General features: G+C 57.7%; 7 protein-coding genes and 2 long non-coding RNA genes across 13 annotated transcripts in view; 3 read left to right on the forward strand and 6 right to left on the reverse strand.

The window, feature by feature from the left end:
- Positions 1 to 5,233: 5,233 nt before the first annotated feature.
- ISLR2 (immunoglobulin superfamily containing leucine rich repeat 2) lies at positions 5,234 to 7,996 on the forward strand (the record flags this gene model as incomplete). The annotated part of the gene is made up of 2 exons (XM_082489115.1): positions 5,234 to 5,338; positions 5,894 to 7,996. The coding sequence occupies exon 2, from the start codon at positions 5,900 to 5,902 to the stop codon at positions 7,994 to 7,996; it is 2,097 nt and encodes a 698-aa protein (XP_082345241.1). The 5' UTR covers positions 5,234 to 5,338; positions 5,894 to 5,899.
- Positions 7,997 to 13,235: 5,239 nt separating this feature from the next.
- ISLR (immunoglobulin superfamily containing leucine rich repeat) lies at positions 13,236 to 17,482 on the forward strand. Of its 3 annotated transcripts, none has more exons than XM_082489117.1 (2): positions 13,236 to 13,322; positions 14,827 to 17,482. In XM_082489117.1, exon 2 carries the CDS (start codon positions 14,835 to 14,837, stop codon positions 16,083 to 16,085), a length of 1,251 nt encoding a protein of 416 aa, XP_082345243.1. In that variant the 5' UTR covers positions 13,236 to 13,322; positions 14,827 to 14,834; the 3' UTR covers positions 16,086 to 17,482. The 3 variants fall into 3 exon arrangements, with proteins under 3 accessions (XP_082345243.1, XP_082345244.1, XP_082345245.1); XM_082489118.1 differs by having other exon boundaries at positions 13,253 to 13,304; XM_082489119.1 differs by lacking the exon at positions 13,236 to 13,322 and adding an exon at positions 14,264 to 14,321.
- Positions 17,483 to 21,063: 3,581 nt separating this feature from the next.
- STRA6 (signaling receptor and transporter of retinol STRA6) lies at positions 21,064 to 31,189 on the reverse strand (the record flags this gene model as incomplete). The annotated part of the gene is made up of 17 exons (XM_082489116.1): positions 21,064 to 21,242; positions 21,585 to 21,722; positions 22,292 to 22,455; positions 23,127 to 23,228; positions 23,426 to 23,543; positions 24,836 to 24,969; positions 25,043 to 25,118; positions 25,749 to 25,929; positions 26,218 to 26,279; positions 26,989 to 27,065; positions 27,178 to 27,245; positions 27,911 to 28,036; positions 28,205 to 28,371; positions 28,545 to 28,684; positions 28,855 to 28,940; positions 29,388 to 29,466; positions 31,065 to 31,189. 17 exons carry the CDS (start codon positions 31,187 to 31,189, stop codon positions 21,064 to 21,066), a joined length of 2,022 nt encoding a protein of 673 aa, XP_082345242.1.
- Positions 31,190 to 40,498: 9,309 nt separating this feature from the next.
- CCDC33 (coiled-coil domain containing 33) lies at positions 40,499 to 85,854 on the forward strand (the record flags this gene model as incomplete). The annotated part of the gene is made up of 24 exons (XM_082488934.1): positions 40,499 to 40,808; positions 41,199 to 41,659; positions 42,879 to 43,055; positions 52,981 to 53,144; positions 57,702 to 57,832; positions 59,956 to 60,065; positions 60,852 to 60,953; positions 61,129 to 61,220; positions 61,397 to 61,517; positions 65,465 to 65,594; positions 65,698 to 65,819; positions 66,087 to 66,158; positions 71,798 to 71,908; positions 80,999 to 81,082; positions 81,579 to 81,685; positions 82,009 to 82,168; positions 83,415 to 83,610; positions 83,725 to 83,813; positions 84,040 to 84,171; positions 84,356 to 84,428; positions 84,705 to 84,826; positions 85,077 to 85,160; positions 85,274 to 85,522; positions 85,687 to 85,854. 24 exons carry the CDS (start codon positions 40,499 to 40,501, stop codon positions 85,852 to 85,854), a joined length of 3,567 nt encoding a protein of 1,188 aa, XP_082345060.1.
- Positions 85,855 to 86,259: 405 nt separating this feature from the next.
- Positions 86,260 to 90,101, reverse strand: CYP11A1 (cytochrome P450 family 11 subfamily A member 1; the record flags this gene model as incomplete). The annotated part of the gene is made up of 9 exons (XM_082488935.1): positions 89,742 to 90,101; positions 89,054 to 89,209; positions 88,615 to 88,814; positions 87,980 to 88,183; positions 87,358 to 87,518; positions 87,114 to 87,280; positions 86,888 to 86,966; positions 86,506 to 86,697; positions 86,260 to 86,382 (listed from the first exon to the last, which is right to left on the reverse strand). Exons 1-9 carry the CDS (start codon positions 89,984 to 89,986, stop codon positions 86,260 to 86,262), a joined length of 1,527 nt encoding a protein of 508 aa, XP_082345061.1. The 5' UTR covers positions 89,987 to 90,101.
- A 6,501-nt stretch (positions 90,102 to 96,602) lies between these two features.
- On the reverse strand, positions 96,603 to 107,179 carry SEMA7A (semaphorin 7A (JohnMiltonHagen blood group)). Its single transcript, XM_082489024.1, has 13 exons — positions 107,065 to 107,179; positions 106,147 to 106,197; positions 105,741 to 105,836; positions 105,247 to 105,331; positions 104,605 to 104,715; positions 103,171 to 103,310; positions 102,643 to 102,821; positions 102,329 to 102,437; positions 101,423 to 101,621; positions 99,616 to 99,731; positions 99,064 to 99,215; positions 98,539 to 98,606; positions 96,603 to 98,119 (listed from the first exon to the last, which is right to left on the reverse strand). Exons 1-13 carry the CDS (start codon positions 107,065 to 107,067, stop codon positions 97,773 to 97,775), a joined length of 1,656 nt encoding a protein of 551 aa, XP_082345150.1. The 5' UTR covers positions 107,068 to 107,179; the 3' UTR covers positions 96,603 to 97,772.
- A 14,949-nt stretch (positions 107,180 to 122,128) lies between these two features.
- On the reverse strand, positions 122,129 to 122,702 carry LOC309676528. Its single transcript, XR_014269601.1, has 3 exons — positions 122,661 to 122,702; positions 122,315 to 122,478; positions 122,129 to 122,199 (listed from the first exon to the last, which is right to left on the reverse strand). It is a non-coding gene; the product is annotated as an uncharacterized lncRNA (long non-coding RNA).
- A 4,569-nt stretch (positions 122,703 to 127,271) lies between these two features.
- LOC309676219 lies at positions 127,272 to 130,762 on the reverse strand. The gene is made up of 4 exons (XR_014269574.1): positions 130,402 to 130,762; positions 130,004 to 130,065; positions 128,818 to 128,952; positions 127,272 to 127,351 (listed from the first exon to the last, which is right to left on the reverse strand). It is a non-coding gene; the product is annotated as an uncharacterized lncRNA (long non-coding RNA).
- Positions 130,763 to 134,027: 3,265 nt separating this feature from the next.
- Positions 134,028 to 135,616, reverse strand: part of UBL7 (ubiquitin like 7) — a 7,021-nt gene continuing 5,432 nt past the window's right edge. For 2 of the 3 annotated variants that reach the window (XM_082489062.1, XM_082489063.1), the window contains exons 9-11: positions 135,364 to 135,531; positions 135,001 to 135,123; positions 134,028 to 134,613 (exon numbers count right to left, since the gene is read on the reverse strand). In XM_082489062.1, coding sequence (XP_082345188.1) covers positions 134,476 to 134,613; positions 135,001 to 135,123; positions 135,364 to 135,531 — 429 coding nt within the window. In that variant the 3' untranslated portion in view covers positions 134,028 to 134,475. The remainder of the gene's footprint in view (positions 134,614 to 135,000; positions 135,124 to 135,363; positions 135,532 to 135,616) is intronic. The other variant, XM_082489064.1, reaches the window with a different exon arrangement.

A 135,616-nucleotide genomic window follows, 5' to 3' on the forward strand; every position in this document is an offset into this window, starting at 1 on the left:
CGTGTCCCCCCCCCCTTCCATCCCCCTTCCATCTCTCACACATCCCCAGAACCCACCGCTGGTCCTTCTCGTAGCTGGGAGGTACCGCGACCATCACCGGGGACTCTGGTCTGCAGCACCGGGAACAGGGTGAGGGAGGATGAACAGGTCATTTGGGTGGCTCGAGGTGGGTCTTCACCCTTCCACCCTCCCATAAGCAGGGAAAGGGATGTGGTGAAGGTCTCCTCTAGGAGAGGGTGCGGTGGGAGCTGCCACGCATGGAAAATTGGAGGGAGACAGGGAGGAAACATGACACACACCACCCTCCCCCACCCCCCATCTTCTGGGAGCCCCCCAGGAACAAGAGGTGGCCCAGAGACAGCCGTGAACTCCCCGCTGGAGGTGGGTCTTGGCCAGCGAGGCGGAGGTGGGCGATGGGGCTGCCTTCCCCGGCTATCAAAGTCCTGCTGCATCCAGGACCGCTCCAGCACCGTACGGCCCCATTTATAAGGAACGATCCCAAAGGAAGCTCCCACGGTGGCACACAGGGGCTTGGGGCCAATTCAGACCCGGGGGGAGGGGGGGGGGGGGGATTCTCTGGTGTCTGATACAGGGTTGTGCACAGGGATACGGCCTCTACAAGGGGCACAGCCGGAGGAGAGCAGCCCCCATCTGTCTGCTGTCACCCGCCTCATCAAAGTCTTGTAAAACAATAGCGAAGTCAATGGGCTGCGGGAGCCAGATTAGCTGTTTCGTTGCCCTGGAGCTGCCATAAAGCTCATTCATCCGCTACAAAAGGGTTTGTTCACCGCGGGGTGAGCAGAGCGACATCCAACAAGCCCCAAGCCTGGAGGAACGGGCTGCGGTTGGGGTGTCCCTACAGAGCGAGGGTTCTCCAAAGGTTCCACCACCTCCCACGGCAACTTCTCCACCTTCGCAGGCTGCCACGGCCCGCGTGGGACCTCCCTTCCACCCACAGCCACCCTATGAAAGTCTCCTTCTGCCTAAACCATTACACCCTCCAAGCCAGAGGTGTAAGGAAGAACTGGAGTCTCTCTCTCTCTTTTTTTTTTCTTTAGGGCAATAAATAACTTCACTGAATTAAGCGAATCTCTTGAAATGATATATAATATGCCGCTTGCTTGATTGGCCGTTATTAATAATGCATCGCTCAATCTAAACCATTCATAAAACGACTCCCTGCTAGCCCCGAGCAAAGCGCTTTGGGACTCAGAAGGGGAGGGGAAGGCAAGAAGGAGCAGCATAAATCCTTTCTGTTTATGAAAATGGATTTCTTCCCCCCCCCCCCCCCCCCAAACAATCATGCAAAACTAATTAGAGCCAAAGGGCTGGTTCCTCTGCATTTGATTACACCCTGCGAGGTGGCTCAGGTTGGCTGGCCAAAGCAGGTGGAAGCCCAAGACAAGGGAGAACGTGCCCTAAGGAAGGTTACCTGGATTATATTTCCCATAAAAACATCAGCCTGCTAACATCTGAAGAGGTTTGCATCCCTTGGAGCACCAAAAGCAAGGACAGGGTGGTCGGGACACTTACACATTTGGAGAAGCAGTGAAGCAAACCTTGTCTAGATGGAAGGAGAAACAACATCAACTCTGGTCAGCCAGGATTATGGTACATACACTCACCTGATTTTTGGAGGAGCTGACTTGGGGCCAGAAGCTAGCGAAGCCAGGAGAGCCCAAACTATGGGCTTGGCCTTCTCCTCCTTAAATAGGCGATGTACCTAACCAGTGTGGTGAGGAGGGCTCCTCCCTCAGACACCAGTTGGAGATTAGCGATGTAAATCAGCAAACCCTCATTGACCACGCTGGTGATCAGTGATTCCTCCAGCTGGGAGTCTGCCCTCTTTTATACCAGTGGGAGATATGTCCCCAGAGCTGTGATGGTCGACACCAGCTGTGGACCTGTTCCCCAGCTCACCTGTTACTTGTCACGTGTTTAGGAACATGCCGAAACTTAGGGTGCCTGGGGCTGAGGCAGATGTGGTGCGAGGGAGAGGGTGACAGCCCCAGAGCCTGTTCTTCCATCCATCCATCCATCCACCCATCGACCCATCCATTTATCCACCCATCTATCCATTCATCCATCCATTGGTCCATCCATCCATCATCCATCTGTCCATACATCCATCATCCATCCACCCACCCATCTATCCACCCATCTATCCATCCATCCTCCTCCGTCCTCTCTTGGACGTCTCATCTGAGGGGATTGAAAAGCCACCACAGAGCTCTGCTGTTATTCCCTGTGCTCAGCCCATGGGAAACTGAGGCACAAGTGGTGACACAAACCCCACACGTCGTGTCTACATGAATGGAGAGGTGAATGGTGAATGGAGGAGAGGTGGAGGTGGATGCCACGCGGCTTCATGCTATGATGACCTCGAGCGTGTGTAGGATAGGGTCTGGCCCTCAGGAGCAGGAAGAGTGATGCATTATCCATCCCGTCACACATGCCTCATCCCCTGACCCGTTTCTAACACAACACGTGGCCTTCGATGCTTCTGAAATGCTGCCACCGTATCTAGGACACTTGGGTTTCTTCCTCTTGCAAGATGAATGAAAGCATCTTGGGAAGAGCTCAGCGTTGTGCGGTGGATAGCAGCCAAGCCAGAAAGCAAACATCTTCTCTGCCTTGGCCACGTCCTTGTGGCGTTTTAACCTACTTTCATGCTCCTCAAAGCAACTTTGCGGTCTTGCAGCCCCGTGCCTCCCACCTGAGCTCTGCAGCCCAAGTCCCAGCCGTGGGTCAGTACCATCAAGGGCTGAGCCGTGGTCCTGCAGCCCCACAGAGGCGTGGAGAGCTTGGGATGTGCAATAGCAGGCAGCAGCGAGGGGCGAGGAGCAGTGTGGGTACGCGTCTGGCCTTCTTGGAGATGCTGAGCCCCCGAGTCCTGCCCTGCTGACCACGGGACTCCTTGCCGTGGAGCTTGGGAGAGGCTGAGAGCCTGTGGGCGTTCAGAGTGAGCAGAATGAGGGGCGGGGGGGGGGGGCAAATGCCTATAAACCACAACTCCAAATGTCTGATGCCGTAATTCCCTGAGCTGCAAATTGCTAGTGCTCGGGAGGGTGTCACGGTAAGGGTGAGGGCATGCTTGGGCGACCAGCCAGCCGCGGGGACGGGAAGGGAGTGAGTCATGGCTCAGCCCCAAAGACGCTGAGAGCACCACGGCGGCTCAAAGCCCGCTCCGGCGGGGAGGGAGACATGGAAGCGCTGCCCTGCAGATGCCTGCGCTGGATTTGAAGCAACGCCTCCCACCTGCTTGAACCTTCTACAGAACCCTATAGGCTTCCAAAGCGAGGTGGCCTTGTCCATCTGCTCGGGACAGTCCCCTGGACCATTTCTGGGGGGTGTCAGTCGGGCTGGGCCAAAACTGTACCGGTGACAGCCATGCTGTAGGTGGCCACGGTGAAACAACCAGATGGTGTTGGTTCACCTGCGTGGAAACAAAGCGTTTTGGGTGGCCGCGCACCACCCAAGCACCTCGCCCACCCCGTGGGTGTAAGCCACCCACCAGCCCTCAGGTCACAGGGCTGAAGGGAAACTGAGGCATTATGGTGGTCCCGGTGCACCAGGGGTCAGGCTGGGGGGTTTTGGACACAGCTCCTGGGAGGACGGAGGTTCCTGGATCCGGCATCGAGGATCAGACTTGGCATTCACTTCCCTGCCTTCCCTTCCTTGCCCCTCCGGCCGTCGCCCCCCCCCCCGCCCCCCGATCCTAGTCCTTGGGAGAACATGCCCATCCCCGTGGCCTCGGGGCGGGGATGCGGAGCGGGGCTCCCCCCGAGGGAGAAGTGACCGGGCTTTTACTCTGCCTTCGAGCAAGCGGGGAGGCGGTGAGACACCCCACCACCCCCCTCCCCAAGAATCCTGGGGGTCTCCAAACCCGGAGGCCCCCGCTACGTGCTCAGCACCCGCGGCGGGGGGACGGGGGGGGGGGGGGACACACGGGGGACGGGACAGCTCTAGGCGGGGCCGCTGGCTATCGCGACAGAGACGGGTCGGGGACAGCGGGAGGACCGGGCTGACCCATCCGAGCCCATGCGGAGCCCGCCCCGGCCCTCCTTCCGCCCCCCCCCACCTCCCCCCCCCCGGCAGAGCTCCCGGGTGCGGCCGCTTGTGGGGCGGAGGTGGAGGGATGCCGTGGCGGGGGGGGGGACATGGAGGGAAGCAGGAATCGATCCCGCTCACAAAATCAATGATTTCTCGGATTTCTCATGGCGGGGGGAGAGGCGAGGGGCAGGGCCGGGAGGAAAGGGGGGGGGGGGGGGGAACAGACCCCTACGTCGAGGCGAAACTGCGGAGGGGAGGGGGGGGGGGGGGGTCCCCTTTACCACTCCTTTCCAAAGGGTTGGAACCTTCAGGAGGAAGATGAGGGAGAACTGTCCCGTTCTGGGAACACCCGGCAGCCCCCTGTGTCGTGTCCATCCCCCCCCGTCCCGTCCCCCCCCCCCCCCATCCGCATCTCCTTCCCCCTCTTCTCCAATTCTTAAAAGCTCTTTGCGTTCAATCAGCGCGGTGAAGAAGGGACCCACCCGCGACGGGACGGCACCCGCCGCGCATCGCCCCGCGGAAATACCGCATCGCCCGGGCAAGCGGGGGGGGGGGGGGGGGGACACGACGGGGGCGACCGGGAGGGTTGAGCCGGCTCCCGAGCCTCAGTTCTCCATCCACAACCGCTTCCCAAAGGACTGCGGCCCCGCAATATCCCGGGAGGACGGGGACAGCCGTGTCCCGCATCTGCCCCGACGGCATCCCGCTCCCTCCGGGGCCGTTCGGGAGGAAACAGAGAGGTGTGGGGGGGTGTGGGGTGGTGGTGAGAGGGGCTGGATTATGGCTGCCGCCAAGTGCGTGTGAGTTGTACTCGTTGCTTTGCGGGGAGGACGCTTATTATGGGTATTTTTTTAAGGGGGGGAGGGATGCCGCGCCCGCCGCGGGATGCAGCCGGCTCCGTCCCCGCCGGAGGCTGGCGAGCGGCGGCGGTGGGTGGGTGGTGGGATGGGAAAGGGGTGGTGAGGAGGGAGGGGGCAGCCGTGCGGAGGGGGGGGAGGGGGGGGGGGGGAGGCTGGCAGAAATGCTAATTCCTCCCTTCGCTCTCGCCTCGGCAGCCCAGTGCCCGTACGGCCCCGCTCCGGCTCACAGCTCGGTACCGGAGAGGTTGCGGGGGTACGGGTGGGGTCGTCCCCCCCACCCCGTTCTTCTCCTCGCCCCCTCAGCGTCGTGTCCGGGCTGGCGGAGGTTCCTCCGTGCTCCAAGGACGGGAATCGGGAGGAGGATGCGGAGGACCGGTAACGGCGAGGAGAAGGGCTGCGTGCTGCTTAACGCCACTTAGGAGCGGGTAAGGTGCGGGGTCACCCCCGGTGGGGCGAGGCGGGGGGGGGAGCGGGGGGGGGGACAGGGGAGAGAGGAAAATAGCGAAGGAGAAAACTAGGGAGAGACGGAGAAGGGAAGAAAAAAAGTGGGGAGAGGGAGAGAAAAAAACCTGGAAGGAGAAAGAAAGAAAGAAAAAAAAAAAAAGAAAGAAAAGCAAAAGAAATAATATAAAAAGGAGAAATTAAAGCAGAGAAGAAAGAAAAGGAGGTTTAATTTTTTTTTTGGGGGGGGTGGAAGGAAAAGCGTGAAGAAGATGAGAAAAGAGAGTGAGAAGGGTGGGAAGAGCGGAGGGGAAAGGGAGGAAAACGGGGGAGAGGAGGGGAAGGGGGCAGAAGGGATGAGAAGGAGGAAGAAGCGAGGGGCGAGGGGGCGGCAGCCGGGGGGGGGGGGGGGGGCCGGGCACAGACAATGGGGCACAGCCCCGCCACCGCCTCTCACCGGGCGGGGACCGGGACCGGGACTGGTAGCGGGGCGGGGAGAAGGGGCGGGAGCCCTGAGAGCCCCCTGTGTCCCTTGGCAGGGGGAGATGGCCCCGCTGCTGTCCCTGTGGCTGGTGGCCCTGCTCGGCCTGGCCCGGGCGTGCCCGGAGCCTTGCGCCTGCGTGGACAAGTACGCCCACCAGTTCGCCGACTGCGCCTACAAGGATCTTCAGGTGGTGCCCACCGGGTTGCCTTCCAACGTGACCACCCTCAGCCTCTCGGCCAACAAGATCACCTCGCTGCAGCGGCGTTCCTTCGTGGAGGTGACCCAGGTCACCTCCCTCTGGTTGGCGCACAATGAGATCCGCTCCATCGAGCCCGGTACCTTCACCATCCTGGTGCAGCTGAAAAACCTCGACATCAGCCACAACCAGATAGTGGACTTCCCCTGGCAGGACCTCTACAACCTCAGCGCTCTCCAGCTGCTCAAGATGAACAATAACCACATGGCTCTGGTGCCTCAGGGGGCTTTCCACACCCTGAAGGACCTCCGGTCCCTACGCATCAACAACAACAAGTTCACCAGCCTTGCAGAGGGTATCTTCGACTCGCTCAGTTCCCTCTCCCACCTGCAGATCTACAACAACCCCTTCGAGTGCTCCTGCAAGCTCCAGTGGTTGAAGAAGTGGATGGACAGCACACTCATCTCCATCCCTGAGAAGGACTCCATCACTTGTGCCCTCCCGGAGCAGCTCCGAGGAGTGCCGGTGGGGAAGATCCCGGACGTGCAGTGTACCTCGCCTACCGTGCAGCTCACCTACTACCCCAACCTGGACACCACGGAGCTCTTTGATGGCTTCACCCTAACGCTGCACTGCGCTGTAACGGGCACCCCACCGCCCGAAGTGAGCTGGAAGATCCGCACCTCCAGCCAAACCCTGGAGCTCAACGGCAACCCGAAGGAGGGCGCTGGGAAGGACCTCCCCAAACAGGACCCCGAGCGCTTCTTGGTCTTCAAGAATGGCACATTGCTGATTCCCCATCTGAGCAAGCGGGAAGAAGGCACCTACACCTGCCTGGCCACCAACGAAATGGGGAGCAACCAGACCTCGGTCAACGTGGCTGTGGCGGGCACCCAGAAATACCCGCTGCAGCCTGGGAGGGACCCGCTGGGGGGTAAAGCGCTACCAGGTGACAAGAAACCTGGGGCCAAGGGAGCAAAGAACAGTGTGCTCATGCCAGATGAGAGGAACAAACCCCTCGGTCCCACCCGGCAGAGCCAACCGTCCTCGGCAGCTGGGACAGAGTCCACGGGAGATGGGCAAGTCCCTTTCCAGCTTCCACCCTTTGAGAAGAAGTGTGGCTCCACGCAAACCAGCAAGTACATTTCCAACCACGCCTTCAACCAGAGCGGCGACTTCAAGCAGCACACGTTCGACCTGGGGGTGATCGCTTTAGATGTGTCGGAGCGTGATGCCCGGGTACAGCTCACGCCCACCTACGTGCAGCCCGAGAAGGTCCACCTCAGGATGCTCTACCTGTGCCAGGAGAGCAGCCAGGGCCACGCCTTGGTCCAGTGGTCCAAGATCGAGGAAGGGGTGAACTCGTACTGGTTCCAGGGCTTGAACCCCGGCACCAACTACTCCGTGTGTCTCACCTACCTGGGGGAGGACTGCCAGGTCCAAGTGGTCTTCACCACCAAAAAAGAGATCCCCTCGCTCATCATCATCGTGGTCGTGAGCATCTTCTTGCTGGTGCTGGCCACCTTACCCCTGATGGGGGCCACGTGGTGCCACCTCCTCTCCAAGTACCAAGGGAAGACCTACAAGCTCATCATGAAGGCCCAGAACCCGGACCAGATGGAGAAGCACATGGCTGCTGACTTCGACCCCCGCGCCTCCTACCTGGAGTCCGAGAAGAACTACAATCCCAGCGAGGTGGGGGAAGCGGATGTGGAGGAAGAAGATGAGGAGGAGGACGATGATGAAGGAGGCAGGCGGAGGAGGAGGAGAGAAACCGAAGGGGCTCCGGAGCTGGAGCGAGAGGAGAGCGTGGCAGCCAGCTCCATGGTGGAGTCGCAATCCAAAGCCAACGGCGAGGAGTTCGAGGTCCGCTCCGAGTACAGCGACAAGCTGCCGCTGGGCGCCGAAGCCGTCACCATCTCCCAAGAGATCAACGGCAACTACCGGCAGCGCCCCCGCTGAGCCTCCCCGCACCCCTTCCACCCCCACCCTGGTCCCCACCTCCCCCCGAACCCCCCCAACCCACCCACCCACCCCTCACTCCCCTTTGGCCTCCCGGGGCACCGCCGCTGCTTTTCCTCCGAGGAAAGACCGAAGCATCCTCAGCAATGCCCGCCTGACCTTCCTCCTCCTCCTCCTCCTCTTCCTCCTCTCCCAAGCGGCAGAGCCCCTGGAAAGGCGCTTCGTCTCCGGGATGCTCATTGCGGGCGGGACGTTTCTCCCACGATTTCGTTTCCGTTTTGGGTTACCGGCAGTCCTCGCTCCCTGCTCGGCGACAACAACGCAACGATTCCCGGTCCCCCGCCCGCCTCTGCCCTCCACTCGCCCCGTATTTTCTTTCCCCTTAAAGGAAAAAAACGAAAAAAAGAGAGAAAACGGGTAAAAGAAAAAAGCCCGATATCCCAAAACATTTTTTTTTTTTTTTATTCTGGACACGGTTCATCCCCCGGCGGGTCCCTGCCTCTCCTCGGTCCGGTTTCGCCGCTCCCTCGGTCCCCGGTGAGTCCCCTCCGCTCCCCGGTCCGCTCCTGCCGCTCCCCGGTGGGGGTTCCGCCGAGCCCCGCTGCCAACCCCGCCGCAGCCCGGTACCGTTCCCACCGTTCCGCGGCGTTAATTCTCCCCTCTCCCCTCTCCGCGCCGTTTCCCGGTGGGTCCCCGCCGCGCCTCCGGTCCGGTCCCCGCCGCTCCCCGGTGGGGACCCCCATCGCGCTCCGGTGCAGCCCTATTTCCCCCGGTGGGTGCCGGGGGCTCCCCGGTCCTTAATCGCTCCCCGGCGGTGCTCTCCTTTCCCCGGTGGGTGCCGGGGCTCGCCGGGGCGATCCTCTCCCCGTCGCCCGGTGGGTACCGGGGCTCCTCGGTGAGCCTCCCACCCGGTGCGTCCTTCAGCATCCGCAGGGACTGCACACATCCTCGGGATGGCGGGGGCTGCCCGGACCCCCTCCGTCCCCCCCTTTAACCCCCGGTCCTGTCCCGACCCCCCCCTCCCAGCCCGGCGGGGCCCCTCGATGTGTGTTGGGTAGAATAGCGTTGTAGCCAAGTGTCTGTGCCGTAGACGCGCCCGTGCTGCTGGATGGCGGGGGAGGGGGGGAGAAGATAAGGGGGGGGGGGGCCCTGGAGGCGAGGGGTCACCACCCTGTCCCCGTCCCCGTCCCCCAACTCCGGTCCCCGGGAGCCCCGAGAGCCGCGGGCGTCTTTCTACGAGCTTTCTGTCTGTGAAAGAGTCAATAAAAGGGATTGAAAGTGGAGCCGGGTCCGTGTTCGATGGGGGGGGGGGGGGGGGAGGTTGCGCCCAGTCCTGTCCCCCTGTGTGTGTGTGTATGTGTCCCCCCCACCGCTGCCCCCAGGCTCTGCCCGGTACAGCCCCCGGTACAGCCGAAGGGGCCCCGAGGAGGTGGGAGACGGCGCGGAGACACATCGCCGCAGCTACGGGCGAAGCACCCACAGGCACGCTATAAATACAGCTATATTTATTTCTACCCTTACCCCGTGCACGCAGTGTAAATGTTAGATTTCTCTATATGCATATCATATATAATTCACACTCATACTATATATAGAGGTAGAAACACACTATATACACACATCTATGCCGTATGGACTTTTTTAATATATATACACACACTACGTATACGCATAAGCAATTTTTATAGACACGTTTTTTACGTACTCAGTCTATACACACAATATAAATATATGTAAATGCAGCATATCCATGGAAATATACTAAACCAAATATATTCTATAGCTTGTAGACACACTTTATAAACTCACTATATAGAAAAACACAAACAATGTATTCCCCCGGCACGTACACACACGCGCCAATACTCAAACACTATACATGTACATATGCAGGAAGAATACATACGATATATACATACAATTCGTATAAGCTCTATATAACTACGCACACACAATATGTATGCTCAATATATGTACAAATACACGCTAAACACCCCCCCCTACCCATGTATACGTGTGTTCTTTCTCCGTGCACACGTAGACCCGATGCTTATCTCCTATACACTCCCCGTATGGATATAGATGACTATATTCCCAGCAGCGTGCCGCCCCGCAGACCTGTGCCGGCGATGCCGGGGGCAGGATGGGGCCGCCTGGGGAGGGCTTAGTGTCACCCTGCTCCCCAAGTGCTCCCAGTCCCAAGACTGGGGGTGCTAAGAAGGTGCCTGATGGATTTTCACCCCACCCCACCCCCCAGCCCCGCCGGGAGCACTCCCCTCTCGTCCCACTGATGATTTAAACCCACAATTACACAGCGAAGATTTAAGGCTGCCTTTGATCGCTTTTCTTATCTGGAGCTGCGAAGACACATGCCCTCCTAGTGTCCCTGCTTGAGAGGCGGCGTCCCGGAGGGAGCACCCACGGGTGGTCCCACTGAAGCCCCTCACCTCCCCAAACACAGCCTCCGCAGCCCGGCAAGAGCCGAGCAAACGCTCGTTTCTCCATCCTCCAGGGGACGGCTTTCTATTTTAAGTCGGGCCTTTGCGTCCTTCTCCTGCTGCGGGGAGCGTAGGGGAGGCAGACAAAGCAGGTCGGCGTGCAAAGAAGCGGCGGGCAGGGGGTTTGCTCAGCCAAATCCCCCAAATCCTGAGAATTCGAGGCTGCTCCGCAGCAGCCCAGGTGTTCGCTCCAGCTGTTAAAACCCCTTGCCGAGCAGAGACTTCCCCTTGTAGACAAATCCCCTTCTGCGGATACACTTCTAATTGAGTTTCACGCTTAGGAAGATGTAAGGAATAGCAAAAGAACAATCATTTCTGCCTTCGTTTAATTAGAAAGTAATAGATTTCCCCGCCTAACGTATCTACAGGGAATCTCGCTGTGATGAGCTACCTACCAATGCCGGATTACTCTGAGATTTGCTCCTTTTCAGGAGGGCACTAATTAGCACCCGGTGCCCAAAGGCACAAGAAGGGATGAGGGATGGAGATCTGCATCCTCCCACCCCCTCCACGTCCAGGAGGGGTTGGAAAGGGTTTCTCCCGCAAAGGGTTTCTCCCGGAAAGGGTTAAAGCATCCCGGCAGGATGGCTCAGCCCTCCCCGAGGCATTAACCCTTCTGCAGAGCCCGTCACCAGCCAGGCGGTGGGGTGGGACATGCCCCACCCGTGATGGTGACACGCTCGCGCCCACGCAGCCCAGGCTGTCACAGGCTGATGGTGTCACCTAAACTGCGGGAAAGCGTCTGACACCCTCTGCGCAGGATAGCCCCAGAATAAAGAAGCTTTCGCACACATCTCCCTTCCCACCCCCAACCCCAAATTCTCTCTTAGCCCAGATGAAAAATTGAAGGGAAAAGAGCATCGCAGTGGTACGGCCACGGGCAGCACTACAGCCCTCACCCGCTGGAGGGGTTGTGCCTTGGTGGGGTCACAGGTGGAGTCTGGAGTCCCCGTAGAAATGGTCAGAGCAGCATCTTTCATCTGCCCCATGGGTGCGAGCGGGCAGAATTAGGCTTGACCCTCTGCAGGCACCCCCTGCTCTGCATCCCCCACTGCTTCAGTGCCCCAGAACCCTTCTGGATGGGCTCTGAAGACCTTCAGGATGTGCTCCGCAGCACGGGGGGGGGGGGCTGATGGACCCATCCGCCTCCAGCCAGACGTCACCCTGCCCTGCTCCGGGATGATGGGCACCAGCGATATCGACCCACGGGGGGGGGGGGGGGGGGGGATCAGGAAGCAACACCAGTAAGAGCATCATAGCCAAGAGGGGCAGCGACACCCCCCACAAACACCTTGCAAAGCAGGTCCTGACCCCCACGGAGAAATCCCCAGCTCACCCGGCACACCAGCGCATCCCGCAGCAGCCGCACCGCGAGCCACCCCCCCCACCCCTCCCCACCCCAAGATGAAGCGCTCTGGATTCAAAATAATCCCCTTCTCCCTTGCACGGCACTATTTTTAACCCCAATCCCGTTGGCAGCTCGGCCTCAGCGACGGCTGCGTCAGCACAAGCGTGAAGACAGGGAGCGGTGGCTGGGGTACGCGGAGTGGCAGCTCTCCGGGGGGAAATCCAGCTCCTCCCCTGCTCTACCTTCATCTTCTTCAGGGCCTTTTCCAAAAAGGGTCTGGCTCACTCCGTGCTCCCACGCTGGGGGTGGATTCCAACGCCAGACCCTCAGCAGGCCGGTTTCCTACCAGCGTTGCCCCAGTTTGGCCAGTGGATGAGTATGGGAGGGAAGGGAGCAAGGACCCCGCTCAGCATCCCGCTCCTGGATGCCCATCTCTGCCCAAGTGGTCCTGCCGGGCTGGAGGACGGTGGTTGCAGGATGAACACCCCATAATCTACTTTTAAAAGCTTTTATCAGCAGTTTATTGCAGGACAGAGGAGACAGCTCCGGGTGACATCCCTGTACCCTGACAGCTCATCCTCTTTCCTCCTGTGACCCCCACCAGCCTCTAGGCACCCTCCTTCCCACCCAGACAGCTCTGCAGCGGGGTGTCCTGCCTCCCCCGACACCCCAAATCCTTTCACCGCCTCTCAGATGCAAATCACCGGCCGGCAGCCTCCCCACGTCCTCCAGAAGCCACTCACCCTCCGCCCTGTCCCCTAGATGTCCCTTTGCGAGGGGTGCGACAGGAGGGACCCTACCAGAGTTGCCTCAGGGGATGAGTACGGATGAGATGTGGGGGATGGACAGAGGTTTGGGTGAGTATGGATGAGATGTGGGGGATGGACAGAGGTTTGGGTGAGTATGGATGAGATGTGGGGGGCAGAAGTTTGGGTGAGTATGGATGAGATGCTGGGGGGCAGTGGTTTGGATGAGATGCAGGGACTGGGGGGGGATGGACAGAGGTTTGGGTGAGTATGGATGAGATGTGGGGGGCAGAAGTTTGGGTGAGTATGGATGAGATGCTGGGGGGCAGTGGTTTGGATGAGATGCAGGGACACGGGGGGGGCGGCGGACAGAAGTTTGGGTGAGTATGGATGAGATGCAGAGCTGGAGGGGGGCAGAGGTTTGGATGACTATGGATGAGACGTGGGGCTGGAGGGCAGAGATTTGGATGCTCCCCCAGCTCCCTGGGGGGGAACCAGGCGCGGCTGAGCTCCGGGGGGAGGCGGGCGGGCGGAGGAAGGGCCCCCGCAGCCGTTTTCCGACAGCGGGAGTGGGTCGGTGCCATGGAAAACAAAAAGGCCCCGGGGGATGGGGAGGGGAGGAGAAGCTCCAACGAGGGCCGAGGGAACCGACGAGAGAGTTTGCCACCCTTCCAGAGGAGCGAGGGCGAGCGGGCTCCATCCCCCCGAAGCTGCCGGTAAAGGGGCGGCAGGAGGTACCGGGGAGCGGCGGGGAGAGCCGGGGCCGGGGTTGGGGAAGGAAAGGGGGGGAGAGGGCTGGAAGGCCCGGGAAGGGAGGGAGGGAGGGCTGGGTAGTTATTCACGGTTCTGGTATGCGACGTGCCGGCCCTGCTCACACCGCCCCCGGGCCGCCTCCGCCCGCGGGGGCAGCGAGAGAGGCGGCGGGGAGAGGTAACAGCCCCCTCCCCTCCCCCCCCCCCCCCCCCCGGGGGGGATGCTGGCGAGGGAGGGGGGGGTCTGGGATGGGAGGGAGATGGAGTGGGAGGGGTGCTCGGGGAGAGCAAGAAGCGTGGGACCCCCCTGTCCCGGCAGGACACCCACCACCCCCCCCCCACCTCCCCGTCTCATTGCTGGGGGGGGGGCTGATGGGGGTCTGGAGGGACTTATGGCTTGCTGGGACAGATAGGGGACACCCCAAAATTACACCAGCCGGGAGCTTAAAAATGCATCAGCCAAGGAGTATCCGCCCCCCCCCCCCCCCCCCCCAATGGGCTCTCACCCCCTCCATCACCCCCAGAGCCCTTGGGGGGGTGGGGGGGTGTCCTTCTCCATCCATTGAACCCCAGCTCTGGGGTGGTCTATCCCCTGGCAGGGCAGGACTCTTTGTGTCCCCTTTTGTCCCCCCACCCCACAAGGGCTTATTCAGCGTTTCCCATTGCCAATACAACATGTGTGTGTCCCCCTTTCCTGCTTTAAATGACAGGGTTGGGGACCGGAGGGAGCAGCAAAACTTGCCGACGAAGCAGAGACAAAGGGGTTTCTCGGTGCCAGCTCCTCGCAGAGCTGCAGTTAACCTCTTCCCTGGTGGGACGCAGCTGCCAGGCGCTGGGGAAGCGAGCACTCACAGTCCCCTCTGCGAGCCAAGGAGAAGGGGAAGAAGGAGTTAGCTCCGAAATATTTCGCTCTAAAGACTTCCAGCAGCCGGGGACCCCACGCTCGTTTTCGCTGAGGAAAAGCGCTTGAGAAGCTGTTTGGTTGGGTTTTGTTTTTTTTTTCTCCACGGCATGGAAAAATATGGAGAGGGGGGTTGGTTCGAGGTCTGAAAGCACGCTGAAAATCCCAACAGCTCGATGGTTTTAAGGGGAATCGCGGCTGAGGCTGGTTGGGAAAGAGCTGCGGTTGGAGAAACGGGGTCAACTCTGAACCCACCCCCCCGAGCTCCCACTTTTCATCCCAAAACCCAGGGAAGCGGCGTCCCGAGGGGTTGGTGCTTCAGCAAAGATCGAAAAGAAGCGTTTTCTAGTAGGGGAAGGAAAGGGTTTAGGGGGAAGTTCCCCGCTCATGTAAGTAGTCGAAGGCTCTGCTTTTGGCGAAGAAACGCCAAAATATTTCAAATAGCCTTTTCCAGCTGAAGTTCTAGGGATAATCACACGGACGCTTCGCTCTTCCGCTGCTTCCTCGTCGTACTTGGCAAGAAAAAGCAGATCCCCATCTCGGCTAGACCCGTCCGGTTCATTCCCCCTCTGTCTCTCTTCCCAGGAGGAAAAATGAGGCCCCTGCTCTGCTGCCTGGGGTTGGCCACGCTCCTGGGGTCCTGCCTGGCCTGTCCCAGCGCCTGCTCCTGCTCCACCAAGAAGAACGGGCGGCTGTTGGCTGAGTGCGCCTACAAGGATCTGCAGGAGGTACCCGAGGGGTTGTCCTCCAACGTGACCATCCTCACCTTGTCGGCCAACAGGATCGGCTGGTTGGGGCAGGGCTCCTTCGCCGAGGTTCCCGAAGTGCAGTCGCTGTGGTTGGGCTACAACCAGATCGGGGTGGTGGAACCGGGGGCTTTCGCCTTGTTGGTGCACCTGAAGAACCTGGACCTGAGCCACAACAAGATAGCGGATTTCCCCTGGCAGGATCTCCGTAACCTCAGCGGTCTGCAGATCCTGAAGATGAACAACAACCGCCTGGCTGGGCTGCCCTGGGATGCTTTCCGCTCCTTGAAGGACCTGCGCTCCCTCTGGCTCAACGACAATGAGCTGACCACCCTGGCCGAGGGCACCTTTGACAACCTGCCCTCCCTCTCCCAGCTGCAGATCTTCAACAACCCCTTCAACTGCTCCTGCAAGGTCTTCTGGCTGAAGAAGTGGACTGAGAACACCTCCGTCTCCATCACCAAGGGAGGGTCTACCCTGTGCGTGGCTCCCGGCAGGCTGAAGGGCAGGGCGGTGACGGACATCCCCGACCACCACTGCATTGCCCCCTCCGTGCAGCTCACCTACCTCTCCAACCTGGACAACACTGTCATGTACGACGGCCTCACGCTGACCCTGCACTGCAGCGTGGCAGGCAGCCCTCCGCCAGAGATCAGGTGGAAGATCCAGACCTCCAGCCGCCGCGTCGAGATCAACGGGCCCAACGTGGCACGGGATGGAAACGTCAAGCAGAGGCAAGAGCGCTTCTTGGTCTTCAAGAACGGCACCATGGCCATCCCCAACTTCAGCAAGGAGGATGAAGGCATCTACACCTGCCTCGCTGTCAACGACGTGGGCATGAGGGATGTCTCGGTCAACGTGGCCTTGGCTGGGTCGGAGAATCCAGCTGAAGACCTGCTCCAAGATGACCCCCAAGCTAGCCACCTTGGGGGTCGGAGCTGCTACAAGGGGGATGAAATGGATCCCTCTGGTGCCGGAGAAAAGCTGGTGATCGTTTACCACATGCCAAGGGAGTCAAAGAGCAGGGCTGGAAGAGTGGTGCCCCAGGTCCACCTGGGGACCCTCCTGCTGGCTTTGGGCATCGTGCTCTGCTGTTAAAGGGGGGAGAAGGAAGCGGTGCCTCGGGGATTCCCCCTCTTTCTGTAGCATTTATCTTCACGTAGTGCCATGCCTTTGCTGAGCTTCTGGGAACTGTGGGCGGTCAGGAGTCAAAGGGGGCCGAGACTGAGGCCTAAGGCTGGTTGTTCAACCCCTCCTTAGATGGGGGTCAGGGCTGGGCTCCGTTAGTTGAGAGCTTCAAACAAGCTTGGGTGATGTAGAGCAGATCCTCACCATGCAGCCGCTTTCCAGGCACCCAAATCCACCACCTCCTGACACATCTCCCTCCTAAGACCAAAGCGCGGCTGCAGGATTAAAGTCCACCCTCAACAGGGTGACCATCACCCATCCCCAGAGCCCACCACCATGAGCCCTCCTCCGTCCCCAGCACCGAGCTGTGACCCATGCGGGCATCTCTCGCAAAGAGGATCCTATCGGTCCAGCGGCACCAAAGATGACATCCCCACTGTGACCAGCGCCGGGGCCCTTGGCCAGGCGCATCCTTCCTACCCCCAACCTCCCATCAAGGACCAGGAGCAGAAGGACCAGTCTGAGAGTAGGGGATAGCCCGGGCACAGGGTCCTCAGGCGTGTGGCTCTGGGGGACAGAGATATGACGGCGCTTTGTAAGCAGGACAGGTACAGTAGGACGCATCGGATGGGGCCATGGGTTTGGATCAGGTTGTTTTGTGGAGCAGGAGAAGTTTTCCCACGGGCTTCATCCCTGCAGGAGCCCAAAGGGCTCCTGATGGCTGGGTGCTGGGAACGCCCAGGGTGCCTGCACCCTCCCTGCATCTCGCAGGATCAGGCCCTGCCACCCCTCAGTGCCTCTCCCAGATGCGACGCAGCTGATTTTGTGGTTTTTTTTTTTTCCTCCTCTTCCCTTTCACGGCTGAAGTCTGCAGTCCAAAAAAAAATAAAAACGCTCGGCTGGGCTGGACCCACTGAGCCGTACCGCTCCGGCTCCGACCCCGGAGGGGAGGGATCGAGCCCAAAGAGACCAAAATAATTTCCCAGTGCTCCTCTCCGACGGGAAACTGAGTGGGGGCTGTACGATGGAGCCGTAGGAAGAAAGATCGGGAAAAGCCAGGTGACAGAGAGAAGCTGAGCTGACCTATAAACACATTCCTTAAAGTGCTTTAGCGTTCCCACGCGGGACATATATACCATACCCGAGGTGGGGGGGGGGAGGGGGAGGAGCTGGGGGACCCCTTGTCTCATGGTGGGGAGGGGGGGGCTGAGCAGCTCCAAGCTCCGTCTCCCTGACCCTGATGATGCAGGGGTGGTCCGGTTCTCGTGCCTTCTGCCAGCGCTCGCCTGGGGGAGCTGGATGGACCCCCGCAGCCACCCTCGCCTTATAACCAACGAATAAATACCTTTTGGGTTTTGTTTTTATTTTTATTTTTAAACAATCCTGTGCTTGCTGCCTCTGTGCACCCCTCCCCCCAAACCCAGCATCATCATGTGGGGTACCGCAGCTCATCATCAACCCCTTTTCCTCAGGTGGAACCCCTTTCCCCTCCCCCAACTCCCCAAAAGCCCTTCCAGGGCTCCAGCATCCCCCCCACCATGACCCCGGAGGGAGGATGCGTTTATAGGGTACCCAAAAATCCCCCTCCATCCCGCTGCCCATCGCTGCCTGCAGCAGGCAGGGATGCCAAAACCAGCTGAGAAGCAGCTGTCCTGGAGCCTCAAGCCTCCAGCCAAGTTCTCCCGCTCCACAATCTGGTGTCTGGCCAGCTCGAAGGGTAAGGACAAGGGCAGCCGAAGAGCTGCCACATGCCAACACCGTCCCAGTTACGGCGCCGAAGGCTCCGTGGGGGTCCCGAGGCAGAAAGAGCCAGCGGCTCCTCGCACGAACGGCCTTTGATGCTAACAAGCCGGCGCATATTTTTCCCATTACAGGCAGAAAGGAGGAAAAACATCGTGGCCGGCCCCAGCCGGAGTTTTGGTTTCGTTTCGTAGGATACAACTTTTAACAGCAGTTTTATCCCAGCCCAGGTCCTCCTCTCCCTCTCTCTGCCTGGGAACAGCGGCGTATGGGAGCTTATTCCTGCAACCTCAGCCGGGAACAGGGGTTGGAGCCTGGGATGAGGATTTTTTAAAACAAAAAAAATAAAAGATTGATGCTCCCAGCAGCCATAAACCACGCCGGAAAGTCTTGCAGAGCTGCTGCTCCCCCCCTAGTTTTTTGCGTGGCTGTTTTATCACCAGAAAAGGTGACTCGCTCTCCGTTTGCCAAGTTTACTCAGAGCTTTTATGGCCAATTCTTAGCGATATTAAGCGTCTCTCGTCCATAACGAACAGGGCACCCTGCCACACAGCTCCTGGCTTGGATGCAGCGGGCGATACCACACTCGGCATCGCCATCCTCAGGCGGTGCGAGTCCGGGATGTCACAACCCCCACCAGCTCCTCTCTGTCCCTCACGTTTGCAAAGCCACGGCGAGACCCAGACCTGAATTTCCATTCCCCACGTAGGTAATTTTTTTTTGTTGTTGTTTTTCGGGATGCTTTTGAGTGGGATCAGCCCTCTGAACCACCTCGCCAAGAGGTCAAGGTCAGGTGGAAAGGACCGCGGGTGCGCAGGGGCAGAGCTATCCCATGGCTGTCCCGATGGGTTTAGAGAGGAGGCGAGAAGCCACCGTGAAGAAGAGGAGCTCGGTTCACCCCCAGGGCACCGTGCTCGTGTCAAAGAAGGGAAAGAAAACAAGCAAACCAATGAAGCACCTCCCGTCTTCCTCCCGGGGCTGTCATCTCTCACCTCGGTCCCAACCCGCCGCCTGCCAAGACATCTCCAGGAAGCCTCGGGCAGGGCTGTGTAAACAGATGCTGAAATCCAGCTCCACCCGTGACCCAGAGCTGTATAAAATTTCGGGGATGACGGAGGCGGCCTTCAAAGCCCCAGTGCCTCCGAGGCCTGGGATGGTTTGGGATGGGCTGCAAGGGCAAGGCGAAGCCTTTGCCCTAGGGCATCCCTTCACCCCCCCCCCCGTTAGGTGCAGGACACCCGGGACCCATCAGCGCCACCATCCCTCCTGTGCTCAGACACGTGAAGCCACAGCACGCAAAGCCCAGAGATGGCAAAACAGCAGGAATCACCCCTCGGGCTCCTGCTGTCTTCGAAAGAAAACGAGCCGGGTCTGCCTCCAGGGCCACCGCTGTCACCCAGTTTGGTGACACGGTACTACGTGCCAGACAGTAATCAAATAAGATTAAACCGGTGTTGGTCAGGACAGCGGATGCGACAGGGCTTTTGAGCATCCAAGCGCAGCGGGTGGCAGATGAAGGCAGGGACCCCCCTTCTCCTCACTGGGATGGAAAGGGAGAGGGTCAGGGGGAAGAGGGAAGAGGGATGGCTCCCACCCAGGGAGCTTCAACGTTGTGGGGAGATGCCAGAACCTTCCAGGCAAACCCCAAAGCAGAGGGGTCAGCCTCGCTCACCCCCAACCCACGCCAACCCCAGCAAGAGGGCATGGGGTCCTTGACAGCCTGCAAAAAGCAGGTCTGCTCACCTCCAAGGAGATCCTCGGGGCGAGAGGCTCAAACCCCATGGAGCAGAGGGCATGGCCCAGCAGCCCCGCTCCGTGCAGGGTGGGATGTAAAGTCTCAAAGGCACCTGCTTTAGCAAGGCCGAGGTGGTCGAGATGGTGTTGAGATGGAAGACCATGGAGCCACCAGTACAACTTGCCGCAAGCCCTGCCTGCAATGGTGGGCTGACGCCAGGCATCCTTCTGGCCACCGAAGGCAGGATTTTCAAGGGACGGCATGGTGGGAAGAGGTGACCCAGCAACACCTTGGACACCTACCGTTGATGCTTTAGCCACAAAACATCCCTTTTCCGTTCCCATCCTTCATGGGAGCTGCGGTTTAGGGGCCAAACTTTTTGACGGGAAAGCAAATTGATCAGCTTTGCGTTAACATTTTCCTAAGGTGCAGAGGGGGGGGGAAAATCACAGATTTGGTCCCGTCACCCCCAGGTCAAGCGGGTCTATCACAAAGCCTCTGCTGAGCAAGGTCAGTCCCAACCATCACCTGGAGACACAGCTATGACGTTCCTCACGTCCGTTCTTCCAGGTCTGGCTTATTTGGGAACGGCCAAGAGACCAAGCACACCCCGAGCGTAGGAATGAGGTATGTGATTTATTAACCTTCCCCAACTTGGCACGTCCAAGTGAGGTGTAAAACTGCTTTCTATGGATTCAAGCTCCGCTCGCTTGGAGGGTCACCGGTCCTGGGGGGAACCGCTGGTTTTAAACAAAACGGGGCAGCAGCAAGAGGCACCGAGGGGACAAGAGTTACGGGGAGCAGGAAACAAATGGCTCTGCAACCTCACGGCCCACAGCAGAGCAGACGGAGGTTTGAGCCTTCACAATATTGGGGGAAAATAAAGAGTCCCAGGGTCAGGTATGGCACTCGGGATCCCTCAGGATCAGCCCTGAAAGGGAGAAGCTGGGGGATGGGGTTGGCAGCAGGGACCTTCTCTGCAGGAAGACCACGTCGAGATGCAGGTAGCTCCTTGAGCTCGGTCTGGCTGAGGATCCCTCACAAAACACACCTTCGCCCTCTTTCCTTACTGCCCTGGTGCTGGGGACTTGTGCCTTGCCTTGCCACGGGTCGGAAAAGCAACTGTTGAGACCTGGTGGGCTCATTGCAGGAGTCACTCTTCAGAAGACTCTTCTGAGATGCCTGAAGGGTTTAGCTTGGCTCATCAACCCCTCTCTCCGTCTAGGTTGGGCTTGGAGGTGACCCATTTGCCCTGGCTGTCTTCACCTTTGGACCTCGGTAGTGGCTCAGCATGAATCTAGAGCTAAAAACCAGCCCCCATCACCACTGGGGAGGGACCGGAGGCTGGAGAGGGGCAAGAGGTGCCCAAAACTCCTGCCAGTGCAGGAGGAGAGTCGACGGGAGACAGGGATGGGATGGGACAGGAGTGTGTGAGGGAGGCAGAGAGAGGAGGTGGGGGGGCTTCTCTGGAGGTCAGGGCTTGGGGGGGCTGAGTTGGGTGCCGTTGGCTGTGGGGTTGGAGAGGGCGGTTTTCCGGCAAGCTGTCAGCGAGGGGTTGTTGAGGAGCGTGTAGGCCAGCCACCACCGGGCCCGGCTCTGCTTGAACCTGGCTCTGCTCGGTGGCGCCTTCTTGGGCTGCATCAACTGGATGCCTGAAAGAAAATGGGGGGACGGGGGACAATTTCAACCCCAGCCGCTCCTCGCTGGGGCTGCCCAGCTGCCATTACACCCTGGGGTGAAAGCCCCATCCTGCCCTTGCACAGGTAGAGGAACCGAGGCTCCATGAGGAACGTGGAGATGGTCATACACCAAACAGAGGAGGTGGCCTAAAAGCGGATGGAGCAGCAGAACCACAACCCTCAATGGTCCCTTTATCCCAAGGCACCTCCAGCATCTCTAGAGGAGCAGCAAAGCTGCAGAGGAGCCCCCGATGCCACCCCACTGGCATGGCCGTGCGTTCCCACCCCCATCGGTTGGCGGTGGGAAGGTCTCACCTTCTTCCACGTTGCTGGTTGGGAGCCCTGGTGGCCCCTCCGGCCTGGCTGGCTGGAGAAGCAGCAAGCAAAAAGCTTTCATCACCGGGTGGGACTGGCTGACCTCGATTTTCAGATAGTGGCAGTACGTGTGGTAGCCTGGGGGAACACAGCCCACAGTAAACACGTGTTGGGGGTGGGGGAGTGGGGGGGGGGGGTGGGGGGGGGGGTGTGTGTCAGACTTCATGGTTCCCCCCCCTCCCTCCTGCCCTAGAGCAAAGGGGAAGGTGGTTTGACAGGCTCCATCTCCACCCTGCCGGAGCCGCTCTGCCTCCAGAGCCAGAGATGAGCTCCGCTCCCAAGATCCCAGCAGGAAAAGTAGAGGAAGGGCTGAGACCTCCTCCCTCCTTCCTTGAGTGCAGGGTCCGTTCCCATAGGCAATGGGGTCCGGCCACTGATGAAGCCCAGGGGACCTCAGCAGGGCATCACCCACCCTTGGGGACGGATGGAAAAGACGCACCAAGCCAGCATCAGGAGGCGCCACTTGCTCCAGTTGTACCCATCTACCCATTTCTGAACACAGAGCATGAGGACCTGAAGCCACCCTTGGTCCCACCAGCTCCGGGTGATCCAGGAGCCCTTGGCCTTGTCCACCAGGAGCTTGATGGTGGAAGAAGGACCCCCACGTTCACGGAGGTGCTGCAGAGGGACCCACCCCCATGTCCTACCTGGGTCAAAGGTCTCCACGCCGCGGTTCAGCAGGCTGATGTCCAGCTGGCAGAAGTGGATGGCGTTATAAAGGCCAGAAATGACCATCCTCCACACCCCGGCCAGGACACCCACCAGGACGTTGATGGGGAAGAGCAGGTAGGTGACTATGTAGAGAGCTCGCCTGCGGGTGGAGGAGGAGGAGGAGTAAGGAACACAAACACCAGGGGACGGGAAGCACAGCCCTTCCCTGCCAGAGAAACCTCCTGCCAAAATAAGCCTCCCACCCTTCCCTCCCTCCTCAGCAGACGTGGTCCCTGTTTGAGGTGTCGCCATCCCACAGAGAGAAGCAAACACCGTTTAGGGCTTTTGGAGAGGAGACAGGCTGGTGCCCCCTCAGGACTTCAAAGCTTGGCCTCCAGTTCTCCTTGAAGACTTAGAAACCAGACAAATCATGAGTATGGAGGTTTGGGCTGGAGGACACCAGCTCCTGTGGAGGCCAGAAGAGCCTACAGCAGCCTCCCCACGATGCCGATGGTCCAGCCGATCCCGAGGGATCTGGACTTCCACTGAGGCTTGCAAATGGGGGCGGTGGAGCAGGGCACAGACCTCACCAGCTTCGCCCCGCCAAAAATCAAGGCTGTAAATGGACCATGGCCCTCTAAAATATCTGAAGAAACCTCTCTGGGAGCATGGAGCCACTTAAACCCCCTCAAAACCACAGGCTTTCCCCCTTGAGCTCACTGCACAGAGGACACCATGACATCAGGGGCACGTGTAAACCCAACACGGTCCCGGGGGCTTGGACCTCCGGGGAGACAGCTGCGCCCCAGAGGCCCCGCCATGGCCCCATACCTGTTGGTGAGCTCCTTCCGGAGGGGATGCTGCTCCAGGAATTGGTAGTGAGCTGCCAAATTTTGCACGACGACAGCAAGAACCAGGGTTAACCAGAAGGGCCTGGGTGGGAGAGGAGAGGCAGGTTGGACACCAGGAGGGTCCCAAGCAGGAGACACCATCCCAGGCAGCAGAAACCTCCAGCAAAGTTGAAAGAGCCCACGATAGAGCCTCCCGTTGACAGAAAACCCTAAAACCCACCATGGCGATGGTACCCGCTTGGGTCTTCCATCCCTCCCCAAGGGCTGATGAACACTCACCACATGTTCCGAATGACTTTGAAGAGGTGCGTGTTTGTGCCGGACTGGAGCGGGATGACGAAGAAGAAGGTAAACCCCACTGAGCAGATGAAGAAAATCACTTGCTGGATGAGGAGACCTGGGAGGAAGACACGGAGAGAGAAACCATGGCAGGGGAAGGTGGAGAAGCGGTTCTTGGTCTTGCTTTTATTCTCCGAACCTGTTGCTCGTTGCTGAGCATGACTTTCACTTTAATCCCATAAAAAGCCTGCGAGATCCTTACCTGCCTCCCCCCCGGCTCCAAACACAATGCTCCGCGCGGGATTTAATTACAAGTTCAGCCTTTCTTATCACTCCCCACATTATCCCCGCCGAGAAGAGCCATCGCTCGGGGCTGCAACTATGATTCCTCATCAGGAAAAAAAAAAATAAAAATAAAAAAAAAAAAAAAATCAACCTGAGCTCTGATTTCCCATCATAAATCACACCGAGATCAGCTGCGGCTGTGGTTTCTCCTGCTCGAGCTTGCGTTTCGCCTCCCCTGCCTTGCTTTAATGACTGGAAAAGCAAGATCGTAAAGCAGGAGGTAGAGTCACAGCAACCCCGGTGAGATGCAGCCAGCTCTGCCAGGGATGCACCAAGCACTGGGTGGCCAAAGGAAAGCTGCTCCTCGCTGGCAAAGGGGTGCAAGGAGCTCCTGGGCGGCTCCCCAGCTCCTACCTCCACGCTAATCTCTGCAATCTGCCTGCAAAATAGGTCCCTTTTCCCAAGAGGTGGTCACCAACCCACCTGGTGGTACCCCCCGTCTTTCCATCCTTCCTCTAGATCCTCAGCGTGACTCTCCTGCCCAACCTTGGGGTGCTGATGTGGTTGGGCGTTACACATGTATCACCACCAGAATCACCTCCCATGGGGCAGAGAGACCTTAAAACGTCTCCAGACCATGATGGGGTGAGGATTTCTACACGCTTGGACATCCTCCACCCAGCCCTGGGCCAGCCAGCCTTCCCAACCAGGGAGCCCCAGACTGTGCCGAGGAAGATGCTCGGCGAGGAGCCCCCAGGATGCGAAAAATCGGGACCAGAGGAGACAGACAGTCCTTCGCCCGAGATGCTGCGACAGCTTCTCGAATCAAAATAGTTGGCCTCGAGCCAAAACAAGTCATTATTTCCCGTCCTCCTCCCATCCCCCCCTTCTTCTTTTGAACACCATTTGGTGTTCACGGCCCTCCCCGCAGAAGGCCGGATTGTGGTGGGGTTGGGAAAAAAAAAGGTGGACGAAATCCTCGTGGCCGACCCCTTCGCAAAAACGAGGCGAGAAAGGGGCGGGGGAAAAAGATAGGGAAAAAGATGCTTAAACCCGAGGTAGGCTGTGCAAGGTGGGGGTCCACCACCCATCTGCCCCCCACACACACACCCCAAACCCCTTTACCCAGGCAGGCGAAAGCCGTCTGGAAGCTTGCGAAGCTCATCCAGCAGACGATGGCTTGTCGGGACGGGCGGAGGATGTGGGCTTTGTAGAAAACATCCAACACGGCCCCTTGGTAGAGCGCCTTCAGGTTGTTCCTGGGGAGAGAGACCAGCTGCATCCTGGCTTGGGGACCGGGCGAAGACCGGAGGAGCGGGTCCCATCCCCTACCTGTGCATCACCAATGTCCTCAGGAGCATGGCACAGGTCAGCAGGCAGCACAGCACCAGCGAGCAGATGTAGCAGACTGCGGAGGAGCGGGAGGAAGGGGGAAAACGGCGGCCGTGAGCCCCAGCAACAGCACATTATTCTAAAACGCATCTCAGGAGCATCGCGGTGGGCCGAGTTATGGAGCTGTATGGATGGTCCCATCCTCCCAGCGTGACACCGTGCCTCAGTTTCCCTCCCTAGCATCCCCTTTGCCATACGGGGATCTCCGTCTCCCAGGTGGGCACCAGCTGGTGAGACCGCGAAAGGGGAAAGACAAGCAGCCAGGAGAAAATACGAGCGGTTAGGCTTAGCTCAGCACTGGGAAAAAAATCACGGAGCGAGCCGTGATAAGCAGGCAGGGCCATGGAGAGAGCCTGGGAAGAAGAGAAGGGGATGCTGTTGGGGGGGACGGGAAGCAAGAGCGGGAAAGGGGATGTCGGGTGAACAAAGAGCAGGAGAGTGGCTTGGTGACTTAAGAAAAGCCATCAAAAGCCCCCATGGGGTTGGTGGTACCCCAAGGTAATGCTATGGAGAGATGGAGGGGCATCACTGCCATCCCCACCACCCCCACCCCTCCAAATTCAGGGCTTTGAATTATTTGGGGGTGGGAGGGGGGCATCTGCTTGATTCCAGCACGTAGCAAAGCAGGACCTGGCTGAGAACCCACCTTCCAGCGACCACAGGTAGTACTTGACCGTGTTGAGCTCCTTCTCCATGTCACCCGGCACGGCCGGGTTCTCCGAGGGCACCAAGCCAAACTGGACCAGCAACACCACGATGTCCTTCGTCATGCCCGCCCGCACGATCTGGATGGTGGGGACGACGGCTACCAGGAGCAGCAGGGCAACCTGCGAGGGAGCGGGGCCCACGTGAGCCCCCCCCCACGCTCTGGGGTCACGGCATCCCACCGCTGAGCCATGGCCATAGCTTAAAGACTTAAGGCTGCCTGAGCCCTGGAAGCACATGGCCGGTTCCTGCGGCTCAGCCGAGGGACGGTAATACCTCGAGGCACGTTAATACCATCCCCGTAGCCAAAATTGTGATGTGGCAACGACCTCTGGGCTCCTCTGCCTCCAGAGGACACAGCCAAGAAGGCAGGGAGAGGGATCTGCTCAGCATTTAACCATGGGCATCACCTGGTAGACAGCGATCACGGCTGCGGTTATGGACACGATGAGCTTCAGCGGGATCCGGAAACCTGGAATGAAGAATTGGAGGGGTGTATCGGAGAAGAGCAGGAATGTGGGATCATGGGGGAAGAGAAGAAGGTGCTGCAGGTCCACCCAACCCAACGGCCAAAGCCAACACCATGAGGAGCGGACTGGAATAGAGCTGTTGAGTATTAATTAGGGTTTCCCCAGGGAAATCCTGCAAGGATGTAGAGCTGGGAGCGGTTCCTCCGTACTCCGGCTGGATGGGTTTCCTTCCTGTGGATCCCACGAAACCTCGTGCGCCCGCAGCCCCGAGTCCCCAGCCGCCACATCCCCTTGAGGTGCCACCACCCAGGACAGCCCCTGTTTCTCCCATGGGCAGAGGGGGCGAGGAGCAGTCCCCCATTCCCATTAGGGCTTTTTATCCCCTTATTACAGATTTTATTCCCTTATCGGAGCCTCGTCAAGCATCAGGCTGCGCTATTAGCGCGACCCGAACCTCGCTGCCCACCCATGTCCCCCCCCATGGTGGTGGCGATGGTGGTGGGGAGGGTCCAACTCCCCCACCCCAAACGGCGACAGTTTGCGCAAAGCCGAGGCGTCGCGCGGGCGGCGGGCGGCAGCTGCCGCGGCACAGATGCTTTGGGGGAAAGGAGCCAAGAAAGGCATTTGCTGTCCCCGGGGAGGGGGAGGGGGGGGGGGGAGGCAGCCGGTTTGGCAACCAAGAGCCCAGCCCGCCCTTGCCCGCAAGCCCACCTTCCTCGGGAGCGTAGATGTAGGAGAGGAAATACGCCCGGACCCTCGATAAGAGGCTCTCTTCTATCTTCGGGGAGCTGGAGGAGGAAGGAGAGGGTGGAAAGGGCGTTCCTGGGAAGCGGGGACCCAGGCAGGGTCGGCACCGGCGCTTGCCGATGTCGCAGAGCTACGGGAAGATGCCATCCTTACCTCCCCTTCCGAGGGCGTTTGGACAGGACAGCCTTCAGGTACTTCTTGTAATAACCTCGCCCTGTAAACTTAAGGAAAAAGAGCAATAAATTGCCCGATTTGAGGGCAGGGACGTGCTCAGGCACTCAGGGTAACGAGAGGTGACACCACCTTTGGGGGTTTTTTTTGGGGGGGGAACACAGCGTCTGCATCCCACCAGCCGAAAACCCTCATTCCCACCAGCCAGCTCCCAGCGAGCGCCTGGGGGTCACTTCAGTCCACGCTTGGGCTGAAAGCTCTTTTTTTTTTTTTTTAATTTTTATTTCTTTTTTTTTTTTTTTTGAAGTAGGTTTTTCCTCCTCTCTTCCCAACAAAGCTCGGCATTTCCCAAAGGGCCGGGGATTATCCAGCCTGCTGGGAAAACAAGACGACCCCAGTCCAGGCTTGAATGGGATGCATTGATGCCTTAAGCCTCTTGAACTAAGGAGTTTACTCTAAAGATGGATTTTTCACTCCCTTTTTCAAATCCAGCAGAATAAACAGAGCTGGGACCCGTGCCGTCAGTGGGATGGAGGCAGGGGGGGGGAACAGGTCCCAGTGGTGAAGAAAAGTGAGGAACACGTGGCCTGGGAGCACCCCAGTTCTCCCAGTCCCCAAGGCAGATAGGTGGGCTGTGGGGCAGGAGAGCTCCTGAAACCAGGCGGGTCCATCAAGGGGTTTTCCCATGCTACCACCCTCCGTGGATCTTCGTTACCTCCTTGTCCAAGGTCTCCTCCTGCCCGGTGAAGCTTCTGATGAGCAGGACTGGATACCAAAGGCTTAAGAGCACAAGGCAGAGGATGATGGGGACGTAAGAGAGCGTGGAGTAGTACCTGTATATCTGGGGAGAAGCAGAGCTGTCACCCGTGAGACCACCCCAAGCCTGGAGGTCTTAGTCCTGAGCAGGTGACACCTTCACGTCTCTTCAAGGAGGTGGTGGAGAAAGCCACCTCCAACCTTGGGCCATACCGGGTTCCTCATTCCTTTCCCCGGGCGGTGGGATGCGTACCTTGGGCGACTGGGGACAATCCACCTTCTGCCAGATGTGGACCACGCAGTGGCACCAGGAGAGCAGGCAGCCCACGAGGTAGCTGACCCTGTGCCGGACGGCGGCGCAGGCCATCAGGGGGTAGTAGAAGGCAGGGTAGTAGAGCAAAGCCAGGATCTTCCAGTACTCTAAATGGGATGGTGGGAAGAGAGGAAGGAGAAAAAAACGGGGAAGAGGAAGGCAGCGCCCTCAGTATGGACCAGAGTGAACAGGCTGCTCGGGGGATGCCATCCAAAGTTGGATGCCTCCTGGGTGGGGAGGAACGAGGTGCCCACCGGGCCAAGGAGAGTGCTCGCCTTACCCCGGCTGCCCTGGGAGGAGTCGGTGATGAGCGGCAGAGGGTCCCTGTCCAAGACCAGCACGCACAGGGAGGAGAACAGGATGCCGAACACCGCGGCCACCAGCCCTCGGTTGCCTTCCTCCTCCAGAAAGTTGGCCGGGCTGCAAAGCAAAGGAGACCTGAGCCTGACACCACATCATGGGCACCCTGTCCCCACCGCCCCCTGTCCCAGAGCTGGTTTATCCCGTGCTGCCCCTCAGCATCCCTCCGCCCGCTTGGCCGCAGGGTGACGAGGACCCTGGGGGGACCCCAGGGTGCAGGGTCAGGCTACCTGAGCAGTCCTGGCACGCCGTTCCAGCAGCTCCGGTGGAGACGCCTGCGCTTCACCAGCAAGGACAAGCCCACGAGCACGGCCAGCTGCCAGAAACCCAACAGAGGGAGCAATAAATATGTGTGTGTGTTGGGGGGGGAGGGTCTGGGTGGGGGGCTCAGACACGCTGCTATGAGATGGGGACCCTCTGCGGAGACGTCGTCTCCATCCAATGCCCTAAATCCAGCCGGGGATGAAGCAGGGACAGACACTCCTCAACCTGCTCTGGTGAGTTATGGGCTCTAAACGCCTCAGAGGGACCATACCAGGGGGGGGGGGGAAGATAAATCAAAGCTTTCCATTGACTACAGGCACGAAACAAAGTCTGGAGCTACGCGAGTCCCTCGTTAGAGCATTCCAGCTCAAACCTCGCTCCAGCTGAAGAACCCAGACCCATTATTCGGGAGTAGATGGGCATGACCTGAGCTGGGGGACAGCAGATAACGACGGTCAGGGCAGACGACGCACCACACGGGCACGTGGCGGGTACTTACGGAGACGGGTGCCATGCAGATGTGATAGAGCCTGGGAGAAATGGTGGGCTCGCAGTCCGGGATTACGCTGGGAAAACTACTAGGAAGAAGGGATGGGAAAAAAAAAAAACACAAAAAACCAAACACCAGAATATTAAAATCATGTGTGTTTTGTATTTAGACCCGAAAGGGCAAAGCAAATACGCCGGGGGAACGCCCGCGTACGCGGTGGCGATGGAGATTTTGGCGCGATGCTGAGAAGGGGCAACCCTCTGGCGAGCTGGGTTACGCAACCGTGGATAAGCGGGGCTGAAGTCACCCTCACGAGGCGATTTTATGGTCAAGTTAGAGAGATAACACCCGGGAGCGGCCCCGAATTAATCCTTCGCAGGCGCTGGGCCGCCTCCCTGCACGTCCAGGGGGTGCGAAGGCTCAAGAGGGGATCAGCAACGAAGGATGGAGACCCCCTTTTTTACCTCTTTTACACCCGTATCTGTCCTGGCTCTGTCTTTTCCAAGCGGTTCTCCTCGCTGCCTAACCCTAAATGCCGGTGGGGGGGTAGGGTGGGCTGAAGACCCCTTGAAGGGTGTTTTGATGCCTTTCCCATGGGAAAGGGACCAGCCCCAGAGATGGGGGGGGGGTGGGGGGTGGCAGAGGCGCAGGGAAGGGTCCGATAGGGAAATTCGAATTTCTCAGGCATCGTGTGTCCAAGGCTGTCCCCAACCCGCCAGAAAAAGCTTTATAGGATCAGCTGCCATTAGCAAAGCTCTTTTTGCCTATTTTTTTTTTTTTTTTCCTCCCCCCCCCCTCCCTCCTCGCGGCTAATGGCTGGCCTTGGGTAGACCAGCAAGTTCCCACTGTCCCAAAATACGCAGGCTCTGGGAATCCGGGGCTTCCACCCACAGGATGGAGAGCGCAGGGATACCAAAAGTCATTTCGACGTCAACAGGGCTTCAGCATCTAAACGCAGAACATCCAGGAGCCCTCAGACAAGCAAAACCCCCGGTGCTGCCTCCATCCCTTCCCCGACCGTGGCTTGCTGCAGAGGAGGGACACCCAGAAAATACCCCGAAACGTTTCTAGCGGAGGTGTGGGTCACTCAGGTGGAGTGGGGGGGGGGGGGGGGGAGTTGCCTGGAGGAAAGGCTGGGCAAGGAGATTTCAAAGCCCGTTTTCGCAAGGCAGAAGATTACGGATGAGGAGGAACCCTTTGGGTTGGGGATCTCCTCCTGTTTGCCCTCAGGATTAGGTATCGGTCAACTGAGGGGTGTAAAACCCCCTCGCAGAGGGTTAAGTCAAGGAAAGGACAATAGGAGCTGATAGATGGGGCTGGGGATGCCCAACTTCACGCCTTGTGGGGCACCTCGGGCGACTGCCCCGTTGCTCCGTGCCTCAGTTTCCCCCTCCTTACAGCACTTCTCTTGGCCTTGGGAACGGCACTCAGCTAGAAGGGCATGAAACGCGTCGGCCTTGCTGTGAGGTCAAGCTGTGGGGTCCCATCCGTGGGGACAAGCATTTTTAGGGGGTCAAAACAAGCCTTTTTAATCACCTCCCACTCAGCCGGGAATAAATCCTGCCTCAGCTGCTCAGGGGACGTCGCTCTGCAGAAAGGGGATAGGGCAGCCGGGCGAGAGGCCCAGGGTGACCCCAAGAGGGACAGGGGGACACGTGGCACCCACCAGCGAGGCCGGACACTTACTCATCCTGCGGCGCGGCCGGCTCCACGGTTTCATAGATGTACCAGTCGGAAACCAGGTCGTCGGTGCCGGCAAAGCCGTTGTCCAGCGGAGCATCCCGCATCCCGCCGGAGCCGTTGGCCGCCATGGCCGTCTCCTTCCTCCCTCCGCGGGCTGGAGAGAGATGGCGAGAAGCAGCCGGGGGCAGAAAGCAAGCAGGTTTTCCCAAAGAACCCTCCTGGGTTCTTGGAAACGCAGGGATGGAGGCGTTGAGCCAAGAGGCTTTATCTTCTCCGCTCACTCCCGCAGCCGGGGGTGCGGGGAGGACGGGGAGCTTTCCAAATCCAGCTGTGCCTCCAAGGATCCGGCTTTTATCTGGACACGGAGGGAGGGAGAAGGGATGAACACCCCCTCCCCAGCCCAAGACGAGAGCTCAGGGCACACCTAATCATCCCGCCGGCCGCTCCCTGCCCGCCCCGGGGATGCTGATAGACTCCGAGCCTTTGTTTGGGTTGTTTAACAGTTTTCACGCCAAAAAAAAAAAAAAAAAAAAAAAAAAAATCCAGCGCAAGGGTCACATTTTGGGCTCGGCGGCACCGGCTGGCGGGCAAAGCAAGGGCGAGATCTCGCCGCTGCTGGGGAGCCTGTGACCCGTGTCCCCCCCCCCATGTCCCTCGGTGCCACCGGGGGCCCCACGCAGTGTCCAGCCTCCCCCAGCCCCAGGAGGAAACCTCGGCCCCTCTCCCTTCGTGGCAATAAAAAGGAAGGCGGCTTTTGTCTCGGCGCCAGAGCCAACAAGCTCTTGTTTCTCCTTCTCCCCGGTACTTTCGGATGACTTTGGCCCAGACGGTCCCACACCCTCCACTGCTGTCCCGGAGCTCCAACCCACAAGCCGCAACGCGCCCATCGGAAAGGCAGTGCCCAAAGATGTCCCCAAATGGTGGGCAGCAGTGCCACGGGAACCAGTCCAGGGCTTGGAGACGCCTCATCCCATGGCCAAGGGACATCACCAAAGCCCTCAGGGCTGCTCGGTGGCTCTGAGGGGACAGGCAGGAGAGGGATGACAGCTTCGCTCGGGGCTGCTGTTTGTACAGCCGGTGTGTTCACCAGGGATGGTGATGGATATAGCACACCAGCTTCAAAGAGATGCCCCACATCGGGGCCCCCGGCCCCGCAGGCAGCCCCGTCTCTGAACGGACAAATGGCACTTGCCGCCACGGCCACACCTCCCCGTGGCTCTGCTAGATGTCACATCCCCAGCCAGGTTTTGGGTCCCCTCCAGGGACACCCTCTAGATCTAGATAAGACCCGGGACCTTCACCTCCCTTCCCAGAGGGCCAAAACTCCGCTAGAAAGCAGGTCCCCCCCCCCCACCCCCAGCATTTGGTCCCCGTCAAGGTGCCACCACCGCTGCAGGTTCCAGCGGAGGAGGGACAGACGCCACCAGCCACCAGGTGAGCATCCCACTCAGATGGACCCCAGACCCCATCCTCGACCCACCCACCACATGTCCCAACCTCAAGGCACGGACTCTCCAGCCGTCCCTTGGTTTCGCCTGCACAGGGAAACGGCTCTGACCTCACCTCCCAGGAATGTAGCACTCCGTAAAAAGGTAGAAGGAGGCTGTAAAGCTCATGGCAGCGCGCGCGCGCGCACATCTGCAAGACCCTTTCCGTGGGGTCACCGAAGGGTGGCAGAGCTTGGAGATCGGGATTAGGGTTTACGCAGGTGAAGCAAGCCAAGCCGGCCCTGGCGTAGGGCGGCATCCCTCCTGGGATGCCGTTTCCCCTGCCAAGCAGCATTCGGATGCAAGACCAGCTCCAAAAGCCACCGCGGGTTTGCCTGTGCCCCTCTCACTTCCCCGTGGAGTCACCCAAAGGAGGGCGACCAGCAGAAAGCAAGATCTACCTACCCACCAACCCCACCTCTGCATGAGCCAGCAGATGCCACCTTGCCCTGATTTGCAGCCGCTCGGGAAGGCGGTGGCCGCAGAAAAGCGGGAAGGAAAGGAGAGGAAGGCCCAGTGAGAGGCACGGTGCTCACAGCCGTCAAGGAGCCCCACCGGGCAAACCACAGCTTGAATCCGCGCCGGGCGGTGACATCACGGGACCAAGCTGACAAGCTCCCCGAGTGGTGGGTCAGCTCCCCTTCCGGCACCTCCTCGCTCCGATTATTGCCTACGCCTGGACCCCGGGGCTTGGCTGCCTGCCTCTGGCTGGCTATGGGACCAAGGTGGGTCAACATTGTCCCATCCCCAGGAGAATCTTCAAAACTGCTCATCTTCACGAGATCGACGCTGCCCAGCTCCAGGGGAAGGTCCCCTCTTGTGGTCCACCAAGCAGGGTGGCAACAGCTTGATCATCGCTCGCAAAAAAAACCCCAAAAACGAGTGTCTGGAGAACTCAGGAGGTGCTTCAGAGCCTCCAACCCATCTGCTGGGCACCATCAAGAAAGCCATGGCAGCACAAGGCTGAATGAGTGGTGGTGTGACAAGGTGACATTCAAACCCGGACCCCAATGGACCTCCTATTGCCGCGGTGCTGTACTGGGGGAGAGACCTCACAGGGGATGGGCATTTCAGCAAGTGAGGAGGGTCTTCAGCCTCACCGCAGCACAGGGAAGGGTTAACCCCCCCCCCTTATTCCTGCCCAGGCTGCAAATCCCGGTGTCCCGGAGGAGGAGGAGAGGCAGGTATGCCAAAACCACAGCGGGATCAGCATCCCTGGCCAGGACAAGGCCACCACTCTCCACCCAGCTCCACAGGCGCTGGCTCCTCCAGCCGGGGCCGAGCCAGGAGCTCCGTTGGCTTCGCAGCCCCTCCGTGCCCCGAATTTCCCCGAAACCTGATCTCTTTGCTCCTCTGCGTAACCTCCGCCGAAACAGGCTGCGCCTTTGATCGCGGCAGCCTCGCCCGAGATGGATGGCTTCAATAAAGCTCCTTCATATTCTTCATTTCCCCACTATCCATCACTCTCCGGGGAGCGTTTGCATCCCACCACTATGAATTAAACTGGTGGGGGAAAAAAAAAAGAGGGGAGCCATAAGGGAATTACACCATCCCCCCCTTTCCCTCCTCCCATCCAGCCTAATGGTGATGCCTTGTGTACAGCTTTTAATAAAAATGATAAAGATCTCGTTTCACAATTGTTCAGGGAGCCCTTGGGCCGAGGCTGGGGTGGAGCTGGGGGAGGGGGGGGGGGGGAGAAGAGTTGTTTAAGCGAGATCTCCTCTAATTCAATTGTCACCGGGGACCGGCGTGGGTGGCAGCTGGGCTGGTCCCTGCAAAGCCAGGTGGCACAGGGATGGCTTTGGAGGACATCGCCACGAGCTGGTGAGATGCTCATTCCCAAAAGGGGGATTTAGCAGCTTCCAAGCGATGCTCGGAGAGGCAAAACCCACTCTCACGTCAGCACAAGGCGAACCAGCCAACTTCAGTCCCGTCCCCCCCCAAATCCACCAAACTCGGTATCCCAGCCCCCCAAAAAATGAGCTGAGAAAGGTCTCGCCCTGAGGGGCGAGGGGACAGTCGGTCCCATCCCTTCCCTCCACCGGCGACTTTGAAGCCCTCCAAGCACCGGAGCTGCCCCGACCAGCCTTCACCCAGAGTTTTTTGGTTTTTTTTTGTTTTTGGTTTTTTTTTTTTTTTTTTTTTTTTTTTTGAAGACTTTCATCATCTTTCTGGAAAAGCAGGGATTTTTCCAGCGCGAATATCCCATGCTTCTCCCTCAAGTTGCCCAAACACAAGTGCCGAGGAACCCACGCTCACCCCAGACCGGGGAAAAAAAAAAAAAAGTAAAATAAAATAAAAAAAAAAATATCGCTGCCCACCCCTTCACCCTTTTTCCCGGGACAGGGCTCGGCCGTGGGGGATTGAGGACGCCGAACTCATCGCACTGGTGAGCCCAGATGCGGGAAACCCGCCGGCCAGTGAACTCGCTGCGCCCCAACCCAGGGCTCTCTCCGTCCCCTCGGGGAAAGCCCCTGCCCCCGGGCAGGGAAAAGTCCGCGGGAAGTTTTTCATCCCCCCCCCCCCCCCGGCTTTTTCCTCCCTCCTCCCAGCTCAGCCACGACCAGGATGCTTCTCAGCCCATCCAACCCACCAAAATACACCTCACCCCACCCCCTCCCCCCATCTCCACCACCCCGGGGGGGGGTGGGGGGGGAGGAGAGCCGCAGAGCCTCTCCAGCTCTTCCCAAACCCTTTCCTGGGCAAAGCTGGAGCCTACAGATAATAAATCCAGCGCGGAGACGATAAACACGCCGGCGAGCCACAGGAGAAGCCCCTTTTGCATTTTAAAAGCCAAGGAGGCCGTTTTAAGGTTATTTTTAGGTTCCCGACCCCCCCCCCCCCTCCTCCTTTGCTCCCTCCTTTCAAAGCAAAGGCAGCAGCACCTGCTGCACACAAAGCCCCCCCCCCCCCCCCCCCTTCTCCCCCCCCCATCACCCCACGAACCAGCAAAGGGAAAAAAAGTCAGGAGTCTGCAGGATCACACGGAAACCTGCTGACAAAGTCACGCATCAGCACGAAAACCAGCGCTGGGGGGGGTGTTCAGGGCAGATCACCCCATAACCTCAACTCCTGCGATGCCGGAGGAGCATCTCCCAGGAATAACACCCCCCACCCCACCCCCACCCCCCGGATTGCTTCCCAAAAGGGAGGTGAAATCCCAGCTTGAGAGCAGAGCTGAGATTTATTTTATTTTTTTTTTTTTTTAGGAGGAAAAGAGGGGGGTCCTGCACCCCCAGGACAGAATTCACCTTGGAGGTTGAAGCTTTGAAAGGGCTCGTTCAGCCCAGCTTCCCCCGTGACACCGAGTTTGTGAGAAGCGGCGACAGGAAAAAAAAAAAAAAAAAAAAAAACAAAAAAAGAAAAAGAAAAAGAAGAAAGTCACCAAAAACAAGAAAAAAAAAAAAGCATTACCTTCTTCCAACCGGCGACCTCCTCGCTGGCTTGATGGGGGGGGGGAAGTCTCGGGAGAAGGGTGGTCTCGCTAAATGGGGGCTAAAGCATCCGTTCTTGGGAGGGCAGTGCAGGATGCGGCCATGAGAGCTTCAAGGCAAAGTTCAGAGCACCAGCGAGGGAAGCGAGGGAAGGAGCCAGCGGAGGCTCAGGGAACTTTATCCCCTCTCCATCGCCGGGAGGCCTTGGCTGGGGGCCACCCCCGGGGGTTTTAGAAAATGAAAACCGACCAACCCCGTGCATCCGCTCGCCCTTCGATTCGGGGCAGAGCTTTTCGGGAGAGGAGGCAGCCTCGACCCAGCCTCCGCTCCCCGACCTCCGTTCCTTCCCCAGCTGCTCCCTCCAACCCCCCCCCCCCCCCCCCCCCCGATCCCCAGTACTGAGATTTCAGGGACCCGAGACGCTGCTGTGTCTCCTTCCGAGGGATGCAAACATCTTCGGATAAATTAAAACCAGCTCCTTACTGGTGTAAATCACTTGAGCCCAATCCTTTGCCCAAATCTTGCCCATTTATTCCCTCCCCCCCCCCCCAGTGCAAATTGGGGGGGGTGGGAACAGAGAAGGGAAAGTTTGGGTTTGGTGCAAACTTAGGGACAAGTGTCCCCCCTGGTTTTGGGGACACCGCCACTGGAGCATCCTCCCCACAGCCCCTCAGAGGGGGCCAGATCCTGCCCAGAAAGCACCGTGGGTGCAGAGTGATGGTCCCACAGCAGCAGTGTGTGGGGGGGAGAAGCCCAGAGGAGGTGGGAAAGGGCAGCAAAACATCTCGGGGGTGAGAACTGGGGGATGCTTCGCCCCAGGGGTGAGGGCAGCAGTAACCAGTCCCACTGGGAGCAGGCAGCTGGGAGGAACTGGCAGCTTATCCCTCTGCTCCTTGGCCAACACGTCCTTCCCACCTTAGTCCAGGAGAGAGCAGCTTATTAAAAAAAAATATAAACTGGACAAACAGACACAGGCTCCACACGTGACAGCAAAGGAAAATTAATCAAAGTTGAAGATTCAGCTTAATTTTTAGCTAAAACCTCATGGCAATGCTGAACAGAATGACCTACAGGTTCTCCCCCCCCCCCCCCCCGCCCCTTCCTTGGGATTGTTTTTAAATAAGAAGTGCTTCTTGTTGGACCCCGAAGGTGCTCCCTGGGAAAGCTGAGGATCAGGGGAAAGGGTTGAAATTCAGTTGCAGGGGGTTCCCCCACACACACCACCACCACTCCAGCGATGTCCACCCTGATCTCAGCAAAGCGATTGTTATATAGACACAAACCAGCCCCGGAAAGGCGTTTGTTGCTACCAAAGCGGCTCAAGGCACTCTAATGCCCTACCAAAAAGTCGGTATTCCAGCAGTTTAGCTTTTCCTACTCAAAAACAAACAAAAAAAAGCTGTTGGGGAAAACAGCCGCAAGCCTCGGATGTGTGGTTGCCACCCGGGCTCTGATGGTGGTAGACCTTGCCAAGGTCTTCTACCCTCTCCCCAGCCAGCAGGGACCAGGCTTGGAAGAGCCCTGCGTGGTGCAGGAGAACCAGGAGCTCCGTGACATGCTTGTGCTGGATAAGGATGGAAATGGGATGGTTTTCCCTGTTCCCGGTTCCGAGCAACGGCTGCAGGACATGGAGACCCTCCGGCACCATGAGAACCTCTCTATGTGCATCCTTGGCCTCTGTCCCCACGCTATAAGGTCTCTCCCCAAATCCCTTTTCTGCTCCTGGAGATGGTGTCCTCTCCTTGTACGCACTGACGCTCTGAGCCGGTTTTATCTCGTAACGTTGGCTAAGAGGCCAGAGAGGAGATTTAGATGCGACCCGGCAGCTCCAAGCAAATCACTGCCCCTCACTGCACCCATGAGGGACCCTTCCCTCAAGGAACGGACTTTTCCATGGGAAAACCAGAGCCGAGGACAGCAGGGAACCCACCTTTGGCCAAAACACCCAGCTCTCATCACCGTTCCTATTCTTTCCAGAGCCAAAGCCCGCGCTCGTGACGCGGAGGCCGTCAAAGGCCACCTTTTATTCCCCAGCGCCAAAACCCGGGGGCTGCCAGAATAAATAAGCCTCACGCTGCCCTCTGGATCAACCTCATTCCCGATAGAGCCCAGGAAATCGGTATTTAATTCGGGAGGGGAGGGGAGAGAGCGAGAGAGGGTGTCAGCCCCGGGTACCACGTTATCCCGAGGATGGAGGCAGCACCTCCGGGACCTGCCACACGTGCGCTTCTGGCACAGCTGGGAAAACACCGCATGAATGAACTGCGCCCCGAGCTTAGACGATGGGAAAATTAGCCTTTGATGATGCCGTCATTAGCGGCGGCTCGGTGACGTGTGGGGAAGGAAGTTAAGCAGGCCAGTTAAGGATGAAATAGTTCCCATTTCCCCTCATCCTTGGGGAGAGGAAACCTCGGGAAGCGGCTGGAAGCTGAAGACCAAGGCGTGAACCTTCACGCGGACGCCAATTTGATCGCCGCGATTCACCAGCTCAAGCTTAGCACCCCGCACACCACCTTTTTCTACTTTAAACCCCAATTCAATGCCCCCCCCCCCCCCCAAAAAAAAAAAAAAATCCCCAAGTTGTGGTCCATTTCCCTCCTGACCCCCGCAGCATCCTCCCGGCGGAGCCAAGGTCGTGCTTGGGATCGGCGCTCCGAGGCAAGACCCCAACCTGTCTTTTTCTTCCCCAAATAAAAGCTGAGGAAAGACCAGGAGGTACAACCAGCTTCCCTGGAAGCATCAGGGAGGTGTGAGAGATCAGGATTTATTTTTAGCGAGTCCACCCGCGGCCCGTCCACCTTTCCGAAGGGATTCATGGAGGCAGCGATTGCGGTACGGGTCTTGGCTGGCGGCTTTGCAGATCCCTGGGCTGCTCCATACAAGGAAAAAGAAAGGAAAAAAAAAAAAAAACACCACACTCACACCCCGGGGTCTCAGATGCTGTTTTATCCCCCCAACCCGCTCTCCCCCCGGGATAACCTTGTTGTTTCAAGCTCGCACCAGCGTGAAGAGACTGGAATGTGGCTTTTTCCAGAGCCGTCTTAGAGAAGGGCCATCTGCTAGCCAAGCTCCGGCTCACGTTTCGCCGGGAAACATCCCGAAAGCTGCGGGAAAGCGCCGTTCTCAGGGGCGATGGGGCCATGAGATATGACAGGGGGGCTCCTGGCGAGGCTCAGCCGGTGCCGTTCCAGCTCCCTGCCCACCCCGCACCACCAAACCCTCTCGAGGCCAGTCCCAAAATACCCGTGGTGGGACTAACCTCCGGATGCTCAGTGGCAGGTTGAGCAGGCGGGGAGCTCAGCTCCAGTCACACCAGTCGGAAACGCATCCTTCTGTGCGGGGAAAAGAGCGTCCCACCTAACACGGAGCTGGAGGAGGGCAGACCTGGTCCAAACCTTCTTCACAGATGGCTTTGACTGAGGGTATCACCCCCGAAAGGCTGCCATCACGCATGGGGGCACCCCACCAACCCAAATTTCCCTTCTCCAGCCTGGCCGCGACTCTCAGGGCATCTCCAGCCCTGACTGCAGCAGTGACGTCCCAGCTCGGTCCCCAAAGCCACGGCACCAAACACGCATCTCCAAGCCACGCACGCAGAGAACCGTTTCAACTGGAGACGCTCAAAGTCATGGGGCAGTTTCTGCCTTGGGCTTGCCCGCAAAGTTGCCGGGAATTAGGATTAAGTGGGTGAATTCTCCCTATCCCTTTTAGGAGCCAATTTAATCTCCAAGCACTGCTCCCCAGGCTCATCCCGTTCCCCTCCCCTGGCTCACCCGACCCCATGGGGACCCACTTCCCCCAGCAAACCCAGTTAAAAACTCCCCTTTGAGACAAACCCTAAACGTGGCCGCAGGCTCAGCTGCCCGGTCCCATTAGCAGGAGATCCACCAAACAGCTCACGGGTGCAGGAGGACCGGGATTGTCCCACTGGGGGTCAACACCACATGGCGCGGTTTGCCCCATCCTCACCACCAGCATCTCCTGGAGGCTTCCCAGCATCCCACAAACCTCTTTGTGGTGAATCTCCCAAGGAAAAGGGCTTGAGGAACCACCGGCTCCCTGGTGTGGGGATGGACAACCCATGCACACGTGTCTCTGTTGTGTTGCTCAGCATCACCCTGGATATCCCGGGCTGTTTGCTGGAAGGTAGCCACCCCTTTGGTGGTTACCTGGTTTCCCAGCAAACAAACTGGACTTCAAAGCCCCTGTCCTCGCACAGGGGCCAGAAAAAGCTCTCAGCGTCTTCCCCGTGAAGCTGAAGGATGCTTTTCCAGGGACGGGGATTTCTTTTCCTTCTTCACTGCCTTTGAAAGCCGCCTGCGGAGATGTGAAGCCAACACGTACCCAGGAGCGCCCCCAGGCATTTTTCCCCACTGAGGAGAAGACAAGAGCGGTGGCAGAGCCAGCTCAGCTCAGAAACCTGCCCCAGGCTGCCAGGAGGGCTTGCCCCAGGGCAGAGATCCACAAGGTCTCTGCTGTCAAGGAGGATTCATCTCCAGATCCCACCTCTGTCCCCATGGCAGGCAAAGTAAGGGAGCCTCACATCCCCCTGGCCCTGCAGCGCTCCCGGCTGAAGGCTGAGGAGAAGACCCTGGATTTTGAGTTTGAGGTGGTGGGTGCCCAGTTTAACCGACGGGGCCGCTACGCCCTGCGCCTCACCGTGGAGAACCCGCTGCTGCGGAGCTCCGGCGCCAGCGTCCAGCTCCGCATCAACAACGGGGAGGTCATCCAGGGCAGCACCGGCACCACCGACAGCCTTGAGCAGAGCGATCTCAACCAGATCTACTCCTTCCAGAGGAGGAAATTCACCTTTACCCTGCCCAGAGGTAAGAGGTTGGATGCCACGGGGATGGGCTGATGGCAGAGGTGACCCAAAGGCACGGCACGTCTCAGGCTTGCGGACCCCAATACCATGCTCATACCTTTGCCCCCACAACAAACCCCTGAGCTGGAGTCTAAGTGGTCTGAGCTTGGGGGGGTGGGGGGGTGGATGGGGCAGGTCTAGCTTGGAGAGTGGGGCCAACACCCCACCCAAATGCCCCCCAACCCAAGATCTAGATGTACCCAGGCTGGACAACCCATTTGCTAGCGTTCCTAGAGCAGAGCTGACTGGGGTTGTTGATAGATGAGCCCAACGAGATGCTCCTGGGACCACCAGCCCTCCTAAGCAAAGCTTCACACACACGCACACCCACCCCCAACACCGCTCCCATCAGGTTTCTGCAAGAACGACAAGAACCACGACGTGCGGCTCCACATCGAAGCCCTGCACTTCCCCGGGAGGGCAGAGAGGATGAGGAGGAGCAGGCAGGTGGGCGAAGCCTTCTTTGCCATCTACCCCCGCACCAACCAGCCCCGCATGAAGCTCTCCGCCGGGAAGGACGAGGACTGGTACCGCTACAGCGCCGTGATGGCTTTGCTGCGGGTGGGCAGCGAGCAGCCGGCCATGCACTGTGGCCGGTTGGCCTTCACCGCGTCCCTGCATGAGCACCGGCCACCCACCGCATCAGCTTCACCCCCACCGCTCCCCCCCAACACCCAGGAGGAGGACCAGCGAGTAGCAGGCACAGCCACAGCATCCCCGACCCCGAACATCCCTGTCCCCAGCCGCTCGCTCCGTACACCTGAGTCCGCTTACCACTCACTGCCCACCGAGGGCTGTGCCCGCTCCCCTGAGGTAGGACAACCCAAATTTGGTGGTGGGGGGGGAGTCAGAGAGCCCAGATTCGGGCAGGAGAGATGCAGTGTTCCAGCAAAATGAGAGCAGCCTAGGCTTGCTTAGGACAGGATTTGGCCCTAGGGTGGCTTGGTGGTCCCACATGGGCACCAGCTGGAGTAAAAGCAACAAGAGAGAGGTCTCTATGGCTTTCAGAGATGTTTTTGGTAAAACGCCACAGCCCTGCCTCAGTTTCCCCTCATTCAGCCCCCAGCATTGCTACGTAGAAGCCTGGGGCTTGTCCCCCACCTGCCACCAAAGTAAGTGACCCTCTTCATCCAGGTTAGGAGCAGACTGGGACAAGCTCAAGATGCAGGCAGGGTCCTGGCAAGACAGCAACCACCCAGTAAAGACAGTCCCACAGTCAAACCGTCCTCAGAGCTGTAGGAAAAGGTCCACGATGGGGTATTCACCTGGCTCTGCCCACCCCAGCATGGTCCAACGCAACATTAACCATCTCTCGCCATGCCCAAGAACTACACCATGCCCCAAACCTTACCCACAGCACGGTCAGAACCTCCAACCCACCCCAAAAAAACCCCTCACCTTACTGCCTGGCACAGGGCAGTCCCTCCAGCAGAAACCCCCCAAGAAGGATGAAGCTTCCCATCATCATCCTGCTCTTCTCTGCCTTACTCTTTTAAGGGCTGGGACCAACCAGGCCCCATCAGAGGCAGCTGGGCAGGGAGTCCTTATAAAGGATGGAAGGAGGGCTGAGCTGCTAAAAAGTTTATTAACGAGATAATTTTTTAAATGGGAATAGGTTTGTGTTTTCCTTCTTTTCTTTTCTTTTCTTTTCTTTTCTTTTCTTTTCTTTTCTTTTCTTTTCTTTTCTTTTCTTTTCTTTTCTTTTCTTTTCTTTTCTTTTCTTTTCTTTTCTTTTCTTTTCTTTTCTTTTCTTTTCTTTTCTTTTCTTTTCTTTTCCTAAGGCAGCTTGGGCTGTAGAGGAGCAATCCCTAGGGATGCACGTTGGGGGTTTTTAAGTCTAAAATAAGTGGTTTGGGGGCAGTTATGGCTGGTTTAGGGTGATCTGCCCTTGAAGGGTGGGGTCCTGAGCCCAAGTGGTAGAGGATGGAGCTGGGATGTGGGGGGAGATGGTATGGGGGGGGGCACTGGGTGGACTGGGAAAGGGATGACGGAGCCCAAAGCTGGGCTTTCAACCCCTTTCTCTTGATCCCAGAGGCTTCAGGCTGACCCTGCTCTCAGCTCCTCCCCTGAGCTGCCGGGTGACTCAGCAGATGAGCATCCTTCCTCCTCCTCCTCCTCTTCCTCGCTGCCTGCCCCAAGGCGAGCCCCGAGCAGCTTCCACCTCTCCTCGCCAGGCTACAGCCCGGATCTGGCCTCCTCGCCAGCGCAGGTGAGTGCCGCCGCTGGAGAAGACACCATCCTATATTAACAACGGAAGGCTATTATTCATAGCAGCTTCCCGTTAGAGCTTTGCGGTGCTGGAAAGGAGATGGAGGGGTGCGAGGGGGACACGGCCACCTCCATCCCATCCCCAGCTCAGCTTGGCTACCAGCGCTGCTCCCGCTCCCGTCCCCAGGCGGTGGACGGTGTCACCTAAAAGCTCTTAAAATGCCGACTGCGGGCATCCGGGGCTGACACGTCTTAAATAGTTCATCTTGCAGCTCAAATCTTGACTTCTAAAAACTACAGCAACCAGAGGACAGGGCTGACGCAGACACAGAGGCTGCACTTCTCTTCCTCGGTTGTGTTAAAAGCTGTCTAAATAAAGGACAAAAAAGAACCAACCCTTACCCCGGGGGCTCCGTTTCCTGCATCTCGCTATAAGAATAACACGTCCGTTGATGAAGATGTTGCCTACGCTGCTTTCAGAAGTGTCTCGCCCACCTGTGAAAACATTGCTGGACAAAGCTGGATTACGACACCGGAGATCGGATTGATCTCGCGAGCCCTCCCCAGGCATCCCTCTGGGCTCTCTTCTCCTTCCAAGGAGTCCCCCGTGTCCTTCAGCTGAGCTGGTGGGCGACCTGGGGACGGTGGGCTTCATGGCAAGGTCTTCTCCAGCCTCTGGGCCACCGGCAGACGCTGCTGGGAGGGATGGGGCTGGCAGCCCTTGGTCCCCCTGCCGTGGTGGGGAGGTGACAAGGGACCCTGTAGGTGGTGGCTTGTGCCCATGGTGCCATCACCAGAATGTCCTAAATGCTGGCCACGTGCTTCTTGGTCCTCAGGACCACGTTGGTGTGGCTGTAGGGTAAAAATTGGGTTGGCGTCCCTGTCCCCTGCGGCGCGGCCCTGCTGCAGGACATCTTCGTGCCTCGGTTCTTTCCCTTGTACAGCGTAAATGTGTTGCTGCCGGCTCCAGGGCACTTGGTCTATGTATTTCCCAGGAGTTCTGGGATGCTCGAGCCCTGCTGAGCCGCTCAGCCCCCATCAGCTGATTTTTTTTTTTCCCCCAAGCGGATGCACTATCCTTGCCCCGACCAGCCGAAAACGCTTATTTCGCGAGGCCTGATCGAGTTCGCGCCGCTAACGTCTAGCCGTAAAATTCTTGCCAGCTGCGGCGATCGATAGCAATCCGCTGGGATGGAGAGCGGGATGCGGAGCCGGGGCCGGGCGTAAGGCGAGGCATTAGCAAATGCAATTTTGCTCCTGGGCCCCCGGAGGGAATGCGATAAATCACCTGCTGCTGATGTCACCCGGCAAGTATTTGCCAGGATGGGTTTTCTTTAAAAATTAAAAAATGAGAGGTGGTGGTGGTGGTGAGATGTTGGCTCCCCGCCTTCCCGGGAGGGTTGGAGTGATGGAAAATGTGTTGGAGGGTGGCTGAGCTTTGGGTTATGGGGAAGGGGGATGGACCGGGTGGAGCTGGGAGGAAGTTTTAATCTCCAGAAGGTCTTCTGGGATGCTGAAACTATGGGAGTTGCTTGTCAATCTGGAGCTCCAGACTGACAGATCTCTTGGTGGTCCAAACCTGAGCATCTCAAAGCGTCGCATGTTGATCCTGGTGAAAGCGAACCCTAAACTGAAGTCTGAGAGCCTAAATATCTTCCTAAATTCAGGCGGGACTTGAGTGATCAGTAGCTTGGGGAGTCGGTAATGCCGGGGCATGGAGAGGGGGAACTTCAGAGGGGTGAGGGGTCCCACCACAGGGCTGCTGCTTGGACTGGTGTCCTGAGCAATCGAGATGCCAGGGGTGTTGCATCCATCCGTTTTGCTTTCCCAAATGGCAAAGACGTGAGGGCGCATCCCAGCTCGGGGGGGGGGAGCAGCTCCTTGACACCTCCTCCGTGCCGCGCATCTCATCTGCAGGACGGTGGGGCTGATGGATGGGCGCTGAGCTCCACCCCAAAGGCCAAGACAGGGGGGATAATGATTTTTCTCATCTCGCCGCAACCTGCGGATAATGTATTCCCAGGCACGAAGCAGGAGGCTCTGCTGCCTGTTCAAATGCCTCACGCGTGTCGCAGAGCCAGACGGTTCCCTTAATTGTCCCAGGACCTGGGCACGGCACCGAGTAGGTCGATAACGTGCCATGGATGATCTCTCAGTCGCTGGGATGGTTGAGGTTGAGCCTCGGAACTGTCAGCCCCAGGGATACCTCTTCCCCCAGCCTGAAGGATATTTTATGTTACACCAAGGAGGATGGAGGAGAGGGGACTGGGCTCACCAGGACCCCTGGGGACTTCGCACAGGGCTCAGTTAAGGGGAATCAACCCTCAGGTCAGCAAAAGACAGTCCGTTCCTCTAGGAACCATTCCCATTTCCCTTCCGGCAGGTCTACGCAGCGCTGGGGGGAAGGAGCCAGCTTTTGGAGAGCTCCTTGGCAGTTGGACTTGGTTGCGAGCCCACAGAAGATGGTTTGTTTCCAGTCTCCCCGAACCAGCTGGCAGCGAGGCGCCGGTCCCAAAACAGCAATCTGTTGCTGTCAGGGTACAAGGAATCGCAGCCTTTCGGCAGCAAACAAATGGGTTGGCGCACAGCTTGTGCTCCCGCTTGGTCTCGCTTGTTTACCAGGCTGCGCGAGCGCAGGGCTACCAGGCAGCTGGGTGAGACGCGGTTGGTGCTTCCCATGGTAAGCACACCCCGTCCACGGCCAGCTGTGACTTGAGAAGCTTCAACAAGGCCGAAAAAACGGGACCAAACCCGCTCCTGGCTCCGCTTACGCTGTGTTTTATCCCTTCGGTTTCCCCGTGGAGCGAAACAGCTTCCCTAGCAAAGCGCGGGCGCGAAGTGACTTGGCGTAACGTAAATCACGGGGACGAGCAAAGAAGTTCCCCAGGAGAGGTTGGACTAGATGATGTCCAGAGGTCCCTTCCAAACCCTGACCGTTCTGGGATTCTGCGAATAAGGCTCACCTTTATTTTTTTTAAGCAGGATGCAAAAACTAAAGCAGTGGACTCCTCAAGCACCGAGTGTATTTCGGGCATGGCTGAAATACACCTGGCTGCGGCGAGGGGCACGGTTTTGGGCCGAGACATTGCATTTCTGTCCATCTGCAGCGGTAGGATGCTTTTACGCCGGGACGCGGATGCCCTCGCCATGTGCCCCATCTCGCTGAGCGATGATGGTGGATAAAAGCTTCTGTCTTCCCATCACCGGAGCGACAACGCTGGGGCAGAGGTCTCCCTTAGCGGGTGATGGATGGCGCGTGTCTCCCGTCTGTTGTGTCCCCCCCCACCCCGGCCGGCTTATCCATCACTCATCCCGATGACAGTGGCCGTCACAGGGAGGGTGGCAGGGGTCTAGCCCGCCGCCCCGACGCCGGGGTGAGGGGCTGGAGCTGCCACGACTCCGCTCAAAGCCCAATGAGGCTGAAAAACAAACTTTGCCGGCAGGGCTCGCTCCGGGACGCGGGCAAGATGAATCGCGCCGCTCGGGCGAGCAATTTGTAGGGCTTTTGAAAAGCTGTCAGCCCCCGGGGAGGAGCGCGCCTTGACGGGTTCATCGGGGACTTTGCTTTCCTCCCGTAGCGCCCCGGCTCTCGCGGCATTCCTTGATCATCCCCGTTCCGTGCCGGAGGGAGCCGCCGGCAAAAGGGAACCTGAGGCAAATGGCTTTGGGGTGCTGCTGCTGGTGTAGCTCCGATTTACTGAAAGACGAGTTGATTTTGGTTGGGTTTTTGGGTTTTTTTTTTTTGAGTGTGAAAATGTACGTTGTGTTGCAAGGAAAACTATATCCCCTATCATAACGTCGGGGAGCTGAGGCTGCCCGGCTTGGTCCAAAAATCCCGTTCTCCGCACTCTTCTCCCTGCCCGGGTGGAGGTCTGGCACGGCAACGGGGCAACTCCCATTTTCTTAGCTAAAAGGAGGGGGGGGGGGAAAAAAAATAAAAATCTTCTCGGCTGGAGGAGACGGAACCTCGAGAGGTTTTTCCGAGCTGCTCCTTGATTTGCTGGGCTGTAAAGCAGAAACTCTTTGGATGCTCAGAGGGAAGGCAGGCGGGAGGAGCGGCTGCTAGCTCTAATTCCCGCAATTTAAGTCATCATGTCCCTTTAAGTGTCAGATAACTGCCTTGACGAGAAAAGCAAATGGGGTTAAAAAGAGAAAATTGCTCCATTTTAAGAGGTGCGGAGGGGGGGGGGGGCGGGGGGAGAAATTGCACTGCTGCCACTGATAAATATAGAAAGTGTAAAACTCTCCTAATGGAGCAGCCGAGGCGGCGCTGGGCTGCCGGCCCATTTAATTATTTGACAGGTGAATTGGGAGTTTTCGACATAAATGGAAGGAAAATGAATTTTGGCAATTTTTAACCCAAAGGGATTCCCGGCCGGCGGCAACGGGGCTCCCCGGAGGAAATCGGTTCGGAGTCGGCATCCCTGCACATGCCAATGGGGGAGAGCATCCTCCCCTCCCTCCCGCCACCCCGAAACCGCCCTGTGATCTCTAATGAGCTCCCGCAGGGTCCCCTCGAGGAAACAACTTGCTTAAAAATAATAATAATAATAAGAATATATCAAGCTCGGCCTGAATCCGAGGTAAAAAAGTCCTCTCCTCCATCCCTGCTGCTGAATGGGAAATGGGAAAAAGCCCTCCCCCGGCACTGGGGGTTACTGGGGGAGGGCTGATACCATGAATAAAAAAAAAAAAAAAAAAAAAAAAGAGTATTTTGCTTTCCTGCATCGCTTTTCTTTCCTCCAGCTTTCGTTTTGCCGGGGATGTATGAAAGGGCTGGAAGCGCTGGGGGGTTTTGGCCTCGGAGGACGGTTCGGACCCGCCGCGTCTCGAAGGTGTTGGGAAATACCCTTCGTGACGCTACGGTTGGGTCGGTTTCCAAAAGGAGCTGGGGCCGCCGGTGGAGCTCAAGTTCGTCAACCATATGGCTGTTTATCTTCGGGCTGTGTTTTGAGCCGCGCTTGCCAGAGTCTGGAGCCGTTACCGGGGTTGGGGAGGGAGGAGGACGCGCTCGCGTAGCTCCTAGAAATGGTAACCGTGTGCGCGCCGGCTCCTTTCATTCGGGAAGCCGCTGGCTGCTCCTTCGCCTTGAGCGCCCACCTCCGCCTCATCCTAAAAGCTGGTTTTCGAGGGAAACGTTATAAAAGGGGGCTGTGTTCTCCTCCCATCCCCTGCTCGGAGGCAACAGGGCGCAAAAAAATTCAGCGTTCTTTGAGCAAAAAGAAAGCACCCATGGCCGCACCCGGCAGGATAACACCTCCTCCCCCCCCCCCGTGCTGAGTCAGCAAACCCTGGATGAGCCCCTCATTGCTTTGAAGGGGCGGCAACCCGCCGCCATCGCATCCCTGCTCGAAGGACCACGGGTGCGCGGCTCGGTGCTCCTCTCCCACGGGTGGGAGGAAGGAGAGCGCTGATACCGTTTTAATCCACCTTTTAACTGTAATTGCTTTTGGCCGGCTCCCCCGGAGCTTGTTCCGGGCGCCGCGTTTTTTCCCGGCTCGATTCGCTCTCCTTGTTTTGCTCATCGGAGACAGGCCGGGGCCTGTGTCATGCCGGCTATGCATTAATAGAGCCTCAAATGAGATTTCACAGCCTCAAATCTGATTAGCGCCGAGGCTCCGGTTGCTTCGGAGAGAGGGGCAGGCAGACGAGGAGCCGTGATGCTGAAGGGGGGGGGGGGGGGCGAGGAGAGTTGCAAACCCATAGGGATGTGGGATGTCACGCTGTACCCTAACACCCCGGGGCTTGCGGGGACCGCCGCGGAGCCTGGGGACGTGGGGACAGCAGGGCATGGTGCAGCCGGGATGCAACGCGCATCCCACCCCCAAAACCCCCGGAATTCGGGATGCTTAAAATTATCCCTGGCGCAGCGCGTTGGTCTGGGTGAAGGAGCCGCGTCCGCTCCCCCATCAGCGGCGGAGTCCTCGCTGGGCTGCTCGTGAGCCCGTATTTCGCCCCATTTTGCTGCCTGATGACGCGTAAAATCCCCCTCTCCATCCCGCGTCCCCCCGTGTCCGGAGGTGCCGTGCTCCCTCGCTGCCCGTGGCGGAGCCCATCGGCTGCTCGCCCCCGTTATCAAGAGATGCTCTGCGGTGTCCCGGCGGCTCTTGGCGTGCTCTCACGCCCCAGAACCCCGTGGTTGAGCCCTGAGAGGTGGCCGGCTCTGCTGGGGTGTCCCAAGGGACAGCATCCTCGGGCTGGCCTGGCTCTGGGATGTCCTCTCCCCGCTCCAGCCCTACCTCGTGTTCAGAGCCGTCGTGGCGCTGCGCTGGAGGTGTAACCCACGGCCCGATGCTGCCGCTTGTTTAAAAGCCAAGCGGCACTATATTTCTGGGCTGTCAGGGGAGGGGAAGCGGCTCGCCGGTGGTTAGCGGCCGTAAGGAGGCTTGAAAGGAGCCTGGGGAGACATCACATAGGAAAACTCACGCCGGCCCCAAGTCCATCTTCACTCGCGGAGCCTACTCTTATTTTATGGCGTCTCAGGAGGAGGATAAAGCTGACACATTCCCAACAGCCGCTCATAAATCGCCGGGGGCAGGGAGGAGCTCGGAGCTGCGGATGTTCCCCGCCGTAGAGGAGCGCATCCCCGTGCCGGTAGCATCATCGCTCCCGGTTTTAGCCGGGGCTGGCTATGAAGGAGCAGGAGGGCGCTAGTCCTTCCGTGGTAGGGCAAAAGGCTGGTGTCTTCTGCAGAGCAGCGGTGCATCGTCCCAAGGAGCGCTGGCAGGGCTGCGTTTGGGGGTTGAGGAGGTGAACGCTGCAGCCCCAAGCGCTCACCTCTGGTCTGGTGCCGTCCGACGCGTGGGAGAAACCCGAATTCAAGGAGCAGCCTGCAAGCGCCCACCTTCTGCAAGGGGGAAAATGCAGCTGTGCTCTCCAGCTGTGGGTAGGGGGCGAGCCGGGATGGAGGAGCCCACTTGCTCCATGGTGGTGTCATGGCTGGAGGTCGCCGCTGGCTCTCAGCCCGGGCTGCCCTCCCCGAAATCCGCTCCGGGCTCTTGAGGCTATTTATGTCTTGTCAGCCCGCGGCCAGAAGCAATTTAATCTTGGCCGGAGCGCCGCTGTAGAAGAAGCTGTCTGGGCCCCGGCACTTCTTTCGAGATGATGAAGAGTTGATAGAAAAAACCAAAACAAATTACGACGGCGGGCGGCTCAGGCGCCGTTAATCAACTTCCCCGCCACTGGTGCAAGCGTGAATAATTAAGAATCAGCATTGAGGATGCTTTAAGGGCGGCTTGGGGTTAAGGCGTTGGGTGGGATGGGGGCGTTGGATTGCATGAGATGCTCGAGATGCTCTGCAGGAGTCGGCGACGCTCCAGGGGACCTCAAAATGTTTTTAAGACGTGGTGACCCCTACCTGAGACCTTTGGGGATATGGGAACGTTATTGTTTCTCCGCCTCCGCAAGCTACACGTTCCAAATTCCTGGATTTGGCAGGGATGGGGAATTTTTCCTTCCCGCTGAGTAAAGAGCCGCAAAACAAGCGTGGGCTCTACCTGGAACCGCCGGCACCCGCCTTAATGGAAGAAATACTGAATTTCCTCCTGGCTTTGAATAATAACTGGGGTGGGGGTTTTTGGTTTTTTTTTTGTTTTGTTTTTTTTTTTTTATCCAGTAGTTAATCACAACCTCGCTGAGGGCTTCAGCTACCGGTTGCCTGCAAAGCCTGGCATTGTTCACGCCCGCTATTTTTAAAAACCTTTTGTTCCCCCGCTGGGTTTTACTTAGCTTAACCGCTCGCGAATTTGCTGTTGAAGCCCCTCGTTAATTATCGCGCTGGAACCGTTTACAAGGGGTAAAACGTACGTGGTTTTCCAGAGATATGGAAATATATATGGCGGGTAGGGAGGGGGGTGCTGAGAAAGCTGGTTCCGTTAGATGCAACGCGGCAGGAGAAAATGCGGGGGAAATGTTCCCAAAATAGTGATCTGGAGCTGTGAATAGGGGTGCGGGGTGGGATGCTGATCCAGAGAGAGTCTTGGAGTCCCCCCAGAGTAGGGCTCCACCGGCGAGCGCGGAGGCGGCCGCGCGATTCAAACGCCGGCTGGAATTCCTCTGGATTGGGTTTGTAGTCAGTATTTGGGGGTGCAAATACTCACCAAAACCCCAGAGCCGGAGCCTGAACAGATGTTTTGCGGAAAGAAGGGGGTCTCCGGGGAGAGCATCCCTGCCCGCGCATCCGTCCGTGCTTCCCGCCTGCAGATGCAGCCCCCTGCCCCTTCAAAGCCCTCCTCGCCCTCCCGCCGTGATGCCGCTCGTGTCGATACAGCCCCCAGGGCTCTTAAACCCTCTTCCATCCCGCAGTTTGCCCTCATTGCCGATGCCTGGATGGGGCGAAATCATGAATTTATTTTGGTTTTTTTTTTTTTCTTTCAGTATAGCGTCTATGCTCATCCACATCCCCCTCTCCTTTTTCCCTTCCTCTCTGGAAAAGCCTTGGGAAGGCATCAGGGCTTGCCGTGCTGTGATTTTGGAGGAGGTGTAGGGAGAGCTGGGGTGCTCTCAGGGTGCGGAGCGGCTCTGGCTGCCAACGGGGAGAGCCTGGGCCCGTGGCGGGGGGGTCACTTGATGGGTATCATCTCACATCAGGTCAAGAAACCCTCTAATTTCCTCTCTCCATCACCATCGCTGGGGGGGGGGAGGGGATAACTGCCACGGAGCTGGAGCCGGCGTGGGATGGGGATCCATCCCCTCGCATCCGCTCTGCAGGTTGGGGGGATCCCCCCCCCCCCTTCTTTCCTTGTTTCAGCTCCTTCGGTGCCGCTTTTTGGCTGTGACGGACGCCGAGCCCGAAGGGGCAGAAGGATGCAGGGAAGGGTTTGCTTTTCGGGGGGGGGAGCTGAAGGGGTACAAGGGTGGGTTTTATTCCCTCGTGAGCCCCAGCGCTACGAAATATTAGCCATGCTGGCCGGGATGGCGGCACGGCGAGGACGCAGCCGGTGGGGGACGGCGCCGTCTCTCACTTGGATGGGGTGTGATGGGCACAGGGACGGTGTCATCGTCCGTCGTCCCGTCCCCCCCCCGCCTTGGGTGAGGAGTGGCAGCTTGTGGTTCTGCTGCTCCTTATCACATCAGCTGGTGGGAATTAATGAGCCGGGGAGGGGGGAGCTGCTGTGTTCCCCCCACCTTTTTCTCCCCCCTCCTGCATTGGGCTGAGATCCCAATTCCTGCGGAGTCCCTGTAAATTACAGAGATGCCTGGGCTGGCGAGAAGGGGGAGCAGGGGGGCGGTGGGGCCGGGGAGGGGGGGGTTGTTGACAGGTCAGAGGGCTACGGGGAAAACGGAGGGGCTTTAGATGGTTAATCCTTGTTTTGGTGACCAGGCTTGGGGTCTTTGGTTGGACTGCAGTGTAGCTTGGCCCCCACGGGACCACCCTAAGCAGGGATGCCGGGCTGGTTTCACCCCATGCAGGATGCTCTCGTGCTGCTGGGTGTCCTCCCAGAGAGCCTGGCACCCGTTGTGGCCCTGCCTTGGTGCGGCGACATCCATGGTGACACCAGGGACAGGGAAGAGGCAACTGTGATGGGGATGTGCCAAGGACGTCATCTCCCCGGCTTGTTATCCCCCATCCAGGCTCTCAGCATCGAGCAAAGGTCTTGGGGACCGGCTTGGGTGATGGAGACGTGGTTTCCCCAGCTTGTTCTCCCTCATCTGGGCTCTCAGCATGGAGCAAAGGTCTTGGGGGCCGGCTGGGGACACCATCTCCTCAGCTTGTTCTCCTCCATCCAGGCTTTCAGCATTAAACAGGGGTTGCGAGGACAGGTTTGGGTCATGGGGGTGTGCTGGGGACATCGGGTCCCCCAGCTGGGTTCTCAGGATTGAGCTGGGGCTGTGGGGATGAGGTTGGGTGACAGGGACGTGCCTCAGCTTTTCAGGAGCAGCCAGTCGCTCCCCACCTTGATGTGTCTCCCGCTTGCTCCCGGCAGGTATCCAAGTCCCCCGCCGGGACGGAGGAGCCCAGGCATGAACCGGTGGCGTGTGGAGGACACGTGGCCCCTGTGGGGAAAGAAACCATCACCGTCACCGTCCACAGTGCCAGCAACCTGCCAGCCACACGGGAGGGCCGGGTGCCGTGGCCGTACGTCATTGTGTGAGTACCCAGCATCCGCGAAGGGGGACAACGGAGATCGTGGGGACACGGCAAAAGGGTTTAGTAGTTGTCGCCCTGTTACTAACTCTTTGTGAGCCTCGGGAAGGGAGAAAACCTCTTTAGCGGCGACACACAGAACCGTCACCTCCATGGCATGGTCGGTGCTGGGAGAGGAGCCGGGACTCCTCGCTGAGATGGGGGACGGCAAGGGACGGGCACCGGGACGTCGGGAAGAAAGCAGTCCTAATATTGAAAGTATAAAACGATGTCAAAGAATCCACAGGGTAACGCTGCCTGGCTTTCCAGATGATATCACAATAAATAAAAGAGCGTTTTAATAAATAAAACAGGATGCTTGGGTAAGGAGAACTTGGCTCCTCCTGCATTATGCATGTGCCAGGGGACTCAATTAGCCGGTCAGGCTTTGGTCTGTGTTAAGAGGGAGACCGCCCCGCTCGGCGCGGCTGCGGGGTGAGCCTGCGATCCTAAAGAACCCTTCCAGCAGGCAGAGAGGTTTCGGCACCGCTTCGCTGGAAAAAGGGGGAGAAAGGGGCTGGCGGTGGCTTCGGAGCATCGCTTGGCTGCGGAGTTCGGTTCCTCCGGGGCATTTCCCCGGGGCAGTGCCAGGCAGGAGGGTACCCAAGCGGTACGAAAGCCTGTAAACATCTTCTCTGCAAGCACGTAGAGCAAACTGTTGCTTGCCGGGCGTTTTCCAACGTAGAAACCCCGAGCTCTGTGGTGAAGCGGGTGCCAAGGTCTGTCGGCGTGGCACAAGAATGCCCGGTGGACACCCCGAAGGCTTCCTGAGCGGGAGGGATGTGAGGCTCCATCGCGGGGACAGCGTCTGTCGGGGTTTAGGGGCTGGCTGGCACCTGCAGCCCGGTGGGAGATGGTTGGTATGTGGGCTGGCAGCCCCCACCGCCGCCTCTCCATCACCCCTTCTCCTCTTTCCCGCTCCCCACCCCGGCAGCCTGAGTAACTCCACCGCAGGAGTTGTCTCTATTTCCATAAACCAATTATACCCAGATAATCTCGGGAGATTTAAACATCAATATCCTAAATGATAGCACGAGGGTGGCGTGTGATTGTTGCGTCTCTCTTTACATTCTGGTGCTGCTCCATCACCGCATTGCCATGGTAACAGGGGAGTGATGGAGGGGAGGGGAGGGTGGTATTAGGGATGCAGGACACATGAGGGGCCTTTTAGTAACCATAGTGAGGGAGCCAAGGCAGAAGGGAATCAGTTATTGTTTTTCAGGGCACTTGCTATTGAAGGAGAGTAGCATGTTGCAGTTAAAAGGTGGGTTTTTACGGACGGGAAGGAGAAGCGGTGGGTGGATGGTGCCGGTGAGGGACCTGGTGGCCGCCCATTCCCCCGAAGCGGCTGGGTACCACCAGCGGAGCCAGCCTGAGCTCAAACTGCCAGCACCCAGAGCATCACCCCCTCCAAAATCAGGAGTGGGACGGGAGGAGAGAAGCGATACCACTCACACCGCTCCTTTTTTTGGCTCTGCCCCGGTCGCTTGCGCCCAGACTCAGCATCTCACCGCGCTCCGTAGCCGTGCGCGTCGCTTCCAGCTCTCGGCGCAGAGGATTGGGGAGGATTGGCTTAGCAGAGTGAATCTAAAAGACCTCAAGCATCCCGACGGGCTTGGGCTCATCCCTGCCCTGGGAGAGGATAGGGCTCCTCCTCAGGGGATGCTCCGGGGACCAGGCAGCGGCTCGGCTCTGCTCCTCATCCTCCGAAGGCTGAGCAAATCCCTCCCGCTCCCTGGTTTTAGGGGTACCCGTGGGTTTGCTCTGCATCTCCCTTTCACTCCCTTCGCTCACGCAGATGAATTGCTCCCGGACGGGCGCGATGCGGGGCTGACCTTGGCGCGCCGCAGCCCAGGTGTGTTTGCAATTAACGGCACAAAGCGCCCGGCTCCGGCCGGCGTCTCCTCTCCATTGAGTACCGCAGGCGGGCGAAAATAACCTCCTCGCTTCTTCCTTTCCGCTCTTCAGCGCCGAGAGAAGAAACTCAAGGTCGCTGCTGAATGCGCCGCCTGCTCCCAGCCTGGGGGGATGGGGGGCTCCCATGTCCCCACCCCCCCCCCGCCTGCCAGCTTGCCTGCGCAGGCAGCGGTCCCCGTCGTGGTACGGATGGGATGCTCCACCTGGGAAGGGGTTAGGGTCTTCCTGCTTTTGGCTCTTCAACGTGCCCCAAAAATAACCCAGGGGCTCAGCTGATAACTCCAAAGTAAGGGAAGGTGGGAAGCGGGACCAAGAAGGGTTTTTTTTGGGGGGTCCCCCTCCTCGCCCCAGCACCCAGCTTAGGTCACGGTGGGATGAAGATGGCCCATCCCAGGGTTAGAGGGTCAGGAGCGATGTAAAAATTGGCTTTCGTAAACGAGAGGGGAGATTATAATTCTTCCTTTCTCCTTCTGAATCTTTTCAAGACTTGCTCTTACACCGCTGTGATTGATTTACCCCAATTATTTTCCCCAAACTACCCCCTCCACCCCCCCCCAACCTCAGCGCCGAGCACCGCGGGGGTGCGTGGTGGTGATGGGAGGTGCCTTACCTCTGCGGGGATGTCGGCCCCGAGAAATAACTCACCCCGTAGAGTTAATAACTTATAACGCCGGATAAATAAATATTGACAAGGGTTGGGCGCAACCCTTCAGCTGGGCACCCGGGTGTCACGTGCAGCGGGGTGGCCGCGTGACGCTGTCCCCAGGTACTCTAACGGAGACGTTGATGTACGATAACTCCCCCGGGGGCGGCCGTCTTTATCTTTTATCTTTAGCTTTTAGCTCAGCGGTGGGTGGCTTACGCATCCCCCCCGCACGGCAGAGCCGAGCGCCTGCCCCCGAGCGGGCGGGGAGGGATGCGGAGCAGCAGAGGAGCATCTCTTGGTCCACCCCGGCCATGTCCCACCCCAAAAGCATGCGATCCCGCAGGCGGCTTCCCGCAGCGCCTGCTCGCTCGATGCCCAGTCTCCTGCCCCACCAGCGGGGCCGGAGCTGGCTGGGATGAGAAGGAGACATCAAACCACCTCCGCTCTCCACCGTTCCTGCTGCCCCCGGCCTCTTCGTTTGATTTGGAAGCGCATCCCCGTGTGTTGTGCTGTTGTGAGTTGTTTCCTCCCCCTCCTCCTCTCCCCACTTCACAGCTCTTTTTGAATGCTCTCTGGTCCTTAGGCAAGTCTATAATGAAGGGGGCCCAGAGCAGGCGGTTCTCACCCTCCTCCTCCTCCTCTTCTCACCACCCCCCCAGCCCAGGTCTGGCTTCATTCGGACTCCGAGCACGTTGCTGGGAGAGCAATCCCCCACAGAGCTCATTACTGGAGAGCCGATTTTCTTCCAGCCCTTCCACAACGGTGCCAGCCCAATGCTAATTCCCACTTGCCAGAGCCGGCTGGCTCGGCTCCGTCTCCGTGGGATGCAGGTGGGCTTCTCCGGTGGGGAAGGGGACATGTGGGAGATGGGAGAGGAACGTGGGACATGGATGCAGCGTGGTTGAAGGGCTGTCAGACCGTTCTCTTCAGCGAGGAGAGGGAATGGAGGTCTTGCAAGCGTAGAGCATCCTCCCATCCGGCTGGGATGAACCTTCTGGGTCCCACCACCACCTGGAGCTCACCCCACAGCTGGAATTCTCTTCTTTCCCCTAGAATTGGGGTCTCTAGCTCCCTGGAGGTGGCAAAGTGCCACCGTCTGCTCTCAGTCACCGCAGGGCTCTGATAACCCCTTCCTAAGAGCTGTGTTGGCTCTGCTCCATCAAAAGCCTTCCTGGAGGAGACCGCACCGGACACTTTATCATCTTGATATCCAGGAGCAACCCATCGTCAGGGCTGGGGCATCTGTGCGACGTTGGTCTGATGCCACTTCACTGTCCCTCCTTCACCCCGTGCTTGGGGGGTGGACGGGATTTGAGGTCCCCACGTCACCAGGTGGTGGGACTCTTGCCACGGTCTTGGGCCTCCTAGGAGAGCAGCAAGCGCCTTGCTGGGCAGCGGAGACCCCCTAAAAGATCTGCCACCCCCCCCTAAATGGGGGGGGGGGGGGGGCGCTATTATCGTTAGCCAAGCTCATGAGTAATTGATGATCGATTGATAAAAATGGGAGGAACAACCCCAAACCAGCCCTGATGGTGATGGTCCTGCACCAGCGTGGATGAAGAATTACCTGGGGCCTGTAGCCGCAAACACCACTGTAATTATTGCTCAGCCTCGTTATGTGCTGAGTTTAATGACGGCGGTCGTTAACATTCAATCTTCTCTCTCCTTTCCCAGCAGCCTCCTCCCTGTCCCTTCATCGATACGGCCGGATAATTAGCCTCCGGGGTCTGAAATAGCCTTTTTTGGATAAAAGGGGCTGCAAACCCCATTACTTGGAGGAGGGTGCTCAGCAGGATCGGGCAACCAGGAGTAAAACCACCCCTTGCAGGGTGGGGTGGCCGCTGTTAGATACGCCGAGCGGGGTCGGTGCTCATCCCTCTCCCAGGAGTAGCTCTCTGCTGGCATATTCCCTTTCCTCCCCCAGTAACCAGCCTGTCTTGCCTTCCTTTTCGTCCCAGTGAGACCAGCGGAGGGGATGAGGAGCAGCCAGAGGCGCAGGCCACCCACGCGTCCCCGGTGCCCACCCAAGCACCCACCTGGGAGGAGGAGGTGACAGTGGAAATGGATGCTGGAGATGCACGCTGGGCAGGTGAGAGCGTCAGAGGACCATGGGGACGGGGACACCGAGGACTGGGACATTGATCTCATTCCCTAAAATGGTCAATTTTGGGATATTAGGGAGCCCATGCTCTGAAGGACCCAACCAGCACCCAGGCAGAGGGTGGCCGCGATGGGGACGAGCTGTGCCCTGAGCCCTGTGTGGCTGTGGTGGCTTCAGAGTAGGACCAGGAGGGACGTGCCCCCAGATACGGTGCTGCACGATGGGGCAAACGATGGTGCCGAGCTCTGGGTGGTCTCCAAAGCATCCCACGGGAATCGGCATCAGAGGGGAGCACCCCAAATCTTTCCCCAGCTGCCATCCCAACCCCAACACCTCGTATGGGTTGGACGCACATCACGATGCTGTTACTCCCAACGCAGGGCTGGTGAAGCTGTAATTGTAATAAAACTCCTGGCATTAAGGGCCGGGATTTGATTCTAATCACATCCTTGCAAAACAAACTGTGGGAGCCAATCTTCCCATCGCACCTAATCCCATTAGGCCCTGACCTAAATGAAACTGAGGAGCTTTTGATGTACTTTGAACCTGCCCCGGTGCGGTACCGGGAGAGACACGAGGAGACCTGATGGCACCTCTGGCCCCATTCGTCTGCCTCCCAGCATCCCCCCAGATGTTCGGAGATGTTCATCCCCTAGAAGTTTGGAGATATCTGCTCCCCTAGATGTTTGGAGATGTTCATCCCCCAGATGTTTAGAGATGTTCACCCCCCAAGATGTCCAGAGATGTTCATCCCCCAGATGTTTGGAGTTGTTCATCCCCTAGAAGTTTGGAGATGTCCACCCCCCAAGTTGTTCAGAGGTGTTCATCCCCCAGATGTTCAGAGATGTTCACCCCCCGAGAGGTTCAGACCGGAGCTGTCATTTCCAGGCACTGCTCGCACCTTTTCTTGTCCAGAAGGATGGATTCCACCGGCAGGGCTGCCAAACGTGGTCGATCATCGGTGATGACCAGCAGCAAAGCCACTTGTCTCTCTCTCGACCCCAGAACACTTTTCCTCGTGCTCTTTCCACAAGGGACCAGGAGAAAAAGACAACCTCAATATAAATCGAGCACTTGCTGAAAAGCACAGGCTTGGGAAAGGGTGGTCCATGCCCTTGCCTGGTCCATCATCTTCCTTTTGGGGACATGCAGGACCTGTGGCATCGCCAGGTTGGCCAAGCAGGAGTTAAGGCGGGTGCCTCGGCGCTGTCATTAAGCTGGGGGAAGGGAAGCCCAAGTCTTGATGGCAGCATAAAGAGAGGGCGGTTTTCCCTTCCATCAGCTCCTTTTTTTTTTTTCTTTTTTTTTTTTTTGATAAAAGGCTCCTGCTCGTGCTTGTCAACTAAATTGCAGCTTTGCTTGAAATTAAGGGAAGAGCCGGGGGTGCCAGCACCCACGGGGGTGATGCTGCAGCGATGGGGGACAGATGGGGACCGGGAGAGGGTAGATGCCGTGGTGGCAAGTGTCTGCAAAACCCACCGGTGGGCTACGGGCTGACCCCGGGAAGGCTCAGGGCAGGATCGAACCCCCCCCCCCGGCAGCTGAGCGGGGTGGGCTGGGGCCAGGGAGGCAGATTAGATGGATATCAGTGGGAAATCCCGGCTTCTCAAATGGGAATCTGAGCTGCGCCGGTGCCGGTTGCTCACGGCTTTCGCTTTCTTGGGGACGCCTGGGACACGCTCTCCATGGCTCCTCAGGATGCGTGCGTGTGTGCGCGCGCATATAATCCCAGGACTGGTTAAATCCTGCCCCTGCCCACCCCACCACGGCCTGCGAGGGGAAGGGGCTGTTGAAAATGGATCAATAACCCCATCACCTCTGTCCCTTCTTCACCCAGACCTTCCCCAAACCTCTCCCCATCGCTTCACCTTCTCTTCCCCAAACCTCTCCCCATCACTTCACCTTCTCTTTTCTTCCCCAAACTTTCCCCATCGCTTCATCTTCTCTTCCCCAAACCTCTCCCCATCGCTTCACCTTCTCTCCCCCAAACCTCTCCCCATCGCTTCACCTTCTCTTCCCCAAACCTCTCCCCATCACTTCGCCTGCTCTCCGCTTCCCCAACCCCTGTGGCCGGCCCCGCTCATCTTGACGTCTGACCCTCTCCCTTCCAGCCCTGACTCTCACCGTGGCAGATAAAGCCACCAAGGAGGCACTGGGGACCTTCCAGCTGCCGGTGCGGCACCTCCAGCTCTTCCAGCCCCACCACTGGAGACTGGTGCTGGTAGGTACGGCTCCTGCCCCTCCACCTCGCTGCTTATTCCTGCTTACAACTCTGATTTTCACCCCAAGGGTAGCTGGGGGTTGTGGGCGAAGGGAGCCTTGTGTAACGGTGTAATCCCGGTGGGAAACCTGAATTTTGGCAAGTCGGGGAAGGTGCTCAAAGAGGCTCGTGAGCTTCCCGTGAGGTGGGAACAAGGCAGGCGTTGTGCTGGGCTTTTTTTGTCGCCTCTCTCCGGTGGGAAAACACGGAGGAATAGCGACGGGATTGCAAGCCGGGAAGCGCTTTTGCCCTCGGCATCCTGGGGCCGGGCCATACATCAGAGCGTTCGTTAAACAGGGGCCGCTGCGCATTAATTAACGCCAGCATGTACCCAGCCCCAGAGAGAAGCCGCTTCCTAAGCCTTTCGGTGGGGATTTCTCCATCCCAACATGTTAACAGTCCCGGGGACTGGGCTGACAGCTCCCTGTACAGCTGAGACCCAGCAAACTCACTCAGTACTCCCCCCAAAACAGCCTCCCTTATGCTCTGGCTGGCAGAAACGAGTTTTCTCTTCCCTGTGCAGAGATTGGGAGCGTTTAAATATGTAAATGCAGAAGGATTTATTATATTGATCTTTTCCGGGAAGGCTCCGGGGGACAACGAGCTTTAATTGTCAGTTGGCGCGTTTACTGTCAGCCATGGGCTGTCTGCGTCCCCAGCGCCTGCGTTTGGTGGCCTTGACCCTTCCTCCTCCTCCTCCTCCTCCTCCTCCTCCTCCTCCTCCCATGGTTGGTTCTCCGCAAACAGCCGAGGACGCGGGACCCCGCAGGGACGGTCCTGCACGTCACCGTCATCCGCAAAGGGAGCTTCATCCCTCGCTGTGATGGATTGAGCTACGTGGCCTTGGAGGTGAGAGGTGGCCCTGGGGACAGGAGGTGGGGCTTCCAGGGTGCAGGATGGACCAGAGCATCTCGACCCTGGGAGGATGCTCCTGCACGTTGCCTCCTGCTCCGGCAGCTGTCGGTGCTGTTTCTCCCCCCTCGCCATTTGCTGACCCCCTCCCCATGGGCTCCCCACCTCCCAGGTGCTGCTGCAGGGGTTGTCAGCCCCCCTGGCCACCCCCCCCGGGCCACTCGTCGCCGTGGCCAGAGTTGTGACCAATGTTCAAGATCACAAGTGAGTGACGGCCGCGGGGGACTGCTGGTGACGTGGTGGGGACGGGGGGGACACGCTGGGCTTGGGGACAACCTAAACATCCCTGGTGCCATCACCCCCTCCCACCGTGCTTGGGTGGCCGGAGGCGGATGTGGCCCCACACCTGTTGACTCTCCCCCTTTTCCATCACTTCTCAGGCACCGCATGGAGAAGCAGCCCATCTCCTGTCCCGGCGTCAGCCCCACCACCATCACATTCCCAGACCCTCCGGCAGCAGCCTTCAGCGTCTCCCCGGTTGCCAACCACGGCTGCCCGCAGGTAGGACACCGAGCGCATCCGTGGGGATGCACTGGTCCAGCAGCATCCATCCCACTTGGGTACCAACGAGCATCCCTCCTTCGGTAGGGGCGCTGAGCGCCCCGTGCAGGGAGAAGCTTTAGCAGCAAAGTGATGCTTTGAGCATCAAAGGCACTGTCGCCCCACATCCGCCTTGCCCTGCCTGCGGAAAAATCACAGGCAGCTCCTCGTTTGTGCTTCTGTCCTTCATTTTTCCCCCCCTGCTCCGCTCATGCCTCTGGCTCGAGTGCCGCCTCTCGAAGGCAGAGACCTTCTCCTCCCCGAGCCTCAAGTACCGCCGGGAGAGCTACGCACATCTTCAAAATAGCTGTTGCCGTGGAAACATACGCTTTCGGCACGCGGCATCAGCGGCGGCGAGCGGGAGGAGGGCCCCGCTTTTGTTCCCGAGCCCTGCCAAAAATTGGCGGGGAGGGAGAAGCAGGGGACTGGAGGGATGCTGGGGCGAGGGAGGAGGTGCGATGGGGCAGCCGAGCCAGAAGCCAGCGGGAAGCTGCCCAAAACCGGAGCTGCGCCATCCCTTCGCCTCTGAAAAGTGTCAGCCGAAAGCGCGGCGAGGGCAGATGTCCAGCCGCCCCGAAAAGACGGATCCAGCTGGTCCCCAAGGCCGGCGGAGCACACGTTTCTCCATCTCGGTCCTTCCCCCCACCACCACCTCCCCGTGAGTTGAATCTTGATCGTCTTGGAGCGAAACGCCCTGTATCAACACGTTCGGGGAGCCCATAAATAAAATATTACTTAGAGGAGGCCAGCCAAATGCCACGTCGCCCACCAGGCGGTGAATTATCATCAAAATCGCTAGTGCGTTTCATTCATTACAATAATTGTTGTTTTATCGCCCACCCCCTCCGCCTCCCTGGGTTGTTCTTTGCAGGTGAGACGCAGCGGGGAAAGCGCCGGGAACCCTCTGCTTTGGGTCTGTGCTGGCTTTGGGACTCTCTGGGACCGGCGTCCCCAGCCCCGTAGCAAGGGGTTTGGGGGTACGGGTTTCCCACGCCGGCTCCGGAGCAGATATTAGGAAAGAAAATCCCGTGCGCTTACCCCCATGTCATCTTCCCCCCCCCCCCCCCGCATCATCCCGCTCCATCTCTTTGCTGCAGGACGCAGCACCCCGAGGCTGCGGTTTCCCAGCCAGAGCAGGGACATTCCTCTCCTCTAAAAGCGGTCAAAAATGCATTTCTTTGGGATTTATATGGATAAACGCACACGCAAACCCCCGTGAACTCGGGGGTTCCGGGAGCCGGGTGAGCTCACGGCACCGGCACGGGCGGCAGCGCCAGCGCGGAGCCGTGGGAGCCCCAACGCCGGAGGACGAGTGATTAAACTCGACCATCTGGCCTGCGCGCTTGCTGCCTCCTCCTCCTCCTCCTCCTCTCCGTGCCCGTGTGGCTCTGCCTGTCTTTGCACATTGCCGAGGATGTTTTCCCATGGGATGCGGGACCCCCACCCGCTCTTTCTCCCCATCTCCTGCTTCAGTTTCCCCACCTGTAGGACGCACTTCATTCCCCGGGAGGATGAACTCCTAACGCCTGGGAGGAAAGGTTAGGGGAAGGCGAGGAAGAGGAGGAGGAGGAGGAGGAGGAGGAGGGAGCTTTGCTGCTCCGGTTCCAGAGGTTAATGGCTTTCTCCGAGCGAACTCCTGGGCAGGGCTAATCGGATTCGATAATTCTGCCAGCCCAGCGTGTCCTCTCGCCTGTCAGTTCCCATCAGCATCTGCAGACAACGGCGCTCGGGTTCACCTTCGGCGGGGCACCCCTCTTACTTCGGGGTTTTTTCGGGTTCACGGGTGGTTAACCCTTCCCTGTCCGGCCAAGGCTCCTGGAGACCTGTTCTTCCTGGCCAGGAGATAGCTGAGACCTGCACAGAGCCACTTTGTAAGTGTTGGGTGCTCTCCTTGGGTGCTCCTGTTGGGCCAGCACCCCCTTTCTCACCAAAAGGGATGGCTTTGGACACGCTGGTGGCAATGGCAAACCCGTGGGGTGGACGGGCACCGGGCTGTATCGCGCCGTGTCTGCCCTCCAAGCCTTCGTGATGTTGGTCCCCTCTAAGATAAATCTCCTTTTGGGCTCTCTCCCTTGGGGAGCCTCCGGTTTAACCCACTTATCTGGAGCTTCTCATTCTTTTGGGGGTCTGTGCCCTCCAGACAAGCAGCCGTGAGGACCGGGGGGTGGCTCCATCCCTTGGGAAGGCAGGAGAGACGTCGTAGGCTTGGCCACCTCTACCTCTGCTCGTGCCAATGACTTTGCCTTTGAACCAGCCTTCGGGAGATGAGCTGGGGTAGCCAAGGAGGATGAAGGCTTCTCCTTTCTTCTCCTCCTCCCCACCGCCTTTGTTGTGTTGCTCCAGGTGGCCCTCGGCAGAGGCGGTTGTTGTGCCAAGACGTCCGCCCAAATCAGTGCATCAGCTCTGACGCTCCGGCGCAGAGCATCCATCTGTCCCACCGAGCCGGTGGGAGACAGCCCGGCCCTGGCGAGCGCTCCTCCCCTCCCCCCTCCGCTTCTTCCCCCAACCCCCAAAATCAAGGCGGAGGGGGAATTCAGGAGCATGATCTCCCATCCCCGTCCCGGTGAGAGGCGCCATGTGGGCTCGGGATCTTCGACAATTGGGGTCAAATTAACAATCTGCTCCCGCGGTTGACTTTTCCCTTCCCCGCTGAGTCAAAACCGGCACCATCTCGCAGCGCCTCGTCCAGGTGGATGCCAGGAAAAGGAACCGGAGGCGGCACTTGGTGGTTTTTAGATTCCCCCCCCGCTCCTAAATTGGGCTTTCTGAGGTTGATGAAACAACCCCCGTGGGGCTGGGAAAGGAGGATGCCGAGACGAATCCGGCTGCCCCAGTCTGGGCAGGTTTTCCCTAAGGATTTGCAGGCTCCCTCCAAGCTGCATCGCAGCTAAAAATCCCAGCTGATGCTGGGGAGACCCCCGACAAATTCCCAGCTGAGAGAACCAGCCCGGTGCTGAGCCAGCGCTAACAGCGTTGCCCGATCCTGGAGGTGTTTTGGGGTTTTGAAGCATCCCAAGTAAGAGCCCCCAGGACCGGGTAATGCACCGCCGCGGGTCTCCGAGGTGCGTAATGCCCATTAGCATCCCCAAACGTGAAGCAGAGGGAGACACACACACACACATATATTCCTTCTTCCCCGGCGAAGCAGAAATGTGCTGATGCAGAAAAATCCGCTCGGCATCTCTGGTCCCCCGCTGGGGGATGCTGGCCGAGGGGACGGAGTAGCAGCGGTTTTAAAAAAAACTAGAGGAGCCGCTGTCAATAATTCCTTGGAGGCGGGAAAGCTGACCTTTGGAGAGCTGGCGGGGGTGGGGGGTGGGGGGGGATTCTCCGAAGGAGAAAGGGGAGCAGCTGCCGGCGGGGATGGACTGATGCCATTTCCAACGACAGCTCGCGGCTCCGGGGACAAACGTGTTGCCCGCTGGTCGATATCCATCCGGCAACCCGGACCCACGCGCTTGGGAAAGGGTTTTGTCACGATATATGGACCCCGAAAGCCTGCTTTGCAGGCTTTCGGGGTCCATATATCGTGACAAAACCCTTTCCCAAGCGTGAGCGCTGCGTTGCCCAACAGATATCGAAAGGTTCATCCTGGAGTCAAGCACAGCTCATCCTCCAAGCTCTTCCCAGCCCGTTTTTAAGCACAGGGTGGTTGGTCCACGTGCCGTTTTCCTCCTCCTGTTTTCAAAGGGGGAAGGTGCCGGCAGGGATTAGGTGGAGGGAAGCAGCCAAGCTCGGTGAAAACCAGTTCAAGCAACTGGGATCGGGGGTTGCTTTCGAGCCCGGGGGTTGCCATACAGCTTCACGGGTTGTGGTTTTCTTTACTCTCCTCTTCCTCCTCTCCGTCTGCTTCTTTATCTCCCGAGAGAGAAGCTATCCGGACGATAATTTTCCTCTTGTCTCCTAAGATATCCCGACCAGCTGGGCCACCGGAGCAGCCAACCTGGAACACCTCCTTCCTCTTCCAAGGCCGAGATGTGGCCACCATCTTCTCCCAAGACACCGCCCTGCTCATCGAATATTATCCGCACAAAACCAGTGAGTCTGAGGACCCCAGTGAGGATGCTCATCCTCCCCACTGCCTTTGGCCGGGGCCAGGTCCTGGGCTGCCATATCCCCAACCTCTTGCCCCTTTCCCCAGTGTGGGATGCTCCGGCCACCCTTGTTCCTGTGGGATACTCGGTGCTGCCCCTCACCGGCAGCGTTTTTCGGGAGCTGGTGGCACGGAACAGCGGGATGCGCGTGGATGGCCTCACCGTGCAGGTGAGCCAGCGGGCTGCGGGGTGACGCCGGGCAGGGTGGCATGCCAATGGCACCTATAGGTGATGGCACCTATAGGTGGTGGTACCTATAGCTGCTGGAACTGTGGGAGGGATCTCCATGTCCGAGCGGGCTCCTGAGCATCCCGCGGGAAGCCAGGGTCCCTGCTCCGAACGGCAGCCTTGGGTAGGATGATGCCAAAGCCACCGGAGCCCTGGTAGAAAGCCAGAGCGGCCAGCACGGGCTGTGAGCTTTCCTCTTCCTCCCCAGGGCACGGACCTCAAAACCACGTCTGGGGCCATCCCGACCGTGGGGCTCCGCCTGCGGCTCCTTCGATCGGAGGTGAGACACCGGGGATGGCGAAGCCTGAGGCAAGGAGGGATGGGGACGGGGATGGAGATGGGTCTTTGGAGCTCCCTCCAAACCTCTCAGGTGGAGAGGATCCAGGTTTTATCCCTTGCGCCTGTTGTCTCGGGGTTCAGGATTGCTCTGCCGGGCAGCTGGAAAAAAGCAGTGGTGTTCCTGCCCTCGCACATCCAGTTTTCCCAGGGTTTTTGGCACGTGCTCACGTTCCCGGGAAATCCCAGCTGGAGGCAGGGCACGGGCAAGGTATTTAGGAGAGGCTGTTCACCGTCTCCGTGCGGAGAAGGGCCAGGCTGGTTAACCGCGGTGACAAATGTCCAGCTGTCTTCATCCTTCAGCACTTGCGGTCCCCAGGGACATCCCAGCAGGGAGGGAATTTGGCTGCTTTTCATCCCATGGAGGTGAGAACCCCGCTTGCCCTTGGCTCCGGGACCGGTCCTTGGGCAGGTCAGGATGTGGCCGCGAGCCTGATCCATCTAATTACGGCAGCCACCAGTCTCCGCTCCCATCTGTGAAAAAAAAAAAAAGCTATCCATAAAGTGAATTTGGGACAGGTTTGGATGCTGCGCTGGCAACTGCATCCCACCCCCCCACCTTCCATCCCTCCCCGAGGAGCCGCGGCGGGTCGGGGGCCGGCTGGTGGGGGTCTTCGGAGCGATTGCCCAGGGGGGTCAGCGCAAAGGGGTCTGCGTGTGATGAATTATTCACATGGGTGTCACTAAGTGCAGAATTAATCCTTTTGCTTCCAGCTGGCTGCTGCACTAAATTATCACTCGCAGTCATGCGGGAAAATGCTGCGGAATTCATTTAGCTGATTATTGTTTTGATCTGGGAGCTGTAATTTTTTTTTTATTTTTTTTTTTTTCCTCCTCTTCCCCAACCTCTCCCTTTACCCCCTCCCCCCCTCCAGCCCTGCCTTCCTTAATATATGTTAAGAGCTGGGAGCGGAAACAACAACAACAAAAAAAAAAGCCAGAAGAGCCAGAGCTGGCCTTGGGCTCGGCGTCTGGTTAATTCATCCGGCGGCAGCCCGGGCAGACTGACCCGGAGCGATGCAAATCAATGAGCGAGTCACTACTGAGCAGAGCGAGGGCAGAGTTGGCTCTTCCCGGCCTTGCTGAGGCCCGTGGTTTTTGCCTGGAGGTCAGGATTTTTTGAGGAAGATGCCCCGGCCGGCTGGCTGTGATTCCCAGCACCCCAAACGGCAGCCCGGCAGGCAGGGAGATGCTGCCGTGTCCCTCCTCTCCCTCTTGGGCAGCCTCAGGCTTCAAGGGATGCTTGACGGTTGGATTTCCAAGTCCTCAGCTCAATGATTAGTGCTGAGCTCGGCTTCGGGACAGCAAGAAGTGGCCAAATGGGGGCCAAGAGGCAAAGGCAGTCAATATAGGACCTGAACAGACCCGGCGAAGCATCGGGGCAGACTTTGCACCAGGGTTGTTCCTGGGGTGCGAGGACCCCCAGCATCCCTGCCCCTCCTCATGGTGTGAGGACCCCCAGCATCCATGCCCCTCCTCAGGGTGCGAGGACCCCCAGCATCCCTTCCTGTCCTCATGGTGCGAGGACCCCCAGCATCCCTGCCCGTCCTCATGGTGCGAGGACCCCCAGCATCCCTGCCCATCCCTGGGGTGTGAGGACCCCCAGCATCCCTGCCTGTCCTCAGGGTGCGAGGAACCCCAGCATCCCTGCCTGTCCTCATGATGTGAGGACCCCCAGCATCCCTGCCCGTCCCCAGGGTGAGAGGACCCCCAGCATCCCTGCCCGTCCTCAGGGTGCAAGGACCCTCGGCATCCCTGCCCATTCCCGGGGTCCGAGGACCCCCAGCATCCCTGCCCACCCCTGGTGTGTGAGGACCCCCAGCATCCCTGCCCGTCCTCATGGTGCAAGGACCCCCAGCATCCCTGCCCATCCCTGGGGTGCGAGGACCCCCAGCATCCCTGCCCGTCCCCAGGGTGAGAGGACCCCCAGCATCCCCACCCGTCCTCACGGTGCGAGGACCCCCAGCATCCCTGCCCGTCCTCAGGGTGCAAGGACCCTCGGCATCCCTGCCCACCCCTGGTGTGTGAGGACCCCCATCATCCCTGCCCATCCCTGGGGTGCGAGGACCCCCAGCATCCCCACCCGTCCTCATGGTGCGAGGACCCCCAGCATCCCCACCCGTCCTCATGGTGCGAGGACCCCCAGCATCCCCACCCGTCCTCATGGTGCGAGGACCCCCAGCATCCCCACCCGTCCTGCCCTGTGCTCCCTCACCCCACCGCTCTCCCCAGCCAGATGGCAAAGGAGAACAGGCTCACCGAGCTCGTCTCCTTTCTTTTCTTCTTTCTTTTTTTTTTTTTCCTTTTTTTTTTTAATTTTATTTTAGCGTAGAGAGCTGAAAATGCATAACCTACATCGGCTGGGCTTTTTATAACAAACAACAGCTAAATAAATCCTGGGCCATCTGTACTCCCCGGCGCACTCGGAGCCGGGTGTAAATCCCGGTTGCTCCGTGGCCTCTGTTGGGATTTCACCGACTCCTACCAGGGGTTTGGATGCTCAAGTCGACCCTCCGGGCTGGGAGAACGTCCTCAGCAGCAGGGTTTTCTCGGGATAAGGGGCTGCCCGTAAATAGGATTCATCCCCCAGTGTTTCTGCGGGGTCTCAAAACCCCGCCACGGTGGGAATAGCCACGGGGAAAGGGGTTGGAGCAGCTGCTTTATTAAAAGCCAAGAGCTCCGACAGCAGGGATGAGCAAAGAGGAGCCGTGTTAGCCCAGGGAAAGGTCTGAAAGGGCAACACTGGGTTGCAGCCCCCCCATCCTCCTCCCAGTAAAGGCACCGAGACCCCCCCAGCTTTGCCCCCCCCACAACCCTCCACCTTCATCCCCGTTCGATCCTTCTTTGGAGCCCAAACGAGAACAAAAGACTTTGATCAATCTCAGGGAGACAAAGAAATCAAAGACTTCAGCAAAACGTTGGCGTTTTAGCAAATTAACGGCTGTCGCTGGGAAACTGTTACGGGGAGTGTGGGGGGGAAAACCTGCAGCCGACTTCATCCGCCTCCCAACCGGTTTGCGGCTCAAGGCAGGGCTCCCCGCTTTCCCTTTCCTCTTCTTTTTCCAGCCCAAATTTGATGTCTTTGCCCAGGAACGCTGAGTTTGACCGTGCAGCCGCCAGCGGCGAATCTACGTGTAGGGTCAAGCAGGATGCAGTCCCCCATGTCCCCCCTGGGGGATGCTGACCCCCATGCGAGGGCTGGAAAATACACGCCGGAGGCATCTTTATTCCTAAAGGATTTATTCATCACCCCCGTTTATTACTCAGCCCCGTTTTACGCTTCGTTTTTGGCACGACCCCACCTCGGCTCAGCCGATCAACTCAGCGCACGGGACCTTCGGAGTCACCTCAAGCCACCCGCTTTGCTGAGCTCTTTTGGGCATGTCACCCGAGGTGGGGTCTGGGGACACGCCGGCACGTGGTGACAGCTTCTGGGGGGGGGAAAAAAAAAAAAAAAAAAAAAAAAAGGAAAAGCTAGCGCTGTTTTTTTTCCAGGCAAGAGGAAAAAAATTAAAAAATCAACAGGCTGGTTATAGCGTTGCTTAAACAACCTTAATTTATGTAATTGCTGCCATTTAAAACCAGAAGCAGATCGGCGCCTGGCATAAATTGTCACCGCGCCGGGGTGTAAATTGTCACCGTGCCAGCCTGGCGATCAAACCCCTTTCGGGTTGGCAAAAAAAAAAAAAAATTAAAAAAAAAAAAACAAAAAGGCTTTACAATTGGTTGGGAAGGGCGGAATCGCTGTGTTTTTCCCATCATTTCAGCCTGGCTGGGCCAGTTTTGTCCTCCGCGAGCACCGAAATGGGGGTTTTTATCCCCAAATCGTATTGCAGGGGGTGAAAGGCTTCTTTTGGGGAAGCACCGCTCTTCCCTGCTGAGCATCTTCTCCCGGTGAGCCGGCGAACCCTCCGAGGGCTTTCGGCACAGCCGAACTCCCTCTTCCCACCTCTTGATTGACACCTGTCAATCAAACACATCGCCCATTCTTCTTATTGCACGGCAAGATTACAAAAAGCGTTCCGGCATCGCCGCCGGCCGGGTAGAACCAAGCCAGAGAGGGACTAAAAAGGAAAAAAAAAAAAAAAAAAAAAAAAAAAAAAAGCCGGGAATGTCTTTGTTAAGGTTGAATTTGTTGCTTTCCACCCGCCGGTCCCGGGGGATCGTTCAGGGCAGCGCTAATTGAATTAAAAGCACGTGCGCTGCGGCGAGCGGCTCTCCGGCGGGCGATGGTGGCGGGGCCGGGCTGGCCATCGCCGCGGTACGGCGCGGTGCGGCGCGGCGGGCAGCAGCTGTACGCCGGCCCCGGTAATTGCAAGCTGAGCCTAAACTGTTGCATTTTGCATGATTCCGGTCCCCCGGGGGGGGGAAATGGGAAAGGGGGGGGGGGGGGCATCGTCACCCCGGCTTTGATGCTGGAGGAGCGCGGTCGAGGTCGGGGCCGGCGGCGTAATGAAAAGCGGCGGCACAAGGGACGATGATGCTGATGGCGTTAACGAGGCAGCGATGGGGAAGGGCACAGGGACCACTCCTCGTCCTCCCCGCTCCGCATTTGGGGGGAGGGATGCTCACCGCCCTCGTTAGCCGCACTAACGAGGCGAGGCCGGGCGCAGGCACGGAGTAATATCCAGCGAGGGCCACTTGGCCGCTGCCCGTGCCCGTAGCCAATTTGGAGAAGGCGGCCGGCATGATTGCTCAGATGGCGAAGCCCCGAGAGCATCCGCGCGGTGGGGAGGCGGGGATTTGCCCGGTCACGGTCGCCGGCTCCGGGACGGGGAAATCGGTGGCTACTGGGGCGCCGTGCCACCATGCAAGGCTCCCGGTGGCAAAGCGGGTGCCCCATCCCCCCAAACTGGGATCCAGGACGGGCAGGCCTGGGCGAGGGTCCCCGTCGGTGACCTCGCCGTGGCAGGCGGCAGCGAGGAGCGCGCGCGCTCCGTCCTTTATTCCATTAAGTCCCGCTTCCCCCTCTAACCGGATTAGAGGGGGAGTCTATAAAAGGCAGGCGGGCGGGAGGAGAACGGGCAGCGCGAGAGCCGGGCGCGGGAAATGAGGGGCAGGGAAATCACATTACCCCGCTGCCGGCAGCATCTGGCAGGGGGTCTGGCGGGGGGCGGCCGGTGTGCCGGAGGTGTCTTATCCGGCAGGCGCCAAAGCCGGCGAGCAGCGCCGGGCGGCTCGAGTGGCTTTTAGCATCCCCGCGCAGCCGAAGGACCTGGGTAGCCACCTCCTGCCCACCTGGGGAAGGGGAGAGATGGGTTGAGGTGGGCACAGAGCCCCTATTTCCACCAGCCCGGGTTTCAGTGCAAAGGACCGTCTCCTCCTCCTCTTCCTCCTCGCCTTGTCGGTCCAGCGCTGGTTCCTCCTGGGATCCCTTCTCAGCCCAAAGCTCCTCTTCCACCTTGTAAAGATGAGATGTGTGGTCAACCCACAGCTCTTCTCCATCGCGCCCGTCCCAGTGGCATACTGGGGACGTGGATGGTGGGAGAGGGGACATGCAATGGGTGCAGCTTAGACCAGGTCCCCCCTTCTTGCCCCCGTCACCGCATCCACCCCATCCCACCGTTGCCTCTCTCTTCCCAGCGACCGGCGGCGTTCCTGACCCCGTCGGGCGGCGCTGTCCTCCCCAGCCTGGCCCCCGCCGCCGCCTCCGTGCTCGAGACGGGGGAAGAGCTGCGCCCATTTTATGGCCAGGTAAGAACCCGCGAGAGCAGGCGGTGACACCACGCCAACAGCCTGCCCGCGGCACGGCCCCGCCAGCCGCCGCCTCCTAAAGGGGGAAAAAAAGACGGCATAAATCCCAAATCGTAACCCCCCTTCCGATATACGCATCGCTGGGGGCGGTGGGTTTTTACCCGGAGCCTGGTTGTACCGATAATTCCTTGTGTTGTGCGCACGGAGGTGACTTTACATGGGTGGCCGCATCCCTGCTTCCCCCCCCCTCCCCCCCTTCCTTCCCAAATGTTTCGGGGTGGAAAGGGGAGAGCATCCCCATCACCTTGCTGGGAGCAGGCCGGATGCACCAGCTTCCATCTGATTGCTCAATCCCAAATCCATTTAGCAAATTCTCTCCTATTACCGCTGCATTATGTTGAAGACCCCGGGCACCTCCAGCTCATACCTTTCAGCTCCAGGAAAAAAAAAAAAAAAAAAAAAAAAAAAACCAAAAAACAAAAAACCATTAAAAAAAAAAAAAAGGCAGCTGCTCTCCTCCTCCGGCCCTTTGTATTTATAAATGGAGCCCTTGGATGAATTCAAACCCAGCCCTCACGGTCCTAATATCTTCCTGTACTTTAAGCCATCTGGCTTTAAAAATAACAGGTCGTTAAACCTTGATTCTGCTTATTAAATAGCTGGGAAGGAGGAGGCGGAGGGGCCCTGCGCTGCCCCAACGCCCGACGCGCTTTCCCCACCTTCATCCCAATCCCTCTCCCTGCCGTTCAGGCCGCAAAGCAGGGAAAAAGAAAATTAGCAATAAAAATAAAATAAAATGAAAAAAAAAAAAAAAAAGCAACCATAAAAATACAGAAAAGCTATTTTATTTTTTTTTTTTTCCTCCAGCTGTTTTAATTCCCCCAATCCACTGAGCTTTATTGCTTCCTTTTTCGGCGGCGGCGGCGGCTGCTTTCTGCCCATCCTAATAGAAACCCGTAATGGGGCGTGCGGAGGCGGGTACCACGGCGCAGCTCAAACGCGACGGGGCTGCCTGCTCCAAAATCCACGGAGCGAATTACGGAAGCCCCCCCCCGACACCTTTCGGACCCGCACAGGATCGGGCCCTTTGGGCTTTGCCGTTTGCTGGCCCCGATGCCCCCGAGCAGCCTCAAATCCAGCTCGCCGTATCCTCGTATCCTCGCAGGAGCATCCCCTCGTCGATAAAGCGAGGGAGGGTAGGAAGCGGTCCCGAGGACGCTTCCAGCATCCTATTTTAAAGCCTGAGCGGGGCGATGAGAGCCCAGAAAGGCTTCGCCCAAACCCATCCCTGCGCAGGCGGCTTTCTCTTTTTCTGCCTAAAAACATTAGAAAGCGTTGCTGGTAGGATTTTTTTTTTTTATTATTATTATTTTCAATTTTTTTTTTTTTTTTCCCTCCTCCCCAACCTTCGACAGCCGTTTTCTTTCTTTTGCTTTTTTTTTTTTTTTTTTTTTTTCTTCCCCCTAAAGCGCGAATTATTTTCACTCCGCTGGCATCGCAGCGCGGCGGTGTGTGGGTGTGGGGGGGTGGAATTAGCTCGGAAAACCCATCTCCCGCCAGCCCCCGGAATGAAGGCTGACACCCTACTAAGGGAGCGTGTGTGCGGGAGGGAGCGGGGACATGACAGCCCTCCGGCGGTGGGGTCTGGGGAGGGGTTGTGGTTTTTTTTTTGGGGGGTGGGGGGGGTGAGCGAACACTCGGTTGATCACAGCCCTGTCACTTCTTCCCGCTCCGCTCCGGCTGATCAAACCCGCATCCCCATCCCTACCCTGCGGCTTTTGAGGTGTCCCCCCCCCCTACCTCCGGATCGGCTCGTTAAGGACTTCATTAAAAAAAAATGAAGGGGGTGGGACGGGGGGGGGGTCACGAAGCAAACAAAGCGAGGAGGAATATTATCGGAGGTGGGGGTAATCCTTCTCTACACCGGTCCCACGGAGGCAGAGAAGCCTCCGCGAGGGTTCGTGGTGGGACATAAGTCTCCCCCTTTTGGGCTTTCCAAGGTTTGGGGTGGGTTTTTGTGCCGGACCGCCGTTCCGCCCTTAGGCTGAGGTTTCTGCCCTGTTTTCTTCCCCTTCTGCCCTCTCGCTGAATAGATTTGCGCCTCTCTTACCGGTTGATGAATAATTTACAAGCAGCACTTAACGATTATTTGCGGGGTGGGGTGGGGAGCCTTTTCTCCAACCTCTTCAAACATTTGCTTCTCCTTCAAGCCTTTTCTTTCCCGGTTCCCATCATCCCTGTTTCCCTGACCTGCGGACGCCGGGGGTTTTACAAGCCAAAGGGCCTCTTTGTGGGGCTGGGAGATGCAAATGTCATTTTGGGGTTTTGTTTTTTTCATTCTTTTTTTCCTTGCTGGCATTTTGTTCCCAGCCCCGCGCCGCGCGTGTGCCATATCAGCTCCATCACATCAGGTGAGAGGCCAGATGTGCAGGTTGTCCCCCAAAACCACACCGTGGGGTGGTAGAGCAGTGGCGGGGGTGGGATTTCTTGCTCGCCAGCAGCATTGGACCCGTTTCCAGCTCTTGGGTGACCTCTGAGGAAGACGGGGGCTCCTGCACCGGCTGAGTGGGGCCTTCAGCCCCGGTGAGATGGGACGGGACCCCCAGCACAGTATGGGACCGCTGAGCCCAGTAGATCCTTGGGACTGGTGCCGGCGAAAGTGGCCCGCTGGCAAGGGGAGAGGGGGATGCGAAGGATGAGGATGCCACAAGGGAGAAGGATGCTGTGTGGGGAAAAGGTGCTGCAAGGGGTGAAGGTGCTGTGAAAGCTGAAGATGCTGCAAGGGGAAAGGGTGCTGTAAGGGGAGAGGGTGCTGCGAGGGGAGAAGGTGCTGCGAAGGGGAGAGGGCGCTGCGAGGAGAGAGAGGGATGCGAAGGATGAGGATGCCGCAAGGGGAAAGGATGGTGCACGGGGAGAAGGTGCTGCAAGGGGTAAAGATGCTGCAAGAGGTGAAGATGCTGCAAGGACCAAGGGTGCTGCAAGAGGCGATGATGCTGGAAGGGGTGAAGGTGCTGCGAGGGGAAAGGGTGCTGCGAAGGGGAGAGGGTGCTGTGAGGGGAAGGGAGGGATGCGAAAGATGAGGATGCTGCAAGGGAGAAGGATAGCGCAGGGGGAGAAGGTGCTGCAAGGGGTGAAGATGCTGCAAGAGGTGAAGGTGCTGCAAGAAGTGAAGATGCTGCAAGGGGAAAGGGTGCTGCGAGGGGAAGGGGTGCTGCTAAGGTCAAGCGGGATGCGAAGGATGAGGAGGATGCGAGGGAAGAGGGGAACGCAAAGGGAGAGGGAGACGGGAAGGTTGAGGGTGCCGCAGGGGATAAGGATGCTGCAAGGGGAAAGGGTGCTGCAGGGGGATGAGGATGCTGCAGGGGGATGAGGATGCTGCAGGAGGATGAGGATGCTGCACGGGGTGAGGATGCTGCACGGGGTGAAGATGCTGCAGGGACCGGGGAGGCCGCAGTCCCTCTCCCGCCGGCCCCGTGTGGGGCTGCAGCCCCATCTAGCGTCAGCCCCACCGCCTTGCCGGGGCTAAGGCTCCCCGGAGAAGGAGCTCCGCATGGCTCTTCAAAACCCCCGGCAGAATTCCCCCTTCCCACAGAAGTGGATTTAAGCTTCCAGGCCAAAAATCCCACGGCGGGTTCCCGTTTGGTACCCGGGGCCGGGAGAGGCAGGGATGGAGGCAGGAGCGATGTCATGGGTGGGGATGAGGATGAGGATGCTCCGCTCTGCCCTGGTCCCCCCCCCGTGGGGCTCGGGTAGGTTGGCCGGTGAGCTGGACACCCATGGGTGCCCGGAGCACCCGCAGGCTGGGTGGGCGAGGGTGGGCGTCCCCAGCACAACCCATTAGGCGGGATTAAACCAATTAATAAAAGAGGCCCATCAATCAGCTAAAGTGACCCCAGGCGATATTTACGCCCGTCTTACTTCCCGAGGAGATTAAGGATTCAGCAATATGCTTCCCCTTTGATTTAATTAGCTTTTCGCCGCCCTGGGTGAGGATGGACCTGGTGGACCCCCCCCCCCCGGTGTCCCCTCTGTGTGACACCAGAGCATGGATGGGGAGGGGGACGTGCTGCATCCAGCAGTCGCGAGGCAGGGAGAGGCTCTCGATGGGATTTGGGGCACGCCAGAAGCCTCCCAAGTCACCCCAAACCTGGCTGAGATATCCCTGGTCCCTGCTTCCAGCCCGGCCGGGCTGGGGGGGGGGTAAAACCAGCTGGAAATGCTGTTTTCTTGGGGGTGAGATGGGATGGGGAGGAAGGGGACAGAGGGATGTGGCTTTTGCAGGGCAGCGGAGGGTGCTGGAGGGGCAGGGACCCCACGGGGGGGGGGGGGGGAGGGCTGGGAGTGGGTTGGGGGGGGGGGGTCTGAGTGTCACAGTTACTTTGCATAAGGGTTTGGGGTTTTTTTGGCCCCTCGGGCTCTGCACAGGGGTGGGAAATTGGGCTTGCGGGGTTTTCCATGGGGGGGGGGGCTGGCGGGGGGGGTAGAGACTGGGGACCTCAGCAGCGAGCCGGGTCGGGGGGGGGGGGGGGGGGGGGGGGGGGAAGAGAAAACTAGCTCCAAAATACCATTTTTAAAATCATTTTTTCAAATCATTTTTTCATGTGTTTCGGGGTGCACATCTGTGCCGGTGTGTGCTCTACTCCAACCCAGCCCCGGGCAGCCGCTACTAAACATAGAGCATCCTCGTTTAGGGACTTCTCAGCTTTTCCCGGTGCTAATTAATGAAGGCTGGAGCCCTGGGATGGGCGCTGGGTGCTGTGGGCGCAGCGGGCGCCGATAAACCGCGAGGGGCGTTTTAACAGCAAATCGAGCCGAGGCGTTACGCCAACACGCAAAAGGATGGCCGCGGCGGCGAGGGCAAGTCACGGAGGTGACGGGGGTAGCCGGGTTTCATCCCTCTGCAGCCGCTTATTTTTTTTTTTTTTTTTTTTTGAAGCTAGGGGAGGAAAATGCTTTGGGAGCACTTAAAAAAGTTTAGGGCCAGCGGAAGGGTATTTCATTTGGGTCCCACGCGCCGGTTTTAAAAGGCGTGCTTGGAAAACTGACCCTAAGGGCTGCCAAGTACTGCTGGTACTGGGTTTTTTGTGGGTTTTGTTGTTTGTTTTTTTTTCTTTTCTGGTATTTCTCCACTTTTTCAAATCCCCAGCTGCTGGAAACGCGTTTATCTTAAAACACAGATGAGGATGTTTTCCCAGGAGGAAAAAAAAAAAAACAAACAAAACCAAAAAACAACACAGCCCGCAAAGACCCAGCGGGAACGCAGGGGAACAGTTGTGACCTGTTTCTCGCATTTTTTGATCTCAGGAGGGTGGTTTTTGTTAAGATCTGGCCCCGGTGTGTGGTCACGGCTGGGCAGAAGCACCGGGGGATGCTCCGACCCGTGCCGGGAGGAGAGACCCATCCTGGGAGGCTTCTGCTGACCTCCCTTCCAGCGTGACCAGCGGGACATCACTCCCGCTGTCCCCATCCCTCCCCCAAAACATCCCCGCGCAGCGAGACGGGAGGGAAAAATCGATTTTCAGGAGCCAGGAGCTGACTCAGCCGGAGTTTGCTCTCCAAACTCATCCCACTTCTTCTTAGCCGCCGATATTCTTTTTTTCTTTTTTTTTTTTTTTCCCCCCCTTTTTCTTTTCCTTTTTCTTTGAGCAAAATAAACCGGCGGCCACTGGCAGAGGAATGGCAGTCCCCGCCGGTGGCGCGACCGCCTTTCTCGAACCTTATCTTGAAGAAGCAGGCTGGCGGGAGCTCCGGGCAGCAGCCGCCTCTACGCCGAAGCTTTTTGCTTCCCCGCCTCACCCCGGTGTAATCCAGAAGCTTTTATTTCCTCCTACGACATCGTATCAGCAGCCGGCAGCTGGGCCCGGAGCCGGGTAGCGATGGTAATCGCCCGCCCGAAAATCAGCATCCCGGTGAGGGAGGGAGAGGAAGACGCGGCGTCTCTGTTAAATGGAGCCGGGCTGGGATGAAACGTTTTCCAACGCGATCCAATTAACTCCTCGATTGAATTGTAATGCTTTGGCTAATATATACACCGCCCCCCCCCCCCCCCTCCCCATCCCTGATGTATGGGAAGGGAGTTCATCCTCGGTTTAATCAGATAAAATCCCGCTTATTTGTTGCTTTTCGCCACGCGCGGAGAAGCGGCCGGGCTGGAAATCTCCCAAATTCCCCCGGGGGAGGACGGGGGGGGGGACCGGCATATCCCTCGGGGGGTTGGGGTTTCCCCGTTTTGGAAGTAGAAAGGGAAAAAAAAAACAAAAAAAAACAACCAACCAGTTGACCCATCGGTGCGCCCACCCGGAGGATGGGTTTGGGTACCGGTGTGTCCCCAGGGAAGGGCTGGGGGCATCGGGGACCCGACGTCCCCCCCCCAGCCCACATCCCAAGGAGATGGGTAAGGCTGATGGGGGGTCATGGGGCAAAGCAAATGAAGGCGTCGTTATCCCCTGACGGTTTCGTGAGCTTTCGTTGTAAAAAAAGGGGGGGGGGGAAGGGATTTTTTTTCCTTCCGATCCTCCTAAGCTGCCACGGCAATTATTATTTTTTTTTTTCTCGGATATGTAAACCTGAGCTTATCCCGTCTTCGTAACAATGAAGGAACGGGGCTTAATACCCATCCAGGGACGTGTCGTTTCTCGGGCTGGAGGGAAATGGTGTCGCAGAAGAGGTTGGTGCGCCGCCAGGTTGGGGCGAATGCCGCCGTGCTCACACGTGAAACGAGTCGGCCCGTCCTCAGCCTCCCGGCGGGGTGCGTTGCGCATCCTTCCCCGGGCAGGGAGGGGGTGGCGCCGTTGCCGTGTGGATGCAGCATCCTCCGGCACCCGCTGGTTTTGGCTATTTTTGGACCCGTGGGCTGCCCGCCTGCCACCCGCAGAGGTTTATTGCTCCTTCGCCCGTCTGGAGATGAATCGATACAAGTTAATGGGATACATCAAAGCGTCTCGGAGCGATTTGTTAAGTAAATAAAAAAAAAAAAAAAAAAAAAAAAAAGCCAATAAAACTTGGCCTAAGCAAATAGGGAAAGGAGGGAGGTGGCGGCTTGTTGGGGTGGATGAAAGGCTCTAAAGGCAGGGGAAGCTTCAGAGGCTTGGAAATGATGGGGGGGGGGAGAAAAAAAATAAATAAATTAAAAAAAATTAAATAAATAGCGAGTGGCAGGAGTTTCAAAGCTTCCATCGTTTCAGAAGTGGATTCCCAGCCTTTCATCCCGGACCCCCGCGGGAAGGAGAGCCGCAGCCATCTCCGGGTGGATTTGAGAAAGGAGGTGTAGGGAAAAATCTGTTGAAATAGCCTTAATTCCGCCCCCGGGCGCGCGGAGGCAGCGCCGGGGTGATGCTGCCCGTAGGGACTGAGCGCGGGCGGAAATACGGGTCGGTGGGTGTCTGGGCAGCGTTGGGCTGGGACTAAAGGCTGGAGATGATTTTCCAGCCTCTGCGGGTGATGTCTGAGCCTGGAAAAGCCGTGGTTGAACCCAGCGCCTTCCGGCGGGGGCAGGGGAAAGCGGCTGCCCAGCCCGGGCGAGCCCAGCGCGGCCCCGTGCATTATTGATGGAGCAGATAATTGCGCGCTTCCCACCGGCTCTTTGATGAAAAATTGATGGCACGGGATAAGGAACGGAGGGGCTCCATCGACCGACACCGGCCCCTTTGTTTCTTAACAAACACCAAAAGAGAGGTGGATGCGGGATGGCGCGGAGGGTGGGAAGCACAAGAGCCTCTCGGGTCAACCCGGGGATGGGGATGAGGTGCGGGTACCCCAAAAACAGGATGGGACCAGTTGGAGCAGAGCATCCCTTGCTTTAAAACTATAAATTCCATCTCGGGATGAAAGCAGGGATTATTCTCCGCTCGGGATCAGGCCAAGCCCCAAAGCGGAGCTGAAGCCACCCAGTATCTCCAAGCCGTGAGTCCTCAGAAGTTAATTGAGCGTTTGAAGCATCAGAGGAGCATGCTGGGAGGGGAGAGCATTTCCATGCCGGCATCCAAGGCATGGAAATGAGGTGCTGTCACCGCCAGAGCCACCCGGCCGCGCTGAGACCCGGCGGTGGCTGCCACCGAGTCATCTCCTTGGGTCTGCGCTGCTGGTAGCAGGAGATAAGGCAACGGCTGCGGAAACTGGGATGGAACTGGGGAGGGAGGGGTGGGGACAGGGAGGAGCTGCTGTCTCAAAGGGACACCTCAAAGGGACTGCTGCCTGCTGCCCCCGCTGCCTTCGGAAGCGGGAATGGGACGGAGGGATGCTGAAGGGGGGAAGAGATGACGGTCAGAGGGATGTTGAAGGGGGGAAGAGATGATGGTTGGAGGAACGCTGAAAGGGGGAAGAGATGATGGTTGGAGGAATGCTGAAAGGGGGAAGAGATGATGGTCAGAGGGATGCTGAAGGGGGGAAGAGATGATGGTCAGAGGGATGTTGAAGGGGGGAAGAGATGACGGTCAGAGGGATGTTGAAGGGGGAAGAGATGACGGTCAGAGGGATGCTGAAGGGGGGAAGAGATGATGGTCGGAGGGATGTTGAAGGGGGGAAGAGATGATGGTTGGAGGAATGCTGAAGGGGGGAAGAGATGATGGTTGGAGGGATGCTGAAGGGGGGAAGAGATGATGGTTGGAGGAATGCTGAAAGGGGGAAGAGATGATGATCAGAGGGATGTTGAAGGGGGGAAGAGATGATGGTCAGAGGGATGCTGAAGGGGGGAAGAGATGACGGTCGGAGGGATGCTGAAGGAGGGAAGAGATGCAGGTGCCCAGGGGGAGAAGAGCATCCGAACCAGCTGCCTGCAGCCGGAACGCACCCGTTTGGGTGCAATCGGGTGATTTTAGGCGCCGAGCGGCTGCAGGGAGGCGTTGCTAAGAGGAGGGTTGTGTTGTAGCAACAGCCGCCGGCGTGCCAGGCTGCCGGGAGCCCCCACGCCACCTAAATCCCTTTGCCAGCAAAAAGGGCCTGGGGAAAAAAAATTAAAAAACACCCAAAAAAACAGCTTTTCTTCATGCTACAACCCCCCGGCATCGCTGTAAGTCCACTGTCCGGCGGTCTGGGGGGAGGTGTGGGGATGGGATGGGTGGCCGAGCCACTGTGGGGTTTGTTTTGGGGCAGGGAGAGGCTTGGCAACCCACTGGGGGGACCGGGGACACCGCAGGAGCAGGGATGATGCTGTACTACAGACCCTTCTCCTCCACTGTGAGTGTCGGGAGGGGGGGTGGTGGGTGGGGATGGGGATGTGACCGCATCGCTGGTGTCACCGATGAGAGCTGAGGAGCCAAAGGTTCCCGTTAACAAGGACAGCACCCGGTCAGGGTTGGGGTTTGTAGCCAAATTTCCTCCCAGGGCTGCACGGCTTAATGGTCCAGCCATGAGATGATGCTCAAAGCCAAGCGTTTCCAAGTGTCCCCAACCTCAGGAGAAGGTCTTCCAGCCCTGTGGCCACACCATGGTGCATCTGAGCCCCGAAGGGGAATGCTTGAAGCATCACAGTCGGCCATGCCAGAGGTTTTTGGGAGCAGGGCTAGATCCTGACCCCAAAGCCACGATGGCAAAGGTGTTTTGCTCCGGGTGAAAACCAGGAGAGCTGCTCCTGACCATGGGAAAGGGGCTGTAGGAGCTGGCTGCTCCTCTTGGAGGGCTTTCCCCAGCCTGCTCCTCATCCTCGCCCTCCGCCCCTGATGTCTTCTGCCAGCTCCATGGAGCCGACACGTCTCTCCCAGCGGCTGATGCCCTGGCCAGCATCCTGCCCAGAAAACAGCCATTCCCCCGCGGAACAGGAGCTCCCGCGGAGGAGCGGAGGTACGGGGGCCATGCCAGTTTTGCTGTCCCCTCTTGGCTCCTTCTCCTCAACCTCCCTGGGGTGGTTTCCTCCTCCCTCCGTTCTCCCCATATTTTCTCCAGCAGCTTCTCCTCCTGCCCCGTCACTGCCAAATCTGCCTTCTCATCTCCTCCCGGCTCCCACCCTCCTTGCACCCCCCATCTCCACCAGCACTTGCTTTGCCCCTCACCACCCCAAACAGGCTCCTGTCTCCTACAGAGGCTTCCCCGGCCAAGGCTTTGCTGGTGTTTCACTCCATCAGGAGCAGTTGGCCAAGGGTGTCCCCCTACTCTCTGCTCCACAGGTCCCAGGAGACCACCGGGGACCAGCAGGAGCCAGTGAGTGCCTGGGAGACAGGGGGAGTGGAGGGCATGGGGGACACTGGGGGGGACAGCAGTGTCCCTGAGGCAGGTCTTGGCTCCTGTGGGGACCAAAGCCAGGCTGCTCTCAGCTCTACGTTGCCGATAAGTGAAGGTCTTGGGGGAGGGACAGCCCTTGAGTTTGGCTGGAGGGGGCTTTATCTTGGGCATGAACCAAGTCCTGGATGAAACAGCTCTTGGGCAGATGGGGGGGAAGGAGCTGAGCATCTGGCTGCACCTGCCCCCCCCTTTCCCTCCCTTCCCCCCCCCCCTTCCACCCTTCCTCAAGGCTGCGTGATGCTGCTGCACCCCCTCCCCGTGCCCCGGTCCCGTCCCCCCGCCAAGGCCATCCCCAAGGCTGGGAGCGGAGGGCCGAGGGGAGCTGGAGGCACGTGAATCTCTCCATGGCCAAGGTCCCCGCTGCCGGGATCCTTTCTGCCAGCTCAGCGTGGCAGGGAGGGATTCAGAAGGCTCAGCCTGAGAAGACGCAAACCCTCGGGGAATTATTTCCCCCCCCCCCCCCCCAACATCACCTGGCAAAGGCGTTCCCCAGCCACACGGGTGCTAAAAAAACCCCAGGTTCATCTGTATTAAACACTCATCTCCCCATTATTCTTCATCACCTCCCTTCTAAAGACCTGCACAGCCCCGTAAGGCTCAGAGCTTGAGGTTGACCCCCAGATCTGACACTGCGCCACACCACGTCCTTGGGACAGTTGTTTTTCCATCAAAGGGGTGGTGGGAAGAGATGGGGAAAGGGGGGTTGGAGAGAGAGGTGGGCAGGCGGAGAGAAGAAAGTTTGGAGGGAGAGAAGGGAAGGATGGACGGATGGATGTATGGGTGGATGAGAATAGAAGGATGGATGGCTAGAGAAGGATGGTTGGAGAAGGATGGATGGGAAAGAGAAGGATGGATGGATGGATGGATGGATGGATGGAGAATAGAAGGATGGATGGGGATGGCTAGAGAAGAGAAGGATAGGTGGCTGGAGAAGGAAAGGATGGTTGGAGAAGGATGGATGGAGAAGAGAAGGATGGATGAGTGGATGGATGGGCGGATGGAGAATAGAAGGATGGATGGCTAGAGAAGAGAAGGATAGATGGCTGGAGAAGGATGGTTGGAGAAGGATGGATGGGGAAGAGAAGGGCGGATGGGTGGGTGGGTGGATGGATGGATGGATGGATGGAGAAGAGCAGGATGGAGGTTGCAAGAGGAAGGGAAAACCCAGATGTTTCTCAGCTCCTCCATGGCGGGTGTGACCCTCAAGACAAATATCCTCAGCTGAACTTTTGGTGCTGATGAGAGCTCTGGCTGGCAGCGGGGTGCCAGTAGCTCTGCTCTGGGCTGGCAGGAGGTAGGCAGCTACCGCCTGGCGCTGAAGCGGATGGCAGGGGACCTCCTGTCCCTGCGCCAGCATGTCACCAGCCTAGAGGTGGAGAACGGTCACCTGCGGCGCAGCCTGGCCTCACAGGAGGAGCTGGGTGATGCTCTGCTCGCCGATGTGGACTTGGACGTCATGACCCGGGAGGAGCTGCTGGATAGGCTTGGTGCGTGACGGGGAAGGAGGAGGTGGAAATTTGGGAACCCATCTCCCTGGCACAGCAGAGGGGACCGTGTCATGGCCTGGCCAGGTGACGAGCACATGGCATGTGATGTTGCAGCCACCCTCAAGCGCAAGCTTGTGGCCGGCACGGCGGAGATGAGGAGGATGAAGGATCGTGTCCAACGGCTGCAGAATGAGCTGATCCGGGTATGGACACCGGCAGGAGTGGGCAGGGGCTGCCCGAGGGATGGGGTGGGAGTGGAGGACCTGGGGGGGGCAGCAGGGAGAGCATCACAACACCCCCATAGGCAAGCAAGTGCCTGAGAGCCCCAGGATCCCCACCATGAGGGTCTCCCAGCCCTACAAGCAATGCCCCAAGGCTTGAGGCTCAGCACGGAGGTCCCTGGGTTTTTTTCCCCTTCCTCCTCCTCAGAAAAATGACCAGGAGAAGGACCTGGTGCTGCTCCAACGAGCCCACCAGCAGCAGCAAGCCACGCTGAAGAGGTGCCAGGAGAAGTTGGCCAAGATGAAGGGCTTGGAGGAGACGGTGCGGCAGCAGGAGAAGGTGAGTTGGGGGGCACGAGGTTGGGGTGAGAAAGGCAGGTTGGGGGGCACAAGACCCTCTGGTCCACCCCACCCCTCGGTGAGCACTACCTGGTCCCAGGACCACGGTGGCTGGGGAGATGTGATGGTCACCACTGCCTTGCATCGAGCTGGTGACCTGGGGATGGCTCTGCTCTCTCCCACAGGTGATCGAGACGATGGAGCGGGTGCTGCAGGAGAAGCTCAACAGGGGGGGCAGGAGAACTGAGAAGCTGGCGGGTGGGTGCAAACGGTGATGGTGGACCCTCGGGGGAGGACCCATATATAGCTGCTGGGCTCCACTGTTGGTCATCCCCTTCCATGTTGGCCATGTTCCTGTTGGCCATGGTGTTTGCACCATGGGGTGGTTTCTGGTGGGGGATCAGAGGAGGTCCTGAGCCCCCTGTTTACCCATCTCTAGGCATGGGGGGAGGTGGGACCTTGCTCCTAGCCCCCATCTCTGCACGGAGGGCTTGTAGGACATGTCCCAGTGGACCTCCCCACCCTATCCCATAGGCGAAGCCCTCTCCGGGGAGGTGTATGCCGTGCTGCTGGCCGAGAACCGCAGGCTGCGGGAGGAGCTGGCGAGGCCCCACCAGCCCTCGTCCCCCATTGCCCCACGGCCCCCAGCCTTGCCGGTGAGACCAGGGATGGGGGTACGGGGCTGGGACGGGGGGGCAGAGCCATGGCACCCCAGAAAGCAACGCCGGGGGGTAACCAGGCATACCGGGGGCATCACCCAGGTGGCATCTCCAGCACCATAGGGTGATAGCCACCCCCAGGGCTTGCTCCCCCCATGAGCAGGGGGTGGAACGGGGGGGGGAGGGGGGGGGGGATAATCTGGCATTGCCTTTGCCCACTCCTCCTGCTCATCTCGTGGCCCCACAGGGTGTTTTTGGGGGCGCGGAGAAGCTGTCTCTGCTGGCCAGGCTGGAGGAGGCACAAGCCCGTGGGAGGGTGCTGGAGAGGCAGGTGGGCATCCTGCTTGATGGTACAGGGGGGCTTTGGGGGTGTTAAACTGGGATGGGGGACCCCCTTGACCCACACGCCTTGGAGAGAACCAGCCTGGTTTGGGTCTGTCCCAGCTGGAGGAGGCGGCGAGGAGGTGGGGACGGGAGAAGCAGGAGCTCGGCGCTCGTCTGCTGGAGCGGGAACACGGCTTCCCCCGTGCCCCCGCCTTGGTGAGCACCCCGGGGGACATCTTGGGCGGGGGGACGGGACGGGACGGGACACCAGTGCCACCCCTCCAGGCAGCTGGGGTGGGGGGTCTCCATGCCCCATCAAGGGGGGGATTGGCCTCAGTTTCCCCGCGGAACCCTGGGCAAGGTGGGCAGGTGGTCCCCAGGTTTGCAGGGGTGACACAATCCCCCCCCCCCCCCCCAACCCCACACCCCCTTATCGCAGATCTCTCCTCCACCGCTGATGCCCCCAAAGTGGAACGGGGTGGGGGGATAGATTTACAGCCCCCTCGAGACCTTTTCCCCGTTCCCCCCTCCAGAACCTGCCGGTGACCTCCACGGCCCCCCTGAGAAGACCCCAACCCCTACCCCTCACCCCCCACCCCCCCTCGCCCCCCATCCCGCGCCGGGTGAGAGACGCCAAGAAACCCAACGCTGGCAAAAAGGAGCTGGTGCTTTTTCGCGTGATGAAATTAATGACGGAGTAAAGGAGAGGCGAAGCAAAACGTTAGAGGGCATCAGGAGAGCATGGCCGCGGTCCCCAGAGTGACCCTTTTTTGGGGGGGGGACGGGGATGTGGGTGACCCGGGGAGCCTCAAGCAAAGCCGGAGGGGTTGCGGCGGCACCCACCTCAGCCCCACCATCCCTCGGGGGTTACGGGATTGGGGTTGCTCTGGTTTATCTCTCTCCCCCGTGGCGTAAGCGCAGCCTTGAGCGGGCTGGAGCGAAGGCGGAGATGCACCAAGCCAAGGTTGTGGCCCTGGAAAATTCCCCAAATCGCACCCCCCCCCCCGGGGCTGGAGTTTGGCTGTAAGGAACATCGAGCGCCTGCCAGGCTGTTGGGGACATCCCCGAAACTAGGAGCGGCTGGTTGTCACCCAGGATGGGGTTCTTCACGCCCGGGACTCGAGCGGCCGTAAGGTCAGGTAGATGGGTTTGTCCGGGATGAGGATGAGATCGAACTTGGTCCCGACTTCCACCGCTCTCATGGTTTCGATCTTGAAGTTCTCCAGGATCTGGGATGGAGGAGAAAAAAGCGGATGGAAAACGCTGGAGGTACCAACACCCCGCCTGCCACCTCCCCGGTCCCTTCCGAGCGGCCGAAGTCCTCGGTGTCTCCCCAGCCGCGGGATGCTCACGTGCATGAGGAAGAGCTGCATCTCCAGCTCGGCGATCCGGCGCCCCAGGCACTGGCGGGGTCCAAAACCGAAACCCAACCCCTTGAAGGGCTTGGGGCCGGCTGCCAACCAGCGCTGGGGGCTGAACTGCTCCGGCTTGGGGAAGACCTCAGCGTCCCGACCCATGGCGTACAGACCGACCTGCACCAGCGTCTGCGGGGAAGGATGTCCCCCATGGGTCTGGGCTCTCCATGCAGCTTCACCAGCGCTCAGAGTGAAGGTCCAGCCCTGGATGAGCCCCCACGGTTGATCCCACCCCCACGTCACCCACCCGTAGCTCCAGGTCCCACCTCCGGCATGTGAAGGGGGACAGGGCGAGGAGGGACCCGGTGGCCGTGCTCACCTTGGGGGGGATGCGGTAGTCCTGGAGGATGACCTCTTGCGTGGTGTACCTCTGCAGGGTCACCGCCACGGGGTGCAGCCTGGAAGGGGAGGGGGGGGATAGGTCCCACACACTTTATTTTGGGGACAGCCTGGCCCACCCACGTCCCACCTCGACGCACGCCACCCCAGCAGTGCTAGCGATTTGGGGAGGGAAGGGGTGTTTTTCGGCAGGGGGTCCTCCTCACCTGAGCGTCTCCTTGATGGCAGCTTTGAGCAAGCGGATGGTTTTCAGCATCTTCACCCTGTCCCCCGCCGCCTCTCGCTTGGCGGCCAGGACCTCTGCCCGCAGCTGCTCCTGGACCCCTGGGGACCGTGCCAGCTCAAACATGGCCCACTGCAGCGTCATGGAGGTCTGGAACGGGGCACAGGAGCAAAGCTCAACACCGGCCAGGACCTTCTGCCCACCCAACAACCCTGCCTGCTCCTTACCGTGTCCACCCCGCCCGCCATCATCTCGGTGATGCTGGCCTTGATGTCATCCAAGGGCAGCTTGTCCTGCATGATGAGGCTGCAGAGGATGCCCATGTACTCCTTGGTGCTCTTGCGTTCCAGCCGTAGGTCCCGGTAGACGTTTTGTATGCATTTGTCCGCTGAGGAGACACGGTGGGCATGGCCTTCCTCCCCCAGAGCCATGGTGGAGGAGGCAGGCAAAAGATGTGGCACCTCAGGACATCGCTGCCCCATGCCGGCATCTTTTCCATCACCATTGTGATGGGTGGGCACACAGGGTGGGGGGTGAGGGTGCCCCGGGGTGGGGACACCCTACAGGAGGGTTGTCCCAGGTGCCAAAATCTCTCCAAGCCCACAAGCCCCTCTGGAAGAGCTGCTCCCCTCAAGGTGATGCCCATCATCTGCCCTTCATTGCTGCAGGATGGTTCCCCACTGCTCCACCTCACAAGCTCCAGAGCCATCCTGGCCTCGGTGGCGCTGTGTTGGGTGACCAGACCCAGGAGAAGGTCTCCACTCCGGTGAGATGAGGCTGCACTATGAAGCTAAGTCCTCAAAGTGACCTTGGGTGACGCATGGAGGTGTGGGCAGGAGGAGCACTCACCTTGGGTGAAGATGGCATCCCAGGCCCAGACGTGGTCCCGCCACGTCTTGGCATTGAGGTGGCGGAGGAGGGTGGGCGGCAGGTAGAGCATGGGCGAGGTGGTGTGGAACATCAGGGTCACGGCGTCGATGAAGCGCTGCGCCTCGGGGTCCACGAAGTCCTGCAGGAGCCCTAACCGCTCCCCGTACAGTACATGGCACACGGCTGCAAGAACAGCACCCGTTAGGGAACCTGGCCATGGGGGACACTCTCCCCATCCCCTCCACCCTCCCATGGCCAACTCCAGCCTTTCCGTGGCTATGGGGACCTGGCTTGGCCTCCTTCTTGCTCTGAGCATCACAGGGCTGTGGAGGCACCCCTTGTTGTGCAGAGTTGTCTACCAGTTGATGACCAGTAGATGATAAAACACTGTTTTATCAAAAGCGTTGAGTTGTCCTCTACTTGTCTGGAGAGCGGACACCCCTCTAAGACCCTACAGCTTTGGGGCAGAAGCTCGTCATCTCTGAGGATGACGCTGGGGGAAACGCGGCACATTGCCCATCTCGGACATCCCGTAAAGAGGTGTTTCAGGGAGGGACGTGTCTCCCGAGGACCCAGGCCAGGTTTGGGTGGGGTGGCCATCCCTTGAGACTCACACTCCAGGGCGAAGCGGAAGAGTTCGTGGGTGAAGTCGGCGGTCCAGCAATCCCGGCCGCTCTTCTCCACCTGGGCTCGTGCCCGCCGGATGAAGTCCTCGCCCACCGTGCTCAGCAGGGGTACGAAACCCTCCACCACCGCCGGCGACAGCACCTCCTTGTTCAGCATCAGGCGGTCCGAGCGCCAGGCTTCCCCCGTCCTGCGGGACACCAAAGTGTCAGAGGAGGGGGGGGACGGAGGTGTTCCTCCCCATCCACCACCACCACCCTCCCGCAGGTGATGCCACCCCCCTCCAAAGCACAGCTCCCGGTCACCCTCCCGATGCTCCAGCTTCCCGCCGCCCCGGGTGCCGGCGTCACTGCGATGGGACCTGGGAGCCACATTTTTAGGGGACACCCCTCCCAACCCCCCACTCCCCCAAAAGTCCCCCCGACTCACTTGAGGAGCACGCCGTAGGGCTTGTTGCGGTAGTCGCGGTATGCCACCCAGGGGGGCACGCTGAAGCGCTCCGGCAGTGTCCCCTCCGCCTGGAAGAGGGTGGCAGCGTCCCGGGGGCTGATGATGTTCACGCTCTCGTAGACACCCAGCTTCTCCCTACCGGGGCCACGGAGGGGTTGGGGGGGTGTCAGCCCCACACCCTGACCCCCACCTGAACCGCCTTCCCCCAGCACCCCAAAATTCCCACTCGCACCCCCCAAAATCCCACCTGCAGGTTCCGTCCCAGGGGTGGTTCAGCACCAGGCAGGACCAGCCCCCCCCCCCCCGCCCCCCTTCCCCAGAGCTCAGGGTCAGGTTGGGGGTGATGGACCGTCCCCCTTTGCCTGGGGATGTCAGCTCTGGACCCCGTGGAGATCGGGGAGGGTGGGGGGGGGGGCAGCAGTGCCACCTCCATCCTCCTGACATCCCACATCCCCACGGTACGATCAGGTATCCCCCCCCGCCTCCCTCGCCCCTCACCGTGGCTTTGAGCCTGGTTGGCGTACAGCAAGACGAGCTGCTCGCCTGGATCAGGGCTGGGAATAGCAGCAGCATCCCGGACTGGAAAGGTTGTGGGAGATGGGGAGCAGGGAGGGAGGTGGGGGTGGGGGTGTGGGGGGGCGACGCCGGAGCCGAACCGCTTCCTCACCTGTAAATAGGCCCGAATTGCTGGAATTTGCGAGCCATGATGTGATGGACGTTATGGAAGCCGCCCTCCTGCCAGAAGCGGTAGAGGTTGAGCCAGCCGGCGCGCCAGTCACCGGGCAACTGGTTGAAGGGTCGAGGAGTCGATGGGACGGAGGTGACAGCACCCCCAGCCCGGCGGCATCCCCCGCCTCGGGTAAGGGGACATGCCAGCAAGGCGCCAGGTTTGGGGGCAGCCCGGGCGAGCATGGGGAGCGGGCGGCGGGAGAAGGAGGCGAGGGTGGCCTCGCTCTTATCCCCCCGCTCCGCCTCGACCCACGGCCTCGCTCAAGGCGAGATGCTCTCAACCCGCCTCCCGATGAGTCACGGCCACCCCAGAGACGAGGACGGGGACGGGGACGGGGCGTTTCGCCCCGGGGAGAAGGCAGATATTGGGGGGACGGGGCGGCCGAAAGGGGTTTGCAGAGCATCGTCCTCTCCCAGCCTTGCCGAAAGAGGGGGTTTGGCAGGTGACGTGCAGAGCTCAAGCGGTGCGGGGTGACAAGGGGTGACGCCGGCCGGTTGTCCCGTGCCACCCCAAATAAAAGCGGTTGCCGCGGGGAGAAGCGTTTTGTCTGCAGGATAAATGATAAAAATGATCTCGGGGACAAAACAGTGTGGGTTAAGCTTAATAAAGCTCGGGGAGGGGGGGACGGGACAGATTTGGGGACTGCCTGGCCATCGCCAGGGGGGTGTCATCACCCCATCAGGGCAGGGGGTGCTGGGGGTCCCAGGTCCGTCCCCCCCCTTCCTGGGCGATGGGGTGTGGGAGGGTTAATGGGGAGCAGGGGGGTCACTGGGGGACTTTCTGGGGCGTCCCCTGGATGTTGGGCATCCCTGGGGGGGGGGGGGGGGGGTGTCTCTGGGATGTCCCTGGAAGGGGGGGGAGGAGTCCAGGCAGGTCCCTCGGGGGGTCCCTGGACTTTCTTTGGGGTGACTTTGGGGTCCTGGGGGACAACATCCCATGGCCTTGAAGGGCTGGAGGAGGAGGAGGAGGAGGAGGAGGAGGAGGAGGAGGGCTCTACTGGGCTTATCCTGGTTTTAATCCTTCCTTAGTTTTGCGTTTGTGCCCGGGCAGGGGGGGGAGGAGGGGGAGGAGGAGGAGGAGGAGGAGGAGGGAGGCGGCGGGGGATGCGGAGCCGGGCTCGGCGGCGGCTGCCACAACGGCGACGGGCACCGGGGGGCGCCGCTGTCCCGTCTGCCGCCACCGGCCCGTCCCCGCCCTCCCCGCGACGGGTCGCATCTCCCCTGCCATCGGGTCTGTCCCCTCCTGCCCCACGCTCCCTGTCCTCTCCTATGGCACAGTGTCTGTCCCCTCCTGCCCCATGTCCTCTGTCCCCTGCTATGGCATCAGGTCTGTCCCCTCCCAGGGCAGGGGTCTGTCCCCTCCTGCCCCATGCCCCCTGTCCTCTCCCAGGGGACAGTGTCTGTCCCCTCCTATGGCATCTGCTATGTCCCCTCCTATGGCACCTGGTCTGTCCCCTCCTGCCCCATGCCCCCTGTCACCTTCAAGGCAAAATGTCTGTCCCCTCCTGTCCCAGGCACCCATCGCTTGTCCCACCTCCCACCACCTGCGTGAAGGTGCCCACCCTGAGTGAGCACCCGCCGGCTCGGTGTGCGCCCCGGAGCAGCCCCACACCCCGGGGACGTGGTGACACAGTGCCACCCCACTGTCCTTCCCCCCCTGTACTGTCCCTTGCCCTGGGTGGGACCTGCTGCCTCCCCCTCCGGCCTTGGGAACGGGGTCCATCCGGAGCAGTTTGGCCACCTCGGTGCTCATGAAAACAAAGGTGTGGGGTCAGGGGACACCGAGGGACATGTGGCTGAGCTCTGCCCTCGTGGTGCCCACCGGCTCCAACCCCAAGAGGGGACAGCCACCACCCCCCAGCGTCACCTCCGCGCCTTCTCTTTCCACCACCTCCCCAAAGCGTGGGGCGACAGCTCATGGGGTGCCTGTTCCCCACATCTCCAAGGGGTTCCACACACGGGGGGCTCTGCCCTCCCCCCCCCTCAACCCAGGAGGTCCCCAAATTTTTAGGGCACCTCCCCAATGACGTTGCACCAAGGAAACGGGGCGGTTTGTCCCCCCTCTCCGACAGCCCCCGAACACGCCGCTTGCAGAGGAAACCACCGACGCTGTGGTGGGCACAGGAACCCCGAGCGGTTGGGGGGGCTGCGATGGAAACTGGGGGGAAGGGGGGAGGGGACAGGAAACATGTCCGGGAGGCGCTCAGAAGCTCTCAGCATCACTCTTTCCCCCAACCAGCAGCGGGGACGGTGCTCCGATGGCTTTTGCTGATGGGTTCCTCCGTGATGAGCGGAGCGGGTGACATTGGGGTGAGAAGTGTCCATCCATCCCCCCCCCCTCCCCCGCCACGCCGCAGGCAGCAGCTCGCCCACGGAGCCCGCGTGACTTGGGTGGATCCCCATCCTATTTTCGGCTGAGCCGAAACGGAGAGTTTCTCCCGTCCCCGGTGGCCTTTTTTTTTCCCCCCCTGCCGCCCGCGCCGGGGACGAGGAGGGTCCCTCCGGTGGGGTTTCCTCCTACTGAGCGGTGGCACTCATGGGCGTCACGCTCTCGCTTTCCACCTACGGGGCTTTCCCGGCCCCTATCACCTCCCAAACGAGCGGGGTGACTAATTGCCCGGCCCCTTCACACCTTCCCCCCCCTCCCAGTAAATCACACCTTTCCCAGGCTGCTGAGAACCTGCCCCTGGTTTTCTGCTCCGCGGTGGGACACCGGTCCCAGCGAACCCCCAAACTCCCTGGGAAATCTTCCCCCCTTCCATCGCATCCCTCGGGCGCCCGGGGAATGTCAGGACCGCAGTGATTTAGCAGAAGAAAAGTGGTTTTGGCGGAGCAGCTCATCCTTTCTGCATGCGGCCGGGATGGGGCTGACTTCAGCCGGAGCGATGCTGGAAGCAGATCTGGGGTGGTTTTTTGTTTTTTTGGGGGGGGGGGGGGATGAGAGAAGAAATAAAGGGACTGCATCACATCGCTGGGACGGAGAGCGGAGCAGAGCGGGCGTGAAGTTGGGGGCTGGAAAAAGGGCACGGAGCTGACTGCGTTGCTTTCTTACCTTAAAAACGCAGCCCCAAATCCGTACCTGCTCAGCTCCCCGCCGGTGGCGCTCGGCATTTGGGAAGGAGGCTGTTTTTTCGTCTATTTTTCAACCAGCTCTTTCCTTTTCCGCGGTGGTTTCATCCCGGGGTCTCCCCCGGCCACGAGCAAATCCATTCATTGCGAGCTTTCACGCTCCTTCTACCCACGAGCCGGCGGTTGGGAAAATTTCGGTAGTAAAACTCCTGCCCAGAAACCCCCTGTGATTCAGTTCGGGGCTGGAGGGGAGGGGAGGCGGGAACCAACCTCATTTTTAGACTATTATGTTGAAAAAGTGAAAACTTTCGGCTGCAAAAGGACCGTAGCCGCGATCGGGCAGCTCTTGCTTGGTGGGTTTCCCCCCCGGAGAGGAGAGGAGAGGAGAGGATGACGCCGGCGCGCGTTGGGCAGCATCCCTGAGGCACTCGGGGCGAGCGCGGGATGCTCCAGGAGCCTCCGGGGGACACCCGGAGCAGCTCATCGGGAGGACGGACACAACCAGGACAAGCTTTAATCTGAAAACAGGCTCGTTCCACCTCGTTTTTATTATCCTCCTCCATCAAACCGAATCTCTCTCTCGTTAATTTGTGGCCCGCGGTCCCAGGCCAAAAAAAAAACCCCAACCTGCGGGGCTGACGCCTGGGTTTTGGGGTCTCCATCGAGGCGGGATGGGGTATCTCACCCTGACGGGACGCGTCCGTTGGCCGCCATCTCCCCCTTGGGAGAGAAATTCCCACCCTCAGGGTGGAAATGGGTGGCCGGAGGGGAAAAGCTTTGGCGCACGTAGCTGCGGGGAGGAGGAGCGTGGCCACGCGGGAGGAAGGCACGCTGGTTTATCCCGGGTTTAACTTCCTCCGGCATCTCCTGGGTCATGTCATTTCCAGTAAGCGGCTGGATTTCCCACTCGCGTCGCTCGCCACGGCCGGCCCCCGACCTGTCTCGCCGGCGTAGCATCACCCGCGCCACATCCTCCCCCCGTTCCCCGCACGTGGACTACGGGCCACGTGCGGACAGACAGACATATGCCCAAATCCCAAAATCCTCGGGGCAAAAAGGTGCGGGGGGGCCGGGGGGAAGCCCGCAGGGCAGCAAACAAGCCCTGCAAATTCAGTTGCCACGAAAGGGATGGGAAAAACAGGTTGGACAAAGAGGAAAGAGGGGTGAAGGCGGCCACCAGTGAGACGGGTGGGTGGCACGGTTTCGGGCAGCCGAGCCAGACACGCGAGCTGAGGCTTTGCCAGCCTGTCCCAGTGGAAGCAGGCGGTGAGAGCGGCTGCCTCGGGAAGGATGGGTAGGACACCCATGGAGGAGGTGGCCCCGGTGGGTGACGGCACACGGGAGCGCCGCTGCGCCGACTCCAGCTCTAACCGCCTGGGCTCGGACGTGGCCCGTGGTGGACGGGCTGTGCCCAAGTTGGGAAAAACGCCGGGAGAGGGTTAAGTCTGCTCAACGGGGAGGATGGAAGATGTTACCCTGCGTGTGGCATCACCTCTCCATCCCTGGGGGTCCCACGGGAGCTGAAACCAGGGGGGGCTGTAGGGGCATCCAGCCACCTCCTTTCAGGGGGTTCCTCCATCATCCCCGTCCCACCAGGAAAGGGGAGATGGTCTTTAAGGTCCCTTCCAACTCAAACCGTTCCGTAATTTGAAGGAGGCAGCTACCGCAGGATTTCTCACCAGCTCTTGCGTCTGATCCAGGCGGATACAGGTTTTCCCGGGTCTATTGTCGGCAAACCCTCCTCCCACGGCAGCAATAACCCCCCCCCCCCCAAAAAAAATAAAATCAAATGCTCTTGAGGCTTTTGTTTCACACGTGCGGCCGTGCCCCCTTCCGCCCACACCGGAGGAAGCCCGGAGAAGCCGCCGTGCCGGCACCGTACTCGGCTTTCCTGCCCGTGCCCACTCCCACGGAAAGAAAGGTCCCGAAATAACTCCCTGGAACAATGTGGCCATTAGTAATGGGGGGTTTGGGGTTGTTTTGGTTTTTATTTTTTTTTTAGAGTTATGGTAATCCAACAACGCTTGGCAGCAAAGGAGCTGGGGAACGGGAAAGATGTCGGCGTCCGCGCACGGCCCCCCGAGGGATAATGCCTGGGCGGTGGGTTTCTCTGCGTCCCGGGCGAGCTCCTCACCTCCTCCCACCGCTGAAGGGCTGGTGGGGAGCGGAGGGGGGGGAGGGGGAACTGCCAGAAATCACACTTCTTGTTTTAGCTCCGCTGAAACCCACCTGCCTTTCGGGCTCGTTTTTACGTCAAGATGCCGCTACCGCATATGCTGCCGGCGGCGGCGGCGAAGTTTTCTGCCAAACCTCAGCGCGGAGGAAAGAAATAAGGCAGGGGAGGGTTTTTCCGCTTTCGGCTGCCAATTCCTTCCCTGGATCGGAGGAACCTGCAAAACCCTCCTGCAAACCCTGGTTGGGGGGGGGGAAAGGGGATCAAAGTCCCAGGGGCCCATCATCACTGAAGCCGCAGCTTTTTGAAAGCCCCGAGCGCTGCCTTCGCGCCCAGGTGCTTTGATGGAGGAGGAGATAATTCTTCTCTCCTGCTTCGGTTGGTTTTAAGAGCTTGAATTCCTATTCCCCGCTTCCCTCCATACCCCCCTCACCCCCCCCCCACGCTTCCAGCTATCAACCATCGCTTCATTTTTCCCCCCAAAGCAGCGAAAAGAGAGCCGGGGGTTGAGCACCGCTCGGGTTCGCGGGTTGTCAGCCAGGCGTCCCATCCCCGCGCTCCCAACTGCCGATCCCGACTGTCAAAAGAGAAGGATGCGCGGGGAGCACCACCGGGCTGCCCCCCCCACCCCCCTTCCCCAGCAGGCAGAAGGTGCCCACGAAGGACCTGCCGCCGCTATTTATAACCCCCTCGCTTTCCGCAGGCAGTGGGTGGCGAGAAGCGGGGTGCTGCTAACACCCCACCACCACCACCACCACCACCACTTCTTCCTTTCCTTGGGGTTTTTCCAGCCGGGAATTTGCCCAGCTTCTCGTTCCCGCTGGAGCGGCAAGCCCCGGGGCACGAGGGGTGGGCTGCTGGAGGAGAGGCGGTGGGGAACCCCGGGGTCGGGGGTGAAGAGGGACAGGGGAGCCCCGTTCGAGCATCCCTCGGCTCCCCGCTGAGAAACCCACCACTCGCCCGCTCTTTTCCATTCTTTATTCCAGCACTCACGTTCTTGCTTTGGTCACGACCTCCAAAAGGTGGTTTGGTGGTGGTTTTTTGTTTTTTTTTTTTTTTTTTGGTAGCTGCAGTGTTGTTTTGTGGGGGTCTTTTTTCCTCTAATTTCCACCCACTTTCTAGAATATTATAAAATTAAGCAAGTACAGTAACCATCAGTTGATAATAAATACATATTTGTTAGTTCACAAAGTTAAAGTGCTTTGAGAAGGGATGTAAGAAGCTCTATCCTAGATTTGGGGAGGGGGTGGGGGGTGGTTCTTGGAAATGTAGTGCAGTAGGAAGCTCTGGCCTGTTGTCCGTCGTCAGGAGAGGCAGGTGGCATCTCCCCTTCCCCTTCCCCTTCCCAAAAAGACCCCTCGGGCACTCCCCAGCGTCCCCGAGCAGGCACGAAGCGGGAGCTGTGCCAGGTTATCGGAAGCATGAGATACAGCGGCCCCTCCGTTAGCCTGAGGCTGGGGTGGGTGGGGGGATTTTTGGGCCGGCGAGAGGGCTGGGAAAGGTTTGGACAAGGTGCGGGATCGCCCCTTGGCACACAGGCGCGGGGAGAGCATCCCGTTTTGTTTTTTGTTTTTTCACAGTTTAGTCTTGCTCAGAGACCTCAAAAGCCCAAGGGGAAGCAAACCCCCGTGGCCTCACGGCGGAGGGAGAGAGGCAGATCTGCTCCGGGTGGTGGGGACAACCGCAGCCCCCCCCCCCCCCCCCCGAGCCCGTGGGCATCACCCTGAGATCCTCTTTCCCTGAGGAAGCCCGGTCCCTCTCCCGGAGGAGAGGTGCGGGGAGCAGGATCCTCCTGCTCCCCGCAGATAAATGCCCTTCGCTGCCCGCAAAGGATTTGTGCGTTTAAAACTTCTTTCTTGGGCCTCCCGGGTTTGGTTTGGGCTCCGCTTCCACCTTCCCCTTCCGTCTGTCCTTCCCCACACCCCAAATCTAGTCGCCTTCTGAGGCTTTTCCATGCAAAACGCTAACTTTGTGCCTGCCCTCGCCTTGCAGGTTTTCCAGCGCTACTTCCCCATCTCCCTCCCGTGTCAAAGCCGGCTGTTAAAAATAAAAATAATAATAAAAACAAATAAATAAATAAACCAAACCCTAAAAAACCCTTCCAGAGCCCAATTCTCCAGACCGGAAGGGGACTCACATGTGACACCGGGAGCGTTCCATCCGCTTGCCAACCCGGACACAGACATTAGCCACTAAAAACTTGGAGGCATCAGTCCCCGCTCGGAGCGAAGCGCGGGGTCAACCAGTCAGAAAGGCCAAGGGCTGGTTGCTCCTCTTCATCACATGCACGTTCCCGTAAGAGAGGAGTCATCGCGCCCTGAGGATCAGTGCATGCACATCGGCAGAAGTCCCCTCAACGTCCGCACCCCGGGCAGGCTCAGGACGATGACCAGTACGGAGCTACCAGCACGGGCTCGGGGAGAGGTTGACCCCACTCCTTTCACACTGCTGGGTACAGCAAATGTCCCCCGCCTGTTAGGGTACCCCTTCCCTCCCTGTCCCCAAATCCTGCTCCATCTGGCCCTGCAGTCGTGTCTTCCTCCACCTTCCTCACTCTTCCACCAAGGCCGAAGACAAAGGGGTCGCTGCCCAAGATCCCTTTCGGGACAGTCAAAGATTAACGTCCAAGGGAGCGAGGAAGAGAACGGGGATGTCTCCTCAGGAGCGGACAGCAAGTGCAGGGAGAGCGGCAGCAGCCAGGATGGTGGGAACACAGTCCTGTCGCGTTCAGTGGAAGAGCTCCACCAACACCACCATCAAGAGAAGCTGCAGCCAAGAGCCAAACGTCATGGTGGCCTGGCCCTTCTGGGACATGAACCTGAGCTGGTTGACCAGCCGCTCCTTTACCAGAGCCTGCTTGAATCCATCCTCCTCCGAGATGCAGACGTAGTGGCCGTAGTGAATGTGGCTCACGTTCTGGATGAAGTGCAAGCAGGCCTGCTGGGGGTGGGTGGTGTTGCAGGTCTTGATGAGGCTGTTGTTGTGGTACCAGTTGTAGGTGGCATAGTGGGACTCGATGGGACAGTTGAGGTAGTAGCGGGAGAAAGGGACGACTGTGATGTTCTGATAGTCATCTACGGGAAGAGATTGAGAAGTGGGGAATGAGACAGGCACGTCCAGGAACCATGGAATTCCACCACCCCCCTCCAAGTCTGGAGGGAAGAACAGTTGGGTCGATGGGGACACGTTACACAGCCGTTTAATGACAACGGCGGGGCCTCAGCCATGCCTGGGGAAGTCCATGGGACTCTTCTCCCAGGACATCAGCAAAGACCGAGTTTAAGCCCTCTCACCCGGCTCAAATTCATTAATCCAGCGATTAACTCCCAAGCCGAGACTTGCTCGGGGTGTTGGTTTCGGCATGATCATCCCCAGCTCCCCGACAACGAGTCGTAACACCCGGCAGAGCCCGTAGGAAGACCCGAGGATCAGGTCCCCCTGCCCCCAAAAAAACCCTGGATAAAGGGCCTAACAGCTCAAAACCTTTACATACCTTCCTTAACATCCCCTTTTTGGCACCTTCCTCGCCACGGGTCTAGGTTCAGGTTCTGATGTACCTCCCTAGCAGATGGGAACAAGCATTAACAAAGCACTTAGGTAACATCAGGGAAGCAGCGCTTCCGTAGATCAGATCAGATAAGGAAGAAAGTTTAAACACCTGCTATTACCCGGGCAGGGAAAAAACACACCCCACGCACCCACTTAGGAGGTCGGTGGATGACAAACATGAGACCCAGCAGCTCCGCACAATCAACTGCTTTAAACAGCAGCACAACCCGTGGAGCTACACGCATTTTTAACAGCAAAAAGAGGGGCTGGGTGCTCAAAACCCATTGACCTCTCCCTCCCCAGAGCAGGGACGGATTCCTGCAGAGGTTTTGGGGACAGCACCGACATCCGCGCTGTTACCGCCTGGACACAATGGGCTCAACCTCTCCCTCTCTGTGATGGTATTTCTCACTTGGGATGCAACCAGCTGACAGGGATGGAGAAACAGCAAGCTGTCGGCACCACGTACCGGTTCAGATAAACCGACTGACAGCTCCCGTTGGACCACCCGCAGTACGGGTCCCTGGCCAGCAAGCAGCTGTCACAGTTGTTGCGATACACCCTGCACATGTCCATGGGTATCTCCATGACTTTATCCGTTGAGCCGATGTAGAGCATCGCCTGCAGGAGGAAAGCAGAGGGGCTGATCATCCCGCCACCGTGTCCCGGTGCCACCTTAGGAGCGTCTAACACTTCTGCAGCTTCACTGTGCTACTGGGGTAGATTCCACCCAGGGAGCAAACAGCCACGTTCTTCCCTCACCTCCAGGAGAGGAGGTGTCGGAAAAGCTCCTTTGCCCACTGGTTTGAAGAGACAGAGAGTTACCCAGGACTGGGGACATCAGCCCAGCTGCTAGGATTTAGCAAAACACGATGCGGGACCACCCACAAACCCACCCAGAGGCTACTTCCAGATCCAGGGGTTGTCATTAAACCATCGGTCCCTGCCTCCCCTGCTGCCTGCTTTTAAAGCTGCAGCCCGACCCGCTGTTTTCCTTTCTACGGAGCAGGCAGAGACCCACCCTCTTGTGGTCCAGGATCATGGACTGGATCGGGTCCTTCTTTGGGAAAACCTGGAGCTCCATGATGTTCTGCACCCCATCGGGCAGCTCCACGATCTTGTGGATGGATCCCTTGTCTGGAAAGAAAGAGGGGAGAGGGTTGATGAAGCAGGGCGGAGAGCAGAACAGCGAGGCAGAAGAGATGCAGGCAGGGGTGGGGAAACCAGGCAGAGAAGCAGCTCTGCCTCCGGCCCTCGCCGTGGCAGACAATACCCACTCTGCAGAGCCAACACCGACTGGATTCCTGAAACCGGCCACCCAGAGAAGACAGAACCTTTTCTCGGAAGGACCGTGCTTGCTCTGCGAGGATAGCAGCGTTTCCCCACGGCAGAGCCTTGTCATCCTCTCAGCCAAGAGCCCCGAGGAACCCGTTCCCCATCGCCCTTCGGGACCTGGCTGTGCCCGCTTTGATCAGCTTGCGCCGTAAAGGCCTCCGCAAGAAAAACCCAACCGCTCTGGAGCTCCGCTCCGCTCTCATCGCCGGCCTGTTCTTGCGGGAGCCTCATCTCACCACTCGCCCGAGGCTGAAACTTGGGGTTGTGGTTTGGTTGGTTTATTGGTTTGTTTTTTTTTTTTTTTTTCCATTTTTCTAATTGAACTGACTCCCTTCCCCAGTTAAATGACTCCAAACTGGTGATTTAAGAAAATGAGTCAGTTCGGTGGAGGGGTGGAAAGACAGATCCTGAGGGAACGGGGCTCAGGAATCCTCATCCTTTACCCTCTTTCAGTACTTGCATCATTTCCCCTTCCCAAATAGCCGCTCCTTTCTCCACCATCAACCAGGGGGAGGTGAAAGATGTGACCGCCCCCAGGTCAGGCAGGGATTAGGGACCCCCCAGGTGCTGGCTTTTACCTCCGTGCCCGCCTTCAGCGAGGGTGGGCAGCTGCCCTAGCCAAGCCCTGCACCTTGGAGCAAGCTCCCTGGCAGGACTCCGCAAGGCGCTAGCTGCATTTAAGGTAAGATTTTCAGCAAGATAAGAACAATCTCAGCATGCGTGGGCCCTAATCCAACCCAGGCCACCTACGGAGAGCTGTGTGTGGTTTGGTTGTTTGGGGTTTTTTTTGGTTTTTTTCTAGATCGCAGATTAGGAAACAAGAGCCGCAGAATGCCCCTCCACAAGCAGGCAAGAGAGGGATGCGCTGGGTTGAGGGACTTTTGCACCCTCCGGGCAGTGAGCACGGGAACCTCCGGCAGCTCGTCAAACTGAGCTCGCCAACTTTTTGCTCTGCCATCCTGTCCACCTGCAGCTGAATTGCCTCGGCCCAGCTCTCGCAGCATCTCCGGCCGTCCCAGGACCGCCGGCAGCTGTGATCAGCTGGCTGTGTCTCCAGCCAGACGTGCCGGCCTCGCAGGAAGTCTGCGCTGCTGCACTACAGCAGACAGGGACAGGAGACGACAGAGCGGGTCCCTTTGCAAAGGATTTCTGCTTGACAGCGTAAAGCTGCGCTTGAGGAGAGCTGTGCTACCCCTCCCCGGCCCTAAAAGCACTTGGCCTGAGACCCACAACAGGCCGAAGCAGCCCAACTCGGTAAATTCCACGTGCTGGGATTCTGCTTTCAGCCTGTCTGTGCCCATGCAGCCAAATTGGATGCGTTTAGCTGTACTGGGACTTGGCAGCTCTTTTCAGCTTGACAAACATATGCCAAGCTGGGAACACAGCCCCTCGCTTCGCTCTGCACTGGGGGTTCTCGTCTGCTTCCCTTGGGTTCCCTGCCCTTGAAGGGAAAGCAGACTCTGGGGAACTCCGAAGGAAATGGTTCCCAGTACCTGTTGCCAGATAAAGCACGTTGTAGCGGCGCCCGTCAGCCGCAGAGACCTCGTGCACCCCGATCTTCTGGTAGCGGTGCTTGTTGTGGAATAAGGGGCTCTTGGTGGGGGAGAGGGGCTCCACCCGGTCCTCCACCTCCGGGTGGCTGTCGGCTATCTTGAAGGTCTCGCTTGGGGTGTGCTGTCCAGAGGAAACGCACTGCAGCAAGAGGGGACAAAACCCACCGTCGGAGTCAAGACGGGTCCCCTGAGGGTGAGGCTCGAGGCAGGAGGGCAAGGCAGGGCAGAGCGCGGATGCCTCAGCCCAGAGGAGGATGGCCAGGAACGGTGCAAGAACCTGCCCAGGGGTAAACGCAAGCCCTGGGGCTGCTGTGACTGTGCCCGTGCCAGGTCCTACCAGCGATCTCCCCTGCAGAAGTCACGGTTTAGGAGACTCACGCCCTGTCACCCCCTCAGAGGCTCAGGAAAACCTCTCCCCACCCTGCCGTTTGCTGCCGGGTCAGTGGTGCACCCGTAGCAGCAGGACTGGGCTGCAGGTTGCCTTCGGTGAAACCCGCGGGGTTAGCAAACACAAGGCTAAACAAACACACATTGTCCTCCAGCTTCACACACGAGCGCTCACAGGTCTGTTTACCGAGGCACGTAAGAGCTCATCTCCCCTCGCTCTCTATGAAGGCGTTGGACCTTATCCAGCCTCCTTTTGTTTCCAGCAGCAAAGCTCAGATCCTTCCCGCACTGCCTGCAACCTTCCTCACCGCCCCAGCTCCCACCCGGCTGCTCAGTGGTGGGACCGTCCCCTCACCTGACTCAGCTACTCTGACAACTGCAGTGGCAGAGCAAGGACCAGCTCTCGTGGCCTCAGGACACCTCTCCACTTCACATGGGCACCTTTTACCACTCACTCACCTGCCCAGGCTTGATCTCTGGGTTGGGACCATTATAGCCTTTGAGTTTGGATGTCCGAAACACGTTGTCAATGTCCCCAAAGGAATAGACGCAAACAGCAGAACTTCCCCTGCAGGCAACGAGACAAAGAGAGGGTCAGGGAGACGTTGGCCATCACCCCCACAGCTGGGGCACGGCGGTGTGCACCGTGCCTTCGCTGACCGTGTCCACTCTGGCTGTTTCCCACCCACATGCCTGCCAGAGAGATTACAGGGCCGAAAGAAAGGATTTGGCCCGTGGGACAGAAGGTCTCCCCGTTTTGCAAAACTCCTCACCAGGTGTTTGTGAAGAGCCCGTAGACTTTGGAGTGCCGCCAGTTACTCGCCGGGACAAAGAAGACATCTTGCAACCAGTTGAAGTTGCCCTTGGTGACCGGGTCGACACAAATCAAGCTGGCCTTCAGGAAGGTGGTCCACTTGGAAGCAGAGAGCGAACCGGTTCCCCCTTTATCTTCCTGGGGGAGAGGGAAAGCAGGGAGTCAGGCTTTGGCAGAGAAGAACACAAAGTCCCACCCTGTCCAGCATCTTGGATGGGTAACTGGGGGATGCTTTGGAGGTATATTTGGTGCTGGTCACTGCAACAAGCATGTACCCCTCTAATATCTCAGCGAGACAGAACAGGGCTTTCTCTACCCTTTGGGAAAGCCAAAGGACATAGCCTTACCCCACACGAACTCTGCAGCAGAGGAAAGAATTGAGCCAGGAGGGCCAAATCATGCGCCGATAACACCAGGTGAGCTAGCATGTCCATTTGCCACCCCTGTTACACTCTTGCCTCCCCACCACCCACTGTTCCCATGGTACCTTACACAGCTGGGCTACTCGGGAGATGTTTCTGGGGGCCTCGGGGCTCTTGTCTGGGTTGTCTTCACGAAAGAAGTAGTAAATCTTGTCCTGGTGAGGTTCTTCATGCCTTAATGTGGTGGCTTTGACAAACTGGGGGTCTGAAAAGGGAAGTGAGCTGTCAGAAAACCTTGGCCTGAACACACATATTTCATCTGAAAAGCCACCGGTGAGGACCAAACCACTCGCTCTCAGATAAGATGAGGAAATTCAAACCCCATCTGTGCTCCAGGCAAAGGACAGGTCCGAGCCCACCCTCTACACCTGACCGGTGCGTTGCACTAACAACCGCTCTTCACATGCCACTTTCCCAGCGGGTTCCCCTTCTTCTCTCTCCTGCCCAACTCCACGCACCCGTTCCCTTGACGGCCAAGTCCTCAGAGCCCGGTGAAGCCTCGGCTGCTTAGCAGCAAAGGAAACCCGTTCTCCCTTCTTGCGCAGGGGAGCTATAATCATACACGAAGGTTTCCTCGGTGGAAACAAGCTGCACCGTTGTTTGCGTTTGCTGTGGAAAACCCAATGATGCTCTTCCTATTAATGCACCGCTGCCACAGAGGGCATCCCCAGCAGCAGCAGGGTCCCTCCGAGCATTGTTAGTTGGTGTCCCCCAAGGCGGGGAGTTCTCTGTAAGTGTGGGACTGGCCTCGCGGCTCCGGGTCTATCAGGTTGGTTTGCCGGTGCCTCGGTTGCCCCACTCCACTGCCCTGCATGAACAAGTCCTATTTTTCCCTGGTGTCATTTTGATTTGCTTTTGTTTTTGTTCAATAATGTCCCATTCCCCAGTGTCACTTGGGACGCTTGGGGGAAGGCAACGTAATAAGCTCACGGAAACTGCGGAGGGTCCTTTCTCTCTATTCCCCACCCTGTCCCATGCACAGCCCAACATGTTCCTGCTTCAAGGTCTCACCCTGGCTGGGGATTGGGAAAGAGTCACTGCCCGGAGTAGAAGTTGTTCTTCCTGTTTCTACCACCGCATAGCAGCTGATGGGCACCTTTACACAACCATATTTCCTTCCAGCATCTGACAGGGGACTTGCCGCCCATTTCTCTCCATTTCCCCATCTCCTCACCCTGAGCAAGAGGAACTCACTTGATGGTTGTTTTGTCCCAGAAGCAAAGAGGTGAAATTCCCCCAGCTGGCAGCGAGAGCGCTGGAGGGAGCTGCTGGGTCCCTCCTCACTGGCATTGTGGATGGGCACCGGATCAGCGCTCTCTACAGCTCTAGGGGTGACCGAACCCAAGCAAGAAGCTCTGGAGCCACACCCCAGCTGGGCAGAGAGGATGTACCCCTCCAAGCTGGGCCGTGTACTTATGGCCCCACTGTTGCAGACTGACAAAGACTCCAATTTATCTACCTGGTGGGTCCCACGCCTTCAAGATCACCCCCATACTCACTCTGCATCACTGTGTCGCTTGTGTAGAGCTCTCCACCACCTCTCACTCGACGGAAACGGGGTATCTTGCCGTTCTGCTGGCTCTTCTTGATGGTGGAGTAGATGTCATGACCTGTGGGACAGGAAGGCTCACTTGCAGCGGGCTGTTTCCAGAGGGAGCAGAAGGGTTTGTGAGAAGAAAACAAAGAACCGAGAACTCTCTGGGCACACGGACTCATAGAGATGGTGGATACAGGTCAAGAAACCCAGTCCTCACTGCCTAGGACTGAGCAGGCCTGGCAAGACTCCCCAAATCCTTTTCCTTAAAGAGTGGCAGGGACAAATTCTTGCTCTATATCTGAGAAGGATCCTCATCTGTCCCTCTGCCAGGTCCACAGCAGTGGAGTTACTGCAGGACCCTCCTTCCCCGCCGTTTCCATTGCGCACAGAGACTCAACCCCCACGCCCTGGACAGGAATAAACAAACTTCTGCCACGCTCGGTCCTAGAACAACGAGCATTTCAATGAGGCAAAAGCAAGAAGCGCTAAGGCCGATCGCCAACTAGAGCGGACAAAGACCTTGGAGCAGCCTCAAGGTGCCTCGAGAGAGCCCAGCCTTCCCGCACAGCGCTACGACTGAAAATACGTGAGCAGTCAGACTCACCGTCAACGACGACGAGGGTATTGGAGTCAGGGGTGAAAGGAGCAATACCTCTCCCATCCCACGAAGCGCTCTCCTTCCTCTGCGTCTGGGGAAGGACAGAAACGAGCCCTAAGAAATGTGGTAAGCGAAGGGGAGCCGGGTGCCCACATCCACCCCCCGGGGCAGGAGGAAAGCAGCTCTCCTTGGCTGGCACAGCCCAAACGAGGGAAGGACGCAGCCCATCTTCGGACAGGCCAGGCAGAGCCACCGCTGCAGGTCGGAGGTGAGGCAAGAGGGGCTACGACAACTGAGCACAGGGGTGGCATGTGTGGACCTCTGCTCGTGTGGGCTGTCCCATGCTGTCACAATAAGCAGCACAAGGGAACTGGAATTTGGGCATTTCAGAGCACTCTGAGAAGGACGGGGGATCAGGGCACCATTTTACAGATGGAGACAACACAAAACTAAACAGCAAGCGCTTTGCTCTGGTCCTATCACAGGTGGCCACAACATACCAAGTTCCAGCAGGTGGGAGCGCAGGCGCCGGTCCCACACACTAACATCCCGTCTCCATACTGCTCCACTAGCGTGAGGTAATTTTTATTGTCCTCCTGCAAGAGAAAGAAGAGGAGCGTGAGCGGCTGCGAACGGCAGAGCACAGCCCCGCAGCTCCAAGCCCACAGCGCTGCCAAGCACATTGCTACATGGCTTCCTAACTTCTCCATGGGTCGTGAAACCAGAGGAGGAAACTAGGATCATCTCCTGTGATCTCCTGCTCCACAGGCACAGGAGGTCTTCACCCAGAAGGAGTACATGAGCAGCGTACGCAGTTCCTTCCCCAGCAGCCCTGCAACCCACGTCCTCCAACCCTCACCCATCCAGCTGCTCCTCATATGCTGTTCCACCACAGGTAGGACCTACCAAACTTCCAGGCATCATGCACAGTCCTTCATTTTTCACCGGGAAGTCTTCCTAGGATAAAAGAGAAAGACCTATGCTTTAATCCCTTCCCTCTAAAAGTCAACTGACTTGGCCTCAAACCCCACGCACTACACGCTAGTCACTCTCCTCACAAGAAGCAAAAAAAGCACATCGGCAACGCAGCCCTTTTCCCCACCCTCAGCGTTTGAAAACCCTTGGAGAGGTTGGGCTGGATCTCTCAGGCCCTCGAGGTGACGAGAAGTGGGGATGCAGGGCCCAAGAGGCAGGCACGACTGGGCTGCCCTCCGAAGGATTTCGGGAAAGGATCTGGCTTTGCGGGGAAATGCACGTTCAATAGTGGGTGGTGGTGTCCACACGGAACACGTGAACCACACTGTTGCTGGGAACAAGAAGGGAAGTTTCTGGGTCCAAACTTCAGCAACCGACTTGTTTGAGAAGGACAAGAAGGGGTCATGAGAAAGCAAACTGTCCTGAGGGTTTTTCTGCTGTATTAAACTTGGCGCCCAGCTGATCCAGAGCTTCCTGCTTTTGAGGAAAAGCAGCCTGGGCTCCGAGAATGGAAAGGGATGGGAATATAGCTCCTGAGCATCCCTTCTCACGCTAAAGAAAGGGTTTCCTACTGGAAAAATCCTCCCTCTGGGGCAACAAAGACCTCAGGAAGACCACGGCCTGGGAAGAAGCCACCCCCAAGTAGTGTAGGAGACTTCCTCCTTGCTGCAGCCATTCATCGTACTGACGTCGCATCTTCCCAGATGGATGGGACAGGCTGGGCAGAGACCAGACCCTTCCAGGCCTGACTTCGCTGCTGGCAAAGACATAGGACCTAGAGTTTGGGGTCAGAGACAGATGCTGGACACCTTCTTACAGGGGCCAAACTTGTTAGCAGAGCATCCTTACCATGTAGTTCTCATAGGTTGCAAAGTCGTAGTAATAAAGCTTTCCCTCTCCCCCGACGTAGATGGCCGAGCTGTTTTCTTTATGATAGAAGACCGGGTACTTCTCGCTCCTGGGAAACGCATACTCTTTCGCACCTGGGAACAGCGCAGAGGAGACGCTCATCAGGGGAACTGCAGCTGACAGCGAAGAGCAGCCGCAGCCAGCTCAGGCTGATCGACTCCCTTTCCCGTGTCCTCCGTGGGAGCGATGAGAAAAAACAAGGACAGGGGGCTGGGGGCCCCCCCTCTGGGATGCCTGGTCCGGCGCCAGGCAGGCAGGGAAAGGCAGCTCCCATGCTCAGAGCTCAGCTATTGTCCCCTTGGCCCCAGGGGACAGGAGAGCTGCACAATGGAGAGGCCCCGCCTGGCCCCTGCAGGGCTGGTGATGGAGGAGGAGAAGGAGGAAGGGAAACTTCGCTGTAGGAGCTCTTGTAGGAGAGGAGAAGGTCACTGTGACTTAAAACTGGCTCTGCAGCAGCCAGGTGAGCGCTGCCTTCCCTCCTGCTCTGATGGCCTTCAGCCTCCTGGCTTTGAGATGAAGGGTTCCCTCCCCTCTTTGCCCACCCTCTGACAACTGCCTCGTAGATTTGGCTCCTGCACCCTCTTGCATCTGGCACGCCTGCGGCTTTTTTGTGCCCCTGCGTATGCTTAATCGGAGCTGTGAGTTCTCATCCAGCTGGACGAGAGAGGAGCTGCTGCACTGCCTTGCAGCTGAGGGACAACATCCCCCTGCCCACGGGATAGATCATTTCCTACCAGGCACATCCCAGCATCCCACCTCTCCTCAGCAGCCTCCAGCTGCGCTGTCAGCATCCTCCCTCCACGGGCCAGGAGGGATGGAGAAGGTTTGGAGCACCCAGGCCAGAGCTCACACACGTCAGGGGAAGGATGCGCTTAAAGCCACAACTCGTGGGCTCCACGCCCCAAACGTGAACAAGAAGTGAGCTGCAAGACCTAGGACCCATGTCACAACCAGTTGCTGCAGACGGGAAGCTTCCCAGGCCCAGCTGGGCGGAAGAACTGCCTGTCCTCCCTTCTCTTTCCTTCCTCTTTCACCTTCTGGCTTTTCCAGCTCCTCTTTCCTAAAAACATCCTCCCTTTCTATCTGCGTCGCCAGCTCAGGTGTGGGAGGCTGGTCCTGCACCGCAGCACAGCTGTGAGCCTCATCCCCTGAGACTTTTGCCATCCTTCCGTGGGGTCCGCGGGTCCTGCATCCCTCGCCGGGGACGGTGCAGCCACATCTGGGCAGCTTTGAGCAGCCGTGCCGGGGCTCAGCTCCGCGGCAGGGTGCGACACACGTGGCACATGTAGACCACCCTGTCTCCTACCATAGTTTGCAGCAACAACAAGAGAGAGGCTGCTCCTCCAAGGGGAAAAAAAAAATCTCCTCCAACTGGGAATGACCTCTGCTTAGCGTGATTTTCCTCTCTCCCGCTTTTCCCTTTTCCAAAGAAGAGGGGGCCTCTCTCCTGGCAAGTGCTGCTGCTCCCAGCAGACAAAGGCTGCGTCTGCCTCAGGAGCTGGCTGCCTGCGCAGACAGGCAATTAATCAGTGGCACGTGTCCCTCTCTATTTATAGGGGCACTTGGCAGGACAGGCAAAGGACAATCTTTGCACAGCCCAGCACTCCCCCTCCGCCCGGAGCACGCTGCGCAGGGGTCCCCGCCAAGGCTCCGCAGAGCCGAAAGTAAAAAAAAAGACTTATTAGAGGTCACTGGGGCTACCGAATGCCTGCTGGATTTGTGGGGTTTTTTCTTCTCCGCTGGTCGCACCTCCTCGGGGGTCTCTAAGCCCTGCGGGGTTAAATGGTGCCCAGCCAGCAAGGCTTTCCCATCACCGGCATGGCTAACCAGTGGGGGGGATGCTGCCAGCCACCACCTCGTGATGGGAAACCCTGCCAGACCCACGGGCTGCCTGTTTCACAAGGGCACTTCAGCTGCAAAGAGGGAGGGTGGAGGTGTGCCACGGTGCAGCTTCTCGCTAACGCAACACCTCCGGGCAGGGGACGGAGGGCAACCGGGCTGCACAACAGCCAGGGTCGGGGGATTCGGCAGTTGGGAGCCCACAGCTGGCAAAGCCCAGCTGGATGACAGTCCCTGCCTGCTCCCTGTCCCCCTCCCCAGCCCTACCGTCTTCTCCTCTGCCCAAAGACTCCTTGGAGAAACTCCCGAGCATGTGCTTTGCCTGCTGGAGAAGCTGGCATCCAGTCTTTTCAGAGTGACTGCGCAATTCATTTGCCTAAGTAGCCCGACAAGCGGGAAGCCAGCCAGGCATGCCAGCTAGCCCGAGGAACCTCATCAACCACAGACTCAGTCTACGCTTGCTGAGGAGAGGACTAATCCCCTTTTTACCACCCATCTTCCCAGCAGTCCTCAAAATCCCACTCTTAGCCCAAATTGCAGAGCGGGCAGGCAACAACCCACGCACCCGGGAGCCCCGAAAGCCCTTCTCCCCCATCCACTGCCACCACCACTTCAGCAAACTTCACTCTTGTTTTCAAACCTCCAGGCCAGCCCCTAAATTCGCTGCTGGTCGAAGAAAATCTGTACCCGCAACCATTCTCCACTCCTCTTCCTCCACCCCCACCTTTCACACCCCCGCGCTCCTATTACCTTTGGTTTCATTTCGAGGCTTTTGCACAACACTGCCTCTTTCTTAAGCTCAGCTCCGAGAGAGAACCGTGCCAACCTGCAAGGACACGCTTCCCTCCAAACAGCCAGCAACAAACCAGCCCAAAACAATAATTTGGTTGGCGCCAACGTATTATTTATCCTACTGCTCCCCGGGGACGGCACTGAATCACTAAGCTGAGAGTAAACAGCTCTGCTAGCCAGGACCCAGAAGCGTGTTTGCGGCTCCGGCGCTGATTTAACTCGATCTGGAAGAGAGCCTTTTAAAGGTGTTTCCGTCAGCGGGTGCTGGGGTCCTCATCTGGCAGGATCGGGGTGTGGGGGGAGCAACCCTCCACCAGTATAAACGGCTTCAAGAGCCGAGGGGTGATGAGGCAGAGAGCACCTAATGTCCCCAAAGAAGGTGACGCACCTCTCCTAGCAAGCCGCAGGGCTGCTTTTGACGCTGCAAAGAAAGGCTTGCCCCCCTCCCCGGAAGGGGGAAGGCACGACCCTGCCACCAAACCTCCCTCCAAAATCAAGTTCGGGGCTTCAGAAGACACTGGACTCATTTCCAGAGCCCGGCTAACCCCGCCGAGTCCCTTCGCCTGGCATTTACTGCAAACCCCACCGTCAGCGCGCAAATCAATGGCACAATTGTCAATTGAAATGCTAACCCCGGTTCGGGGGAATGAATGGGAGAAAGAGCGGCTTTGTGCTTTGCAGGCAAGATGGGGAGTACCACACCAGATTGAAGAAGAAGAATATTAAACGAGGGAGAAGGAGGGAGCCCGGTGCATCTCGGAAGGATGCCTGCGGGGTGAGGTCATGGAGGAGGAGGAGGAGGGAAAGGAAGAGGGAGATGCTCGGGATGAGATGAGGGCATCCTAAACACACAGAGCAACGCAGATAACAGACGGAGCAATCCTGCTTCCCATCTGATTGGGGCAGGGGGTGAAACGAGCTGCCTCCCTAAGCAAAATCCGGTTTTAACGACACGCTGAAGGGCTCTCTGGCTCCCTTTGGGTCCAGGAGCCGCCCTTCAGAAAGGCACCAAGAACATGGGCAGAACCTGGCCCTCCCCAGCACCACGGCGAGGACGGATTCCCAGAGCATCCCAGAGCTTGGTGCAGGGGGGGAAGCCTGCCCCCCACCTCCAGAACAGATGTCCAACCGGAGAAGCAGCGTGGGCGCGCAGCCTGGTTGCAGGCAAACTCAACAACCCAGCTCTCATCCTGGCTGGAGGGCTGACTCAGCTACGGCAGTCCTTCTCCCCTCCGCAATCCATCGCTCCCCCGAATCTGGCAGCCGGCTCCGGCATCCCAGACGTTCGGCTTAGTCACCGGCTTGCAGGGCTCCCGGCGCCGGGTAGCGAGCGAGTCTTTGCGGGTCTACAATTCATCAATGCTGGGGGAGGACCTACGTCTCCCTAAAATGGGGGTGATGCTTTGAAGCTGCTCTGGTGCCAGCGTTTTAAAATAAAGAACTGAAATAAAGCTTGGGAAAGATTAAAAAAAAAAAGGGAAGGAGGCTGAGATAAGAACCTGCTGGTTCTTGGGAGCCGCGCTGATGCAGACGAGAGGCAGATCCTTTACTTGCTGCTCATATAACCCTCGTTAAGTGAGAAACCCTTTGGAATATAAAGAAGGGAAACCGGGAAGGTTACGGCGTTTCCCTCCTCCCTGGCATTACCCCCCTTCACACCACGGCTCCCACACTGCCCTGAGCTGGGAAAGCTTAGCTTGTGCGAAGCTGCCCGCGCTCTCGCAAGCTGCCGTAGGACGGGGACACGGGGCTGGGCCGCCCACACCAGGATCGCGAAATGGCAAAACCGGGATTTACGCCAGTACGGTGCCAAAGGCAGCCAAGCCTCCAGCACCGCCACGCTCCCCGACGCCCAGGCAATCCACCCGGCAGCCCCGGCAACTCTTCTCGCTGTAACACATTCCGGCGCTGTCAGTCGTCACCCGTCACGCGTCCTACCCTCCCCGGCACGACGCCGACGACACTGCCACCTGCTCCGCTGCCTGTAGGTCTGACAGTGAGCACACTTCCTGCCTGAATCACGGCACTGGTCGGATCCTTTCCCGGTTCCCTGCTTTTCCAAACAATTCCTCATTTCCCAGGTTTTATTTCTTCCTTCCTTTTTTAATAGACAGAACAGATTACTAACTTGGTGGTGGCACGTCTCTGCTGCAATCCGACTGGGATCGGCTCTGACAGCAGGAGGAAAACCTGCCGTATCAACGCTGACTCACAGACGTGTAGTGAGGTCCCCTGGGTCTTGTCCTCTCCACCTGTGCCAGGAGCCCTCACCTCCCAGCAATGCGGGCCTGGCCATGACTCAGGGCTGAGTGATGCACTCCAGGCTCCTGCACATCACCCCGCTTTTGGGAACACGCTCTGACATCACTCCACACTGTGGTTCCAGTTTCACTGTTCCCCCCCCCCCAGCGAGATCAGGAGAACAACCCCTGGATTTCCTAGCAGATACCAGCCCCGGGAGCCCCACCAGCAGATGGTTCCCTCTAAGAGAGCATGGGAAGTCCCAGCACCCATCCCAGAGGGATGGAGACACCCCACGGGGCTGCCATGGGTCCCCTCCATCCCTGGGAGAACGACTGGACTGAACCACACTGCTGCCCATCCAAGAGCCACACGCCGTCTGTCTCCCCCAGCTCTGCCACGGGCGCCGGCAAGATGCCAAGCTGCATTTTTATTTTAGATGATCTATAAATTTCCAAGTTGAGACATTTCGGAAGGAGGAACTATGCCTCCGGGGTGCTGTTAGGTTTTCCTTCCCCCGTGACTTTGCCAAAAGGGAGCAATGTGACACAGGGGGATGGACGCCTCGAACAGTCTGACGGGCTTCTGGGACGCAGTAGATCCTGCAGAAACAGAGGGGTTTTTTTATAGGAACAATTTGTCTCTAGATGAGACGATCCCAGGAGGGACACTCTGGGAGGGTTTGCTCTGACCTGCCACGGAATAATTGAAGGGCTGTGAGTTGCAAGGTCTCCAATACATCCCACGGAAAAGGATACGGTTTTGTGGGAGGGGTTTCTCGGAAAGGGGCAAAACGTCAATACAATGTGGGAAACCCCTTCCTTCTCGTTCCTCACGAAAAAACCTGTCCCGTCATCCCCTCCCTACCCCAGCTTACACCACCAGCATGCTGCTGAGGGATTGAGCTGCACCCCTGGGAGCTGGGATCCCTACAACCACCTCTCAGCGCTGGGGGAAGAGAGGCACAGGCTGAAGGATCACCCCTCGGGGAACATCATTCAGGGTACGGGGCAGCCCTGCACCATTTCGGTTCAACCTATGTTCCAACATCAGTCATTTCTCAAAGAAAGCAAAAATACAAAGAGCAGCACCAATACAGCCCCATCCCCTAATGGATTTCTATCCTGGATGCCAAAGAGCTCCTTCTGGAGCCCTCCCAGCGCCAAATATCATCTTCGTCCCCTCTTTCGCTCCCTCTCTGTCCCCTACCTGTTCAGCTTGGCGCGACGTAGCAGACTGGGAGCATCGCCACGAGCCCGGTGCCTGGCACATCTCCGAAGAGCTTTGTGCTGCCTGCCTTCCCCTCCCGGTCTCCCCTCTCCCCTGCCTTCTTTTCAGGATGCTTGCAGGGACCGGCCCCCCAAAACTCCCCTGCAATATTAGTCTACCACGGGCCAGAAGGCATTGAGGAACAGCAGCGGAAACCAGACAAACAGAAAGAGTGCTAAAAATGTCTCTTGCTGAAGCGGGACCAGACGCAGATGCACGTGTTTCCTGCTCCTTAAAGCCCTCTGTGCTCTCTGAGGGACCACGCGGCTCCCTGCCACGGAGAGACCCCCAGCTCATGCCCGTGGCCACCCCGAGAGCCTGACACAGCAGCCACGCTGTCTAAATCTCTTCTCTCCCTGCCCCGAGCACACAGCACAAGCAGGAAACCCACTGATGAAACACAGGTACGCTCATTACTAGCACCGACCGACGGAGTCCAAGAGCAGTCACCGGGTGTGACCGGCAGCTCTGGCAAGGGCAGGGGCTGGAAAACAGATCAAACAAGCCTTACTTAGCACCAGTTATCTCCTACGTACTTCATAACCGACGCGGCCTCTCCCGTCGGGGCAGGGAAGGGCACTGGCCAGGTAGGGCTGAGGTCAGAGCAGCTCTGCCTTTGCTTTAGCCAGACAATCCCACAGACGCATCCCAAAAGCGTGTGCGCGCCCCAGAAAGGATAGAGTAAGTAAAATGCTTTCCCAGTGGAGGCAAAGTGCTTTTACCATCAGCCCGGGGCAGGTAAAAGCCCTGACCGCAATTTTCCCACACCCTCCATCCTGCAGGAACCGCGACAGTTCGGTTCCCGAAAGCAGCACAGCTGAGAGCAAGGGCTTGGGCTGGGCGCTGCTCTCCTTTTCGTTTCCCATCCGCGACCATCATCCTTCATGCCGAGAAGCAGCGAGGCCAGCACTGGGCTGGACAGGAAACCCACAGGAGGCTGCAGAGCATCGGGGGGGAGGGGGGGACAGGGGACGTTTAACCCTGAAACCCGTGCAAAGGCGGCCACGCACTTGTGGAAAACCCAGAAGAAAAAGGTGCAAGAGCACACGCAACTGGGAAGCCCACGTTACTCAAACCCGGACCCGATTGCCTTACACATTTCACTCCTCTTTCTTATTTTAAGTTTGCAGCGAGTCAGAGCGACGGGTTTAATCTGTTTGGTATTTCTCATCCTGTCTCTCTCCCCCAAGACAGTTTGGAGACAAGAAGCATTTAATCATCTGCCAAGAAACCTCACGCTACCTTTTCTCACGCCGCTCCCTGACTGCTTCCGACTCCCTCTAAGTACCCCTCCAAAGGAAAGAGCGAGGCCACGGATATATCAATAACCTCTATATCCTCTCCGCAGCGGGACTTTTCCACCCTTGGCCAAGCCACGTTCCCGGCTGCCACCATACGATGCTCCTCGCCTTTTCTTTGGCTTCTTCCCACTCGCTTCCGAAGACCCCGCAATCACGGGGTGCTCGTGCGGCTGCTTTCCGCTGCCCTCGAGAAATCCCTTCCATCAATAGCAAAATGCTCCGGAGCAGAGGAAACGATTCAGCCTGAATTATCGGGGATATATCCCTACAAAAGATCTCAGCCTGTGCGCAATCCAAATGCCCGGGAGGGCTGCGCTAGCACAGAGGAAACACTCAAGCTCTAACTAGATAAATATGCTTTTTTAGAGTTATACTACAGAAGGCAAATATTCTGGCGCATTAATGATTTCTACTCTATTTCTGGTAAGCTCCGGAGCGTCTTGGCAGCAGTATTCAGCGCAGGGGTGAGCAAGAGCAGGAAGAAAGAGGGGAGGAAAAAAAAAGAAAAAAAAAAAAACCCTCTCGGTTTGGGAACCCAGCTGCTGGGCACGGGCATGCCTGCTCAAAAGCTCTTCCGAGCGCTACGCAGCCAATACCCCTTTGCGAGGGGCCTCCAAGCCAGAGGCAGAGCCGGCAGCGGTCCCAAACGCCCACTCAACAGGCAACAAAAGAGACCCCCTAACCTGCAGCCGGGAAGGAATTCAAAGCCTCTGCCATCAAGCAGGGCTTCGTGAAGACGGGCAGCGCCGCGCGGGGCTCTGCTGACCCCTCCGAAGGTTCGATCCAGAGCGCTCGGCGCTCCAGGAACGATGGGTTTCTCCTTTTTAAACGCACGGCGACCGGGAGACGGGCACGGCAGCGTTTTCTACGCATGCTGACACATTACTGATATCCCCTGCCCGCCTCTGCGTCCTCACCCCCCACCCACCCCCCCAAAAATTATGCAGCACTGAAGCCTGTGCTGTGCTGCAATACGAGTCCAGAGCCTTTGATTTCATGTAGCAGTGAGGCTTGTTCATCTAGCAGGTACGGGTTTTTTTTTTTTTTCCCCCCCTACCGGCCCCAAAGCCGAGCTGCTGGCTGCACCCTACGGATTGCAGGTGCTAAATTTAGAGCCAGGTTTTGTTCCTTTCCAAAAAAACCCGTTCTCTGTAATGACAGTCCCGAGCTGCGCCGTGTTCCTGCTGGAAGCTGGGGAACTTTGGCCTGTGGTTATGGTATTTTATTATACGGTCACTGGAACAACGGCAGAGCAACAAAAGGATGCTTTTAGCAGGAGAGCTGCTATCAGGAGAGCACGGCTGCCCCTCCCACTAGGAAGATCAGTTTCCAGAGACTGATTTATCTTAAAAAAGCCTTCCAGAACAAAAATTGCCCCCAGCGTCTCTATAAGCCTCCACCAGCAAAACAGCCGCTTTACCTTTCAGCTTAATTGGCAGCCATCTCCTACCTCCCCGCTGCCGGTTAGGGCAGGGCAGCTGAGAAACCCCTTCTCGGGCACAAGCCGCCTTCTCCCGGCCCAGGAGAAGCTAGCCAGGAGGTGGACACGGGGTGAGGGTCCCTCGTGGAGCCTCCAGCCTCTGCAGAGGTTTAAAGGTGGGAAGACAGATCTGTGGCTCTGGAGCAAGGATGAAGTTTCAGTTCCCTACAGAAAACATACGAGATTATGCACGCAGCAAGGGGACTTTCTCGCTAAATTGGGAAGGGCTCCGGCACGCTCTTTGCAGCCCTCCTACCTGCTGCCGTAGGCTACCCACCCCCGTAACGAATGTCAGCTAGGTCTCAGCCCTGCAGCCTTCTGGGTTTGTGGCGGGGAAGGCCACGCAGACCTCCTTAACATCCCCTTTCTGCCTGCTTGACCCCCACCCAGCAGGAACACACAATACCCATTCTTCTCACGTCTATCTTTGGTCACAGTGCCGCATTACTCAGCCTTGGAAAGCCAAACCACCCCGTTACAGTCAGCCCTTTGAAACCAGACGCTCACATCAGACTTTCCAAAACTTGCATTATCCAAGATACGAGCAAACCCAAGCAGCCACACTTGTTGTGAGAAGCTCAAGGGCAAGCGTCTGGCCAGGGCTGTCCATGCATTCCCCAAGGAAACTCCGAATAGCTCCTTAAACTTGCGATGCCCTCTCCCTCCCAGTCCACATATGCCCAACAAAGGAGAATAATTTAACCCAAGTGGGTAAACAGCTGTGGAGTCATCGCTGCAGGAGGATGCTGACACACAGTTAACAGGGTTCAAACTGGGGACCGGATATTTATAGCGCTGGAGAACCAGAGCTGTCATTAAGGGCAATATTAGGTTTATTATACAAAGCCCGTTGCTTCAGACTTAAGCTCCTCTGAAATTAGTGGAGCTGGTAGGAGACGTTTCCGCATCCAGCTCCTGTGGCACTCTTACAGCATTCCTCTGTCACAACAGACACCGGACGCAATGAGACACAGCCCACGACACCAACACCGGGTGGAGCTGGGGCTGAAAAGAAAAGAGCGCCCAACAGGAGGAACAAGTCCTATTCTTGGAGCAACCAGGAATAGCCGCACCACCATAGGATGTAGCTCAACAAGAGAGAGCCGGCTGCAAAACAAGCAATTTCCTCCCTCCGACTCACCTTCCAGCCCTTTTTCTGGATACAAGCTTCTTTAAAAAGCATCATCTACTCAGTACTTAGATTTAGTTTGTACTCGAGCACGCAGGCTTAGATTTAGTTTGTTCTGCTTTAAGGCACCGAGGAGGACTACGTCAACTACAGAAAACCTTCCCAGGCTAATTTTCTGCAATTCTGACCCTGATTCAGCCCGAAGGGGCTGGCGCAGAGCTGGGCAGCGGGTCAGCAATTTGCATCTGGCTCTTTTTCCCAGCCCTGAGCATTTCGATGAAGAAGCCACAACTTTTATTAGTTTGCCCGTGCCTGTTGTTTTCGTGTCACGCTCTTGCAACAGGAGGTGGTTGTGATTCACTCGCTTGGTTTGTTTGGTTTGTTTTTCTTTTTCAATCTGCGCCGAGCAAAAAATATTTTCAACCAACATTTTATGATACCAGCGTCGCTCACCCTGTGAAAACGAGCCGTCTGCAGAAAATAGCGTTGCTGGGAAAGCGAGAAGCTTTCTCCTGGAAAATTTCGACGCTCTGAGAGCTTCATGTGAAACTGTCCTACAAAGATGTTTCACACCCGGCGGGCCGTGGCTCCTTAGAAAACAGTGCCACTGTCATTGAGGAGTAAAAGCTGGTGCGAGCACCACAATCTCTCCTTTCGCCACCACTCCCCACCAGTAAGAGTTCCGCCACACCTCTGGTCAGCTCTCCTCTACCCTTTGCCAGCTGAATGCAGCCCCATCGCACCGGTGGGCGTGAAGAGCTCCTAGAAGAGCTCTTAGAGCACTCGGTGTGTTTGCTGGCACGGCTTTCCCATGGCAAGGAGAGACAGCTGAGCTTGGCAAAGCCCGGGAGCTACTACGGGCAGCGTGGGCAACTTCCAGGAACTGCCATTCCAACATTCCCACTGCGACGCAGGGCAGGCTAGAGCCGGAGTACCCAGTCAAGGCAGCCAAGGGTTAAGCGGGTAATCTTTCTTTTGCCCTGCAGGACCTGCTTATCTCCTTCGAGCTATGCACCAGCTCAGAACCAGTCCCCTCCAGCTTCATCTGTTAATGAGAAAGCAGGGAGTGATTAAACTGTCAGACCCCATCCTACTCCAAGGTGTGAGCGCAGCAAGCAACCGCAGAGAGGCTGTAAGTTTGTCTGGGACCCACACACGTGCGGGTAGGGAGGGACAAGACCATCTTAAGCACGGCAGCAGCTAAAAATCGTTCCCATAGCGCACCAAAGGCTCCAGGCTACGGGAGCCTGACCCAGCCCTCGGGCTCCTTGTTGTCCTCACTGCACTCCTCTGTTCTCTCCCGACGCTGATGCTCGGTGACTTTCCGGTCATGAGACAGCCAGCCTGGGATGCCACCCTCCCGCTCCGTACAGAGGGGCTGTATCTGCCCGCTCTGTCACCGGCACAGCTCTGCCCAGCCCCGGGACACGGCGGTCTCCGTCTCTGCAGACGGATCAGAAGGGTAAACACGATTATCTGCGCTGACAAGCAAAAGCTCAGTGTGGGATGGGAAGGCACCTTTTGCAAAGCAAAGCCAAGCCAAGCCCAGCTGGTCAGCGTTTAGTTTAGAAAAAATACACGGAGGCAGGGTGAGAATGGAAATTAAAGGGAAGATAAGCAAGAACACAGTGTGCAAGGTTGAAGCACTTGCCTCTGCGCCAGCCGAAGGCTGCTAAGGCTGAACTCACTCCCACTCTGCACATCTCAACAGATAGGGAACTTGCCATTTACAATCTTCCTTCGTTAAGACGCGGGGAAGGGTGATAGTCAAAAGATACCCCGAATCGTTTGTGCGCTGGGTCAGCTGCAAAAGGGGAAGGGGGGCAAAGTCCTTGTCAGTAAAAAGGATCTTAAGCGTTTCAGATATGACCGGTGGTCTGGAGCTGACCTCAGCCTTTTGCTCCGAGTGTCTTTCCCCTAAGAGGAAGAAATCCTGCAGAGTCAGATGTGTCTTCAAATAACTGCTTACCCAGCCGGACCCGAGACCAGCCACCTGCGCCAGCGGCTGGGAGGGCTCCAGGAATCCCTCATCGTGACTTCGGTGGCAAATGGCTCCCAAGCAGGGCCGATGTTGGGGCAAACCGTGCCCTTTCCTTGCCCCCCCTCCTGTACTGCGGCATCAGGGAGGCAAAACATAGGCAGAACAAGCATCCGCGGCCGATGCCCCGGGGCTGGTTTTAGACGCAGTGCGCGCAAGAGAAAGGCAGATCTGCAGAGCACGGTGCTCCAGCCACCCACCGCCGCAAAGTCCAAGTCCCCAGGACTGTGAAATTACTTAAACCCAGGAAGCTCCGAGCACCCAGAGAGGCAACTTGGTCTCGACTCCAGATGTGAGGTTCATGATCGTGCCACCTAAGCCCACCCATGTTTTTTTTTCCCCAGCTCGCAGTGTCCCCTCGCCTATTTCTTGCTGTGAAACCGGACTACGAGAGACCGTGGGGCAAAACAGCAGAGTAGTCCAGGCTGCCTGCAGCGAGGCCAGGGCTCTCTCCATAGATCCGGCGGGATGCTGGTGAGGGGAGCAAGGCTGAGAGACGGAAGGGCAGCTGCAGCTTTGCCCAGCACCTATTTCCTCCGCTCCCCCAGCGCCACAGCCCAGGGAGGGATCCCACACACATTTTCTTCCCTCCTGGAGAGATCCGGGCTCAGGCCAGCACCGGGAATATCACCCTTCAACATCTCTAGGTGTGTTTGCTGACACTGCCATACCTGGTGCTAGTGATGGGCTGCAAGAAATTTAATTACGTGACGAGCTGCCAGCTCCCGCGGAACCCAGGGCTGAGGCCAAGCGCTGCACCGCGGCAAACGCAGCCCCGGCACCAACACCCACGCAAACGTCCTGCACCGCTGCTCTTCCCCATCCTGCTCCCAGCCTCCAGGAGCGGGGCTCAAGCCGCAAACCGAGCCCGGCCACACCGTCACCACCACGGCGAGGGATAAATCTCTCTATGCAGATGAGAACAGGAGCAGCGTGCTGACCTGCAGGTTTTACTAAAGATGCTGCGCTTGCCTTTTCACTGTTGCCTGGAGCACTGGGGAAGTTAGAGGGCTCCCTGCCACCCACCGCGTCCCTTTTGCCCCTGTCCCATTTCTTCGCCCTCCTCCACAGCCCTCCTCTCCACCCTCCTCCTCACCCACAGACCCACTTCCTAAAGGGCAGAGGTTACGCCGAGCAAAATGCAATCTGTTAAACAGGACACGTGAGTGACTCTTAATGAGTGTTCCACGCAGATACCTCTGATACCTCCCTCACCGAAATCCCTCTCGGCCTGTCCCAGCTAAGCTCTCACTCAAAAAAAAAAAAAAAAAAAAAAAAGAAAAGAGAGAGAAAAAGAGATAAGCGTAAGCTAATCCCCTTACAGGGAAGTGTCCTAACACTAATTGGCTTTGGTGTTTGTCGGTGACAGACCCTTGCTGTGTTCAGTGCCGGGAAAGCCACCATCTGACACGGATGCAGGGAAAGGCCAAATGACCGTACTGCGTGTGCATGCCAAGCACGGCCCACAGAGACAGGTGGAAATCAAAACCACCCAGGCTTGCTCTTCCCCCCCCCAGCACAGTTTTACTCCAGCAGGGGCATTTCCAAACACACCAAACCCCTGGAATTCAACTCCCTCCATCCCCAAGCAGCACAGGGGAAACGTCAATGGAGAAATACGTGACCCCCATCCTCTGCTCGGTCTCGGGCTCTGCGCCTTCTCCCCGACTCCTGCATCCCGTTTTCTGAGCTGCTTCGCTTCCCAGGGAATAAAACAAACGGCGCAATGCTAGGAGCAACCTTTGGCTGCCCTCCCTGCCGGCGTCTCTCCCCTTTGTGTGACGGAGGCCACCTCCGAGCCGCACACCCACCGCCCTTCCCTCCGCTCCTGGCCCTTCACCGGGCAGGCAGCGGTCGGCCCGAAGAAGAAGAAGAAGAAGGGCATAATAAAAAACGGCAGAAGAATAACAGATGGCGCAGAATAAACCACGGGAAATTCACGTCCTCTGAAGTTGTCAGCACATAGGAAAGACAGAGGAGCTGTTGTACTGCAGAGCAGCATGAGATCCGCAGCTCGGCTGAACCCCACCGGCTTAGCCAAACACCAGAACCGCCGGGGACAAGACGGGGTCTTTTGTTAAAGCCTCCCTGGAGGGTATTAATCAAAAAGCTTGGAAGACACATGATAAAACCCGCAAACGTTAGTCTGCTCTTTTCAACACACAGAGCTTGGGATGTGTTGTAAGCTCGTCCCCTGAAAACATTTCTTTGTTCAGTTTCTGCTAAGATCGGATCTGGTTATAAGTCCTTGTGTGTCATTTCAGGTGTATATATTTTCTCGGAGATCTTCTGCAAATATTTACTCACAGAAGTCATTTGCAGCTAACAGGATAAGTACATCAGATGAATAAGAAAATTAACTGTATAATGCACATACACTTCTCCATTTCTGCCTGCAAGTTCAGGGAAATGGTTACTGTGTCTGTTTCAGGGCTTTTCGACAGCCTTTAACACACCCAGCTTGTAGGAAAATGTTTTTAGAATATATGAAAGAAAGGACTTGGCAAGAACAGGGCTCTAAATATTCAATTGAAAGCAATCAAGGGAGACAGAAAGACCCTTCCTGACATCACAGGCATTTTAGCTCATTTTAATGAGAGCCAAAAGTCTCCTGGAAGAGACAAAAGAAAAAAAAAAAAAAAAACCAAACAACCCAACTCTTCTCAAAAGACAAGACACAGGTAGAAAACACACAGTGCAGGGAGTAGCTGTCAGCTGCAGACGTTGCTGCTGCTGCATCACACTGTTGCAGCCGACCACAGCCCCGGGACTTACCTTGCGGAGCCGTGATGATCCTGGGGTTCACCTTGGAGCGCCCCGCTGCCCACATGCCCAGCTGGCTGGCCCACAGGGCCACGAAAAGGGCAACGGGAGACCTCCTGCCCATTTCTACCGATGCGGCGAGCAGCGACGGTGAGGCTTGTGAGGCTGCCAGCCGCATCACTCAACTTATGCTGAAGAGGGCAGCAACCACGACAGCCAATGACTGAAACAGAGGGTGGGACTACATTTAACTTCCCAGAAAGCAAACCTTATTAAAAAAAATAAAATAAAATAACCAAAAAACAGTCAAGCAATTCATTTAGCACTTCATTTGGTACCTGCAGGCTTTGCTGGAGTCTTTGGTCCTTCTTTCTTCCCCCCTCTCCTTCTGTAAGGGGAAGGTGGGAGCCTGGTGGCTTTGTTCACCTTCAGGCTCTCGAGAAAAGCTGCAGCTGACTCAAGGCTTGCTATCAACTTATCACCGAGGCTTGTAAGAGGAACACTAATGAAATAAGAATGAAAATACGCACGTGTAAGAACGCACAAGAAGCAATGGGTGCAGGGACCGGTAACAAAGGACGCCGCTCCCAGTTGCTTAAACAGAGGGATGTGTCGGGGCCCGAAAGCCACGCTCGGGTAGGGAGGCAGCAGGAACCGACTCGCTAACAGAAGACCCCACTCTACCGTCAGGAGGATGCGGCACGGCCGCAGCGCGTCTCGTGTGCCGGCCCTCCTCCTGCCAGCGCTACGACCAGGTAATACAAGGGCTACTCCTAGCAAAACAGAACGCTGCCCCGAAAAAATTCCATTCTTCGTTACCAGTCAGGAAGACGACGAGACAAAATACCAGAGACGCGATGACGACTCAGCACTGTCCCTTATCCTGTGTCACACACCCCCTCGCCAGACCAGTCGAACTCGCATCAGGCTGCGGGTGTGGAGTGTCACCTCGGAGCGCGGGTGGAAAATCCACCAGGAACTGGGGTGAAGAAATACTCCCTTCCTTAAGACACTGCCCTAACTTTTGTCATGCTAATGTTCTCCCAAAGGATGGGATGCTGAGCACACCCCCTCAGGGCTGTGGGCACAACCTTCGGAAAGTCACTTGGCTTTTACCAAACCTCTCCATCCTCCGGATTCCCCATGGGGAGGTCAGGAAAGGCTGACGGTCTTTGTGAAGCGCCGTGAGGTTTGTTAATGAGAAGAGCAGGGCATTACGTGCAAGGAAAGCGAGGTCGGACGTGACCAGAATAGGAGAACCCCACAGGGAACTCACGAGGATGAGAGACGCAGCTGCGCTCTTTAAAGTTGGTATTGAAGCTAGACCCAGGACTGCTCTGCTCCTAGAGGAGACGAACAGCGGCAGGAGCAAGAAGGGGGCATTTTGGAGGAAACAAAAAAATTAATGAGCCGGCTAATGGTGAATTTTAAGGACCCAGAGGAATTTCCCCCCCGCCCCCCCCCCCCCCCCCCAACTCTAAGCACAGGGTTTCATTTTTCTCTTTAACCAAATATCTGCTTGGGTAATTACGGTATGATAACATACAGATCATTCTGCTTTTTCACTTTTGGACATGGTGATTCCCAGCCTTGAACCATTTTGCATTGCTGCTCACCTCGAAACAACTGTCCGCTCCCCAGCAGAGACAGCTGTATTTCTTTATCTACCCCATCGCTCCCAGAGGTGCTAAACCCTTTTATGGCTTGTTTTCTTGCCGAGAAGCCTTCCTGAAAAGCATCTAATTCATTAAGGCTCTTTCACGCAGTCAGGAGTGAAAAAGAAACGCCGTTTGTAAACCAACAGCCTAAGCCATGCGACTCATGCTAGTTCCTTAATAAACATGGGGACGGAGCATTTTGCATCCACCCCAAATTTGGGCTACGCTATGAGAGTTGCACATGTTATTATCTGCCTTGCCTTTTATGACACGACGCAGCTGGTGGGCTGGGAAACTGGCTTTCAACTCCCACTCTTCACAAAGTTGCCAACTGGAAACACAGAAGGGTTCTGATCAGAGATGAACGAGGAGAGTTTCTGCCTTATTAGAACAGTAAATCCTTTGCTTTTCCCTTTTTCTTGCCCTTAACTAACACAGCTGGGGACTCTGCATGGTTAGCTTTCAGAGTTTTGTTGGTTTTTTTTTTTTCCACCTGCAGCTAAATACAACGTTCTCATGTGCAAAATTCAGCTTCAAAGTCTCCCAAGACTTTGGAATTGTTCAGCTCTGGCTCTTTCAACGCAAAATACCACTCCACCTCCTAAGATCAGGAGCTGAGCCACCCCATGAACACGACTGTATCGTGGTCCCGGATTCAGAACGATGCTCTAACACGTTTTGCTTGCGCTAAGCAAGAGACTCAAGCAGACAGCTTGGTGTGTATCAATTAAATACAAAGCTGCGTGAGCTCTCTGCGTGCCAGCTCACCAGCAAAGCAGCCTGCAGCAGAGGAGAACAAAGTCACGGTGGTAGAACAGGCAAGCATACACGAGCGTTCCACCCAAAATGCTGGTTGCAACTCTTCAAATGAACGGTCTTCATTAAAACGGAGCTTTCACCCAAATGCCTTTGCTCCCTCCGGCAGCTACAGCTCTCCTTAGCATCCTTTTTTCCTTTCCGCAAGCTCCATCAGGGTATCAGTGTGACTGATCAGCTGGGGCGAGCTCGACTCCCACAGACGTGGAAACATCGGATCATTGCAGAGGACAACATTGGGAAAGCGAGCTCAGCACACGGGCAAGATCCGGAGGGTCAAGGGAGTGGTACCCGCACTGTGCAACGGGGGAAAAATAACCCCACGGCGAGTCCCCCACGGGCAGGGCTGTCCCACAGAGACAGACGAAGCAGCACAGAGCAACACTGGACACATTTGATCAAGTTGCAGCCCAGCTTGTACGCTTGGGAGGAGCGCAGAGCTGAGTTGAAGGTTGCTCCAACCCTGTACCGGTTTGCAGGGGGTGTTGAATATAGAACAGTGCCCTGAATACAGCCAGAAACCCGCTGTGCGTTAAGTACGCAACACCCCCCTGTCCTAAAGCAGGCAGGCACTTCTGTGAGAGAGTTTGCTCAGTACCTGCTCGGCCACATGCCATGTACTCCACTGCCCGGGGAGGAATGCGTACACAAGCGATCGGATTCCAGGCACAAACCCCGCTCAGCTCTCTCCTGCAAAGGTTTCCGTCTGCTTCACTCCAGTTTCAAAACTTCCACAGCGCAGATTACGTGCAGTTTTTTTTCCAGATCGTGCTACTCAGTTCCAACACGGATCAGAAGGCAGCTTCCCCCGAGTATCTCGTTTAAAAATAAAATTAAAAAAAAAAAAACACACCATAAAAATAAAGCATAGATTTTCCTTAAAAGGAACAGTTTTATTCACCACTGCAGAGGAGACAGACTGCCTGAATGTTTTTGGCCCGGGCAGTCTGACTATTACGAAACGTCCCGTTCTAGCTGGGATCTTTTCATTGGAGAAGAGCAGGTGTGTTAGAACATCATTCACAAGAACAAGTCCATTAACTTCTGGTAATCCAAGGCCAGGAACACGACCGTGGGAAACAGCCAGTAGGTGTGATGGGTTTGAACATAGACAAACGTTCCATGGAAAAAAAAAAAATAAAATAATCAACACCAACATTCTTATCCCCACAAAAGGTAGGCAAGATCTTTTCTCTGTTGTGCCATCTCCTCCAGAAACCTGACAAGCACATCTCGATCTCTGGCTGTTATCAGCCATGGCAGCTTCAGAACAGTATAAAAAGGGACTTTCTTGAACGTGGCACAAAGAGGGACTTTCTTGAACATGGCACAAAGGGCTGTGGATGTTCACCATGCCCGTCGTGCCACACACACGCATGAGCTTCCACCACGGTCCCTGCCAAGATGAGATTGGGAGCTTATATGTTTAACCCTATATGTTAAACCCTGCCTGTGCAGGAACCCTGCTGCAAGGTGGACCGATGTCCCATGAGGCTGGGACAAAAGTATAAACGACCATTATAAAGCTTTGGAAGAACGGAGCTTCTATTTCTTACCCCTTGCATTTCGCCTTTGGGAGCAAGTAGACTTATAGGCATGGATTTTGGGAGGAAAAAAGTGAAATTCCACTAGCTGTTTCCTTTGGCACTGACCAACGGGTCTTTCCGTCCTCAGATGACACAGCGAGGTGGGAAGGAAGCAAAGCAGATCATTTATCAGCAAACTGCTGCATTCTGCTTTCGCCACGCAAATCCTCCCCCCAACTCACATTCCTCGCAGGCGGCTCCCCCAAACCTCAACCATCCCCACCTAAAGCCACAGCCCTGGCTGTCAACTCTTCAGCCTCTCCAGGCACGTTGTTTTCATACAAGTTCATCTCCATCAGCTGTTTCACTTGGACTGAGGCTGGGGGAGGGCTGATCAGTTGGTATACCTCCCCCTCTCACTTCTGCCGTGACGCCGAAGGACAGCACAGTAAATCTACTGCCCCGAGAAGGGTCACCAAAGGAGTCAGAAGCCCCCATGCGCTCAACGCCACTCCCAGGGCTTTAAAAATGAATCAGGGAAGGGGAGAAGGAACCACCTTCCCCAGAACATCGTTTTCTAGTAGATCAACCCCTTTGACTTGCCAAAGGAAGCCTGTGCCAGAGCCGTCTCACACTCAACTCCTTGGAGAGCAGCACAAAACCCCGAGCTGGGACTCCCCTTCCTCACTGCTTTCCCCTCCGCTGCTGAGGAAACCCCTGGGGCTCACCCCAGGCAGGACCTCCCGAACCAGAGCTTCACGACACTGTTCACCGGTCCCAGCAGCTTGCAGAGGTCCTGCCCGAGGACTAGCCGCAAACAAATTCAGCTCAGCTAGATGACCCCCGAACCACACCTCACCCTTTCCATTGCAAATACCCATTTGGTTGGCAAATGAGTTTCACCTGAACGGGCGTCACATTAACAAGGAGTGCTGTCAACAGCGATTCAGCAAGAACTCACTGACAGAGCAGGAAAGGAGGTGAAAAACACGTACATCGGTGACACGGGCCGCCAAGGGCACAGGCACCCCTCAGACAGGAGCGCCAAAGGCTTTAGGCAGAGTCAGCAAAACCCAACGCAGAGTCCGACCCAATTAAAAGAAAGTTAAAAAAAAAAAACCAACACAGGAATAAGCTGCTTTGTTGAGATTGATCTGCCACGCTCCCACCGCGAGAGCTGCGTATTGATATATTAATGCCGCACAGCACGTCAGCTCCATCTTCCTACGAGGGCCCGGCAGGCCAGGCAGTGTTTTGCTCACCTGAAACTCTCGGGTGTTTCTTTTCTCAACTGCTGCCTTCTTCTGCCTCCCCGGCAGGGCCTGGATTTCAGGGCAGCATCACCACGTGGCTGCCGAGCAGCTACCACGCTCTCCTGCGGGAACGACTAGGTGTCAGCAGCGGGCAAAGCCTCCTCAGCAGTACCCATTCCCACACCTGCCAGCCACTTTGGAGGGTCCTAAGAAGGGTCTAGCACCCACCATCCCATAACACGAGCTTACCACCCCCCTTTATCAGCTCCATTAAACCCACAAGTCCTCCTGGTAATACATAAATTAAGCTTCACCCTCTGCAATCTGTTTTCCCGTTCCCTGCCGTAATATGGGTTGTTGGAATTTCAGTCCGCATTTTTCTCCGGGGAATCAAAGCAAGTCACCTGGGCCCCAAAAAGCCACTTCAAACTGCCACTGGGAAAAACGCCAACAGAATCTCTTACAAGCTGGGCGGGCACGTAAGATTAAGTGGAAGCTGCTCAGGAAAGTAAACTAATTTGAAGATATTGAGTTGACCTTGTAGTGTTCAAGTACTTCCAGCCGTGACATCTGTCTCGCCAGGAAGGTAGAGATTTCTAAGAAGTGGTCTATCTCCTGCTCCTCCTACCTATTTTGGCCCCTGCTAGCCAACCCCGGGCCAAATGACGCAGAAGGTAAGTGTCTGCGGTTCAGCACTGTCCTTGGCTCTAAATTCAGAGCCTGCCTGGTGACACGAAGGCTCGGCACCACAGATGCACCGGTTTCTCTTTCCATCAGACACGGGAAACCCGCCATCTCTTCCAGCAGGAGAGTGGGAACAGCTCAGGATCTCAGCATGTGCTGGACCCGTTTCACTTATTTTTCTCTGCGACCTGTCAAAGCTCTTCAAAGGGACAATGGCCTGGGCAGGGAAGAGCTTTCCTCTTTCTTCCTGCCTCCCATCTGCCCTTCCTTGTGCAGGCATCATGCCTGTCACCTGCTTCCTGGTTGTTACGCATCCAGATAGCTCCCACATGGCTCTTTTGGGAAAGCGATTGCAGGAAGCTGTAAGCAACCAGGTCACAGGCTCTTGGGAGGGGAGGAAAAGAAGAATGAAAAAAAAAAATGAGGTGAAGGAAGAATGAGTGGACATGAACTGCTGTGACCAGACACCAGCTGGCACGATCCATCGGAAAATTAAATTATGGACAACAGAGTATCCTTAAAAAGCATTTAATACCAAGGGAGCTACGCCTCGGAAAGGAATCCTCAGCACGGCCAGCACGCCTTTCCCTTCCCCGGAACAGGGCCATACACAAACCAACCAATTCAGACAAAAGGTAAACAGTTTGCAGTCTGCTCCGCAGAATGCCAGGGCAGCGCGCTGAGCATTGCTGGGGGATTACAGAGCTCTGCCGTCATTAACAACCCTTTCTGCTTTAGCAAGATTAAGTGCCAATTTTCTACCTGACTGCCCAACACCCCTAGCCATCTTTGTCACCTGTTGCTGTTTCAGTGGCCACAGCAATCCCAGGCACCCAGAAATTAAACCTCAGAGCTTCACCGGGACCACCACCGCCCCTTCAGAGCGCGACATCCCAAAAGTTACCTGTGCCGCGGTCCCACGACTGCACCTCATCTCCTCCTTCCAGCTGCTGCACACTCTTGCGGGTCACGGACTGGGAACCTGTGGCTAAGCTGCAGGACTCCTTGCTGCAGGGCGGCACGGAGGCTACGAGCTTATCTGTGTTCAAAGAAAGAAAATCCAGTGGGGCCTGTTAACACCCAATTTCTAGCTCTCAAAGTCCCTAAACCTCAGACCACCGGATGCTGGAAAAATCTATTAGAGATGGATCTTTCCCCCATTTTTAAGGTTTTTCTGCAGCATCTGTTATTGGCCACTGCAGGGCGGCAAGGGGATTCTGGCTCTGATCCTACATAACCCGTTTGATGCTTTTATCACCCCTGGAGCGGAAACCCACAGCACTCCAGCATCTCCCTCAAACTCAGCACCTAAACTAAGGCACCCTGCTGAACAAGCGGACCATGCTCCTAAATCAGCAAGGCATTTATTCCAGTGGTAAGGGAAAAAAAAAAGTCTCAAAGTGATTTGGGGACAATCCTTCTGCTTGCCAGCAGCCTGGAACACCCAGAAGTCAGCTAGAGAGACTGTGTGGTCAGAAATGCTCCTCAAAATGCCTGGTCTCACCTTAAGAGTGTTTGGGTTTTTTTTTGTTTTGTTTAAAGTTTCCAGGCTCAGTTCAAGAGGACTAGAGCCAGGAAGCTTCACGTTCAAAGCCAGGGAGGGGCTCAGCCATTGTCTTGACTTCAGGGGATGTTTATCTTCTTCCCTCTGAACTTTCCTTTTGCTTACCCTACTCTTAAACTCAAGTATCCTTATACGGCAGAACTACATGCGCTACTATGAATCAAAGGATTATTCATAAACACTATGATTTACAAATATTAGAATACTATAAATATAGAAGAAAATGTTAGGAGATAGAAATATTTTCACGGTGTGGCATTTTCAGTACATCTCTGCTTTCACCAAGTCAGTTGCCTTAAAACCGCGCTCTTTTATTGTGCTGTTCTCCAGTTAGCATCACACGGACAAAGCAAAGCAAAAGCACAGCTCCTTAAAAGAATGCTTTGATGACTAAAGTCACAGAGCTCCCCTTTTGTCACTTCTGAAGAAAAACGTTGATTCATGCTCAGAAAGGGACCGAGTCCCACAGAACACAGGCTGCTGGGAAGCCGCGCTATATCACCTGCGCTGATCTTTGGGCTCTCACCTTATTCCTGATCAGTTGTCCCAGCATCAGTAAGACTCTTTCCTCCTTCCTCGCAAGTTTGCCTGAGAAAGAGTAAGACCAAGATTGCATTACTGCCAAGGAAACTCCACCATGCCCCGCTGCCCCCTCTTCCCTTTGCCCTGGCGCTCACCTGTGCCCCACCGTGAGACTGTTCAGGTCATTGAACGAGCACAAAGCTAATTTAAGAAGAGAAACTAAAAACGATTTTGTGTTTCCTGATACTTTGGCACTCCCCGCAAGGACAAAGCTGGAAGCAGCCAGGAAACCACCGAGTCCTTTGCAAAGAAAGCAAGCCGACGGACAAGGGCTCTGCCAGACGAGTTCCCCGCCCCTGTTCATGACGTGGATGTATCCTGCCGGGCTGCCCGAGAACTTACTCCTGCCCTGGCAAATCCCAAGGGAGCCGCTGAGCCGCTGCATCCTGGAGCCCTGGAGAAAGTCACCTTCACGCATCTTCTGGATTAGTGTGCCAAAAAGGAGGTGGGGGGCCAGGGTGTGTAGCCCCATGCTGTGCTGGGGAGAAGAGAACGATGTTCCCCCCGTAGAGACATCCATGACGAGCAGGGGCATTGCGATGGTTCGTACTCTGGCTCCTGCGCGTGCGTTTGTGGATGGAGCTGGGCAAAACAGCAACACCGGTTTAAGGTGCCTTACCCAGACGGGGAATCGGCTCCTGTGCCTGGGTCCCACAAGCAGGGGACACTCAGAGCCTCTGTTTGGCTGGGGGAGCAAGGAAGAAACATTTATTCTGAAATACTGGAGATAGGCGGGAGGACGAGGGGAAGGACGGCGGTTTAGGATCTGATCCGACAAATCACCCAAGCAATGCCCACAGCAGAGAGACCCCGTCTGCACACAAACAGCTAATACCTCAAACATCAACGTCTGCTGCTGGGGTAGATCTTGCTGGTTGCGTTCACTACACAACAAGGGAAGGTTCCAGCATCATTGTGAAAGCAGAGGAAGACGGAGGCGGGCAGTCACGCAGGCTGAGGTACTGCAAAAGCCATCAGGGACGTGAAGCCTGGGAGATTCTGCTGTCTCCATTACACTCTTTTGCTGGAAAACTACACCCTCACAACACCGCTTTGCTCCTCATGGAGGCAGGCAGCTCAGGACCGTCTTAGGCAAAAAGAGACAAGGCGGAAACGGTGAAAAAGCCATCAAAGCGGCTAAAGTAGAAAACCAGGGCAAGTACAGCGAGGAGCCCAGATCCCAGTCAAATTGCCAACCCTCTGCAGGTGTCCACGATGCGCCAGCATTGATGGTCAAGCACCAGAACAAATAACAAGATTACCGAAAACACAGGAGTACAAACAGCTGCTACCATTACTACTGAAAACACCCGCTGTTACTGCTTCCCTTGTCAGCTCCGCTACAGGCGAAGAAGGAACTGAACCAAAAAATTTCTCTTTGATGTCAGAACCAGAAAGTCCCTACTGAAAGCGCTTACGTTGGGGAACCGCGGTCTGACCTCCTCCTCTTCCAAAAGGTCAGCCAAGCACCTCCCAGTCTGCTCCCGCAGCAGTGCTGGTGAGGCGACAGACGCTTGGCTGGCGAACAGAGCATGGTGGAGGTTGCGCGCACAGGCAGGATACAGATAAGGATAAGACCCAACAGGGACAGATGCACCTCTAACCCAAGCATGGAAGTAGCAAGGAGGAGGGGAAGGTGGGGCCAAGGATGGACCACAGGGAAAGGGCAGGTGGGAGACAGCGCATTGCAGTTTGCTCCCAATGAGCAGAATCAGTTGTGTTCAGCCACTGAGAAGTTAGTGCATGGACTTAGCTGCTTTCTCAGCAAGCAATGGATATCGGCATCTCCCTGAGTCATTCCAGTTTTAGGCTGTCTCTCTCGGCTCCTCCAATGACTGTAGAACTCAGGACAACTGGTTTTGACAAGAGTCCTGACGCTGCATCCCCATAAGCCACGCTTAGGCTGCTAACCCCAGGCAAAGGGCCTCTCCAAATGAGTGTGTCCCTCCTGCAGCCTTCTTCCCGCCTGGTTTTCTCCCCGTTGGCAGCGGCTGTGCTGGCTGAGCTTTCTCTGCGCACGGAGGTGGCTGCCAGCATCGCTTTCATCTCAAAGCCCAGAGGCAGGGGGCATTAGAGCAGGCGGGAAGGCAGTGCTCACCTGGCTGCTGCAGAGCCAGTTCGGAGGAACTCTGAGCTTCCGCTCTCCTACAAGAGTTCCTGCATCAAAGTTTCCCTTCCTCCTCCTCCTCCATCACCAGCCCTGCAGGTGCCAGGCAGAGCCTCTCTTCCCATCCCTGCATCTCTAAATTAGCCTGGTTGCTGAGCACGTCTATTCTAGGCAGCCAAAGGCAGGCGAGATGAGAGAAGCGAAGCGCACGCATCAGTTGCGTCGTGAACAACATCGGTGCCAAGTTCTTCTCTGTTATAGCCAGTTCAGAGAGAGAATGTGTCTGATGTGGTACTCCCAGCCAAGTAACACAGTTTGTGAAAGAAATCGGAAAAAAGTTCTTTCCGTACCAAACATCCAGGCAATTCTGAATTATCTGGGGACGCAGGGAGAAGCAGAAATAGCCATTATGACAGAAGAAATTACTTAATACAAAACATGGGTCAACAACGTGATTAAATCATAACAGCAAAGTCAGGAGAAAAGAAATACCATCTTGTGACACCAAGAAGACCAAGCTGACCTAAGCTGAGAATTCACATGATACAGCAAAGCACACTAGTCGCCCCGGTCCCAAAGCCCAGAGCAGGTCTGTGAGAGCCTGCAAATACTTTTCAGCTTTGGGGAGAGGCATCTGTGATACAGCTAATCCTCAGTTAGCCCAGGCGGATTGAGGGCTGACGGCTTGTCTCCACAGTGGGGAAGGGAGGGAGGATGCTGTGCATATGCTATCCACTCCCCCAGCAAAGCAAAGAGCGAAGGCACCAGGGATGGAAACAAATAAATCAGTTTTCACACACATAAAAACCTCGGCCATCGTCTGGACTGGGTTTCCAAAGCAGGTAATGAGGGCAGTAACCCGGAAGGGCGTATCAAGTCAGGAAAGCCGGTTATGTCCATCACATCTTATCTCGTACATACTGAAAAATAAAAACAGTCCTTCCCTCCTGACAGACTTAATCCTCTAGACAGGATTAAAGTCTATCAGTCAATGAGCTACCCTGGAGAGAACAATCCAGCTTTTGCTGGGTGGTAGCTGAGATCGTATCAGTCAAGACATCCTAGCCCTTGGAGAGGAATTAGAGGGGAGCACAGGCAGCCTGAAGGTAGGAAAGCATTTTCTGCTTTTAGCTTCCCTACTAACGCAGGGTGGCATTTCAGGCAAACCAGCTCCCATTTTCACGCCTTGTTAATCTCAAAGGTACAATCAGAGTGAAGCCAAGCCCAGCTCGGGTTCTGGCTTCTCTCAGCTCCCACTGACTGTAATTACAGGCAAATGCCTTTGATTGCCGTTGCAGCTCAGGTCTTCAGCACCTCAGATGTGGCACCCAGGATTAGAAGACGCTTTGGAAAACACTGCCTGCCACCAGACTAACCTGTTGTCAGAGACGAAGTACTTCTCCCGAGTCATTTGGCAGCACCTCACTCTGTCTGGCAACTGCTTCAACCCTTGTGCTGTCACCCTGTGGTGGCCGAGAACTCCTGCACCCGTACCCTTGTTCTTAGTTTGTAGGACTCTACCAGCCTCACCCAACGCAACTGAGAACAAACAGGTTTCTGCTAAGGAGGAGACACAATGCTTCTCTGCAGCATCTTCTCGGAGAATATCTGTAGCACAAACAGTTCTTTTGTATTGGCCTAACTCAGGGCAGGATGGCTACACCCATCAGCTACACCCCAAACGCTGCTCTGCTAACAGATACAGCTTTGCTCTGTAAGAGGAGTGCCCTCTGCTGAAATAACAGCAGTCCTACAACAGGCAAAGCATTTTCTCCAGTTCCCTTCATGCAACAAGCACATTGCCTCACAGATCTGGAACACAACCCCGGACAGATCACAACCCAAACAACAGGCAAGTGAATACAGTCTATTTAATACAGTCAAACACAGAGGGACCACAACAGCAAAACAAGCCAGACTGAGGCATGTCAGGTGGGCAGGAATGAAAACAGGCAGGAGAACGTGCTGACAGATCTAAGACGGCAGAACCGTAGGTGCCACTTTTCTCCAGCACACAGAGCCACCTCTTTCTCCATGCTGGACAAAGTTCTGAGGTCTCATGTCTGGTGGCCAGAAGGAGGAGGCTGGAGAGAAGAATCTGGAGCTGGAGGAGCTGCCCTCAGCATGGTCAGGGCTCTCAAACAGGAGCACGCTGCCCACCTGCAAGGAAAGCAGCAGCCACCCAAACTGCTCCATGCTGGAGAGAGGAACCCCAGTGCAGAAAAAAGTTTTTGGGCCGAGTCCTAGACCAAGGAATGTCGCAGCTGCCTCAATGCAACTCACCAGTCCAGCCTCGCCTGTCCAAAAAGCTAGGGAGCCCCACCAGCAAAGATGAGCTCCAGGGCAGCCTGAATGTCCCCTCCAGTGGCTTGCAGGGCCCGTAGACTTAGCTCATCGTCGTGTATGCCCATGTCTCGCAGCTGCTGAAGCTGTGGTTGCCACTGGCTCTACAGAGAAGAAACAAAAGAAGCTAAGGGTAGGTGCGAGAGTCCAAGCAGAAACAAACCAGCCTTCCCCACAGCTCACTCTTCCATGCTGGATTCTCCCACCTCTCTCTAGCTCGCAAGTACAATGCTAAGTGTGCAAACAGATCTTGAAAGCTCAAAGTCTTGCTGCAAGCTCCCCAAACCCACCAGCCCGCCCCTCCTGCTTCCACCCAGTACTTTTGCATCGACCCCACCGTGCCTCCCTGCAAGCATCACTTCTCCAGTGATGCCCTTTTTGGTTTAACATCCTGACACAGGAGGCAGCTGGAAGAACCATCTCCCCCCTGCAACACTCGATGGGATATGGGGCTTTCACAGGCTCCCGAAGGAAAAGGCCGCAACACTGACCTGCAGGCTGGGCTGCCCTGAGGCCTGCAGGGCATGCTGTAAGGCCTGGCTGAAGAGGTCGTTGGTGATGGGTGTTCCTGACTGGACACTGGACGACATCGGGGAGGTGCCAGAGGAGTGACCCTAGGAGGAATTAAGTTGTATAAGGATCAGGAGAACATTTGCTACAGGAACCGTAGCCAGCACAGGGCCACATCTGCTGCACCCCCACTATCACGCCTCCTCGAGCCCGTAGGGAGGAGACCCCAGCCATAAGAAAATAAACCAGCGAGGACTTTAAGACCTGAGCAGGGCTTGTGCTCGGTCAAGCGCTGGTTTTACGGCCCAGGAGGATTCCTCCTAGCTGCTGCGCTGCCATTGTACCTGGGTGCCAGGGGTGGGTGTGTGGGAGCTGCTCTCTGGGGTGCTCGCCAGTGCCAGCGCGGTCGCCAGCTCGCTCTGGGTGATGGGTCGGGGTCCAGCAGCCCCAGCGTAGCCAAGGGAAGCTGGGCGGGAACCAGAAGTGCTGCTGGATGGTGTAGATCTTGTGCTCTGCATGGAGGAAACAAAAAACCCACCTCTGATGTTGGTGTGACCTGGCTCACATGCTCATTCCCAGGGAACCCTTTCCTACAAT

This window comes from Vanellus vanellus, assembly GCF_965231255.1.
Source record: "Vanellus vanellus genome assembly, chromosome: 11".
NCBI classification, from domain to species: domain Eukaryota; kingdom Metazoa; phylum Chordata; class Aves; order Charadriiformes; family Charadriidae; genus Vanellus; species Vanellus vanellus.

What these genes read in the sequence shown, in the direction of transcription:
- SEMA7A (XM_082489024.1), bottom strand. An exon ending in CAGAGATCAAGCCTGGGCAG is followed by an intron (nt 101,622 to 102,328) that starts GTGAGTGAGTGG and finishes CTCTTGCTGCAG; the next exon opens with TGCGTTTCCTCTGGACAGCA. An exon ending in TGATCCTGGACCACAAGAGG is followed by an intron (nt 99,216 to 99,615) that starts GTGGGTCTCTGC and finishes TTCCTCCTGCAG; the next exon opens with GCGATGCTCTACATCGGCTC.
- ISLR (XM_082489117.1), top strand. Translation starts at nt 14,835, where the DNA reads ATGAGGCCCCTGCTCTGCTGCCTGGGGTTGGCCACGCTCCTGGGGTCC.